Source organism: Cetorhinus maximus, chromosome 30 (genome assembly GCF_964194155.1).
Source record: "Cetorhinus maximus chromosome 30, sCetMax3.hap1.1, whole genome shotgun sequence".
Lineage (NCBI taxonomy): Eukaryota > Metazoa > Chordata > Chondrichthyes > Lamniformes > Cetorhinidae > Cetorhinus > Cetorhinus maximus.
The window spans coordinates 8,371,970-8,503,408 of NC_135908.1; the positions used below are offsets into that span (position 1 = coordinate 8,371,970).

Genomic DNA, 131,439 nt, shown 5'->3' on the forward strand with positions numbered 1-131,439 from the left:
GGCTGTTCTCAGTGAGTGAGAGGCTGTTGTCAGTGAGTGAGATGCTGTTCTCAGTGAGAGTGAGAGGCTGTTCTCAGTAAGAGAGGCTGTTCTCAGTGAGAGTGAGAGGCTGTTCTCAGTGAGAGTGAGAGGCTGTTCTCAGTGAGAGTGAGAGGCTGTTCTCAGTGAGAGTGAGAGGCTGTTCTCAGTGAGAGTGAGAGGCTGTTCTCAGTGAGAGAGGCTGTTCTCAGTGAGAGAGGCTGTTCTCAGTGAGAGTGGCTGTTCTCAGTGAGAGTGAGAGGCTCTTCTCAGTGAGATTGAGAGGCTGTTCTCAGTGAGAGAGAGTCTGTTCTCAGTGAGAGAGAGGCTTTTCTCAGTGTGAGTGAGAGGCTGTTCTCAGTGAGAGAGAGGCTGTTCTCAGTGTGAGTGAGAGGCTGTTCTCAGTGAGAGAGAGGCTGTTCTCAGTGAGAGTGAGAGGCTCTTCTCAGTGAGAATGAGAGGCTGTTCTCAGTGAGATTGAGAGGCTGTTCTCGGTGAGATTGAGAGGCTGTTCTCTGTGAGAGTGAGAGGCTGTTCTCAGTGAGAGTGAGAGGCTGTTCTCAGTGAGAGAGGCTGTTCTCAGTGAGAGTGAGGCTGTTCTCAGTGAGAGGCTGTTCTCAGTGAGAGAGAGGCTGTTCTCATTGAGTGAGAGGCTGTTCTCAGTGAGAGTGAGAGGCTGTTCTCAGTGAGAGAGAGGCTGTTCTCAGTGAGTGAGAGGCTGTTCTCAGTGAGTGAGAGGCTGTTCTCAGTGAGTGAGAGGCTGATCTCAGTGAGAGTGAAAGGCTATTCTCAGTGAGAGAGAGGCTGTTCTCAGTGAGTGAGAGGCTGTTCTCAGTGAGTGAGAGGCTGTTCTCAGTGAGTGAGAGGCTGTTTTCAGTGAGTGAGAGGCTGTTCTCAGTGAGAGTGAGAGGCTGTTCTCAGTGAGAGAGAGGCTGTTCTCAGTGAGTAAGAGGCTGTTCTCAGTGAGTGAGAGGCTGTTCTCAGTGAGAGGGAGAGGCTGTTCTCAGTGAGAGAGAGAGGCTGTTCTCAGTGAGTGAGAGTCTGTTCTCAGTGAGAGAGAGAGGCTGTTCTCAGTGAGAGTGAGAGGCTGTTCTCAGTGAGTGAGAGGCTGTTCTCAGTGAGTGAGAGGCTGTTCTCAGTGAGAGAGAGGCTGTTCTCAGTGAGAGAGAGGCTGTTCTCAGTGAGAGTGAGAGGCTGTTCTCAGTGAGAGTGAGAGGCTGTTCTCAGTGAGAGAGAGGCTGTTCTCAGTGAGGGTGAGGCTGTTCTCAGTGAGAGAGAGGCTGTTCTCAGTGAGAGAGAGGCTGTTCTCAGTGAGTAAGAGGCTGTTCTTAGTGAGACAGAGAGGCTGTTCTCAGTGAGAGAGATGCTGTTCTCAGTGCGAGTGAGAGGCTGTTCTCAGTGAGAGAGAGGCGGTTCTCAGTCAGAGTGAGAGGCTGTTCTCAGTGAGTGAGAGGCTGTTCTCAGTGAGTGAGAGGCTGTTCTCAGTGAGTGAGTGGCTGTTCTCAGTGAGAGTAAGAGGCTGTTCTCAGTGAGTGAGAGGCTGTTCTCAGTGAGAGGGAGAGGCTGTTCTCAGTGAGAGAGAGAGGCTGTTCTCAGTGAGTGAGAGCTGTTCTCAGTGAGAGAGAGAGGCTGTTCTCAGTGAGAGTGAGAGGCTGTTCTGAGTGAGTGAGAGGCTGTTCTGAGTGAGTGAGAGGCTGTTCTCAGTGAGTGAGAGGCTGTTCTCAGTGAGAGTGAGAGGCTGTACTCAGTGAGTGAGAGGCTGTTCTCAGTGAGAGAGGCTGTTCTCAGTGAGAGAGTCTGTTCTCAGTGAGAGTGAGAGTCTGTTCTCAGTGAGAGTGAGAGTCTGTTCTCAGTGAGAGTGAGAGTCTGTTCTCAGTGAGAATGAGAGTCTGTTCTCAGTGAGAGTGAGAGGCTGTTCTCAGTGAGAGTGAGAGGCTGTTCTCAGTGAGAGTGAGAGGCTGTTCTCAGTGAGAGTGAGAGGCTGTTCTCAGTGAGAGTGAGAGGCTGTTCTCAGTGAGAGTGAGAGGCTGTTCTCAGTGAGAGTGAGAGGCTGTTCTCAGTGAGAGTGAGAGGCTGTTCTCAGTGAGAGTGAGAGGCTGTTCTCAGTGAGAGTGAGAGGCTGTTCTCAGTGAGAGGCTGTTCTCAGTGAGAGTGAGAGGCTGTTCTCAGTGAGAGTGAGAGGCTGTTCTCAGTGAGAGTGAGAGGCTGTTCTCAGTGACAGAGAGGCTGCTCTCAGTGAGAGAGAGGCTGTTCTCAGTGTGAGTGAGACGCTGTTCTCAGTGAGAAAGAGAGGCTGTTCTCAGTGAGAGAGAGAGGCTGTTCTCACTGAGAGAGAGACTGTTCTCAGTGAGAGAGGCTGTTCTCAGTGAGAGAGGCTGTTCTAAGTGAGAGTGAGAGGCTGTTCTCAGTGAGAGTGAGAGGCTGTTTTCAGTGAGAGACAGAGGCTGTTCTCAATGAGAGAGAGACGATGTTCTCAGAGTGTGAGAGGCTGTTCTCAGTGAGTGAGAGGCTGTTCTCAATGAGTGAGTGGCTGTTCTCAATGAGTGAGAGGCTGTTCTCAGTGAGTGAGAGGCTGTTCTCAGTGAGTGAGAGGCTGTTCTCAGTGATTGAGAGGCTGTTCTCAGTGAGAGAGAGGCTGTTCTCAGTGAGTGTGAGGCTGTTCTCAGTGAGTGAGAGGCTGTTGTCAGTGAGTGAGATGCTGTTGTCAGTGAGAGTGAGAGGCTGTTCTCAGTAAGAGAGGCTGTTCTCAGTGAGAGTGAGAGGCTGTTCTCAGTGAGAGTGAGAGGCTGTTCTCAGTGAGAGTGAGAGGCTGTTCTCAGTGAGAGTGAGAGGCTGTTCTCAGTGAGAGAGGCTGTTCTCAGTGAGAGAGGCTGTTCTCAGTGAGAGTGGCTGTTCTCAGTGAGAGTGAGAGGCTCTTCTCAGTGAGAGTGAGAGGCTGTTCTCAGTGAGAGAGAGTCTGTTCTCAGTGAGAGAGAGGCTTTTGTCAGTGTGAGTGAGAGGCTGTTCTCAGTGAGAGAGAGGCTGTTCTCAGTGAGAGTGAGAGGCTGATCTCAGTGAGAGAGAGGCTTTTCTCAGTGAGTGAGAGGCTTTTCTCAGTGAGTGAGAGGCTGTTCTCAGTGAGAGAGAGAGGCTGTTCTCAGTGAGTGAGATACTGTTCTCAGTGAGAGGCTGTTCTCAGTGAGAGAGTGAGGCTGTTCTCAGTGAGAGAGAGGCTGTTCTCAGTGAGAGAGAGGCTGTTCTCAGTGAGTGAGAGGCTGTTCTCAGTGAGTGAGAGGATGTTCTCAGTGAGAATGAGGCTGTTCTCAGTGAGAGTGAGAGGCTGTTCTCAGTGAGAGGGAGAGGCTGTTCTCAGTGAGAAAGAGAGGCTGTTCTCAGTGAGAGAGAGGCTGTTCTCAGTGAGAGAGAGGCTGTTCTCAGTGAGTGAGAGGCTGTTCTCAGTGAGAATGAGAGGCTGTTCTCAGTGAGATTGAGAGGCTGTTCTCAGTGAGATTGAGAGGCTGTTCTCAGTGAGAGAGATGCTGTTCTCAGTGAGAGTGAGAGGCTGTTCTCAGTGAGAGAGAGGCGGTTCTCAGTGAGAGTGAGAGGCTGTTCTCAGTGAGTGAGAGGCTGTTCTCAGTGAGTGAGTGACTGTTCTCAGTGAGAGTAAGAGGCTGTTCTCAGTGAGTGAGAGGCTGTTCTCAGTGAGAGGGAGAGGCTTTTCTCAGTGAGAGAGAGAGGCTGTTCTCAGTGAGTGAGAGGCTGTTCTCAGTGAGAGAGAGAGGCTGTTCTCAGTGAGAGTGAGAGCCTGTTCTGAGTGAGTGAGAGGCTGTTCTCAGTGAGTGAGAGGCTGTTCTCAGTGAGTGAGAGGCTGTTCTCAGTGAGAGTGAGAGGCTGTACTCAGTGAGTGAGAGTCTTTTCTCAGTGAGAGAGTCTGTTCTCAGTGAGAGAGTCTGTTCTCAGTGAGAGTGAGAGGCTGTTCTCAGTGAGAGTGAGAGGCTGTTCTCAGTGAGAGTGAGAGGCTGTTCTCAGTGAGAGTGAGAGGCTGTTCTCAGTGAGATGAGAGGCTGTTATCAGTGAGAGAGAAGCTGTTCTCAGTGAGAGAGAGGCTGTTCTCAGTGTGAGTGAGAGGCTGTTCTCAGTGAGAGAGAGGCTGTTCTCAGTGAGAGAGAGGCTGTTCTCAGTGAGAGTGAGAGGCTGTTCTCAGTGAGAGAGAGGCTGAACTCAGTGAGTGAGAGGCTGTTCTCAGTGAGAGAGAGAGGCTGTTCTCAGTGAGAGAGAGAGGCTGTTCTCAGTGAGTGAGAGGCTGTTCTCAGTGAGTGAGAGGCTGTTCTCAGTGAGTGAGAGGCTGTTCTCAGTGAGTGAGAGGCTGTTCTCAGTGAGTGAGAGGCTGTTCTCAGTGAGAGAGAGGCTGTTCTCAGTGAGAGGCTGTTCTCAGTGAGAGAGAGAGGCTGTTCTCAGTGAGAGAGAGGCTGTTCTCCGTGAGTGAGAGAATGTTCTCATTGAGTGAGAGGCTGTTCTCAGTGAGAGTGAGGCTGTTCTCAGTGAGAGTGAGAGGCTGTTCTCAGTGAGTGAGAGGCTGTTCTCAGTGAGTGAGAGGCTGTTCTCAGTGAGTGAGAGGCTGTTCTCAGTGAGTGAGAGGCTGTTCTCAGTGAGTGAGAGGCTGTTCTCAGTGAGTGAGAGGCTGTTCTCAGTGAGAGAGCGAGGCTGTTCTCAGTGAGAGTGAGAGGCTGTTCTCAGTGAGAGAGAGGCTGTTCTCAGTGGGAGAGAGGCTGTTCTCAGTGAGTGAGAGGCTGTTCTCAATGAGTGAGAGGCTGTTCTCAGTGAGAGAGAGGCTGTTCTCAGTGAGAGAGAGGCTGTTCTCAGTGAGAGAGAGGCTATTCTCAGTGAGAGGGAGAGGCTGTTCTCAGTGAGAGAGAGGCTGTTCTCAGTGAGAGTGAGAGGCTGTTCTCAGTGAGAGTGAGAGGCTGTTCTCAGTGAGAGTGAGAGGCTGTTCTCAGTGAGTGAGAGGCTGTTCTCAGTGAGAGAGAGGCTGTTCTCAGTATAAGAGAGGCTGTTCTCAGTGAGAGAGAGGCTGTACTCAGTGAGAGAGAGAGGCTGTTCTCAGTGAGAGAGAGGCTGTTCTCAGTGAGAGAGAGGCTGTTCTCAGTGAGAGTGAGAGGCTGTTCTCAGTGAGAGTGAGAGGCTGTTCTCAGTGAGAGACAGGCTGTTCTAAGTGAGAGAGAGGCTGTTCTCAGTGAGAGAGAGGCTGTTCTCAGTGAGTGAGAGGCTGCTCTCAGTGAGAGAGAGGCTGTTCTCAGTGAGAGAGAGGCTGTTCTCAGTGAGAGAGAGGCTGTTCTCAGTGAGAGACAGGCTGTTCTCAGTGAGAGAGAGGCTGTTCCCAGTGAGAGAGAGAGGCTGTTCTCAGTGAGAGTGAGAGGCTGTTCTCAGTGAGAGTGAGAGGCTGTTCTCAGTGAGAGTGAGAGGCTGTTCTCAGTGAGAGTGAGAGGCTGTTCTCAGTGAGAGTGAGAGGCTGTTCCCAGTGAGAGTGAGGCTGTTCTCAGTGAGAGAGAGGCTGTTCTCAGTGTGAGTGAGAGGCTGTTCTCAGTGTGAGAGAGGCTGTTCTCAGTGAGAGTGAGAGGCTGTTCTCAGTGAGAGAGAGGCTGAACTCAGTGAGTGAGAGGCTGTTCTCAGTGAGTGAGAGGCTGTTCTCAGTGAGTGAGAGGCTGTTCTCAGTGAGTGAGAGGCTGTTCTCAGTGAGTGAGAGGCTGTTCTCAGTGAGAGAGAGAGGCTGTTCTCAGTGAGATAGAGAGGCTGTTCTCAGTGAGAGAGAGGCTGTTCTCAGTGGGAGAGAGGCTGTTCTCAGTGAGTGAGAGGCTGTTCTCAATGAGTGAGAGGCTGTTCTCAGTGAGAGAGAGGCTGTTCTCAGTGAGAGAGAGGCTGTTCTCAGTGAGAGGGAGAGGCTGTTCTCAGTGAGAGAGAGGCTGTTCTCAGTGAGAGGGAGAGGCTGTTCTCAGTGAGTGAGAGGCAGTTCTCAGTGATTGAGAGGCAGTTCTCAGTGTTTGAGAGGCTGTTCTCAGTGAGAGAGAGGCTGTTCTCAGTGAGTGAGAGGCTGTTCTCAATGAGTGAGAGGCTGTTCTCAGTGAGTGAGAGGCTGTTCTCAGTGATTGAGAGGCTGTTCTCAGTGAGAGAGAGGCTGTTCTCAGTGAGTGTGAGGCTGTTCTCAGTGAGTGTGAGGCCGTTGTCAGTGAGTGAGTGGCTGTTGTCAGTGAGAGTGAGAGGCTGTTCTCAGTAAGAGAGGCTGTTCTCAGTGAGAGTGAGAGGCTGTTCTCAGTGAGAGTGAGAGGCTGTTCTCAGTGAGAGTGAGAGGCTGTTCTCAGTGAGAGTGAGAGGCTGTTCTCAGTGAGAGTGAGAGGCTGTTCTCAGTGAGAGTGAGAGGCTGTTCTCAGTGAGAGAGGCTGTTCTCAGTGAGAGAGGCTGTTCTCAGTGAGAGTGAGAGGCTCTTCTCAGTGAGAGTGAGAGGCTGTTATCAGTGAGAGAGAGAGGCGGTTATCAGTGAGAGAGAGAGGCGGTTCTCAGTGAGAGAGAGAGGCGGTTCTCAGTGAGAGAGAGAGGCGGTTCTCACTGAGTGAGAGGCTGTACTCAGTGAGTGAGAGGCTGTTCTCAGTGAGTGAGAGGATGTTCTCAGTGAGAGAGAGGCTGTTCTCAGTGAGAGAGAGGCTGTTCTCAGTGAGAGAGAGGCTGTTCTCAGTGAGAGAGAGAGGCGGTTCTCACTGAGTGAGAGGCTGTTCTCAGTGAGAGTGAGAGGCTGTACTCAGTGAGTGAGAGGCTGTTCTCAGTGAGAGGCTGTTCTCAGTGAGTGAGAGGATGTTCTCAGTGAGAGAGAGGCTGTTCTCAGTGAGAGAGAGAGGCTGTTCTCAGTGAGAGAGAGAGGCTGTTCTCAGTGAGAGAGAGAGGCTGTTCTCAGTGTGAGAGGCTGTTCTCAGTGAGTGAGAGGCTGTTCTCAGTGAGAATGAGAGGCTGTTCTCAGTGAGAGAGAGGCTGTTCTCAGTGAGTGAGAGGCTGTTCTCAGTGAGATAGAGAGGCTGTACTTAGTGAGACAGAGAGGCTGTTCTCAGTGAGTGAGAGGCTGTTCTCAGTGAGTGAGAGGCTGTTCTCAGTGAGAGAGATGCTGTTCTCAGTGAGAGTGAGAGGCTGTTCTCAGTGAGAGTGAGAGGCTGTTCTCAGTGAGAGTGAGAGGCTGTTCCCAGTGAGAGTGAGGCTGTTCTCAGTGAGAGAGAGGCTGTTCTCAGTGTGAGTGAGAGGCTGTTCTCAGTGTGAGAGAGGCTGTTCTCAGTGAGAGTGAGAGGCTGTTCTCAGTGAGAGAGAGGCTGAACTCAGTGAGTGAGAGGCTGTTCTCAGTGAGTGAGAGGCTGTTCTCAGTGAGTGAGAGGCTGTTCTCAGTGAGTGAGAGGCTGTTCTCAGTGAGTGAGAGGCTGTTCTCAGTGAGAGAGAGAGGCTGTTCTCAGTGAGATAGAGAGGCTGTTCTCAGTGAGAGAGAGGCTGTTCTCAGTGGGAGAGAGGCTGTTCTCAGTGAGTGAGAGGCTGTTCTCAATGAGTGAGAGGCTGTTCTCAGTGAGAGAGAGGCTGTTCTCAGTGAGAGAGAGGCTGTTCTCAGTGAGAGGGAGAGGCTGTTCTCAGTGAGAGAGAGGCTGTTCTCAGTGAGAGGGAGAGGCTGTTCTCAGTGAGTGAGAGGCAGTTCTCAGTGATTGAGAGGCAGTTCTCAGTGTTTGAGAGGCTGTTCTCAGTGAGAGAGAGGCTGTTCTCAGTGAGTGAGAGGCTGTTCTCAATGAGTGAGAGGCTGTTCTCAGTGAGTGAGAGGCTGTTCTCAGTGATTGAGAGGCTGTTCTCAGTGAGAGAGAGGCTGTTCTCAGTGAGTGTGAGGCTGTTCTCAGTGAGTGTGAGGCCGTTGTCAGTGAGTGAGTGGCTGTTGTCAGTGAGAGTGAGAGGCTGTTCTCAGTAAGAGAGGCTGTTCTCAGTGAGAGTGAGAGGCTGTTCTCAGTGAGAGTGAGAGGCTGTTCTCAGTGAGAGTGAGAGGCTGTTCTCAGTGAGAGTGAGAGGCTGTTCTCAGTGAGAGTGAGAGGCTGTTCTCAGTGAGAGTGAGAGGCTGTTCTCAGTGAGAGAGGCTGTTCTCAGTGAGAGAGGCTGTTCTCAGTGAGAGTGAGAGGCTCTTCTCAGTGAGAGTGAGAGGCTGTTATCAGTGAGAGAGAGAGGCGGTTATCAGTGAGAGAGAGAGGCGGTTCTCAGTGAGAGAGAGAGGCGGTTCTCAGTGAGAGAGAGAGGCGGTTCTCACTGAGTGAGAGGCTGTACTCAGTGAGTGAGAGGCTGTTCTCAGTGAGTGAGAGGATGTTCTCAGTGAGAGAGAGGCTGTTCTCAGTGAGAGAGAGGCTGTTCTCAGTGAGAGAGAGGCTGTTCTCAGTGAGAGAGAGAGGCGGTTCTCACTGAGTGAGAGGCTGTTCTCAGTGAGAGTGAGAGGCTGTACTCAGTGAGTGAGAGGCTGTTCTCAGTGAGAGGCTGTTCTCAGTGAGTGAGAGGATGTTCTCAGTGAGAGAGAGGCTGTTCTCAGTGAGAGAGAGAGGCTGTTCTCAGTGAGAGAGAGAGGCTGTTCTCAGTGAGAGAGAGAGGCTGTTCTCAGTGTGAGAGGCTGTTCTCAGTGAGTGAGAGGCTGTTCTCAGTGAGAATGAGAGGCTGTTCTCAGTGAGAGAGAGGCTGTTCTCAGTGAGTGAGAGGCTGTTCTCAGTGAGATAGAGAGGCTGTACTTAGTGAGACAGAGAGGCTGTTCTCAGTGAGTGAGAGGCTGTTCTCAGTGAGTGAGAGGCTGTTCTCAGTGAGAGAGATGCTGTTCTCAGTGAGAGTGAGAGGCTGATCTCAGTGAGAGAGAGGCGGTTCTCAGTGAGTGAGTGGCTGTTCTCAGTGAGAGTAAGAGGCTGTTCTCAGTGAGTGAGAGGCTGTTCTCAGTGAGAGGGAGAGGCTGTTCTCAGTGAGAGAGAGAGGCTGTTCTCAGTGAGTGAGAGGCTGTTCTCAGTGAGAGAGAGAGGCTGTTCTCATTGAGAGTGAGAGTCTGTTCTGAGTGAGTGAGAGTCTGTTCTGAGTGAGTGAGAGTCTGTTCTGAGTGAGTGAGAGGCTGTTCTGAGTGAGTGAGAGGCTGTTCTGAGTGAGTGAGAGGCTGTTCTCAGTGAGTGAGAGGCTGTTCTCAGTGAGTGAGAGGCTGTTCTCAGTGAGAGTGAGAGGCTGTACTCAGTGAGTGAGAGGCTGCACTCAGTGAGTGAGAGGCTGTTCTCAGTGAGAGAGTCTGTTCTCAGTGAGAGAGGCTGTTCTCAGTGAGAGTGAGAGGCTGTTCTCAGTGAGAGTGAGAGGCTGTTCTCAGTGAGAGTGAGAGGCTGTTCTCAGTGAGAGTGAGAGGCTGTTCTCAGTGAGAGTGAGAGGCTGTTCTCAGTGAGAGTGAGAGGCTGTTCTCAGTGAGAGTGAGAGGCTGTTCTCAGTGAGAGTGAGAGGCTGTTCTCAGTGAGAGTGAGAGGCTGTTCTCAGTGAGAGTGAGAGGCTGTTCTCAGTGAGAGTGAGAGGCTGTTCTCAGTGAGAGTGAGGCTGTTCTCAGTGAGAGAGAGGCTGTTCTCAGTGTGAGTGTGAGGCTGTTCTCAGTGAGAGAGAGGCTGTTCTCAGTGAGAGTGAGAGGCTGTTCTCAGTGAGAGAGAGGCTGAACTCAGTGAGTGAGAGGCTGAACTCAGTGAGTGAGAGGCTGTTCTCAGTGAGAGAGAGAGGCTGTTCTCAGTGAGTGAGAGGCTGTTCTCAGTGAGAGAGAGGCTGTTCTCAGTGAGAGGCTGTTCTCAGTGAGAGAGAGAGGCGGTTCTCACTGAGTGAGAGGCTGTTCTCAGTGAGAGTGAGAGGCTGTACTCAGTGAGTGAGAGGCTGTTCTCAGTGAGAGGCTGTTCTCAGTGAGTGAGAGGATGTTCTCAGTGAGAGAGAGGCTGTTCTCAGTGAGAGAGAGAGGCTGTTCTCAGTGAGAGAGAGAGGCTGTTCTCAGTGAGAGAGAGAGGCTGTTCTCAGTGTGAGAGGCTGTTCTCAGTGAGTGAGAGGCTGTTCTCAGTGAGAATGAGAGGCTGTTCTCAGTGAGAGAGAGGCTGTTCTCAGTGAGTGAGAGGCTGTTCTCAGTGAGATAGAGAGGCTGTACTTAGTGAGACAGAGAGGCTGTTCTCAGTGAGTGAGAGGCTGTTCTCAGTGAGTGAGAGGCTGTTCTCAGTGAGAGAGATGCTGTTCTCAGTGAGAGTGAGAGGCTGATCTCAGTGAGAGAGAGGCGGTTCTCAGTGAGTGAGTGGCTGTTCTCAGTGAGAGTAAGAGGCTGTTCTCAGTGAGTGAGAGGCTGTTCTCAGTGAGAGGGAGAGGCTGTTCTCAGTGAGAGAGAGAGGCTGTTCTCAGTGAGTGAGAGGCTGTTCTCAGTGAGAGAGAGAGGCTGTTCTCATTGAGAGTGAGAGTCTGTTCTGAGTGAGTGAGAGTCTGTTCTGAGTGAGTGAGAGTCTGTTCTGAGTGAGTGAGAGGCTGTTCTGAGTGAGTGAGAGGCTGTTCTGAGTGAGTGAGAGGCTGTTCTCAGTGAGTGAGAGGCTGTTCTCAGTGAGTGAGAGGCTGTTCTCAGTGAGAGTGAGAGGCTGTACTCAGTGAGTGAGAGGCTGCACTCAGTGAGTGAGAGGCTGTTCTCAGTGAGAGAGTCTGTTCTCAGTGAGAGAGGCTGTTCTCAGTGAGAGTGAGAGGCTGTTCTCAGTGAGAGTGAGAGGCTGTTCTCAGTGAGAGTGAGAGGCTGTTCTCAGTGAGAGTGAGAGGCTGTTCTCAGTGAGAGTGAGAGGCTGTTCTCAGTGAGAGTGAGAGGCTGTTCTCAGTGAGAGTGAGAGGCTGTTCTCAGTGAGAGTGAGAGGCTGTTCTCAGTGAGAGTCAGAGGCTGTTCTCAGTGAGAGTGAGAGGCTGTTCTCAGTGAGAGTGAGAGGCTGTTCTCAGTGAGAGTGAGAGGCTGTTCTCAGTGAGAGTGAGGCTGTTCTCAGTGAGAGAGAGGCTGTTCTCAGTGTGAGTGTGAGGCTGTTCTCAGTGAGAGAGAGGCTGTTCTCAGTGAGAGTGAGAGGCTGTTCTCAGTGAGAGAGAGGCTGAACTCAGTGAGTGAGAGGCTGAACTCAGTGAGTGAGAGGCTGTTCTCAGTGAGAGAGAGAGGCTGTTCTCAGTGAGTGAGAGGCTGTTCTCAGTGAGAGAGAGGCTGTTCTCAGTGAGAGGCTGTTCTCAGTGAGAGAGAGAGGCTGTTCTCAGTGAGAGAGAGGCTGTTCTCCGCGAGTGAGAGGATGTTCTCATTGAGTGAGAGGCTGTTCTCAGTGAGAGTGAGGCTGTTCTCAGTGAGAGTGAGAGGCTGTTCTCAGTGAGTGAGAGGCTGTTCTCAGTGAGTGAGAGGCTGTTCTCAGTGAGAGAGAGGCTGTTCTCAGTGAGTGAGAGGCTGTTCTCAGTGAGTGAGAGGCTGTTCTCAGTGAGTGAGAGGCTGTTCTCAGTGAGTGAGAGGCTGTTCTCAGTGAGTGAGAGGCTGTTCTCAGTGAGTGAGAGGCTGTTCTCAGTGAGAGAGAGAGGCTGTTCTCAGTGAGAGTGAGAGGCTGTTCTCAGTGAGAGAGAGAGGCTGTTCTCAGTGAGAGTGAGAGGCTGTTCTCAGTGAGAGACAGGCTGTTCTAAGTGAGAGAGAGGCTGTTCTCAGTGAGAGAGAGGCTGTTCTCAGTGAGTGAGAGGCTGTTCTCAGTGAGTGAGAGGCTGTTCTCAGTGAGAGAGAGGCTGTTCTCAGTGAGAGAGAGGCTGTACTCAGTGAGAGAGAGAGGCTGTTCTCAGTGAGAGAGAGGCTGTTCTCAGTGAGAGAGAGGCTGTTCTCAGTGAGAGTGAGAGGCTGTTCTCAGTGAGAGTGAGAGGCTGTTCTCAGTGAGAGTGAGAGGCTGTTCTCAGTGAGAGTGAGAGGCTGTTCTCAGTGACAGAGAGGCTGTTCCCAGTGAGAGAGAGAGGCTGTTCTCAGTGAGAGAGAGAGGCTCTTCTCAGTGAGAGAGAGAGGCTCTTCTCAGTGAGAGAGAGAGGCTGTTCTCAGTGAGAGAGAGAGGCTGTTCTCAGTCAGAGAGAGGCTGTTCTCAGTGAGAGTGAGAGGCTGTTCTCAGTGAGAGAGTCTGTTCTCAGTGAGAGAGTCTGTTCTCAGTGAGAGTGAGAGTCTGTTCTCAGTGAGAGTGAGAGTCTGCTCTCAGTGAGAGTGAGAGGCTGTTCTCAGTGAGAGTGAGAGGCTGTTCTCAGTGAGAGTGAGAGGCTGTTCTCAGTGAGAGTGAGAGGCTGTTCTCAGTGAGAGTGAGAGGCTGTTCTCAGTGAGAGTGAGAGGCTGTTCTCAGTGAGAGTGAGAGGCTGTTCTCAGTGAGAGTGAGAGGCTGTTCTCAGTGAGAGTGAGAGGCTGTTCTCAGTGAGAGTGAGAGGCTGTTCTCAGTGAGAGAGGCTGTTCTCAGTGAGAGAGAGGCTGTTCTCAGTGAGAGTGAGAGGCTGTTCTCAGTGAGAGAGAGGCTGTTCTCAGTGAGAGTGAGAGGCTGTTCTCAGTGAGAGAGAGGCTGTTCTCAGTGAGAGAGAGGCTGTTCTCAGTGAGAGAGAGAGGCTGTTCTCAGTGAGTGAGAGGCTGTTCTCAGTGAGAGAGAGGCTGTTCTCAGTGAGTGAGAGGCTGTTCTCAGTGAGAGAGAGGCTGTTCTCAGTGAGAGAGAGGCTGTTCTCAGTGAGAGAGAGGCTGTTCTCAGTGAGAGAGAGGCTGTTCTCAGTGAGTGAGAGGCTGTTCTCAGTGAGAGAGAGAGGCTGTACTTAGTGAGACAGAGAGGCTGTTCTCAGTGAGTGAGAGGCTGTTCTCAGTGAGTGAGAGGCTGTTCTCAGTGAGAGAGATGCTGTTCTCAGTGAGAGTGAGAGGCTGATCTCAGTGAGAGAGAGGCGGTTCTCAGTGAGTGAGTGGCTGTTCTCAGTGAGAGTAAGAGGCTGTTCTCAGTGAGTGAGAGGCTGTTCTCAGTGAGAGTGAGAGGCTGTTCTCAGTGAGAGAGAGAGGCTGTTCTCAGTGAGTGAGAGGCTGTTCTCAGTGAGAGAGAGGCTGTTCTCAGTGAGAGAGAGGCTGTTCTCAGTGAGAGAGAGGCTGTTCTCAGTGAGTGAGAGGCTGTTCTCAGTGAGAGAGAGAGGCTGTACTTAGTGAGACAGAGAGGCTGTTCTCAGTGAGTGAGAGGCTGTTCTCAGTGAGTGAGAGGCTGTTCTCAGTGAGAGAGATGCTGTTCTCAGTGAGAGTGAGAGGCTGATCTCAGTGAGAGAGAGGCGGTTCTCAGTGAGTGAGTGGCTGTTTTCAGTGAGAGTAAGAGGCTGTTCTCAGTGAGTGAGAGGCTGTTCTCAGTGAGAGGGAGAGGCTGTTATCAGTGAGAGAGAGAGGCTGTTCTCAGTGAGTGAGAGGCTGTTCTCAGTGAGAGAGAGAGGCTGTTCTCAGTGAGAGTGAGAGTCTGTTCTGAGTGAGTGAGAGTCTGTTCTGAGTGAGTGAGAGTCTGTTCTGAGTGAGTGAGAGTCTGTTCTGAGTGAGTGAGAGTCTGTTCTGAGTGAGTGAGAGGCTGTTCTCAGTGAGTGAGAGGCTGTTCTCAGTGAGAGTGAGAGGCTGTACTCAGTGAGTGAGAGGCTGTTCTCAGTGAGAGAGTCTGTTCTCAGTGAGAGAGTCTGTTCTCAGTGAGAGTGAGAGGCTGTTCTCAGTGAGAGTGAGAGGCTGTTCTCAGTGAGAGTGAGAGGCTGTTCTCAGTGAGAGTGAGAGGCTGTTCTCAGTGAGAGTGAGAGGCTGTTCTCAGTGAGAGTGAGAGGCTGCTCTCAGTGAGAGTGAGAGGCTGTTCTCAGTGAGAGTGAGTGGCTGTTCTCAGTGAGAGTGAGAGGCTGTTCTCAGTGAGAGTGAGAGGCTGTTCTCAGTGAGAGTGAGAGGCTGTTCTCAGTGAGAGTGAGAGGCTGTTCTCAGTGAGAGTGAGGCTGTTCTCAGTGAGAGTGAGGCTGTTCTCAGTGAGAGAGAGGCTGTTCTCAGTGTGAGTGTGAGGCTGTTCTCAGTGAGAGAGAGGCTGTTCTCAGTGAGAGTGAGAGGCTGTTCTCAGTGAGAGAGAGGCTGAACTCAGTGAGTGAGAGGCTGTTCTCAGTGAGAGAGAGGCTGTTCTCAGTGAGTGAGAGGCTGTTCTCAGTGAGAGAGAGGCTGTTCTCAGTGAGAGGCTGTTCTCAGTGAGAGAGAGGCTGAACTCAGTGAGTGAGAGGCTGTTCTCAGTGAGAGAGAGGCTGTTCTCAGTGAGAGGCTGTTCTCAGTGAGAGAGAGAGGCTGTTCTCAGTGAGAGAGAGGCTGTTCTCCGCGAGTGAGAGGATGTTCTCATTGAGTGAGAGGCTGTTCTCAGTGAGAGTGAGGCTGTTCTCAGTGAGAGTGAGAGGCTGTTCTCAGTGAGTGAGAGGCTGTTCTCAGTGAGTGAGAGGCTGTTCTCAGTGAGTGAGAGGCTGTTCTCAGTGAGTGAGAGGCTGTTCTCAGTGAGTGAGAGGCTGTTCTCAGTGAGTGAGAGGCTGTTCTCAGTGAGTGAGAGGCTGTTCTCAGTGAGTGAGAGGCTGTTCTCAGTGAGTGAGAGGCTGTTCTCAGTGAGTGAGAGGCTGTTCTCAGTGAGAGTTAGAGGCTGTTCTCAGTGAGAGTGAGAGGCTGTTCTCAGTGAGAGAGAGGCTGTTCTCAGTGAGAGAGAGGCTGTTCTCAGTGGGAGAGAGGCTGTTCTCAGTGAGTGAGAGGCTGTTCTCAGTGAGTGAGAGGCTGTTCTCAGTGAGAGAGAGGCTGTTCTCAGTGAGAGAGAGGCTGTTCTCAGTGAGAGAGAGGCTGTTCTCAGTGAGAGAGAGGCTGTTCTCAGTGAGAGAGAGGCTGTTCTCAGTGAGAGGGAGAGGCTGTTCTCAGTGAGAGAGAGGCTGTTCTCAGTGAGAGAGAGGCTGTTCTCAGTGAGAGTGAGAGGCTGTTCTCAGTGAGAGTGAGAGGCTGTTCTCAGTGAGAGACAGGATGTTCTAAGTGAGAGAGAGGCTGTTCTCAGTGAGAGAGAGGCTGTTCTCAGTGAGTGAGAGGCTGTTCTCAGTGAGAGAGAGGCTGTTCTCAGTGAGAGAGAGGCTGTTCTCTTTGAGAGAGAGGCTGTACTCAGTGAGAGAGAGAGGCTGTTCTCAGTGAGAGAGAGGCTGTTCTCAGTGAGAGAGAGGCTGTTCTCAGTGAGAGTGAGAGGCTGTTCTCAGTGAGAGTGAGAGGCTGTTCTCAGTGAGAGACAGGCTGTTCTCAGTGAGAGAGAGGCTGTTCCCAGTGAGAGAGAGAGGCTGTTCTCAGTGAGAGAGAGAGGCTGTTCTCAGTGAGAGTGAGAGGCTGTTCTCAGTCAGAGAGAGGCTGTTCTCAGTGAGAGTGAGAGGCTGTTCTCAGTGAGAGAGAGAGGCTGTTCTCAGTGAGAGAGAGAGGCTGTTCTCAGTGAGAGTGAGGCTGTTGTCAGTGAGAGAGAGAGGCCGTTCTCAGTGAGTGAGAGGCTGTTCTCAGTGAGAGAGAGGCTGTTCTCAGTGAGTGAGAGGCTGTTCTCAGTGAGAGTGAGAGGCTGTACTCAGTGAGTGCGAGGCTGTTCTCAGTGAGAGAGTCTGTTCTCAGTGAGAGAGTCTGTTCTCAGTGAGAGAGTCTGTTCTCAGTGAGAGTGAGAGGCTGTTCTCAGTGAGAGTGAGAGGCTGTTCTCAGTGAGAGTGAGAGGCTGTTCTCAGTGAGAGTGAGAGGCTGTTATCAGTGAGAGAGAGGCTGTTATCAGTGAGAGAGAGGCTGTTCTCAGTGAGAGTGAGAGGCTGTTCTCAGTGAGAGAGAGGCTGAACTCAGTGAGTGAGAGGCTGTTCTCAGTGAGAGAGAGAGGCTGTTCTCAGTGAGTGAGAGGCTGTTCTCAGTGAGAGAGAGGCTGTTCTCAGTGAGAGAGAGGCTGTTCTCAGTGAGAGGCTGTTCTCAGTGAGAGAGAGAGGCTGTTCTCAGTTAGAGAGAGGCTGTTCTCCGTGAGTGAGAGGATGTTCTCATTGAGTGAGTGGCTGTTCTAAGTGAGAGTGAGGCTGTTCTCAGTGAGAGTGAGGCTGTTCTCAGTGAGAGTGAGAGGCTGTTCTCAGTGAGTGAGAGGCTGTTCTCAGTGAGAGTGAGAGGCTGTTCACAGTGAGAGAGAGAGGTTGTTCTCAGTGAGAGAGAGGCTGTTCTCAGTGAGAGAGAGGCTGTTCTCAGTGAGAGAGAGGCTGTTCTCAGTGGGAGAGAGGCTGTTCGCAGTGAGTGAGAGGCTGTTCTCAGTGAGTGAGAGGCTGTTCTCAGTGAGAGAGAGGCTGTTCTCAGTGAGACTGAGAGGCTGTTCTCAGTGAGAGAGAGAGGCTGTTCTCAGTGAGAGAGAGGCTGTTCTCAGTGAGAGTGAGAGGCTGTTCTCAGTGAGAGAGAGGCTGAACTCAGTGAGTGAGAGGCTGTTCTCAGTGAGAGAGAGAGGCTGTTCTCAGTGAGTGAGAGGCTGTTCTCAGTGAGAGAGAGGCTGTTCTCAGTGAGAGAGAGGCTGTTCTCAGTGAGAGGCTGTTCTCAGTGAGAGAGAGAGGCTGTTCTCAGTTAGAGAGAGGCTGTTCTCCGTGAGTGAGAGGATGTTCTCATTGAGTGAGAGGCTGTTCTAAGTGAGAGTGAGGCTGTTCTCAGTGAGAGTGAGGCTGTTCTCAGTGAGAGTGAGAGGCTGTTCTCAGTGAGTGAGAGGCTGTTCTCAGTGAGAGTGAGAGGCTGTTCACAGTGAGAGAGAGAGGTTGTTCTCAGTGAGAGAGAGGCTGTTCTCAGTGAGAGAGAGGCTGTTCTCAGTGAGAGAGAGGCTGTTCTCAGTGGGAGAGAGGCTGTTCGCAGTGAGTGAGAGGCTGTTCTCAATGAGTGAGAAGCTGTTCTCAGTGAGAGAGAGGCTGTTCTCAGTGAGACTGAGAGGCTGTTCTCAGTGAGAGAGAGAGGCTGTTCTCAGTGAGAGAGAGGCTGTTCTCAGTGAGGGTGAGAGGCTGTTCTCAGTGAGTGAGAGGCTGATCTCAGTGAGAGTGAAAGGCTATTCTCAGTGAGAGTGAAAGGCTATTCTCAGTGAGAGAGAGGCTGTTCTCAGTGAGTGAGAGGCTGTTCTCAGTGAGTGAGAGGCTGTTCTCAGTGAGTGAGAGGCTGTTCTCAGTGAGTGAGAGGCTGTTCTCAGTGAGTGAGAGGCTGTTCTCAGTGAGTGAGAGGCTGTTCTCAGTGAGTGAGAGGCTGTTCTCAGTGAGTGAGAGGTTGTTCGCAGTGAGAGTGAGAGGCTGTTCTCAGTGAGAGAGAGGCTGTTCTCAGTGAGTAAGAGGCTGTTCTCAGTGAGTGAGAGGCTGTTCTCAGTGAGAGGGAGAGGCTGTTCTCAGTGAGAGGGAGAGGCTGTTCTCAGTGAGAGGGAGAGGGTGTTCTCAGTGAGAGAGAGAGGCTGTTCTCAGTGAGAGTGAGAGGCTGTTCTCAGTGAGAGTGAGAGGCTGTTCTCAGTGAGAGTGAGAGGCTGTTCTCAGTGAGAGAGAGGCTGTTCTCAGTGAGAGAGAGGCTGTTCTCAGTGAGAGAGAGGCTGTTCTCAGTGAGAGAGAGGCTGTTCTCAGTGAGAGAGAGGCTGTTCTCAGTGAGAGAGAGGCTGTTCTCAGTGAGAGAGAGGCTGTTCTCAGTGAGAGAGAGGCTGTTCTCAGTGTGAGTGAGAGGCTGTTCTCAGTGAGAGAGAGGCTGTTCTCAGTGAGAGTGAGAGGCTGTTCTCAGTGAGAGAGAGGCTGAACTCAGTGAGTGAGAGGCTGTTCTCAGTGAGAGAGAGAGGCTGTTCTCAGTGAGTGAGAGGCTGTTCTCAGTGAGAGAGAGGCTGTTCTCAGTGAGAGGCTGATCTCAGTGAGAGAGAGGCTGTTCTCATTGAGAGAGAGGCTGTTCTCAGTGAGAGGGAGAGGCTGTTCTCAGTGAGAGGGAGAGGCTGTTCTCAGTGAGAGGGAGAGGCTGTTCTCAGTGAGAGGGAGAGGCTGTTCTCAGTGAGAGTGAGAGGCTGTTCTCAGTGAGTGAGAGGCTGTTCTCAGTGAGTGAGAGGCTGTTCTCAGTGAGTGAGAGGCTGTTCTCAGTGAGTGAGAGGCTGTTCTCAGTGAGTGAGAGGCTGTTCTCAGTGAGTGAGAGGCTGTTCTCAGTGAGAGAGAGGCTGTTCTCAGTGAGTGAGAGGCTGTTCTCAGTGAGAGAGAGGCTGTTCTCAGTGAGAGTGAGGCTGTTCTCAGTGAGAGAGAGGCTGTACTCAGTGAGAGAGAGAGGCTGTTCTCAGTGAGAGAGAGGCTGTTCTCAGTGAGAGAGAGGCTGTTCTCAGTGAGAGTGAGAGGCTGTTCTCAGTGAGAGTGAGAGGCTGTTCTCAGTGAGAGACAGGCTGTTCTAAGTGAGAGAGAGGCTGTTCTCAGTGAGAGAGAGGCTGTTCTCAGTGAGTGAGAGGCTGTTCTCAGTGAGAGAGAGGCTGTTCTCAGTGAGAGAGAGGCTGTTCTCAGTGAGAGAGAGGCTGTACTCAGTGAGAGAGAGAGGCTGTTCTCAGTGAGAGAGAGGCTGTTCTCAGTGAGAGTGAGGCTGTTCTCAGTGAGAGTGAGAGGCTGTTCTCAGTGAGAGTGAGAGGCTGTTCTCAGTGAGAGTGAGAGGCTGTTCTCAGTGAGAGTGAGAGGCTGTTCTCAGTGACAGAGAGGCTGTTCCCAGTGAGAGAGAGAGGCTGTTCTCAGTGAGAGAGAGAGGCTGTTCTCAGTGAGAGAGAGAGGCTGTTCTCAGTGAGAGAGAGAGGCTGTTCTCAGTCAGAGAGAGGCTGTTCTCAGTGAGAGTGAGAGGCTGTTCTCAGTGAGAGAGTCTGTTCTCAGTGAGAGAGTCTGTTCTCAGTGAGAGTGAGAGTCTGTTCTCAGTGAGAGTGAGAGTCTGTTCTCAGTGAGAGTGAGAGTCTGTTCTCAGTGAGAGTGAGAGGCTGTTCTCAGTGAGAGTGAGAGGCTGTTCTCAGTGAGAGTGAGAGGCTGTTCTCAGTGAGAGTGAGAGGCTGTTCTCAGTGAGAGTGAGAGGCTGTTCTCAGTGAGAGTAAGAGGCTGTTCTCAGTGAGAGTGAGAGGCTGTTCTCAGTGAGAGAGGCTGTTCTCAGTGAGAGAGAGGCTGCTCTCAGTGAGAGAGAGGCTGTTCTCAGTGTGAGTGAGAGGCTGTTCTCAGTGAGAGAGAGGCTGTTCTCAGTGAGAGTGAGAGGCTGTTCTCAGTGAGAGAGAGGCTGAACTCAGTGAGTGAGAGGCTGTTCTCAGTGAGAGAGGCTGTTCTCAGTGAGTGAGAGGCTGTTCTCAGTGAGAGAGAGGCTGTTCTCAGTGAGAGGCTGTTCTCAGTGAGAGAGAGAGGCTGTTCTCAGTGAGAGTGAGATGCTGTTCTCAGTGAGAAAGAGAGGCTGTTCTCAGTGAGAGAGAGAGGCTGTTCTCACTGAGAGAGAGAGGATGTTCTCAGTGAGAGTGAGAGGCTGTTCTCAGTGAGAGTGAGACGCTGTTCTCAGTGAGAAAGAGAGGCTGTTCTCAGTGAGAGAGAGAGGCTGTTCTCACTGAGAGAGAGGCTGTTCTCAGTGAGAGAGGCTGTTCTCAGTGAGAGAGGCTGTTCTAAGTGAGAGTGAGAGGCTGTTCTCAGTGAGAGTGAGAGGCTGTTTTCAGTGAGAGACAGAGGCTGTTCTCAATGAGAGAGAGACGATGTTCTCAGAGTGTGAGAGGCTGTTCTCAGTGAGTGAGAGGCTGTTCTCAATGAGTGAGAGGCTGTTCTCAGTGAGTGAGAGGCTGTTCTCAGTGAGTGACAGGCTGTTCTCAGTGATTGAGAGGCTGTTCTCAGTGAGAGAGAGGCTGTTCTCAGTGAGTGTGAGGCTGTTCTCAGTGAGTGAGAGGCTGTTGTCAGTGAGTGAGATGCTGTTCTCAGTGAGAGTGAGAGGCTGTTCTCAGTGAGAGTGAGAGGCTGTTCTCAGTGAGAGTGAGAGGCTGTTCTCAGTGAGAGTGAGAGGCTGTTCTCAGTGAGAGTGAGAGGCTGTTCTCAGTGAGAGTAAGAGGCTGTTCTCAGTGAGAGTGAGAGGCTGTTCTCAGTGAGAGAGGCTGTTCTCAGTGAGAGAGAGGCTGCTCTCAGTGAGAGAGAGGCTGTTCTCAGTGTGAGTGAGAGGCTGTTCTCAGTCAGAGAGAGGCTGTTCTCAGTGAGAGTGAGAGGCTGTTCTCAGTGAGAGAGAGGCTGAACTCAGTGAGTGAGAGGCTGTTCTCAGTGAGAGAGGCTGTTCTCAGTGAGTGAGAGGCTGTTCTCAGTGAGAGAGAGGCTGTTCTCAGTGAGAGGCTGTTCTCAGTGAGAGAGAGAGGCTGTTCTCACTGAGAGAGAGAGGATGTTCTCAGTGAGAGTGAGAGGCTGTTCTCAGTGAGAGTGAGACGCTGTTCTCAGTGAGAAAGAGAGGCTGTTCTCAGTGAGAGAGAGAGGCTGTTCTCACTGAGAGAGAGGCTGTTCTCAGTGAGAGAGGCTGTTCTCAGTGAGAGAGGCTGTTCTAAGTGAGAGTGAGAGGCTGTTCTCAGTGAGAGTGAGAGGCTGTTTTCAGTGAGAGACAGAGGCTGTTCTCAATGAGAGAGAGACGATGTTCTCAGAGTGTGAGAGGCTGTTCTCAGTGAGTGAGAGGCTGTTCTCAATGAGTGAGAGGCTGTTCTCAGTGAGTGAGAGGCTGTTCTCAGTGAGTGACAGGCTGTTCTCAGTGATTGAGAGGCTGTTCTCAGTGAGAGAGAGGCTGTTCTCAGTGAGTGTGAGGCTGTTCTCAGTGAGTGAGAGGCTGTTGTCAGTGAGTGAGATGCTGTTCTCAGTGAGAGTGAGAGGCTGTTCTCAGTAAGAGAGGCTGATCTCAGTGAGAGTGAGAGGCTGTTCTCAGTGAGAGTGAGAGGCTGTTCTCAGTGAGAGTGAGAGGCTGTTCTCAGTGAGAGTGAGAGGCTGTTCTCAGTGAGAGAGGCTGTTCTCAGTGAGAGAGGCTGTTCTCAGTGAGAGAGGCTGTTCTCAGTGAGAGAGGCTGTTCTCAGTGAGAGTGGCTGTTCTCAGTGAGAGTGAGAGGCTCTTCTCAGTGAGAGTGAGAGGCTGTTCTCAGTGAGAGAGAGTCTGTTCTCAGTGAGAGAGAGGCTTTTCTCAGTGTGAGTGAGAGGCTGTTCTCAGTGAGAGAGAGGCTGTTCTCAGTGAGAGTGAGAGGCTGATCTCAGTGAGAGAGAGGCTTTTCTCAGTGAGTGAGAGGCTGTTCTCAGTGAGAGAGAGAGGCTGTTCTCAGTGAGTGAGATGCTGTTCTCAGTGAGAGAGAGGCTGTTCTCAGTGAGAGGCTGTTCTCAGTGAGAGAGAGAGGCTGTTCTCAGTGAGAGAGAGGCTGTTCTCAGTGAGAGAGAGGCTGTTCTCAGTGAGAGAGAGGCTGTTCTCAGTGAGTGAGAGGCTGTTCTCAGTGAGTGAGAGGATGTTCTCAGTGAGAATGAGGCTGTTCTCAGTGAGAGTGAGAGGCTGTTCTCAGTGAGTCAGAGGCTGTTCTCAGTGAGTGAGAGGCTGTTCTCAGTGAGTGAGAGGCTGTTCTCAGTGAGTGAGAGGCTGTTCTCAGTGAGAGTGAGAGGCTGTTCTCAGTGAGAGTGAGAGGCTGTTCTCAGTGAGAGTGAGAGGCTGTTCTCAGTGAGAGGGAGAGGCTGTTCTCAGTGAGAAAGAGAGGCTGTTCTCAGTGAGAGAGAGGCTGTTCTCAGTGAGAGAGAGAGGCTGTTCTCACTGAGAGAGAGAGGATGTTCTCAGTGAGAGTGAGAGGCTGTTCTCAGTGAGAGTGAGACGCTGTTCTCAGTGAGAAAGAGAGGCTGTTCTCAGTGAGAGAGAGAGGCTGTTCTCACTGAGAGAGAGGCTGTTCTCAGTGAGAGAGGCTGTTCTCAGTGAGAGAGGCTGTTCTAAGTGAGAGTGAGAGGCTGTTCTCAGTGAGAGTGAGAGGCTGTTTTCAGTGAGAGACAGAGGCTGTTCTCAATGAGAGAGAGACGATGTTCTCAGAGTGTGAGAGGCTGTTCTCAGTGAGTGAGAGGCTGTTCTCAATGAGTGAGAGGCTGTTCTCAGTGAGTGAGAGGCTGTTCTCAGTGAGTGACAGGCTGTTCTCAGTGATTGAGAGGCTGTTCTCAGTGAGAGAGAGGCTGTTCTCAGTGAGTGTGAGGCTGTTCTCAGTGAGTGAGAGGCTGTTGTCAGTGAGTGAGATGCTGTTCTCAGTGAGAGTGAGAGGCTGTTCTCAGTAAGAGAGGCTGATCTCAGTGAGAGTGAGAGGCTGTTCTCAGTGAGAGTGAGAGGCTGTTCTCAGTGAGAGTGAGAGGCTGTTCTCAGTGAGAGTGAGAGGCTGTTCTCAGTGAGAGAGGCTGTTCTCAGTGAGAGAGGCTGTTCTCAGTGAGAGAGGCTGTTCTCAGTGAGAGAGGCTGTTCTCAGTGAGAGTGGCTGTTCTCAGTGAGAGTGAGAGGCTCTTCTCAGTGAGAGTGAGAGGCTGTTCTCAGTGAGAGAGAGTCTGTTCTCAGTGAGAGAGAGGCTTTTCTCAGTGTGAGTGAGAGGCTGTTCTCAGTGAGAGAGAGGCTGTTCTCAGTGAGAGTGAGAGGCTGATCTCAGTGAGAGAGAGGCTTTTCTCAGTGAGTGAGAGGCTGTTCTCAGTGAGAGAGAGAGGCTGTTCTCAGTGAGTGAGATGCTGTTCTCAGTGAGAGAGAGGCTGTTCTCAGTGAGAGGCTGTTCTCAGTGAGAGAGAGAGGCTGTTCTCAGTGAGAGAGAGGCTGTTCTCAGTGAGAGAGAGGCTGTTCTCAGTGAGAGAGAGGCTGTTCTCAGTGAGTGAGAGGCTGTTCTCAGTGAGTGAGAGGATGTTCTCAGTGAGAATGAGGCTGTTCTCAGTGAGAGTGAGAGGCTGTTCTCAGTGAGTCAGAGGCTGTTCTCAGTGAGTGAGAGGCTGTTCTCAGTGAGTGAGAGGCTGTTCTCAGTGAGTGAGAGGCTGTTCTCAGTGAGAGTGAGAGGCTGTTCTCAGTGAGAGTGAGAGGCTGTTCTCAGTGAGAGTGAGAGGCTGTTCTCAGTGAGAGGGAGAGGCTGTTCTCAGTGAGAAAGAGAGGCTGTTCTCAGTGAGAGAGAGGCTGTTCTCAGTGAGAGAGAGGCTGTTCTCAGTGAGAGAGAGGCTGTTCTCAGTGAGTGAGAGGCTGTTCTCAGTGAGAATGAGAGGCTGTTCTCAGTGAGATTGAGAGGCTGTTCTCAGTGAGATTGAGAGGCTGTTCTCAGTGAGAGTGAGAGGCTGTTCTCAGTGAGAGTGAGAGGCTGTTCTCAGTGAGAGAGGCTGTTCTCAGTGAGAGTGAGGCTGTTCTCAGTGAGAGGCTGTTCTCAGTGAGAGAGAGGCTGTTCTCACTGAGTGAGAGGCTGTTCTCAGTGAGAGTGAGAGGCTGTTCTCAGTGAGAGAGAGGCTGTTCTCAGTGAGTGAGAGGCTGTTCTCAGTGAGTGAGAGGCTGTTCTCAGTGAGTGAGAGGCTGTTCTCAGTGAGTGAGAGGCTGTTCTCAGTGAGTGAGAGGCTGTTCTCAGTGAGTGAGAGGCTGTTCTCAGTGAGAGAGAGCGGCTGTTATCAGTGAGAGAGAGGCTGTTATCAGTGAGAGAAAGGCTGTTATCAGTGAGAGTGAGAGGCTGTTCTCAGTGAGTGAGAGGCTGTTCTCAGTGAGAGAGAGAGGCTGTTCTCAGTGAGTGAGAGGCTGTTCTCAGTGAGAGAGAGGCTGTTCTCAGTGAGAGAGAGGCTGTTCTCAGTGAGAGAGAGGCTGTTCTCAGTGAGTGAGAGGCTGTTCTCAGTGAGTGAGAGGCTGTTCTCAGTGAGTGAGAGGCTGTTCTCAGTGAGAGAGAGTCTGTTCTCAGTGAGAGAGAGGCTTTTCTCAGTGTGAGTGAGAGGCTGTTCTCAGTGAGAGAGAGGCTGTTCTCAGTGAGAGTGAGAGGCTGATCTCAGTGAGAGAGAGGCTTTTCTCAGTGAGTGAGAGGCTGTTCTCAGTGAGAGAGAGAGGCTGTTCTCAGTGAGTGAGATGCTGTTCTCAGTGAGAGAGAGGCTGTTCTCAGTGAGAGGCTGTTCTCAGTGAGAGAGAGAGGCTGTTCTCAGTGAGAGAGAGGCTGTTCTCAGTGAGAGAGAGGCTGTTCTCAGTGAGAGAGAGGCTGTTCTCAGTGAGTGAGAGGATGTTCTCAGTGAGAATGAGGCTGTTCTCAGTGAGAGTGAGAGGCTGTTCTCAGTGAGTCAGAGGCTGTTCTCAGTGAGTGAGAGGCTGTTCTCAGTGAGTGAGAGGCTGTTCTCAGTGAGTGAGAGGCTGTTCTCAGTGAGAGTGAGAGGCTGTTCTCAGTGAGAGTGAGAGGCTGTTCTCAGTGAGAGTGAGAGGCTGTTCTCAGTGAGAGGGAGAGGCTGTTCTCAGTGAGAAAGAGAGGCTGTTCTCAGTGAGAGAGAGGCTGTTCTCAGTGAGAGAGAGGCTGTTCTCAGTGAGAGAGAGGCTGTTCTCAGTGAGTGAGAGGCTGTTCTCAGTGAGAATGAGAGGCTGTTCTCAGTGAGATTGAGAGGCTGTTCTCAGTGAGATTGAGAGGCTGTTCTCAGTGAGAGTGAGAGGCTGTTCTCAGTGAGAGTGAGAGGCTGTTCTCAGTGAGAGAGGCTGTTCTCAGTGAGAGTGAGGCTGTTCTCAGTGAGAGGCTGTTCTCAGTGAGAGAGAGGCTGTTCTCAGTGAGTGAGAGGCTGTTCTCAGTGAGTGAGAGGCTGTTCTCAGTGAGAGAGAGAGGCTGTTATCAGTGAGAGAGAGGCTGTTATCAGTGAGAGAAAGGCTGTTATCAGTGAGAGTGAGAGGCTGTTCTCAGTGAGTGAGAGGCTGTTCTCAGTGAGAGAGAGAGGCTGTTCTCAGTGAGTGAGAGGCTGTTCTCAGTGAGAGAGAGGCTGTTCTCAGTGAGAGAGAGGCTGTTCTCAGTGAGAGAGAGGCTGTTCTCAGTGAGTGAGAGGCTGTTCTCAGTGAGTGAGAGGCTGTTCTCAGTGAGTGAGAGGCTGTTCTCAGTGAGTGAGAGGCTGTTCTCAGTGAGAGAGGCTGTTCTCAGTGAGAGTGAGAGGCTGTTATCAGTGAGAGAGAGGCTGTTATCAGTGAGAGAAAGGCTGTTATCAGTGAGAGTGAGAGGCTGTTCTCAGTGAGTGAGAGGCTGTTCTCAGTGAGAGAGAGAGGCTGTTCTCAGTGAGTGAGAGGCTGTTCTCAGTGAGAGAGAGGCTGTTCTCAGTGAGAGAGAGGCTGTTCTCAGTGAGAGAGAGGCTGTTCTCAGTGAGAGGCTGTTCTCAGTGAGAGAGAGAGGCTGTTCTCAGTTAGAGAGAGGCTGTTCTCCGTGAGTGAGAGGATGTTCTCATTGAGTGAGAGGCTGTTCTCAGTGAGTGAGAGGCTGTTCTCAGTGAGAGTGAGAGGCTGTTCTCAGTGAGAGTGAGAGGCTGTTCTCAGTGAGTGAGAGGCTGTTCTCAGTGAGAGAGAGGCTGTTCTCAGTGAGAGTGAGAGGCTGTTCTCAGTGAGTGAGAGGCTGTTCTCAGTGAGTGAGAGGCTGTTCTCAGTGAGTGAGAGGCTGTTCTCAGTGAGAGTGAGAGGCTGTTCACAGTGAGAGAGAGAGGTTGTTCTCAGTGAGAGAGAGGCTGTTCTCAATGAGAGAGAGGCTGTTCTCAGTGAGAGAGAGGCTGTTCTCAGTGGGAGAGAGGCTGTTCTCAGTGAGTGAGAGGCTGTTCTCAATGAGTGAGAGGCTGTTCTCAATGAGTGAGAGGCTGTTCTCAGTGAGAGAGAGGCTGTTCTCAGTGAGAGTGAGAGGCTGTTCTCAGTGAGAGAGAGAGGCTGTTCTCAGTGAGAGAGAGGCTGTTCTCAGTGAGGGTGAGAGGCTGTTCTCAGTGAGTGAGAGGCTGATCTCAGTGAGAGTGAAAGGCTATTCTCAGTGAGAGAGAGGCTGTTCTCAGTGAGTGAGAGGCTGTTCTAAGTGAGTGAGAGGCTGTTCTCAGTGAGTGAGAGGCTGTTCTCAGTGAGTGAGAGGCTGTTCTCAGTGAGAGTGAGAGGCTGTTCTCAGTGAGAGAGAGGCTGTTCTCAGTGAGTAAGAGGCTGCTCTCAGTGAGTGAGAGGCTGTTCTCAGTGAGAGGGAGAGGCTGTTCTCAGTGAGAGAGAGAGGCTGTTCTCAGTGAGTGAGAGGCTGTTCTCAGTGAGAGAGAGAGGCTGTTCTCAGTGAGAGTGAGAGGCTGTTCTCAGTGAGTGAGAGGCTGTTCTCAGTGAGTGAGAGGCTGTTCTCAGTGAGTGAGAGGCTGTTCTCAGTGAGTGAGAGGCTGTTCTCAGTGAGAGAGAGGCTGTTCTCAGTGAGAGAGAGGCTGTTCTCAGTGAGAGAGAGGCTGTTCTCAGTGAGAGTGAGAGGCTGTTCTCAGTGAGAGTGAGAGGCTGTTCTCAGTGAGAGAGAGGCTGTTCTCAGTGAGGGTGAGGCTGTTCTCAGTGAGAGAGAGGCTGTTCTCAGTGAGAGAGAGGCTGTTCTCAGTGAGTAAGAGGCTGTTCTTAGTGAGACAGAGAGGCTGTTCTCAGTGAGTGAGAGGCTGTTCTCAGTGAGAGAGATGCTGTTCTCAGTGCGAGTGAGAGGCTGTTCTCAGTGAGAGAGAGGCGGTTCTCAGTCAGAGTGAGAGGCTGTTCTCAGTGAGTGAGAGGCTGTTCTCAGTGAGTGAGAGGCTGTTCTCAGTGAGTGAGTGGCTGTTCTCAGTGAGAGTAAGAGGCTGTTCTCAGTGAGTGAGAGGCTGTTCTCAGTGAGAGGGAGAGGCTGTTCTCAGTGAGAGAGAGAGGCTGTTCTCAGTGAGTGAGAGCTGTTCTCAGTGAGAGAGAGAGGCTGTTCTCAGTGAGAGTGAGAGGCTGTTCTGAGTGAGTGAGAGGCTGTTCTGAGTGAGTGAGAGGCTGTTCTCAGTGAGTGAGAGGCTGTTCTCAGTGAGAGTGAGAGGCTGTACTCAGTGAGTGAGAGGCTGTTCTCAGTGAGAGAGTCTGTTCTCAGTGAGAGAGTCTGTTCTCAGTGAGAGTGAGAGGCTGTTCTCAGTGAGAGTGAGAGGCTGTTCTCAGTGAGAGTGAGAGGCTGTTCTCAGTGAGAGTGAGAGGCTGTTCTCAGTGAGAGTGAGAGGCTGTTCTCAGTGAGAGTGAGAGGCTGTTCTCAGTGAGAGTGAGAGGCTGTTCTCAGTGAGAGAGGCTGTTCTCAGTGACAGAGAGGCTGCTCTCAGTGAGAGAGAGGCTGTTCTCAGTGTGAGTGAGAGGCTGTTCTCAGTGAGAGAGAGGCTGTTCTCAGTGAGAGTGAGAGGCTGTTCTCAGTGAGAGAGAGGCTGAACTCAGTGAGTGAGAGGCTGTTCTCAGTGAGAGAGGCTGTTCTCAGTGAGAGAGGCTGTTCTCAGTGAGAGAGGCTGTTCTAAGTGAGAGTGAGAGGCTGTTCTCAGTGAGAGTGAGAGGCTGTTCTCAGTGAGTGAGAGGCTGTTCTCAATGAGTGAGAGGCTGTTCTCAGTGGGTGAGAGGCTGTTCTCAGTGAGTGAGAGGCTGTTCTCAGTGATTGAGAGGCTGTTCTCAGTGATTGAGAGGCTGTTCTCAGTGAGAGAGAGGCTGTTCTCAGTGAGTGTGAGGCTGTTCTCAGTGAGTGAGAGGCTGTTGTCAGTGAGTGAGATGCTGTTCTCAGTGAGAGTGAGAGGCTGTTCTCAGTAAGAGAGGCTGTTCTCAGTGAGAGTGAGAGGCTGTTCTCAGTGAGTGAGAGGCTGTTCTCAGTGAGAGAGAGGCTGTTCTCAGTGAGAGTGAGAGGCTGTTCTCAGTGAGTGAGAGGCTGTTCTCAGTGAGTGAGAGGCTGTTCTCAGTGAGAGTGAGAGGCTGTTCACAGTGAGAGAGAGAGGTTGTTCTCAGTGAGAGAGAGGCTGTTCTCAGTGAGAGAGAGGCTGTTCTCAGTGAGAGAGAGGCTGTTCTCAGTGGGAGAGAGGCTGTTCTCAGTGAGTGAGAGGCTGTTCTCAATGAGTGAGAGGCTGTTCTCAATGAGTGAGAGGCTGTTCTCAGTGAGAGAGAGGCTGTTCTCAGTGAGAGTGAGAGGCTGTTCTCAGTGAGAGAGAGAGGCTGTTCTCAGTGAGAGAGAGGCTGTTCTCAGTGAGGGTGAGAGGCTGTTCTCAGTGAGTGAGAGGCTGATCTCAGTGAGAGTGAAAGGCTATTCTCAGTGAGAGAGAGGCTGTTCTCAGTGAGTGAGAGGCTGTTCTCAGTGAGTGAGAGGCTGTTCTCAGTGAGTGAGAGGCTGTTCTCAGTGAGTGAGAGGCTGTTCTCAGTGAGAGTGAGAGGCTGTTCTCAGTGAGAGAGAGGCTGTTCTCAGTGAGTAAGAGGCTGTTCTCAGTGAGTGAGAGGCTGTTCTCAGTGAGAGGGAGAGGCTGTTCTCAGTGAGAGAGAGAGGCTGTTCTCAGTGAGTGAGAGTCTGTTCTCAGTGAGAGAGAGAGGCTGTTCTCAGTGAGAGTGAGAGGCTGTTCTCAGTGAGTGAGAGGCTGTTCTCAGTGAGTGAGAGGCTGTTCTCAGTGAGAGAGAGGCTGTTCTCAGTGAGAGAGAGGCTGTTCTCAGTGAGAGTGAGAGGCTGTTCTCAGTGAGAGTGAGAGGCTGTTCTCAGTGAGAGAGAGGCTGTTCTCAGTGAGGGTGAGGCTGTTCTCAGTGAGAGAGAGGCTGTTCTCAGTGAGAGAGAGGCTGTTCTCAGTGAGTAAGAGGCTGTTCTTAGTGAGACAGAGAGGCTGTTCTCAGTGAGTGAGAGGCTGTTCTCAGTGAGAGAGATGCTGTTCTCAGTGCGAGTGAGAGGCTGTTCTCAGTGAGAGAGAGGCGGTTCTCAGTCAGAGTGAGAGGCTGTTCTCAGTGAGTGAGAGGCTGTTCTCAGTGAGTGAGAGCCTGTTCTCAGTGAGTGAGTGGCTGTTCTCAGTGAGAGTAAGAGGCTGTTCTCAGTGAGTGAGAGGCTGTTCTCAGTGAGAGGGAGAGGCTGTTCTCAGTGAGAGAGAGAGGCTGTTCTCAGTGAGTGAGAGCTGTTCTCAGTGAGAGAGAGAGGCTGTTCTCAGTGAGAGTGAGAGGCTGTTCTGAGTGAGTGAGAGGCTGTTCTGAGTGAGTGAGAGGCTGTTCTCAGTGAGTGAGAGGCTGTTCTCAGTGAGAGTGAGAGGCTGTACTCAGTGAGTGAGAGGCTGTTCTCAGTGAGAGAGTCTGTTCTCAGTGAGAGAGTCTGTTCTCAGTGAGAGTGAGAGGCTGTTCTCAGTGAGAGTGAGAGGCTGTTCTCAGTGAGAGTGAGAGGCTGTTCTCAGTGAGAGTGAGAGGCTGTTCTCAGTGAGAGTGAGAGGCTGTTCTCAGTGAGAGAGGCTGTTCTCAGTGACAGAGAGGCTGCTCTCAGTGAGAGAGAGGCTGTTCTCAGTGTGAGTGAGAGGCTGTTCTCAGTGAGAGAGAGGCTGTTCTCAGTGAGAGTGAGAGGCTGTTCTCAGTGAGAGAGAGGCTGAACTCAGTGAGTGAGAGGCTGTTCTCCGTGAGAGAGAGAGGCTGTTCTCAGTGAGTGAGAGGCTGTTCTCAGTGAGAGAGAGGCTGTTCTCAGTGAGAGGCTGTTCTCAGTGAGAGAGAGAGGCTGTTCTCAGTGAGAGTGAGATGCTGTTCTCAGTGAGAAAGAGAGGCTGTTCTCAGTGAGAGAGAGAGGCTGTTCTCACTGAGAGAGAGAGGATGTTCTCAGTGAGAGTGAGAGGCTGTTCTCAGTGAGAGTGAGATGCTGTTCTCAGTGAGAAAGAGAGGCTGTTCTCAGTGAGAGAGAGAGGCTGTTCTCACTGAGAGAGAGGCTGTTCTCAGTGAGAGAGGCTGTTCTCAGTGAGGGAGGCTGTTCTCAGTGAGAGAGGCTGTTCTAAGTGAGAGTGAGAGGCTGTTCTCAGTGAGAGTGAGAGGCTGTTCTCAGTGAGTGAGAGGCTGTTCTCAATGAGTGAGAGGATGTTCTCAGTGAGTGAGAGGCTGTTCTCAGTGAGTGAGAGGCTGTTCTCAGTGATTGAGAGGCTGTTCTCAGTGATTGAGAGGCTGTTCTCAGTGAGAGAGAGGCTGTTCTCAGTGAGTGTGAGGCTGTTCTCAGTGAGTGAGAGGCTGTTGTCAGTGAGTGAGATGCTGTTCTCAGTGAGAGTGAGAGGCTGTTCTCAGTAAGAGAGGCTGTTCTCAGTGAGAGTGAGAGGCTGTTCTCAGTGAGAGTGAGAGGCTGTTCTCAGTGAGAGTGAGAGGCTGTTCTCAGTGAGAGTGAGAGGCTGTTCTCAGTGAGAGTGAGAGGCTGTTCTCAGTGAGAGTGAGAGGCTGTTCTCAGTGCGAGTGAGAGGCTGTTCTCAGTGAGAGAGAGGCGGTTCTCAGTCAGAGTGAGAGGCTGTTCTCAGTGAGTGAGAGGCTGTTCTCAGTGAGTGAGAGGCTGTTCTCAGTGAGTGAGTGGCTGTTCTCAGTGAGAGTAAGAGGCTGTTCTCAGTGAGTGAGAGGCTGTTCTCAGTGAGAGGGAGAGGCTGTTCTCAGTGAGAGAGAGAGGCTGTTCTCAGTGAGTGAGAGCTGTTCTCAGTGAGAGAGAGAGGCTGTTCTCAGTGAGAGTGAGAGGCTGTTCTGAGTGAGTGAGAGGCTGTTCTGAGTGAGTGAGAGGCTGTTCTCAGTGAGTGAGAGGCTGTTCTCAGTGAGAGTGAGAGGCTGTACTCAGTGAGTGAGAGGCTGTTCTCAGTGAGAGAGTCTGTTCTCAGTGAGAGAGTCTGTTCTCAGTGAGAGTGAGAGGCTGTTCTCAGTGAGAGTGAGAGGCTGTTCTCAGTGAGAGTGAGAGGCTGTTCTCAGTGAGAGTGAGAGGCTGTTCTCAGTGAGAGTGAGAGGCTGTTCTCAGTGAGAGTGAGAGGCTGTTCTCAGTGAGAGTGAGAGGCTGTTCTCAGTGAGAGAGGCTGTTCTCAGTGACAGAGAGGCTGCTCTCAGTGAGAGAGAGGCTGTTCTCAGTGTGAGTGAGAGGCTGTTCTCAGTGAGAGAGAGGCTGTTCTCAGTGAGAGTGAGAGGCTGTTCTCAGTGAGAGAGAGGCTGAACTCAGTGAGTGAGAGGCTGTTCTCAGTGAGAGAGGCTGTTCTCAGTGAGAGAGGCTGTTCTCAGTGAGAGAGGCTGTTCTAAGTGAGAGTGAGAGGCTGTTCTCAGTGAGAGTGAGAGGCTGTTCTCAGTGAGTGAGAGGCTGTTCTCAATGAGTGAGAGGCTGTTCTCAGTGGGTGAGAGGCTGTTCTCAGTGAGTGAGAGGCTGTTCTCAGTGATTGAGAGGCTGTTCTCAGTGATTGAGAGGCTGTTCTCAGTGAGAGAGAGGCTGTTCTCAGTGAGTGTGAGGCTGTTCTCAGTGAGTGAGAGGCTGTTGTCAGTGAGTGAGATGCTGTTCTCAGTGAGAGTGAGAGGCTGTTCTCAGTAAGAGAGGCTGTTCTCAGTGAGAGTGAGAGGCTGTTCTCAGTGAGTGAGAGGCTGTTCTCAGTGAGAGAGAGGCTGTTCTCAGTGAGAGTGAGAGGCTGTTCTCAGTGAGTGAGAGGCTGTTCTCAGTGAGTGAGAGGCTGTTCTCAGTGAGAGTGAGAGGCTGTTCACAGTGAGAGAGAGAGGTTGTTCTCAGTGAGAGAGAGGCTGTTCTCAGTGAGAGAGAGGCTGTTCTCAGTGAGAGAGAGGCTGTTCTCAGTGGGAGAGAGGCTGTTCTCAGTGAGTGAGAGGCTGTTCTCAATGAGTGAGAGGCTGTTCTCAATGAGTGAGAGGCTGTTCTCAGTGAGAGAGAGGCTGTTCTCAGTGAGAGTGAGAGGCTGTTCTCAGTGAGAGAGAGAGGCTGTTCTCAGTGAGAGAGAGGCTGTTCTCAGTGAGGGTGAGAGGCTGTTCTCAGTGAGTGAGAGGCTGATCTCAGTGAGAGTGAAAGGCTATTCTCAGTGAGAGAGAGGCTGTTCTCAGTGAGTGAGAGGCTGTTCTCAGTGAGTGAGAGGCTGTTCTCAGTGAGTGAGAGGCTGTTCTCAGTGAGTGAGAGGCTGTTCTCAGTGAGAGTGAGAGGCTGTTCTCAGTGAGAGAGAGGCTGTTCTCAGTGAGTAAGAGGCTGTTCTCAGTGAGTGAGAGGCTGTTCTCAGTGAGAGGGAGAGGCTGTTCTCAGTGAGAGAGAGAGGCTGTTCTCAGTGAGTGAGAGTCTGTTCTCAGTGAGAGAGAGAGGCTGTTCTCAGTGAGAGTGAGAGGCTGTTCTCAGTGAGTGAGAGGCTGTTCTCAGTGAGTGAGAGGCTGTTCTCAGTGAGAGAGAGGCTGTTCTCAGTGAGAGAGAGGCTGTTCTCAGTGAGAGTGAGAGGCTGTTCTCAGTGAGAGTGAGAGGCTGTTCTCAGTGAGAGAGAGGCTGTTCTCAGTGAGGGTGAGGCTGTTCTCAGTGAGAGAGAGGCTGTTCTCAGTGAGAGAGAGGCTGTTCTCAGTGAGTAAGAGGCTGTTCTTAGTGAGACAGAGAGGCTGTTCTCAGTGAGTGAGAGGCTGTTCTCAGTGAGAGAGATGCTGTTCTCAGTGCGAGTGAGAGGCTGTTCTCAGTGAGAGAGAGGCGGTTCTCAGTCAGAGTGAGAGGCTGTTCTCAGTGAGTGAGAGGCTGTTCTCAGTGAGTGAGAGCCTGTTCTCAGTGAGTGAGTGGCTGTTCTCAGTGAGAGTAAGAGGCTGTTCTCAGTGAGTGAGAGGCTGTTCTCAGTGAGAGGGAGAGGCTGTTCTCAGTGAGAGAGAGAGGCTGTTCTCAGTGAGTGAGAGCTGTTCTCAGTGAGAGAGAGAGGCTGTTCTCAGTGAGAGTGAGAGGCTGTTCTGAGTGAGTGAGAGGCTGTTCTGAGTGAGTGAGAGGCTGTTCTCAGTGAGTGAGAGGCTGTTCTCAGTGAGAGTGAGAGGCTGTACTCAGTGAGTGAGAGGCTGTTCTCAGTGAGAGAGTCTGTTCTCAGTGAGAGAGTCTGTTCTCAGTGAGAGTGAGAGGCTGTTCTCAGTGAGAGTGAGAGGCTGTTCTCAGTGAGAGTGAGAGGCTGTTCTCAGTGAGAGTGAGAGGCTGTTCTCAGTGAGAGTGAGAGGCTGTTCTCAGTGAGAGAGGCTGTTCTCAGTGACAGAGAGGCTGCTCTCAGTGAGAGAGAGGCTGTTCTCAGTGTGAGTGAGAGGCTGTTCTCAGTGAGAGAGAGGCTGTTCTCAGTGAGAGTGAGAGGCTGTTCTCAGTGAGAGAGAGGCTGAACTCAGTGAGTGAGAGGCTGTTCTCCGTGAGAGAGAGAGGCTGTTCTCAGTGAGTGAGAGGCTGTTCTCAGTGAGAGAGAGGCTGTTCTCAGTGAGAGGCTGTTCTCAGTGAGAGAGAGAGGCTGTTCTCAGTGAGAGTGAGATGCTGTTCTCAGTGAGAAAGAGAGGCTGTTCTCAGTGAGAGAGAGAGGCTGTTCTCACTGAGAGAGAGAGGATGTTCTCAGTGAGAGTGAGAGGCTGTTCTCAGTGAGAGTGAGATGCTGTTCTCAGTGAGAAAGAGAGGCTGTTCTCAGTGAGAGAGAGAGGCTGTTCTCACTGAGAGAGAGGCTGTTCTCAGTGAGAGAGGCTGTTCTCAGTGAGGGAGGCTGTTCTCAGTGAGAGAGGCTGTTCTAAGTGAGAGTGAGAGGCTGTTCTCAGTGAGAGTGAGAGGCTGTTCTCAGTGAGTGAGAGGCTGTTCTCAATGAGTGAGAGGATGTTCTCAGTGAGTGAGAGGCTGTTCTCAGTGAGTGAGAGGCTGTTCTCAGTGATTGAGAGGCTGTTCTCAGTGATTGAGAGGCTGTTCTCAGTGAGAGAGAGGCTGTTCTCAGTGAGTGTGAGGCTGTTCTCAGTGAGTGAGAGGCTGTTGTCAGTGAGTGAGATGCTGTTCTCAGTGAGAGTGAGAGGCTGTTCTCAGTAAGAGAGGCTGTTCTCAGTGAGAGTGAGAGGCTGTTCTCAGTGAGAGTGAGAGGCTGTTCTCAGTGAGAGTGAGAGGCTGTTCTCAGTGAGAGTGAGAGGCTGTTCTCAGTGAGAGTGAGAGGCTGTTCTCAGTGAGAGTGAGAGGCTGTTCTCAGTGAGAGTGAGAGGCTGTTCTCAGTGAGAGTGAGAGGCTGTTCTCAGTGAGAGTGAGAGGCTGTTCTCAGTGAGAGTGAGAGGCTGTTCTCAGTGAGAGAGGCTGTTCTCAGTGAGAGAGGCTGTTCTCAGTGAGAGTGGCTGTTCTCATTGAGAGTGAGAGGCTCTTCTCAGTGAGAGTGAGAGGCTGTTCTCAGTGAGAGAGAGTCTGTTCTCAGTGAGAGAGAGGCTTTTCTCAGTGTGAGTGAGAGGCTGTTCTCAGTGAGAGAGGCTGTTCTCAGTGAGAGTGAGAGGCTGATCTCAGTGAGAGAGAGGCTTTTCTCAGTGAGTGAGAGGCTGTTCTCAGTGAGAGAGAGAGGCTGTTCTCAGTGAGTGAGATACTGTTCTCAGTGAGAGAGAGGCTGTTCTCAGTGAGAGGCTGTTCTCAGTGAGAGAGAGAGGCTGTTCTCAGTGAGAGAGAGGCTGTTCTCAGTGAGAGAGAGGCTGTTCTCAGTGAGAGAGAGGCTGTTCTCAGTGAGAGAGAGGCTGTTCTCAGTGAGTGAGAGGCTGTTCTCAGTGAGTGAGAGGATGTTCTCAGTGAGAATGAGGCTGTTCTCAGTGAGAGTGAGAGGCTGTTCTCAGTGAGTGAGAGGCTGTTCTCAGTGAGTGAGAGGCTGTTCTCAGTGAGTGAGAGGCTGTTCTCAGTGAGTGAGAGGCTGTTCTCAGTGAGAGTGAGAGGCTGTTCTCAGTGAGAGTGAGAGGCTGTTCTCAGTGAGAGTGAGAGGCTGTTCTCAGTGAGAGTGAGAGGCTGTTCTCAGTGAGAGTGAGAGGCTGTTCTCAGTGAGAGGGAGAGGGTGTTCTCAGTGAGAAAGAGAGGCTGTTCTCAGTGAGAGAGAGGCTGTTCTCAGTGAGAGAGAGGCTGTTCTCAGTGAGTGAGAGGCTGTTCTCAGTGAGAATGAGAGGCTGTTCTCAGTGAGATTGAGAGGCTGTTCTCAGTGAGATTGAGAGGCTGTTCTCAGTGAGAGAGATGCTGTTCTCAGTGAGAGTGAGAGGCTGTTCTCAGTGAGAGAGAGGCGGTTCTCAGTGAGAGTGAGAGGCTGTTCTCAGTGAGTGAGAGGCTGTTCTCAGTGAGTGAGTGACTGTTCTCAGTGAGAGTAAGAGGCTGTTCTCAGTGAGTGAGAGGCTGTTCTCAGTGAGAGGGAGAGGCTTTTCTCAGTGAGAGAGAGAGGCTGTTCTCAGTGAGTGAGAGGCTGTTCTCAGTGAGAGAGAGAGGCTGTTCTCAGTGAGAGTGAGAGCCTGTTCTGAGTGAGTGAGAGCCTGTTCTGAGTGAGTGAGAGCCTGTTCTGAGTGAGTGAGAGGCTGTTCTCAGTGAGTGAGAGGCTGTTCTCAGTGAGAGTGAGAGGCTGTACTCAGTGAGTGAGAGGCTTTTCTCAGTGAGAGAGTCTGTTCTCAGTGAGAGAGGCTGTTCTCAGTGAGAGTGAGAGGCTGTTCTCAGTGAGAGTGAGAGGCTGTTCTCAGTGAGAGTGAGAGGCTGTTCTCAGTGAGAGTGAGAGGCTGTTCTCAGTGAGAGTGAGAGGCTGTTCTCAGTGAGAGTGAGAGGCTGTTCTCAGTGAGAGAGAGGCTGTTCTCAGTGAGAGAGAGGCTGTTCTCAGTGTGAGTGAGAGGCTGTTCTCAGTGAGTGAGAGGCTGTTCTCAGTGAGTGAGAGGCTGTTCTCAGTGTGAGTGAGAGGCTGTTCTCAGTGAGAGAGAGGCTGTTCTCAGTGAGAGTGAGAGGCTGTTCTCAGTGAGAGAGAGGCTGAACTCAGTGAGTGAGAGGCTGTTCTCAGTGAGAGAGAGAGGCTGTTCTCAGTGAGTGAGAGGCTGTTCTCAGTGAGAGAGAGGCTGTTCTCAGTGAGAGGCTGTTCTCAGTGAGAGAGAGAGGCTGTTCTCAGTGAGAGAGAGGCTGTTCTCCGTGAGTGAGAGGATGTTCTCATTGAGTTAGAGGCTGTTCTCAGTGAGAGTGAGAGGCTGTTCTCAGTGAGTGAGAGGCTGTTCTCAGTGAGTGAGAGGCTGTTCTCAGTGAGTGAGAGGCTGTTCTCAGTGAGTGAGAGGCTGTTCTCAGTGAGTGAGAGGCTGTTCTCAGTGAGAGTGAGAGGCTGTTCTCAGTGAGAGAGAGAGGCTGTTGTCAGTGAGAGAGAGGCTGTTCTCAGTGAGAGAGAGGCTGTTCTCAGTGGGAGAGAGGCTGTTCTCAGTGAGTGAGAGGCTGTTCTCAATGAGTGAGAGGCTGTTCTCAGTGAGAGAGAGGCTGTTCTCAGTGAGAGAGAGGCTGTTCTCAGTGAGAGGGAGAGGCTGTTCTCAGTGAGAGAGAGGCTGTTCTCAGTGAGAGTGAGAGGCTGTTCTCAGTGAGAGTGAGAGGCTGTTCTCAGTGAGTGAGAGGCTGTTCTCAGTGAGTGAGAGGCTGTTCTCAGTGAGTGAGAGGCTGTTCTCAGTGAGTGAGAGGCTGTTCTCAGTGAGAGAGAGGCTGTTCTCAGTGAGTGAGAGGCTGTTCTCAGTGAGAGAGAGGCTGTTCTCAATGAGAGAGAGGCTGTTCTCAGTGAGAGAGAGGCTGTACTCAGTGAGAGAGAGAGGCTGTTCTCAGTGAGAGAGAGGCTGTTCTCAGTGAGAGTGAGAGGCTGTTCTCAGTGAGAGTGAGAGGCTGTTCTCAGTGAGAGACAGGCTGTTCTAAGTGAGAGAGAGGCTGTTCTCAGTGAGAGAGAGGCTGTTCTCAGTGAGAGAGAGGCTGTTCTCAGTGAGAGAGAGGCTGTTCTCAGTGAGAGAGAGGCTGTTCTCAGTGAGAGAGAGGCTGTTCTCAGTGAGAGAGAGGCTGTTCTCAGTGAGAGAGAGGCTGTTCTCAGTGAGAGAGAGGCTGTTCTCAGTGAGAGAGAGGCTGTTCTCAGTGAGAGTGAGAGGCTGTTCTCAGTGAGAGTGAGAGGCTGTACTCAGTGAGAGAGAGAGGCTGTACTCAGTGAGAGAGAGAGGCTGTACTCAGTGAGAGAGAGAGGCTGTTCTCAGTGAGAGAGAGGCTGTTCTCAGTGAGAGAGAGGCTGTTCTCAGTGAGAGAGGCTGTTCTCAGTGAGAGAGGCTGTTCTCAGTGAGAGTGGCTGTTCTCAGTGAGAGTGAGAGGCTCTTCTCAGTGAGAGTGAGAGGCTCTTCTCAGTGAGAGTGAGAGGCTGTTCTCAGTGAGAGAGAGGCTGTTCTCAGTGAGAGCGAGGCTGTTCTCAGTGAGAGAGAGGCTGTTCTCAGTGAGAGTGAGAGGCTGTTCTCAGTGAGAGTGAGAGGCTGTTCTCAGTGAGAGAGAGGCTGTTCCCAGTGAGAGAGAGAGGCTGTTCTCAGTGAGAGAGAGAGGCTGTTCTCAGTGAGAGAGAGAGGCTGTTCTCAGTCAGAGAGAGGCTGTTCTCAGTGAGAGTGAGAGGCTGTTCTCAGTGAGAGAGAGAGGCTGTTCTCAGTGAGAGAGAGAGGCTGTTCTCAGTGAGAGTGAGGCTGTTCTCAGTGAGAGTGAGGCTGTTCTCAGTGAGAGTGAGGCTGTTGTCAGTGAGAGAGAGGCTGTTCTCAGTGAGTGAGAGGCTGTTCTCAGTGAGTGAGAGGCTGTTCTCAGTGAGAGTGAGAGGCTGTACTCAGTGAGTGCGAGGCTGTACTCAGTGAGTGCGAGGCTGTTCTCAGTGAGAGAGTCTGTTCTCAGTGAGAGAGTCTGTTCTCAGTGAGAGAGTCTGTTCTCAGTGAGAGAGTCTGTTCTCAGTGAGAGTGAGAGGCTGTTCTCAGTGAGAGTGAGAGGCTGTTCTCAGTGAGAGTGAGAGGCTGTTATCAGTGAGAGAGAGGCTGTTATCAGTGAGAGAAAGGCTTTTATCAGTGAGAGTGAGAGGCTGTTCTCAGTGAGAGAGAGAGGCTGTTCTCAGTGAGTGAGAGGCTGTTCTCAGTGAGAGAGAGGCTGTTCTCAGTGAGAGAGAGGCTGTTCTCAGTGAGAGAGAGGCTGTTCTCAGTGAGAGAGAGAGGCTGTTCTCAGTTAGAGAGAGGCTGTTCTCCGTGAGTGAGAGGATGTTCTCATTGAGTGAGAGGCTGTTCTCAGTGAGAGTGAGGCTGTTCTCAGTGAGAGTGAGAGGCTGTTCTCAGTGAGTGAGAGGCTGTTCTCAGTGAGTGAGAGTCTGTTCTCAGTGAGAGTGAGAGGCTGTTCACAGTGAGAGAGAGAGGTTGTTCTCAGTGAGAGAGAGGCTGTTCTCAGTGAGAGAGAGGCTGTTCTCAGTGAGAGAGAGGCTGTTCTCAGTGGGAGAGAGGCTGTTCTCAGTGAGTGAGAGGCTGTTCTCAATGAGTGAGAGGCTGTTCTCAGTGAGAGAGAGGCTGTTCTCAGTGAGAGTGAGAGGCTGTTCTCAGTGAGAGAGAGAGGCTGTTCTCAGTGAGAGAGAGGCTGTTCTCAGTGAGTGAGAGGCTGTTCTCAGTGAGTGAGAGGCTGATCTCAGTGAGAGTGAAAGGCTATTCTCAGTGAGAGAGAGGCTGTTCTCAGTGAGTGAGAGGCTGTTCTCAGTGAGTGAGAGGCTGTTCTCAGTGAGTGAGAGGCTGTTCTCAGTGAGTGAGAGGCTGTTCTCAGTGAGTGAGAGGCTGTTCTCAGTGAGTGAGAGGCTGTTCTCAGTGAGAGTGAGAGGCTGTTCTCAGTGAGAGAGAGGCTGTTCTCAGTGAGTAAGACGCTGTTCTCAGTGAGTGAGAGGCTGTTCTCAGTGAGAGGGAGAGGCTGTTCTCAGTGAGAGAGAGAGGCTGTTCTCAGTGAGTGAGAGTCTGTTCTCAGTGAGAGAGAGAGGCTGTTCTCAGTGAGAGTGAGAGGCTGTTCTCAGTGAGTGAGAGGCTGTTCTCAGTGAGTGAGAGGCTGTTCTCAGTGAGAGAGAGGCTGTTCTCAGTGAGAGAGAGGCTGTTCTCAGTGAGAGAGAGGCTGTTCTCAGTGAGAGTGAGAGGCTGTTCTCAGTGAGAGTGAGAGGCTGTTCTCAGTGAGAGAGAGGCTGTTCTCAGTGAGGGTGAGGCTGTTCTCAGTGAGAGAGAGGCTGTTCTCAGTGAGAGAGAGGCTGTTCTCAGTGAGTAAGAGGCTGTTCTTAGTGAGACAGAGAGGCTGTTCTCAGTGAGTGAGAGGCTGTTCTCAGTGAGAGAGATGCTGTTCTCAGTGCGAGTGAGAGGCTGTTCTCAGTGAGAGAGAGGCGGTTCTCAGTCAGAGTGAGAGGCTGTTCTCAGTGAGTGAGAGGCTGTTCTCAGTGAGTGAGAGGCTGTTCTCAGTGAGTGAGAGGCTGTTCTCAGTGAGTGAGAGGCTGTTCTCAGTGAGAGTGAGAGGCTGTTCACAGTGAGATAGAGAGGTTGTTCTCAGTGAGAGGGAGAGGCTGTTCTCAGTGAGAGAGAGAGGCTGTTCTCAGTGAGTGAGAGCTGTTCTCAGTGAGAGAGAGAGGCTGTTCTCAGTGAGAGTGAGAGGCTGTTCTGAGTGAGTGAGAGGCTGTTCTGAGTGAGTGAGAGGCTGTTCTGAGTGAGTGAGAGGCTGTTCTGAGTGAGTGAGAGGCTGTTCTCAGTGAGAGAGTCTGTTCTCAGTGAGAGAGTCTGTTCTCAGTGAGAGTGAGAGGCTGTTCTCAGTGAGAGTGAGAGGCTGTTCTCCGTGAGAGAGTCTGTTCTCAGTGAGAGAGTCTGTTCTCAGTGAGACAGAGAGGCTGTTCTCAGTGAGAGTGAGAGGCTGTTATCAGTGAGAGAGAGGCTGTTCTCAGTGAGTGAGAGGCTGTTCTCAGTGTGAGTGAGAGGCTGTTCTCAGTGAGAGAGAGGCTGTTCTCAGTGAGAGTGAGAGGCTGTTCTCAGTGAGAGAGAGGCTGAACTCAGTGAGTGAGAGGCTGTTCTCAGTGAGAGAGAGAGGCTGTTCTCAGTGAGTGAGAGGCTGTTCTCAGTGAGAGAGAGGCTGTTCTCAGTGAGAGGCTGTTCTCAGTGAGAGAGAGAGGCTGTTCTCAGTGAGAGTGAGATGCTGTTCTCAGTGAGAAAGAGAGGCTGTTCTCAGTGAGAGAGAGAGGCTGTTCTCAGTGAGAGAGAGAGGATGTTCTCAGTGAGAGTGAGAGGCTGTTCTCAGTGAGAGTGAGATGCTGTTCTCAGTGAGAAAGAGAGGCTGTTCTCAGTGAGAGAGAGAGGCTGTTCTCACTGAGAGAGAGGCTGTTCTCAGTGAGAGAGGCTGTTCTCAGTGAGAGAGGCTGTTCTCAGTGAGAGTGAGAGGCTGTTCTCAGTGAGAGTGAGAGGCTGTTTTTAGTGAGAGACAGAGGCTGTTCTCAATGAGAGAGAGACGATGTTCTCAGAGTGTGAGAGGCTGTTCTCAGTGAGTGAGAGGCTGTTCTCAATGAGTGAGAGGCTGTTCTCAGTGAGTGAGAGGCTGTTCTCAGTGATTGAGAGGCTGTTCTCAGTGAGAGAGAGGCTGTTCTCAGTGAGTGTGAGGCTGTTCTCAGTGAGTGTGAGGCTGTTCTCAGTGAGTGAGAGGCTGTTGTCAGTGAGTGAGATGCTGTTCTCAGTGAGAGTGAGAGGCTGTTCTCAGTAAGAGAGGCTGTTCTCAGTGAGAGTGAGAGGCTGTTCTCAGTGAGAGTGAGAGGCTGTTCTCAGTGAGAGTGAGAGGCTGTTCTCAGTGAGAGTGAGAGGCTGTTCTCAGTGAGAGTGAGAGGCTGTTCTCAGTGAGAGTGAGAGGCTGTTCTCAGTGAGAATGAGAGGCTGTTCTCAGTGAGAGAGGCTGTTCTCAGTGAGAGAGGCTGTTCTCAGTGAGAGTGGCTGTTCTCAGTGAGAGTGAGAGGCTCTTCTCAGTGAGAGTGAGAGGCTCTTCTCAGTGAGAGTGAGAGGCTGTTCTCAGTGAGAGAGAGGCTTTTCTCAGTGTGAGTGAGAGGCTGTTCTCAGTGAGAGAGAGGCTGTTCTCAGTGAGAGTGAGAGGCTGATCTCAGTGAGAGAGAGGCTTTTCTCAGTGAGTGAGAGGCTGTTCTCAGTGAGAGAGAGAGGCTGTTCTCAGTGAGTGAGATACTGTTCTCAGTGAGAGAGAGGCTGTTCTCAGTGAGAGGCTGTTCTCAGTGAGAGAGAGAGGCTGTTCTCAGTGAGAGAGAGGCTGTTCTCAGTGAGAGAGAGGTTGTTCTCAGTGAGTGAGAGGCTGTTCTCAGTGAGTGAGAGGCTGTTCTCAGTGAGAATGAGGCTGTTCTCAGTGAGAGTGAGAGGCTGTTCTCAGTGAGTGAGAGGCTGTTCTGTGAGTGAGAGGCTGTTCTCAGTGAGTGAGAGGCTGTTCTCAGTGAGAGAGAGAGGCTGTTCTCAGTGAGAGTGAGATGCTGTTCTCAGTGAGAAAGAGAGGCTGTTCTCAGTGAGAGAGAGAGGCTGTTCTCACTGAGAGAGAGAGGATGTTCTCAGTGAGAGTGAGAGGCTGTTCTCAGTGAGAGTGAGATGCTGTTCTCAGTGAGAAAGAGAGGCTGTTCTCAGTGAGAGAGAGAGGCTGTTCTCACTGAGAGAGAGGCTGTTCTCAGTGAGAGAGGCTGTTCTCAGTGAGAGAGGCTGTTCTCAGTGAGAGTGAGAGGCTGTTCTCAGTGAGAGTGAGAGGCTGTTTTTAGTGAGAGACAGAGGCTGTTCTCAATGAGAGAGAGACGATGTTCTCAGAGTGTGAGAGGCTGTTCTCAGTGAGTGAGAGGCTGTTCTCAATGAGTGAGAGGCTGTTCTCAGTGAGTGAGAGGCTGTTCTCAGTGATTGAGAGGCTGTTCTCAGTGAGAGAGAGGCTGTTCTCAGTGAGTGTGAGGCTGTTCTCAGTGAGAGAGAGGCTGTTCTCAGTGAGTGTGAGGCTGTTCTCAGTGAGTGAGAGGCTGTTGTCAGTGAGTGAGATGCTGTTCTCAGTGAGAGTGAGAGGCTGTTCTCAGTAAGAGAGGCTGTTCTCAGTGAGAGTGAGAGGCTGTTCTCAGTGAGAGTGAGAGGCTGTTCTCAGTGAGAGTGAGAGGCTGTTCTCAGTGAGAGTGAGAGGCTGTTCTCAGTGAGAGTGAGAGGCTGTTCTCAGTGAGAGTGAGAGGCTGTTCTCAGTGAGAGTGAGAGGCTGTTCTCAGTGAGAATGAGAGGCTGTTCTCAGTGAGAATGAGAGGCTGTTCTCAGTGAGAGAGGCTGTTCTCAGTGAGAGAGGCTGTTCTCAGTGAGAGTGGCTCTTCTCAGTGAGAGTGAGAGGCTCTTCTCAGTGAGAGTGAGAGGCTCTTCTCAGTGAGAGTGAGAGGCTGTTCTCAGTGAGAGAGAGGCTTTTCTCAGTGTGAGTGAGAGGCTGTTCTCAGTGAGAGAGAGGCTGTTCTCAGTGAGAGTGAGAGGCTGATCTCAGTGAGAGAGAGGCTTTTCTCAGTGAGTGAGAGGCTGTTCTCAGTGAGAGAGAGAGGCTGTTCTCAGTGAGTGAGATACTGTTCTCAGTGAGAGAGAGGCTGTTCTCAGTGAGAGGCTGTTCTCAGTGAGAGAGAGAGGCTGTTCTCAGTGAGAGAGAGGCTGTTCTCAGTGAGAGAGAGGTTGTTCTCAGTGAGTGAGAGGCTGTTCTCAGTGAGTGAGAGGCTGTTCTCAGTGAGAATGAGGCTGTTCTCAGTGAGAGTGAGAGGCTGTTCTCAGTGAGTGAGAGGCTGTTCTGTGAGTGAGAGGCTGTTCTCAGTGAGTGAGAGGCTGTTCTCAGTGAGAGAGAGAGGCTGTTCTCAGTGAGAGTGAGATGCTGTTCTCAGTGAGAAAGAGAGGCTGTTCTCAGTGAGAGAGAGAGGCTGTTCTCACTGAGAGAGAGAGGATGTTCTCAGTGAGAGTGAGAGGCTGTTCTCAGTGAGAGTGAGATGCTGTTCTCAGTGAGAAAGAGAGGCTGTTCTCAGTGAGAGAGAGAGGCTGTTCTCACTGAGAGAGAGGCTGTTCTCAGTGAGAGAGGCTGTTCTCAGTGAGAGAGGCTGTTCTCAGTGAGAGTGAGAGGCTGTTCTCAGTGAGAGTGAGAGGCTGTTTTTAGTGAGAGACAGAGGCTGTTCTCAATGAGAGAGAGACGATGTTCTCAGAGTGTGAGAGGCTGTTCTCAGTGAGTGAGAGGCTGTTCTCAATGAGTGAGAGGCTGTTCTCAGTGAGTGAGAGGCTGTTCTCAGTGATTGAGAGGCTGTTCTCAGTGAGAGAGAGGCTGTTCTCAGTGAGTGTGAGGCTGTTCTCAGTGAGAGAGAGGCTGTTCTCAGTGAGTGTGAGGCTGTTCTCAGTGAGTGAGAGGCTGTTGTCAGTGAGTGAGATGCTGTTCTCAGTGAGAGTGAGAGGCTGTTCTCAGTAAGAGAGGCTGTTCTCAGTGAGAGTGAGAGGCTGTTCTCAGTGAGAGTGAGAGGCTGTTCTCAGTGAGAGTGAGAGGCTGTTCTCAGTGAGAGTGAGAGGCTGTTCTCAGTGAGAGTGAGAGGCTGTTCTCAGTGAGAGTGAGAGGCTGTTCTCAGTGAGAGTGAGAGGCTGTTCTCAGTGAGAGTGAGAGGCTGTTCTCAGTGAGAGTGAGAGGCTGTTCTCAGTGAGAATGAGAGGCTGTTCTCAGTGAGAGAGGCTGTTCTCAGTGAGAGAGGCTGTTCTCAGTGAGAGTGGCTCTTCTCAGTGAGAGTGAGAGGCTCTTCTCAGTGAGAGTGAGAGGCTCTTCTCAGTGAGAGTGAGAGGCTGTTCTCAGTGAGAGAGAGGCTTTTCTCAGTGTGAGTGAGAGGCTGTTCTCAGTGAGAGAGAGGCTGTTCTCAGTGAGAGTGAGAGGCTGATCTCAGTGAGAGAGAGGCTTTTCTCAGTGAGTGAGAGGCTGTTCTCAGTGAGAGAGAGAGGCTGTTCTCAGTGAGTGAGATACTGTTCTCAGTGAGAGAGAGGCTGTTCTCAGTGAGAGGCTGTTCTCAGTGAGAGAGAGAGGCTGTTCTCAGTGAGAGAGAGGCTGTTCTCAGTGAGAGAGAGGTTGTTCTCAGTGAGTGAGAGGCTGTTCTCAGTGAGTGAGAGGCTGTTCTCAGTGAGAATGAGGCTGTTCTCAGTGAGAGTGAGAGGCTGTTCTCAGTGAGTGAGAGGCTGTTCTGTGAGTGAGAGGCTGTTCTCAGTGAGTGAGAGGCTGTTCTCAGTGAGTGAGAGGCTGTTCTCAGTGAGAGTGAGAGGCTGTTCTCAGTGAGAGTGAGAGGCTGTTCTCAGTGAGAGTGAGAGGCTGTTCTCAGTGAGAGTGAGAGGCTGTTCTCAGTGAGAGGGAGAGGCTGTTCTCAGTGAGAGAGAGGCTGTTCTCAGTGAGAGAGAGGCTGTTCTCAGTGAGTGAGAGGCTGTTCTCAGTGAGAATGAGAGGCTGTTCTCAGTGAGAATGAGAGGCTGTTCTCAGTGAGATTGAGAGGCTGTTCTCAGTGAGATTGAGAGGCTGTTCTCAGTGAGAGTGAGAGGCTGTTCTCAGTGAGAGTGAGAGGCTGTTCTCAGTGAGAGTGAGAGGCTGTTCTCAGTGAGAGAGGCTGTTCTCAGTGAGAGAGGCTGTTCTCAGTGAGAGGCTGTTCTCAGTGAGAGAGAGGCTGTTCTCAGTGAGTGAGAGGCTGTTCTCAGTGAGAGTGAGAGGCTGTTCTCAGTGAGAGAGAGGCTGTTCTCAGTGAGAGAGAGGCTGTTCTCAGTGAGAGAGAGGCTGTTCTCAGTGAGTGAGAGGCTGTTCTCAGTGAGTGAGAGGCTGTTCTCAGTGAGTGAGAGGCTGTTCTCAGTGAGTGAGAGGCTGTTCTCAGTGAGTGAGAGGCTGTTCTCAGTGAGAGAGGCTGTTCTCAGTGAGAGTGAGAGGCTGTTCTCAGTGAGAGTGAGAGGCTGTTCTCAGTGAGAGTGAGGCTGTTCTCAGTGAGAGTGAGGCTGTTCTCAGTGAGAGTGAGGCTGTTCTCAGTGAGAGAGGCTGTTCTCATTGAGAGAGGCTGTTCTCAGTGAGAGAGGCTGTTCTCAGTGAGAGAGGCTGTTCTCAGTGAGAGTGAGAGGCTGTTGTCAGTGAGTGAGAGGCTGTTGTCAGTGAGTGAGAGGCTGTTGTCAGTGAGTGAGAGGCTGTTGTCAGTGAGTGAGAGGCTGTTGTCAGTGAGTGAGAGGCTGTTGTCAGTGAGTGAGAGGCTGTTGTCAGTGAGTGAGAGGCTGTTGTCAGTGAGTGAGAGGCTGTTGTCAGTGAGTGAGAGGCTGTTGTCAGTGAGTGAGAGGCTGTTGTCAGTGAGTGAGAGGCTGTTGTCAGTGAGTGAGAGGCTGTTGTCAGTGAGTGAGAGGCTGTTGTCAGTGAGTGAGAGGCTGTTCTCAGTGAGTGAGAGGCTGTTCTCAGTGAGTGAGAGGCTGTTCTCAGTGAGTGAGAGGCTGTTCTCAGTGAGTGAGAGGCTGTTCTCAGTGAGTGAGAGGCTGTTCTCAGTGAGTGAGAGGCTGTTCTCAGTGAGTGAGAGGCTGTTCTCAGTGAGAGAGAGAGGCTGTTCTCAGTGAGAGTGAGAGGCTGTTCTCAGTGAGAGTGAGGCTGTTCTCAGTGAGAGAGGCTGTTCTCAGTGAGAGAGGCTGTTGTCAGTGAGTGAGAGGCTGTTGTCAGTGAGTGAGAGGCTGTTGTCAGTGAGTGAGAGGCTGTTGTCAGTGAGTGAGAGGCTGTTGTCAGTGAGTGAGAGTCTGTTCTCAGTGAGAGAGAGGCTGTTCTCAGTGAGTGAGAGGCTGTTGTCAGTGAGTGAGAGGCTGTTGTCAGTGAGTGAGAGGCTGTTCTCAGTGAGTGAGAGGCTGTTCTCAGTGAGAGAGAGGCTGTTCTCAGTGAGAGAGAGGCTGTTCTCAGTGAGTGAGAGGCTGTTCTCAGTGAGTGAGAGGCTGTTCTCAGTGAGTGAGAGGCTGTTCTCAGTGAGAGAGAGAGGCTTTTCTCTTTGGTTTTGGTTGATGTTACAATGTTGACCTAACCAACTAACTGCTCTTCTTCCAATTGTGGCTGTGGGATCTTTAATATCCATTCAAATCACGGGTTCATAGGAAGGCCCTCCGTTTAGCACCTAATCTCAGGGAGGTCATCTCCAAAAGTGCAACACTCCCTCAGCACTGATCCTCCGACAGTGCGGCACTCCCTCAGTACTGAACCTCTGGCAGTGCGACACTCCCTCAGAATAGACCCTCCAACAATGTGGCACTCCCTCACTACTGACCTTCTCTTACTACTGACACTCGGACAGTGCGGCGCTCCCTCGCTCCTGACCCTCCGACAGTGCGGCACTCCCTCGGTCCTGACCCTCGGACTGCGCGGCGCTCCCTCGGTCCTGACCCTCGGACAGTGTGGTGCTCCCTCGGTACTGACCTTCCGACACAGCGGCGCTCCCTCGGTACTGACCCTCCGACAGCGCGGCGCTCCCTCGGTACTGACCCTCTGACAGCGCGGCGCTCCCTCGGTACTGACGCACTGTACGGATTGACTTCAGACAGTATTTCACAAGAAGCTTATGAAGTGACTCATTTGTTCACCAAGAAAAAATAACAAATTGCATTTATGTAGCACCTTTAACATAGCAACATTCTCCAATGTGCTTCACAGAAGCATTATCAAGCAAAATCTGGCACAAAGCCAAAGCAGATATTAGAGGAGGAAGGTCTAGGGAGGAAATTCCAGAACTAATGATCCAGGCAGCTGAAGGCATGGCCCCAATGCTCGTGTGATTAAAATCGGGGATGTGCCAGAGGTCAGAGTTGAAAGAGCGCCCAGATCCAGAAGGGCTGTCGGCTGAAGAATTTGCTGAAATAGGGAGCGGCCAGGCCTGGGAGGGACAAGAAAACAAGGATGAGAATTTTAAACTTGAAGCTTTGCCTGACTGGTAGCTAATATAATCCAAGGTCACATCAGCTCCCCTATCAGATATTGCAAAGTTTATGAGGATAATGTCATATTTCACCTAACCCTCAGTGGGGGAGTTGCCAAACACAACACTTGATCCTTGTAATTACATTTTTCAATAGACGTTTTTCTGTGGGATCTCGATTCAGGGGAATAGACTGTTGTGCCGGTCCACTGCGGTCCACAATGCCAATCACAATTTCTGATATCCTTCAGCCAGGAACAGGTGGATGCGAATGTGTCCCACAACTATCTGGCCAATGAAACAGCAGCCGAAACGGACGGAAGAATTAGTTAGCCCGGTTCCTGCGGAGAGAAGCGACTTAAGGATAAAGTGAAAATGTCGCTGATGGAAAACACGTTGTTGCCTCGAGATTTTGAAATGGAGCTGGTCTGACGCTACTGCAACCATCAAACTGCAATCGAACAACAGACACCACCTTGCAGCTCTATTCGTTTCTGCCCAGCCTCTTGAGTTGCATTCCTGTTAGATGGACCATGCAAGCTGTAATCACTGTTACTACTCCTGTGCATTTACTGCCCCCTGATGTTTGTCTCTGGAACACACGCAGTCCAGATTATTGGAAATGCACTACCATAAGACCATAAGACATAGGAGCAGAAATTAGGCCATTTGGCCCATCGAGTCGGCTCCGCCATTCAATCATGGCTGATAAGTTTCTCAACCCCATTCTCCCGCCTTCTCCCTGTAACCTTTGATCCCCTTACCAATCAAGAACCTATCTATCTCGGTCTTAAATACACTCAATGACCTGGCCTCCACAGCCTTCTGTGGCAATGAAGTCCACCGATTCACCACTCTCTGGCTAAAGAAGTTTCTCCTCATCTCTGTTCTAAAAGGTCTTCCCTTTACTCTGAGGCTGTGCCCTCGGGTCCTAGTCTTTCCTACTAATGAAAACATCTTCCCCACGTCCACCCTATCCAGGAGTGGACTACTTCAAAGTCAAGCGACCGGAAAATGCCCAGCTTCATTTTCCTGATGTGGAACACACTCCCCTCCTCAAAGGTCACATCACAACCCCCTAGGGTTGATCAACAATGAACAACTTGCATTCATATAGCACCTTTGACATTGGAAAACGTCCCAAAGAGCTTCACAAGATAACAAGACACATAAGGAGCCTTTTTAAAAACTCCTTCGTGGGACATGGGCATCACTAGCAAGGCCAGCATTAGTTGTCCATTCCTAATTGCCCTTGGTGAGTATGGGCAAAAGGCCAACACTGACAACATCCCACGGAAGAATAAAAGATCTCCTTCTGTGGCTTGTTATTAAGGCAGGTGGCCCAAGTGTGACACTCCCGAACCAGATCAACTCTACTCTGGCTTCATTCCTCAGTATTTCAAATGAAAAAAAAACTATAGACACATGGTGTAGATTTGCTTTGATATATTTTATTTGAAAGATAGAATGAAAAATGACACTTTAAAAAAAAGTAACACTAGCTCATGGATAAGTCCTATTTAAATATTACTGTACACTTCACAATAACTGAATTCAAAAGGTCAAAGGATATGTCACAAGAAACAGATACACAATGCTAAATATTTAATAAAATTAGTTTTTAAAAAAATGAACCAGCTACTATTACAAAAAAAAGGGACAGGGACCTACAGATCAAGAGGTCAGAATAAATTAAAAGAATTTAAAAATAAATGGACATTGATAAAATTCAATGATGATAAGGAAGGCAGAATAGGAAGAGAGCTTAATACTGAGCTCAACCCAGCTTTCATGTAACAAACCAAGGGATGGTTTTGTGTCGATCGTGCTGCATATTCCCATTCTCCAAACCAACCTTTGCAATCATCCATCCCTCCCTCCCCACCCCATCCTTCCTATGGTGCAGATTTTTACTGGGGTACAGTTATGGTGCTGTATCTGTGCAGTACATGTATTAACCCAGACCATGATAGTGACAAGCTTGTTGCTCCTCTGGAGCCAAGGTTGCACCACGTGTCCACACACACACACACACATTGAATAGTGATCATGAGCAGGAATCCAGACTGAGACCCGCTATCATTTGACGTGCACCAGGTCTGAGGACGCGCAAGGGGCTGTGCATTTCCAAGCAAATCGCTGATGGGTTTCATTTCCGGAGGGTGCGATGCCCACTTTCTAGAGCGAGGGAGCAATTTTGACCCAGCCCACCCTGGAGAAATCCACAGGGTTGTGCAGAACATGGGTTCGACAACCTGTCCAATTCCACTCCCCGTTCAAACGAGCAGACGGCCGCATCAAATGGGGTGTTAAAAAAAAGTGTCCCCTGTGATCCTGTGGGATTCCCACCTAAGTTAAAATCACTATGTCCTTACGGGTATGCAGTATTATAGAGAGTTTAGCTATGTTTGTATGCTGAGACCTACTCTAGTGAGATCACACAAGCTTTTCCTCAGCTGCTGAGCATTGCAAACAAGTCAGTTCAGATAGGCTTGAGGATTTGTTAAATTCAGTGGTGGGGTAATAGTTCAAAATCCCTTTCTATTGTACCAGTCAAAAATTCTTTAAAAAAAACTTCTGTAAGAAAGCCCAAATGATAAAATATAGGTATTATAAGCAGTTATACAACTGATTAAAACCATCCAATATATTTTGGTGCTGGATTAAACAGGCCATAAAACCTACTCTACATCTCAGAGGGCCAGGCCTCGGTGCTGAGTCACCTGCGTTCCACTTTAACCCAGCAGCTGGGAAGCCCTGGCTCAGCATTTTAAACCTCTTTTCGGGATCTTAACAAACACTTTCTCTCTCCTCAGCACCCAAAACCAATTTATTAAATTGAGCCAAACAGAATTTGAAAGAACAGTTAAAGGCTGACCTGTGAAGAACACAGTTCAGTGAAAATCCAAAGCTAAGACAAGTTAGTATTTTTTGGTGAAAAGTTCCTTCAGCCGCCTGAACAAATCACTGATTTATCTTTTCCATTTACCCAGCCTGACAGGTCTGATCATCGTTCCCAACATAATCTGCTTCTAACTCATGATATCTCCTGGCAGATGGGACACATCAGTGAAAAATGGAAGGTGCTGGAGTTTTGATTTAGAAAAAAAAGAGATGACTATATTCTTCAATGGGTGAGAAGGATCATTTCAATGCAGACCCTCCTCTGCTATTGGCCCAATGTTTCCTTCTCCTGGTCCTCTGTTTCACTGTTGTTTCTGAAGGCTGAGTTGTTCTCAGAGGGTAAGAACTGTCTTTTTCTTGATCATACTTCAAAATTTTGGCATCCAAGGTATCAGAGAGGAATCAACCCTTGCGATGTCGAGAATGAGGCCATGGTTCTGATTCTAGGGGGAAGAGGATACCCCCGTGTCTATGAGACAGAACCATCTACACGCAGTATGAGAAAGACCTCAGGAGTTCTAGAACGAAAGGTTTCTGGCCAATAGAATGAGAAATATAGAGGCGAGGTTTTGTCTGGAGTCTTGCTGAATCAAAGTCATGGAGGCAAAAAGACAGCCATTACTCCGGTGCCGATATTATGAAAATATAACCCAGCCAAACCAATATGTGGAGTGCAGGGATAGCAGAACTCCAATGTGTAATGAAAGTGCCACTGACATTCACAAACTTGCACAGTTTGCATCCAGAAAAAACATCTTCAACAATAGTCAAGGCAGAATACACTGAGAAGCAGATTCATAGTAAGCTGACATGAAGCTCTTATTAAAAAAAGAAAAAATAAATGCCTTATAAACCATGAGATGCGACAGGGTCTGCACAAATTTCCATTTGGCATCACTCTTGGTGAGGGTTCTGCTCTTGGCATGAATCGTACAAAGATTCCACGAGAAAGGTGATACAAGATTGGATCCAGTTCTTGTTTTTTTTTCCCGAAAGAAAATTTGTATTTCAGCTTAATCGGCACCTGACCAGAAAGGGGCATGCCGCCTCTTTATGGTCTCTGCATTTCGCAAGCAGTATTCTAACCTTTCAGACCCTGAACCATGACAACAATCTTCCATCCCATTAACAAGTTCTGTGGGCAAGGCCTACAATTAATTTCTCATCACAGTACACGTTCAGGTCCGGCTTCCAGCTACAAGATACAAAGAAACAATCGATTCTTTCAACAAAAGAAAACACCACCCAGATTCTAATTCCCTGTCTATTAAGGCATTCAGTGGGTATATTAACCATACAGTATAGCAATTTAAAAATATAGTTTTTCACCATCTTGATATCAGTAACTCTGATTATATATTATTTAAATCCCTCCCCACACAAGTGAGCATTTGTCTTGTGAATAAAGAGTTATAAATTATATTTATATTTGAAAGAGAGAAGTCACAGCTGCCTATTGCACTAGTTCTGTCAGACAGAAGGTGAGGGAGTTGGGTTCTAAAGGGATGGCTTGTTTCACTACAAGACCCTTATTCTGTTGCTTAAAATTTTTACTTCTCATAAAATCTTTAGAACTGCAATAATCTTTCCTTCATAAATCGGGGCGTTTTTCTGCTTTCGAGAACAAAATTGCAACAATCTGAGGGTTAATGTTACAGCTTAACCACAGTAACCAGTGCCTGCCTCTCCTGGTCCCAGTGCCTGACCCTCCTGGTGCCAGTGCCTGACCCTCCTGGTCCCAGTGCCTACCCCTCCTGGTCCCAGTGCCCAGTGCCTACCCCTCCTGGTCCCAGTGCCCAGTGCCTGACCCTCCTGGTCCCAGTGCCCAGTGCCTGCCTCTCCTGGTCCCAGTGCCCACCCTTTCTTAGTCCCAGTGCCCAGTGATTGCCCCTCCTGGTCCCAGTGCCCAGTGACTGCCCCTCCTGGTCCCAGTGACTGCCCCTCCTGGTCCCAGTGACTGCCCCTCCTGGTCCCAGTGCCCAGTGATTGACCCTCCTGGTCCCAGTGCCTGCCCCTCCTGGTCCCAGTGTCTGCCCCTCCTGGTCCCAGTGTCTGCCCCTCCTGGTCCCAGTGCCTGCCCCTCCTGGTCCCAGTGCCTGCCCCTCCTGGTCCCAGTGTCTGCCCCTCCTGGTCCCAGTGACTGCCCCTCCTGGTCCCAGTGACTGCCCCTCCTGGTCCCAGTGCCCAGTGATTGACCCTCCTGGTCCCAGTGCCTGCCCCTCCTGGTCCCAGTGTCTGCCCCTCCTGGTCCCAGTGTCTGCCCCTCCTGGTCCCAGTGTCTGCCCCTCCTGGTCCCAGTGCCTGCCCCTCCTGGTCCCAGTGCCTGCCCCTCCTGGTCCCAGTGCCTGCCCCTCCTGGTCCCAGTGCCTGCCCCTCCTGGTCCCAGTGTCTGCCCCTCCTGGTCCCAGTGTCTGCCCCTCCTGGTCCCAGTGCCTGCCCCTCCTGGTCCCAGTGCCTGCCCCTCCTGGTCCCAGTGCCTGCCCCTCCTGGTCCCAGTGCCTGCCCCTCCTGGTCCCAGTGACTGCCCCTCCTGGTCCCAGTGACTGCCCCTCCTGGTCCCAGTGACTGCCCCTCCTGGTCCCAGTGCTCAGTGCCTGCCCCTCCTGGTCCCAGTGCTCAGTGCCTGCCCCTCCTGGTCCCAGTGATTTAGGCAATTGGAAATTCAGTTCATTTCAAACAACAGCCTTCTGCTAATCAAAGGATCGGGTATTTATTTGGACTATCTCCTCACTGCCTGGAAGGTGCAGACCTGCGCTGGATTCCAGTTCGGCTGCTGCCAGTTTCCCTCTGCTACTTTCTTCATGTCTGACCCAACACAGCCAATGTTCAAGGGGCTTCCATCAAAAATGGTTTGAGCGTGGGGCTGTCTTCCCCCAACACGAGATTCCCAGCGAGGGCCCTGATTGATTTCCCGTTCCTTTAGCCTACAGGTGTTGTGGCACAGGGTAGCTACCCACTTGCTGTCCCCAACTGAGACCAGCTCACAGCACAGACCATGATCTGCTGCAGCGCCCAGCTCAGTACCACAAACAGCAACAGGTGCAAAAACAATGCCAAAGGATTCTATATCTGTGAAACAGAGGTTTCCATTACCTGTAGTGGTTTAGAAGACTAACATTTTATAAAATGCAGATTTTCTGGCTTTGATGTGAATAGCTAAGATTTACAATCTGTAAACAATTTGCATTACACGTCATCTATTTAAGTCAAATACAGTACAATCATGTGCCCTGTGCTGGGGTGGTTATTATCTGGCAATGGTCAGCTTAAATTGAAAAACATTTCAACCTTAACTCAGCTAAACATACACAGAAATGTATACAGTTAAAAACAAAAAAAGCAGTGACTAGTGCTTGAATGATTAAAAAATAAGTCTTGCTGCAGATGTGCCATTCTGGAAATGCTCTCCTTCACTTTTTATAGTGTCCAGACATATTCTCTCCCGCCGCCACCACCGAAATATCAGTTTGCGGTGGGTTACACTCTATCTGTCCTGAATGTGTCTTCTATCGCGGGGTCAGCCAGAACCAGATCTGGGTCACTGAGCATGCTCAGTCCATCTAGACTAAGTGGTTCAATCTTTAACTCATCATCCAGCTGGAACTGGCCATCGGTGTCAAAGGTCATGTCTGGGACCCCGGCCAGAGCGCTGCTGATGTCCTTGGATAAGCTCGGCGGAGAGTCTCCTGAAGTGCAACAGAAGCAGAATGAAGTGAACGAAGCTGGCAGAGGACAGCAGCCCGAAGTTACAAGCCCCCCTTCTTCATCCGCTGCTTTCCCCCCTTTCACAGGAATGATCCCGATTCTCTGCTGATTTCATCGTGGTGGTCGAAAGGGACCAATCTTTTCACCCAGAGAGAGGTGGGAACAACGTGGAACTTGTTGCCACATGGTTGAGATGGACTTAAGGGGGAAACTAAGATAAACGCGAGAGAATAAGGAATTGAAGGGTACGCTACTCTCTGATCAGTAAGTCAGGGTTGTGTAATCAATTATGGACAGAGTTTCATCAATATATCCCCAAGTGTGTACAGCCTGTACTGCTCAGTAGGAGTTAATAAGTACAACAAAACCAACTTTCTCTTCCAAAATCTTGGTGCCAAAGACAATGGGAAGAAATCTTTTTTACCACTTGAAATCTTCCAGTAAAATTCCAAAGGAACAAGGCAATTCCTAGGAAACATTCCCGATCTCAATTAGGTTAATATCAATGAGATGAATCTACAGCACCAAAAAAAGGGCCATTCGGCCCGACTGGTCTATGCTGGTGCTTATCCTCCAGTCAAATCTCCTCCCACTCCCTCTTCGTCTCACCCTATCAACACGGTGTGATGAAAGGGCACTGATTTGAAATGTTCCTCTCTCTACAGATGTTTCCCAACTTGCTGTCCGTTTCTGGCATTTCCTCTTTATTTCAGATTTCCAGCATCAGCAGTATTCTGCCTTTGTTTCCATCGACCTAATTCTTCTATTCCTTTCTCACTCATATATTTACCTAGCCTCCCCCCACCAAGCCAATGTTAGCATTGGGTTGCTCACCTGTTAAAATGATGTTGGGGATATTCCCAGTGCAGGTGGAGTAAAGCAGGTTGGGTTTCAGCTGGGATTGGTCTTGTAGGTTCCCGGTCAAACCCATGGAGGAGGCCTGGGAATAGTGCAGGCTGGAGCCCGGGTTATAGAAGCTGTTGCTGCTTATCGCCAAAGTGTTGACTGGGCTTTCCAACATGTTGAACTGCTCCAGCTGTGGGGTGGGGGGAAACGAGAGGGGGAAAAAAAGGACAGTCTTGAGAATTTTACCTCCGTTGTGGGGTAGTGTGGGTTGGGTAATTACTCCACGTGTGGCCAAACTAAAGCATCTAGCAACCCAGTTCGAAGCATGGGCAACTTAGCTTCATTTGAGCTTGCAGCACTGCCTCATTGGTGTGGCCTGTTTGAATTCTGTGGCACTTACACTATCCCAATTCAAGAACAACAGGATCGGTTAGCCACGACTCAGTGGGTCGCACACTTGCCTTTGAGCCAGAACATTGTGAGTTCAAGTCCCACTCCAGAGACCTGAGGACAACAAATCTGAGCTGACGCTCCCAATGCCGTACAGAGGGAGTGCTGCACTGTCAGAGGGTCAGTACAGAGGGAGTGCTGCACTGTCAGAGGGTCAGTACAGAGGGAGTGCTGCACTGTCAGAGGGTCAGTACAGAGGGAGTGCTGCACTGTCAGAGGGTCAGTACAGAGGGAGTGCTGCACTGTCAGAGGGTCAGTACAGAGGGAGTGCTGCACTGTCAGAGGGTCAGTACAGAGGGAGTGCTGCATTGTCAGAGGGTCAGTACAGAGGGAGTGCTGCACTGTCAGAGGGTCAGTACAGAGGGAGTGCTGCACTGTCAGAGGGTCAGTACTGAGGGAGTGCTGCACTGTCAGAGGGTCAGTACAGAGGGAGTGCTGCACTGTCAGAGGGTCAGTACAGAGGGAGTGCTGCACTGTCAGAGGGTCAGTACAGAGGGAGTGCTGCACTGTCAGAGGGTCAGTACTGAGGGAGTGCTGCACTGTCAGAGGGTCAGTACAGAGGGAGTGCTGCACTGTCAGAGGGTCAGTACTGAGGGAGTGCTGCACTGTCAGAGGGTCAGTACTGAGGGAGTGCTGCACTGTCAAAGGGTAAGTACTGAGGGAGTGCTGCACTGTCGGAGGTGCTGCCTTTCAGATAATACATTAAACCAAGGCCCCATCTGCTCTCTCGGGATGTAAGAGATCCCATGGCAATATTTCCAACAAAAGCAGGGGAGTTATCCTCGGTGTCCTGGAAGATATTTATCCCTCAACCAACATCACAAAAATGGATTGTCTGGTCAGGATCACACTGCTGTTTGTGGGAGCTGGCTGTGCGCATATTGGCTGCCGTGTTTCCTACAGTAACTCCACTTCTGAACGTAATTACAGTTCAAAAGTATGTCATTGGCTGTATAGAAATTCGGGTCGTTGAGGTTGTGAAAGGCGCTATATAAATCCAAGACTTTCTTTCTCAGTCGTTCAACGTATCAGCAGATTAATGGGGACCAAGATTTAAATTCCCTGGGGCTCCTTACAACAAAGACAAAACTTGGACAATCCTGAAATACAGCATCTGCCCAGGAGTGAACACGGACCAGTATATTTCTGTGCAAGGGTGTCAGAAATGTAAACTTTGACAGAAAATGGAGTCAATTTTAGAAGGTAGATGCGGGGAGGAGGGAAACACAGTTTAACTTTAATCACTTTATTTAGGAGGGATGAAAGTACGGAACAGACTACACAGGGAGACTGACTGAGTCAGTGAATTCAAGGGGGACTTGTGTCCGATGGCTATGAGGTTTAGGGGACTTGGTATGTTTTGAGATTCTGATCAGGCGGGTAGAGGGCAGTGATACCTTCCACTCTTCCAGTTCCCTACGTTTATCTTTTGGGTGATCGCTGGAGGAGGTACTTTCAGGTGAGCTCAACGCAGACCTCAGGAGGTCACGAGGGTCATGGCTAAAGAGCAGGCGACAAGGAGGTGGGTTGCTGTGGGCAGCAGGTGATCAGGAGCTGGGTCAGATTCCCATTTAATGCGGAGGTGCGAAAAAATTTCTTCTCTCAGAGCGTTGTTCGTCTTTGGAATTCTCTTCTACAGAGAGCAGTTTAGGCTGGGTCATTGACTATATTCAAGGCCGAGTTAATAGATTTTTGATCGACGAGAGAGTCAAGGGTTACGGGGAGGGCGGGGGGTCAGGCTGCAAAGTGGAGTTAAGCCCATAATCAGGTCAGCCATGATCTTACTGATTGGCGGAGCAGGCTCGAGGGGCCGAATGGCCCACCCCCTGCTCCTGTTTCTTATAATTTTGTTTTTACTCTAAGCTGCTCTTCTGAATTAAGCTAGCGAAAATCTAACAGTGGTTTGCAGCAAACACGGCTCACAGACTGATGGATGAACAGATGAAGGGGGCGGGCGAATGCAAACACCACAAGTCGTCGTTGGTTGAGATGGAGGCTGAGGGGATCACATCACGCTCTGACCATGAAGACACACGACCGTGTAAAATAATGAGCATACCATAACCCGATCACATTCTGACATCTCTAGACTGTGGATCTCCATAGGTCTGCTGATGGCAAACTTCCATACCTGCTGTGACAAAGGTTTGGCCTGTCTGGCAACCAAGTGCTGCTCAAAATAGGGATCACTGAAGATGTTATCCATTGTGTCATTCTGTCAAAGTGAACAAAGTGGAGATAAAGAACAGTTTGTGCAAAAAGCTTTAAATAATATTTCATTAAATCCACTGCTGTGTTAATTTAACATAATTCAGGTTATTTTGTGTAAATAGTACTGTAAAAATTTGCTCGTCACCTCTATTCCCTAAACATTATATGCAAATAAAAATCAGTTCAGGCAATGTCAAATCCAGCTGGCTTTCTTAACACTGAGCAGATAGATTTAGCCTAGTTACTATTATAATTTGGGATGTTAATTAGTAAACATAAGAGCGATTGTACAATCTATTTCATTCCAGGCTCCTTTCTGACAAACAGGAATCCAGGAGTTGTCTTATTCCATTCGCCCAGCAGGGGGCTTAGCTGAAACAAATTGCGCACGCTGGAAATGTCTGCTCATTCAGCCTGCTGACTATTGGCTGAGCTAAAACACTTGAATTAAAGCAGATGATTGGGAGTTTTCAGTCTTCCACACAGAAGGTGAGCTATGAGATGGTCAGGCAGCAGCAGAAATTTGTTTGCACTTTAAATCTGAACCAGCTAGATAAGAACAACAGCTTGAAAGTGGGGCTCTGATTAGGGTGTCAGTAATGCTGCATCATGATAAGTTTTCAGATTCCTCCCCATCTCTGTAACCTCATCCAGTCTTACAGCCCACTCAAATCCCCGCACATCTCCAATTCTGCCCTCGGGCGCATCCCCGATTTTAATCGCTCCGCCATTGGCATCCATGCCTTCAGTAGCCTGGGCCCTAATCTCTGGAATTCTCCCTCTAAACCTCTCTACTTCTCTATCCTATTAAGAAGCGCCTCATCATCCACCTCTTTCACCAAGCTTTTATATCTCCTTATATGACTTAGTGCCATATTTTGTTTGATAATCACACTGTGAAAAGCCTGGGGATGTTTTACTACCCAAAAGGTACTATATAAATGCAAGTTGTTGCCACTATTCTTTTTCCATAAAATGAAGAATGTAGTAAATTCACTGTTCACACTATGAAAGCTTTAAATTGCTCATTTGTTTGTAAAATAATCCATGCGCTGATTTACAGTTGTGTTACCTCAGCAGCATGTATGACAACAGAGTTATTAAGTGAACTGACAGAATAGTGGCGAATGGATTTCAATACTGGCAAGTATCGAAAGGATGGGACTGAGTACTTTCTAAATGGTGAAAAGCTAGAAGCAGTGGGGACACAGATTTGAGGGCTCAGGTATCTAAATCATTAAAATATCATGGACAATAAAAGCTGGCCTTTATATCTCAAGGACTAGAAGACAAGGGGGTAGAAGCCATGCTTCAGTTATACAAAGGCCTGGTTAGACAACACCTGGAGTACTGAGAGCGGTTCTGGGCACCTCACACAGACACAGACATAATCTATATATATATATATATATATATATATATCCACTGTTATATACAATGACTGATCACTTACAGTGGGAGAGTGCAGCTCTATTGTCGATGGTTGAGAGAGGTGATGAAGAGGAGACGTTGGCGACTGGCCCTGTAGATGCTGTGATTGCTGCACCTTCTGCTGGGACTGGTGGAGTTGCTGATAGAGGGGATAAGGTGGTAGGTGTTCCATTGTCATATTACTCGTATCCAAGGCAACTCCCTGTGAAGCAAGCAGCAGATTTAGACTTGCGTTTTGGGGGACAGAAACGCCTGGCTTCTCTCCCAGTCCATTTGCAGGGAAGCTGTACACAGCATCCCTTCCCCCCACAAGCCAAACGTGACGTCGTGGTGATACCTGTTTCCCAACGTATTTTTTTCCCAAACTGGCAGCCCTGTTAAGTGAGAACGATGTGTCTCACCTCTTCCCCATGTTCAGCTGTCTAGGCCACCGACAGGAATGGTTCGGTGAGCCAGAGCCAGCAGAAACACACTGGCAACTGCAAACCCCTGCGCTAATGTGGGAAACCTCCGATAACAAGAATGTAACTGCACCCACTGTGAGACACATTTGAAAGGAGTTTATCACTCTTACCTGTGCAATTGAAGACAGCGTCGGTGACATTGTTGGTGAGAACTGTTTGCTCATCAGCCTTCGTGGCTCCATCCCTGGCGAGAGGGTCAGCGGGCTGACCGGCGTCTGCCGTCGCCGTGGAGAGCTCTTCAAGGCGGTTGGTATGGACGGGTTGCTCAGTGATGACCGTAGTGAGGAGTGGATGGAAGGGTTGCTGAGGGAGTGGTTGTTTAAAGGGGACTGCAGCACTGAGTTGCTGAGTGAAGCCTGTATCGATGGGTTACTCAGAGAGCTGTGCAAAGAAGTGGACAAGCCTAGAAAAAGGGGAAGAGTCAAAAAACTGAAATGGTTTTAATCATAAACTCACCAGGATCTGAAATGCACTGCCTTGGCCCAGGGCTATGGGCCAAGAGCTGGAAAATGGGATTAGTGTAGTTAGATCTTTGTTGACCGGTGCGGGCACAATGGGCCGAATGGCCTCCTTCTGTGCTGTGAACATCTATGAGTCTAACTTTCAAAGGGGAGTTGTATAATGCTGAAAAAGGAAAGGTCTGTAGGGCTCTGGGGAGAGAGCTAGGGAGGAGTGGGACTAATTGGATTGTTCTTTCAAAGGGCTGGCCCAAGCATGATGGGCTGAATTACCGTCTTCCGAGCTGTCGAGTTCTAAACATTTCAGTAAATACGGTTGCACGAGACAAGAACGCATCTACATTAACTCCACTCACCAACTTGGTAAGCATATTCTCAATTTGGGATTGAATAAGATCATAAGAAATTCCTGTACAACTGCAAGGTTCCAGGTTGAATCCTCAGTGTGTGCTGAATTAGCTGGCAGTACAGGTACTATGATCACTCTCACTGTTCCCGTGCTCCCATTGAGGGGAATCTCACCAGTGACCTGTGCTGGGTAAGGCTGGTTTGTGGCCAGTAGGCAAGGCTGTGACATCTTACACAGTCACTGAGCCTCTGACTGATGGGACTCGGGTCTGGTGGCCCAGTGAAGCTGTTGCTCATCATGGCAGGATGTCAGGCTGCCCAGTTTAGGTGGGGAAATGCTGCTGGTTTCCTGCACCTTCCCCGCAACATTCACCCATGGTCAGTTTCCAGGAGTTACCCAGGATAAGGGGTACGATCCTAGGCTGAGCATTGTCGTGCTTCCTACCCAGCAGCTTTGTAGGTCAATAATGTTGACAGGATTATTCTCCTGTCTGGAATTGAACCAGGTCCTTCCTAGTCAGTATGGAAAGTGGTGCCTTTATTCGTCATACCTTGGGATGGTTACGTGTGAATAGTTCTGCTTGTAGGCAAACCCCAACTAATACCTGAGCTAGTGAACATACTTCGTGGCTTTCAAAAGTCAAACATGCCATCACCCAAGCGTTGCTCCCCAACAGATAAGAAAAACAATTAAAAATGGCTCATAAAAGTGGCATCGATCATACCTCTCTGCACAAACAACAGTTCCCTCACCTGGAGAGCTGCTGATGCCCAGGTGTGTCATGGTGGCAGCCAGGTTGCTGGTGCTGTTGCCTCCGCTGATGTTGGGGAAGGTACTGTCCTCGGGGTCCAAAGGGATCGGCAGAGGTGATGGGAAGTGAAGGTTTGTGAGGTCGGGTAGAGAGCCTCCTGTGTTTAGTGACCCTTGAAAGTGTGACAACCCGATATTCTGGTCTGGGGATGGATAGATACTTGGAGGAGGGAATCAAAACACAAGAATGCCAAGTTTAAATCAAAATGCTTGCATTTTTATGGCATTTTATCACATCTGAATGCACTTCACATATGAGTTACATTTTCAGTGAAGTGCCTACATAAGTACGACAAACTATTTCAGCAGCCATTTCCCACACAGCAAAGTGTCATGGTCAGTGAGGCAACTGAGCAGCTGGTTTGTATTTGGTTCAGGCAGTACACCCTCTCCATCAATGCAGTATGCCCTCAGTATGGCATTGTGGTATTAGCCTACATTATACATTCAAGTCAGAGAATGGGGACTTAACACAAATCTGTCGAAATAGAAATCATCACCAACAACAATGCATCCAAAACAGATATTATAACAAATCGTACTGCAAAAATAAATATGGCACAGATTGTTTTAAACAAAAATATAATGATTTTACTGGCTATTATGGAAAGACTTTTATTGAACTTAAGTGATAGGATAGTGATTTGTGGCAATGTGAGGCCTGTTCAGTATTATGTCTTCTCACAGTGTGGTGTCACTGGGCCGTGAGGTTTCTGAAATCGAATTCAGGTCAGGGGTGGCAAACCAGCTCCTAGTGGCCTCCGATAGTTGCCTCATTAGCCTCAGGTGTGTTGCAGCACAGGTCACACGTTATCTTACAGGTGGAAAGTGGAGAGATACTGGGTGAGGATTTCACAGCAAAATCCTTACATCAGTGCAGTATCTCATTGCACCTCAAAGTACAGCACATATGAATTATTTTTGCAGTGAAGGCAAACACAATGACCATTTAAACACTGCAAGATCCCACACCCACTCACTCATTAATGACAGGAATCACCTGCTATTCTGTTTCAGGGAACATAGCAAGCCTAATCCCAATGAGACCAAATCGACTCACCTGATGCCAGGGACTTCACAGGACTTGGGACGTGACAACAAGGACTGAACCTGAGGAACAGAGTAAGTAAAAAAAATAAATCCGTATCACCTTGGGTGCTCGAGGTTTTTGAGAGGAGCTTCACCAGTTCAACATTTTAGCCACAATGGAGAAGAAACCAACACCTGCATGTAGAAGGCGCAAGGGCAAAAGATACACTGTCTGCTAGTCCTAACTTCAGCTAATCAACTAAGAAAGCAGCATGCACTTTAGGTGCACTTGGACCTGCAAAAATTCTTGCCCAGGGCCCTTTTGTTAATGCACTTTATACAGGGGAAATAACGCTGGACAGAGCTTGGGTTAGAATCAGAAACAAGACAGGGGAAGCAGCAAATAAAACACACACACACATTGGTGAAAATCTAAAATCATAACAGAAAAGGTTGGAAACACATAGCAGGTCAGTTTGCACCTGTACAAAGTGGAGGACAGGCCAACGTTTCTCTCTGTGCCCGTAGGGTTCCAAGGTTTTTTTGTGATTTATCTGTTTGTAAGTCTTTTAAAATTTCACATTTTGCATTGGTTGCTGAAGCTATCTGCAAACAACTGGTCTCTGCTTCTGTCCCAACACTTCTAATTCCCTCGACATTTTCAAACTCTTGTAAAGCTTACTGCACTATATTCCTGGAGGGTAGTACAGCCAACACTTTTGGAATATAGGAACGACATGACGCCATTCAGCCCATCGAGCCTGTTCTGCTGTTCAATTAGATCCTGGCTGATCCGTCACTCAACCCCATTTTCCTGCCTTTGGTTCACTTCCAGTAATACCCTTAACTGATAAAAAGTAAGTTAGTTGACAGGTAAGTGATTCTTTCCTCATTTCTGGCCTCCACTCTCTGCCTGCACCACAGTCCTTCTCATCTCCCTTTCTATTTAATCAACAATATAGTTACAATTCCTCTTGTCCCCCTCCCAGCCCCAGATCCTCTGTCCCACGCTCCCTTCATCCTCAATGCACTGTAATTAAGACTGATCTCCAACTCATTTGTTCTCAGGGTCTCAAAACTGAAACTCCTTCCCTGCCTCCTTCTCCTCTCTCCGACATTTTACAGCCTGTTAAAACCCGCACTCGGTGTCACTTAATCGCCTCCTCTCCAATTCTTCTCAACCCAAGTGATGTCCAGCAATCTGGGCCTTCGCCTGGGATGTCCGCCACAGAGCTGGGGGTGGCAGGTGGCGGAAGCGGGGGCGTGGATAAAAACAACCATTTAATTCGCAGTTGCTCAGCACAGACGTTATTAGGTCATGTTTGTAACCCTTGATAGCAGAACTAAAACTGGTGCTTTCCCACATAAATAAAATAAAAAAATCTGAATTTCCCAACTATAATTTGTCTAAAATTTGAGCCTTGTCATAGCTGAGGAGTCAGCATTGGGTGGGAATGGCTACACAAATAGAGTATGGAATTGTGGATTCCAAAATAAAGATGCAGAAAATTGAAGCAGTGATTATGTGTTTGTTAAAACCAGTTATGCTGCAATCTGCCACTCACCTTCGATGCTTCCCATAGCTGTTTTGGTAAAGGTTTGTTCAGCTTTAAGAGACTGTCTTCATTTGTCAGGACCGGGAATGAAAAGACTGAATAAAAAGCAGTAATCTATTAATAATGCAATGAGGATGGTGAAAAATAAGATCGGAAACAAAAGTAAAACAAAACTAAATGATTAGGATAATATGAAACCATTTCATAATCGAACATTGAATCGATTACTGAAATAATTAATCGATCACTATTATCGATTAACTAGGAGCCCAGGCTCTGTTTAATGTCATGTTGATATTTTATTCTGGATGAAGAAGAAAGCTTAGACTTTGAGAGAACGCCACTATGTATATCAGTGTCCCTTTCATAACTAATTGACAGTGTCACACACACACTCAAAAAAACAAATCCTTAAAAGGCAAAAACTTTCCAGTTTCAAGAACAGAAAATTTCCCTGAATGCAACGTGGATTAATGATGAGAGCTCAACTTAAAGGGATCCGGCAGATTACGGCTGCAATTTGACAGGAAGGTAATTTGGGACTACCAGGGATTGCTCTGTTGAAAGTTTCTAGTTACAAGGGAAAACCTGAGTTCGGAAGGTGGCTGCTCGATGTAGGCGGACTGCCACTAGCCATCAGCTGAATTTTTAAATAAAATTTTCTCCTTTTCCTCTGAAAGTACTGCCCCTCTGCTAAGCTATGGATCCAAGAGTACTGACAACTCTCCTGTACCCCGCCCAAAAAATCTTATATCAAGCCTACAGCACAGAAACAGACCATTCTATTTGAAATGTGGTGGATATTAGTGTGTAGGTAAAATGACCAGTGACAACCTTTGTTATTTTGACTGAGGACAGAGACATGTTTACTCCACTTATTGGTAACAAGATGGATTCAGATGAAGGACCTCCAGCTATTGGATTTTATCCTCACTGTATACCAATTGTACCAACTCCCCATCACACATCCCTCTTAAATGAGCAAGTTACATGTCCCAAGTTCTTAATCACCCCGATATCTAGCGACAGGACAGATTAAAGTCATGGCCCAGGAGTTAAACTGGGAATTAACCGTCTCAATAGCCTCAGGTGCTGGACGTAGACTCCTTTGCAATATTTCCAACTACTGAAATAACTTCAGGCTGCACACGAACTTTCAACAAAACAAACCAAGGTCTATTGGAACTCACCTTCCCCCAGACTGTCCATCTCATCGCAGTAGTTTACTGCAAAAACAAAGAGAACACAAGTCACATAACAGAGAGTGTCATCAACCAGAAAGCAGTGATAAAGCAGTTGAGTTTCATCATTTCAATAAGGTAAATCCTAGCGACAATTTTACCTTTCTGAAGCTTAAAAAAAATTACAAATTTTACTACAACCACTGGGCTAAAAAAAAATGTTTTGTTAAAATTCTCTTTTGACGCCCTTTTCACCCAACCTGGGAATAATTTCATGGTCCACTGGTAGCTCACCATTCTTCACGTGCCAACCCGGACAATGATTGGTGCCAGGTTATTCCGCCATGAAAAGCATCACAGCCACATTCAACCCAACCATCACCAGATAACCACGCACAGGAGGACCAGCAGACTAGAAGCAAGATTGGTAGAAACAGGAGCAGGAGTGGGCTCTATGGCTCCTAGGGCCTGCTCCACCATTCAATATAATCAAAGCTGATCATTTAGTTCAACTTTCCCACCCTGTTGGCACCCGTCCCCACCACCCCCATATTCCTCGATTCCCTTAAGTGTCCAAAAAGCTACCAATCTCTATCTTGGATACACTCAATGACTGAGCATCCACAACCCTCTGGGGTACAGAATTCACCCCATTAAAGATTCACACACCTTGTACGAAGAAATTTCTCCTCATCTCAGGCCCAAATGGCTGTCCCTCATCCTGAGGCTATGTCGCCTTATTCTAGACTCTCCAGCCAGGGGGGTAAACAGCCTCTCAAGCATTTACCTTATCAAGCCCTCAAAGAATTTCGTACGTCTCGATGAGATCACCTCTCATTCTTCTCAACTCCAGAGAGTCTAAACCCAACCGACTCAATCTTCCCCCCTCCGAACTCTGACCGCTTTTAATATTTCAGGCTGCCAGAAGAAATTCTGCATGACCTCACCATGTCGCCGGTCCTGCTGTGGAAACAACTGGTTCCCTCCCATGAAGGCATCTTGCGGACTGGGATTCAGAGCACTGGTATGCAGAGCAGAGTCAGAGTTTGTCCTGTTGAAGTGATGACGAGAGAGTGAGTGAAAGAAAATAAATAAAGACTAGGCATATATATGGAACAACCTCAGGACATCCCAAAGTGCTTTCAAAACGTAGTTAATGTTGCAGTACAGGAGTTGTGACAGTAAATATGCAGTGAGTTCCCACAGCAGCGTAATAATGAATCTGCTTTTTTAAGTGATGTTGAGTAAGGAATAAATAAAGACAAGGACATAGGGAACCGCTCTTCTTTGAAATAGTGCCATTGGATCTTTTACTGAGACACCAAGAGAGGAAATAAACCCCTCAGACAGTGCAACAGTCCCTCAATGCTACACTGGAAGTGTCAGGCTTAGGCATTTGTGCTCAAGTCGCTGGAGTGGGACTCGAACCCGTGACCTCCTGTCTCAGAAGCACGAGCTTTACCCACTGAGCCACAGCTGACAACGAGGAGGGAGGCCACTGTAGGCAGGTCAATTTGGGTAACAGGTAGTAGAGAACATAAGATGTTGGGGGGGAATAACAATCCTCCCAAACACTACAATGATTAAATCATAAGTAACGACTGCATTGATAACTCTTCCAGCAGGTTTTTAAAAAGTAAACACATTTCACTTTGTCCGTCAGTGAACTGTTTCACTACTGGGGGCAATGAGAATTTGTTAAGGCTCCAATTAATTATTCTAATTTATTTATTTTGTTACTGAAAACTAATCAGGTCCACAGACAGCTCACAAACTAAATTTGTTGCTATTAACTCCAACTCTAGTCTTGTTCCATCACTGCTGTAAGTACAGTAAGCTATCGATTTCTGTCCTTATTACAGTAGAGCAGACACAGCACCGACAGGACAGCATGACAACAGGACTAACCCCTCCAACCATGTGCCTCTAAATTTTCAAACTCATTACTGCCGTGTCTAAAAACTAGGAGCCTCTCAAACGCGTGAGGAAGCAGAGCCGTCAACACCTGGGATTTTATTAATGACACACTATTTTTGAGTTATTAAGCACAATTCAGATGGACTGAAGGGAAAATGCTCTCTCTTTCTCTCCCTCCCCACTCTGTCTGTTCAATCCCACGAGTCATGTTCACTGAACAATGGTGATAAATCAATGTCTTTAACAAAATCTCAAGTATTTAGAAAGTCACCCGAGGACATTCAGGAGCCCCTTGCTGTTCTGAACAGCACCATTTGGCGGCAGGATGGGTATTGGTAAGCGACCGGGAAGGGGTGGGGGGGAATAAAGAAAATTGGGAGTGCTGGTGGACGAGAAGTAAAAGTAACACACCACTGATATGATAGAGGTCTGCTGATTACTAGGAGCACAGTCCTTAATAAGCCAGAACTGGGATTGCAGAAAACCCTACTGAAAAATGCAGGTCATAATTCTAAAGGCAGTGAGAGAGAGAGTTTAGGAGTAAGATTGTGAAAACGTGTCACCTGCTGAGGGCCGAGATCAGTCTCAATCCAGGCGGTTTCTCCTCATTTCCCCATGGCGGGATGCTCCTTCACAAAGCAAAAAAAAAAAGAGGACAAAACAGAGAGGTCTTGATTCACTTTGACTCTCCACATAGGAGTGCGTTAGTGAGAGAGCGACAGAGAGAAAACGGGAGACAGCAGCAATCTAGTGCAGTCTATGGTTATCAGGAGCGGAGGGAGAAATAGCGAAAGAAATGATACCACCAGATGTGATTTGTTTGAGGGAGGAATGTTAGTATAACATCCAAACTGTACTGGTCCGGTAAACTGGAGAGAGCAAGGCATGAGATGACTTGATACAAGCACCGAGTGTTACCTTCACTCTGAGCCTATTGAAATCAGTTCCTCCCTTTCCTGAAGTTGCTGGCTCTTCCGGGTTACAGACCCACCCTCTAGTACTTGGCATAAATGACCACATAGTCAGAAAGGTGGAAAGGATCATCGGAGCCACCCATACTCACCTTACTTTTTCAACAGTATTACCTCGTCAACAGTGTGCCCCCTTGCCCCCACCACTTTCCTAATCACGAGTAACACTAACTCCAGGGGAGGCAACCACTAGAGCCTATACAGTGAGCTATTCAACCACATGGGCATCACATGTTGAATCCTGACTACAACAATTGGTTTTTAACAGTGGCCACTGATAGAGGGAACACATGTGAACGGTGTTGTTGGAAACCGATAAATGCTACCCCATGCTTTACCTGCCCTCGGATGGGAACAGCGCAGAGAGAGCTTTACTCTGTATCTAACCCAGTGCTGTACCTGTCCTGGGAGTGTTTGATGGGGGCAGTGTAGAGGGAGCTTTACTCTGTATCTAACCCAGTGCTGTACCTGTCCTGGGAGTGTTTGATGGAGACAGTGTAGAGGGAGCTTTACTCTGTATCTAACCCCATGCTGTACCTGTCCTGGGAGTGTTTGCACGGCATATTGTACAGGGTGCTGTACTCCAACTCTTTACTCCGGATCTGGAATGGAAAATGTTCCATTCCCTGCCGTGAGCCATGGGATCAGGCTGTGTTGGTGGGTCAGGCATGAGTCCAAATGGGCTTGGCCTCAATTCAGAAATACCAAATGTCAAAATGGCCAAGCTATTTGTTGTTGGTTTTAAACGTCCGTTTTGTTACACAGAACTTACTCCCTGTTCATAACTACCTGCAGATTGTGGGTTAATGATAGTCAGTGTCCTCACAATTCTGGGTAAGTATTCTGCTAAGGCATGTGAACACCACGCAGGATCCAAAGACCAACTGGCTGCCCAAACATTACAACAGAATGTGGGGAGGTAATCAGTTGTCTAGAAGCCATTGCCTCTTATGTGCTCCCCACATATATTTTAAAAGAAAGACTAGAATTTATATAGCACCTTTCATGACCTCACAACATCACAAAATGCTTTAAAGCCAATGAATTAATTTCTGAAGTGCAGTTACTGCTGTCGGAAGCTAATCTGCTGGATTTTGCTGTGTGCAATGTAATAGTGGTCAGATAATCTGTTTCAGTGATGTTGTTTGAGGGGAAAAAATATTGGCCAGGATATCAGAGAGAACTCCTCTGTTCTTATTTGAAAAAGCCCCATGGGATCTTTTGCATCCGTTTAAGAGGGCAGATGGGGCTTTACGTCTAATCCAAAAGACGGCACCTCTGACAGTGCAGCATTCCGTCAGTATTGCACTTGAGCGTCAGCGCCTTACTCTGTACTCCTCTGAACACAGGCACATCTGGGGTGTGGAATTAACTAAGGAGCAGGAAATGATCAAAATTCACAAGAGGGGAAACACTAACTTTAAAAAAAAAGCTTCAGAAAAATTCTGATAAATACTGCTCAGATTTCATAACCTGCTAGCATAGAGAAAGGGAAAGAGAGCAGTCGGATACACCCACACACACACACACACAAAGACAATCATAGAGAAAGAGAGAGAGAGATGTATGAAAAGACTACATACTAAAACTTAGCTGCCAAAGGCAAGCATCACAGGATCAGCCAAATTTAGTCATGCTCCCGGGTCTTCACTCTTAACCTCGCTACAACAGGCAAATCGGACAAGTGTAATGTTCAAGGTCTGATAGGAAAATGAATATTTTTGTAAATAGTTTTATGTAGGATTTTAGTTCATGTGTCTGTGTCTTGCATTGATCTCATCCACACTGTGAGGCCACTGCTGTCAGAGCAGAGGATTCTTCTCACGTTGGTAGGCTATGTTTTATGTACTGTGATCACACAACCCACTTGAGTTCCTATTCTTTGCGACACAGAGCATCACGGTGAATATTCCTACACTGCCTCTCTCCAGCCTGGATCCGATCAATGATTTGTGCATTGCTTTGCCCAGCCTTCCTCTGTATATCTGACAGGGAGGGTATTTAAAAGCTCGAGAGTGATTGTGGTGGGCAGGATGTGGTGGCGGTAGGGGTGGATTACACTGAAATCAAACGGCTTTGCATAAACAACATATCTCACTGAAACCCTAGTGGAATCATGTCACACCACACTGAGCATCAAGCTGAAATCAAGTTTGTTAATAGTAGTTAGCACAAGCTTAAGTCTTAACAAGCACAGAATTTCATTGGCAGACTCTGGTTAACAGGAGTTAGTAACCAGCAGGATTCATGTTATTCATGGAATTTTTTTTAAAAATGAAGGAAGAAGAGTGTTAAGTAAAATAAAATGAGAATGAGCATTTCTTAAACTAAAGTGCACATTCACAATAAAAACAGACTGTACAAATATTATTACATATTTACATAAGGAATGGGCTGGTGCTCAATCCAAACTGGCAGATGTACAAACGCACAGACCTCTGGTTTCAGTTTTTTTTTGGTCTTATTTCTGGTACCAGAAGCAGCTCAGTTCTCGACATCATGAACCCCTGAGAAGAATCACTTTGCCAGTTCCCACGAGTTTGTTACAGGGGCTTGGCTATACAATGCAATGTGGGTGCCCAAAGATCAAGACTGGGACCAAGGGCATGTGCAAAGTTCACATTGCACTTGGTAATCGTGAGTTTCAATTTTCTGCCCACTATCCTCCTTCCTTTGAGCAGAGGCTGGGATACAGTCCCACTAGATAACCCCTTGCCACCCCACCCCCCGACCCCTCGACTGTATATCACACTCAAGTGACAATCCACGTGACACTGCATGTCAGCAGGTGGCTTGGCTGTGCTGGAGGAACCTGAAATTTACCCGATCCATTTCTCAACCAATGTTCACACACATGCACTTCCTAGAATTCACTGGGTAGCAATCGAGATCATGAGCCCTCAGCCTCTTCCCGAGACCAGGACACTGGGCCCAAATCCTGGAACTCCCGAAAAACACTGTCGGTGTACCTACACCAGATGGACTGCAGCGGTTCCATAAAGTAGCTCACCACCACCTTCTCAAGGGCGATTAGGTATTGGCAAGGCCAGTATTTATTGCCCGTGAGGCCCACATCTCTTGAATGAATTTAAAAAAAGCCTAAATGCAGCACCACAGCTGAAATCAACTAAATTAGCACATAAACAGGTTTTGAAACCTATTTAGCTTTCCTTTATGGAACAAATCCCTCAATTTACAGGAAATGGTGGGGGCGAGGAATTAAAAGAAAATTGGGCTCACATTTATGTAACCCCATAATCACACCTCAGAAACATCTTACAGCACTTCACACAGAATGAATTACTTAGACATGTAATGGCTGTTGTAATACAGGAAAGCACAAAAAATAGCCTTTTCTGCACATCTAGATCCTATAGACAGCAGCCGGATTAATAACCAGTTAACGTAGAGAGATGATTGTCAGCTAGGACATTGAGAGGACTCTCTACTCTTCTAACACTGCCAAGTCTATGTAGTTTAGCATTTCCATATAATAGCATCTTGATCAATTATACACGCTCTCAGTACTGCTCTCAGGCCTGGAGTGTGTGTTCCAATCCTGGAGTGTGAATCTTCTGACTCAGAGACAAGAATACTACCAACTGTAAACATGCTAAAACACCCAAGTTTAAAACTAGACTGTCAACATGTCTGGGCACATAATTGCGAGAATCTCTCAAGGGAGTTGGTAGTAGACAAGGGTCATTCAAGGTCTCGGGAATTTATTTATGTCTAAGAAAGACAGGTTTGTTCTCTTTGGGATAAAGGAGGTGGTGAGGTGACCCAATAGTATTTTTCACCGTTATTCTTCCCAGTGAAGAGGGCGTTAGGGACACAAGTCAGAAATGAGGAAGTCAGGAGTATGAAGAGGGATCAATAAAAACTATTTCACCCAAAGGTCAATCGAGCGGCAGAATAAATGTTTAGAAATAGGCTTTTAATGTGGGCTCAAGAAGCAATTCAATGTGCTCCATGAGAATGAAAGGATCGAATGGTATAATAGGAGGCTAGGGTGACGTCAAAGATGTCACTCAGCCCAATATCCTTTTCCCATTTTAAATATTGTTACTTTCCTGACATTCCAGAACCTTCATTAACCGAAGATTACAGGAACACCGTAACTCAAGTAGTCCCAAGTACTGCGAGCAACTTGAGGAAGAGCCCTCAAAGGGCAGCACAGGTGTGCGATCTTACTTTGCTCTGTAAAAGGCCAGTGCTACATTGGGCCATACCTTCCTCGGCTGTGTTCCCGCAGAGTCGGACTGCCTTCGACACAGGTTTTGCAACATGCCTTCAGCAATGAATTAGAACATCAAATACTCAGGGCTGAGCTGAAATGAACAGTTCTGAAGTTTCACTGTATGGTCAATCCAACATCAGGCTTATGTTCATCCCTGTAGCATTGAGCTACTCAATGCAACTCCATCCTCCGTATGTGGAAAACTTTCATATGTTTGAGCAAATTCTGATTTTGTACTATTCCTCTTGTGTTCAAGGTGGTTTAAGAGTGGGTTAGTTACACTGTACAGCTAACCTTCCTACAATGGTGCAAATTCAGGGTACGCAGCAGGCTTTTTATTTCTTTAATCTTAAAGCTGACCCGCTCTCACTGTGTCTTATATGGACAAATGGCCACTTCAGTGAGGTGCCAGAGTGAGTTAGCAGAAGCGGTCCCCAGCGAGAAACAGATGAAGTCGCTGGCTGAAATAAATAATCCCCAAATTTAACACTTGGCACAAATCAGCAGCACACCGGCACAAGTGTTGGTTTGGGAAACTTCACAGAATAAACACTGTAATAAATGAACATTCCTCTTCTGCCTTCTGTACAATAATACAGCAGAGGAGGTGGCCATTCAGCCCATTGTGCCTATGCCAGCTCTTTGAAAGAACTATCCAATTAGTCCCACTGCTCTGTTCTTTCTCCTTAGCCCTGCAGTATTTTTATTTTCAAGTTTTTATCAAATTCACTTTTGAAAGTTAATGAATTTGTTTCCATTGCTTTTTCAGGCAGCACATTCCAGATTAAATTCGCTGTGTAAATAAAAACTCTCACTTCCCTCTTTTTTTTTGGACAATTATTTTAAATGTGTCCTCTGGTTAACATTTGTCCTGCCAGTGGAAACTGTTTCTCCTTGTCCAATCTATCAAACTCTCTCATAATTTTGAACACCCCTGTTAAATCTCTCCTTAACCGTCTTACACTGATATTTGCCTTTGGCACAGTCTTCAAATCAAGTCCCAGCAATGACTTGTTTCTGCATCAGCCCCGGCAGTTAACTAACCTCTCAAGTCTCATTCAGAATTAACGAGCATTCATCGGTGCAAATTCAGCACAGTAACAATTTGGTGCAGGACTGAAGAATTTATAAGAGAATTTTCGACATAAAAGGCATCACAACAAACATGGAATCATGAATTGACTTACCGTCTCCAACTTGTATCTGGTGGTGGAGAGAGATACACCGACCCATATGGGGAACTGCCAAGGTGCGAACGTTAAGGAAAAGCTGAGTCTCAGCAGCATCAAGAATTTCATTCAGTGCTACAGGGGCAACACGTAAAATATAGAAACTTGGGAGGTGGGCGACACAATGAAGTAGACATTAAACCTTCTACTCTGGGGCCCTGGTTTAAATCCAGGCCAAACTGATGAATTGAAACTCTCTCTCTTTACGTATTACTGGCTTAACAGTTGCGAAATGAATTTGGCAATCTCAACAGCAGAACTTGTATTTATATAAGCACATTTATTAAACCTGCATAATGCTTTGCAAGAGGACAACGGCATTTATGTATGAACATAACACAGGCATCCCAATCAGACAAAAAATAGACACCAAGCCAAAGAGAGAGATAGCAGGTCTGGTGGAGGATGCAGATGTGGAATGGGGCGATGCCACAAACAAGAGTTAAATGTGAGGATGAGAATTTTAAATTGGGGAACGGGGAGCTGATATACGTCAGCAAAGATAGGGCGGATATGTGAGCGGGACCAGAAATTGATTAAAAAAAAAAGACACTGAGCCATATTGAGAGATGTGACCAAGAGTTTGACAGAGGAATTGAAAAGGTTCAAAAAAGAGATAAAGAACGAACAGTTGAGATAAGAGGATATCGTGAAGGAACCCTAACAAACTAGGTCTCAGCCCAGTTTCCAGTGAAGCATTAAACTTCCTATAATTCAGCACTCAAACAGAGAGAGCATAGGATGTCTGGTGCGGGAAACTGGCATTCCACATGGTTGCAGCAGCTTTACTATGCACCTGCACTAGGGGTGCCTGATGTTGATGCTGGGTGCCAGAAATCAAAGAGTGTTCCATTCCCGTGTACCAACAGCAGTCAGCTGAATGAACACACACACACACACACAAAAAAATACATGTGGAAATGATCCACTTTAATAGACAGAACAGACGCCAGAGAAATTACACTGAGAAACACATATTCCAGGAATAGTAGACTGAAGATTCCACAGATGTGCTATTATGTTACTTGGACATGAAGGGAAAAGTTACATCCTGCAGGCTGACCCTCAACTCCATCAGCTACAAACCTTTGCAGACAACTGGAACGGTTTATGGAAAAATTCACGGCCTGAACTGCCCCAACCTACTCAACGAAGGAACATGTGAGTAGGCTACAGCTCTCAGGGGATGAACAATTTCAAACATCAGTTCTATTTATCCTCGATTGCCCCACTAAGTCTGCACTTCCAGAGCAGGAGAAAATCAAAAGTTCAGTTATTAATTAAAGTCAGCCAATTTTTTATTTTAAATTCAGGCAACTAATAATTCCAGTGATTTCGAGGCAGTTCAGCTTTTGGGTGCATGGGGAATGAGTGGAGGACAAGCACCCAGTAACATCATGCACACTTCAATTAGTTTCACACATGAACATGCATTAAATGGTGCACGATGCCTCATGCAGAGAGCACACACTCCTAACTAGTCCAGACTTGGTGTTCCAGTAGAGGCCAAGTGCTGTAAGAATTTATATTAGTACTGAAGCTGGTCATTTCAGATCAATAACCTAGGGGGTCAGTCCCAAAAAAAAGTGTCCATGAGCTATGTAAATAATTCTAGGTCATCACTCTGCTTCAAGTTTGTTTTAGGAATACTCGACACAAAAATGGATTTGCTTTCAATTTACCTGCTACTTTTGAGACCAGCTTCCCCTCACTTATATTTGCACCCTTTTGAAACTAAAACCCTGGAAATTGACAATGAACATGTGCGCACACAGAATCAGATCCACATTCACCCAGGCACATGCCTGTGCACCCACAATCAGCACGTGTCTCTACTCGGGAGACTGTGTGGAAAAATCTTCCAGCCTTTCCCAAACCAGAAACACCCTGACTTTTTTTTCATATTCATTCATGAGATGTTGGTCTTGCTGACAAGGCCAGCACTTATTGCCCATCCCAAATTGCCCTTGAGAAGGTGGTGGTGCACCACCTTCTTAAGCTGCTGCAATCCATGTGGTGTAGTTTCACCCGCTGTGCTGTAACGGAGGGCACCCGGGGTTTTGACCCAGTGACAGCGAAGGAATGGCAATGTATTTCCAGGTCAGGATGGTGTGCGATTTGGAGAGGAGCTCAGGGCGACGACAGACCACAGATGAAAGCTGAGGCCTTCCCAGCCTATGAGAAGTGTTTGACTGTTCTGATATTGTGTGCTGGTGTTGAGAAGGTTCAGCCTTTGTGTAAAAATGTTGCACAAACGTTCTGTTTTGTTCCATGAACACAAAGCAATGATGTGAGTCATGCTGAACTGCGTCACTGAGTTGAAATGCAGCCCTTGGGAGTATTCCTCCTCAGAAGGTGACAACGGAGGGATACGTGTGACAGAAGGCCCATCATAGTGCAGATTTTAAAAAATACATTCATTACAATAATTGGCTCTTGCTAGGTGAAACGAAGGTGCTATGGAATGTTTAATTTGCTACCATTTGTCGACATATTGTCTTGCTGCATTGGTGGTCTGCTCCGTTTTATCCCAGTCTCAGGCAACTGGAACTGGAGATGGAATTTATGAATTAATATTATAGCAAGCAAGACAGGAAATGTGGATTAATCATTATCCCCCCAAGAGGCTTAGAAAAGGGTGAATCACATAGTTTCAGAATCTGCAAAGCATCTTTCATTTGGAAAATATCAGCGAGCAAAACACTGTATACACATGGGCTTGAATAGCAAGATCCAGAAACCTCAGCAGTTAAAACAATTCAACAGCTATCCAAATTTACAGCACCTTCAGGAGCTGTCCCCCAGGGAGAGTCAACACCTTCAGGAACTGTCCCCCAGTGAGAGTCAGCACCTTCAGGAACTGTCCCCCCCCAGTGAGAGTCAGCACCTTCAGGAACTGTCCCCCCCTCAGTGAGAGTCAACACCTTCAGGAACTGTCCCCCAGTGAGAGTCAGCACCTTCAGGAACTGTCCCCCAGTGAGAATCAGCACCTTCAGGAACTGTCCCCCAGTGAGAGTCAGCACCTTCAGGAACTGTCCCCCAGTGAGAGTCAGCACCTTCAGGAACTGTCCCCCAGTGAGAGTCAGCACCTTCAGGAACTGTCCCCCAGTGAGAGTCAACACCTTCAGGAACTGTCCCCCAGTGAGAGTCAACACCTTCAGGAACTGTCCCCCTACCCAGTGAGAGTCAGCACCTTCAGGAACTGTCCCCCAGTGAGAGTCAGCACCTTCAGGAACTGTCCCCCAGTGAGAATCAGCACCTTCAGGAACTGTCCCCCAGTGAGAGTCAACACCTTCAGGAACTGTCCCCCTACCCAGTGAGAGTCAGCACCTTCAGGAACTGTCCCCCAGTGAGAGTCAGCACCTTCAGGAACTGTCCCCCAGTGAGAGTCAGCACCTTCAGGAACTGTCCCCCAGTGAGAGTCAGCACCTTCAGGAACTGTCCCCCAGTGAGAGTCAGCATCTTCAGGAACTGTCTCCCAGTGAGAGTCAGCATCTTCAGGAACTGTCCCCCAGTGAGAGTCAGCACCTTCAGGAACTGTCCCCCCCAGTGAGAGTCAGCACCTTCAGGAACTGTCCCCCAGTGAGAGTTGGCACCTTCAGGAACTGTCCCCCAGTGAGAGTCAGCACCTTCAGGAACTGTCCCCCAGTGAGAGTCAGCATCTTCAGGAACTGTCCCCCAGTGAGAGTCAACACCTTCAGGAACTGTCCCCCAGTGAGAGTCGGCACCTTCAGGTACTGTCCCCCAGTGAGAGTCAGCACCTTCAGGAACTGTCCCCCAGTGAGAGTCAGCACCTTCATGAACTGTCCCCCAGTGAGAGTCAGCACCTTCAGGAACTGTCCCCCAGTGAGAGTCAGCACCTTCATGAACTGTCCCCCAGTGAGAGTCAGCACCTTCAGGAACTGTCCCCCAGTGAGAGTCAGCACCTGCGTTGAGGTGGTCAGGTGGTGGTCAGGTTGCAGGCAACAAATACTAACAAATTTTTTTTTAAAGTGACAGCCGTTTCAATTTTCACTGCCCTCACAGAAACATGAGTTCCTAGAAAATAAATTTTCAGCGCAAGTGTAAACAGTGAGATACTGCCTTCCAGGAAATACTACATCAAAACCTATAGGGTGTTTTTATTTCTGTTGAGTGGCTTCAGACACATGATAAATGAACAATTAGATTCAAGAACCTGACTCATTTTCTCCGCTATTCCTCCATGAACACGCAAACGAAACACATGCATTAACCTTTTATTGAGGTGGGTCTATTTCAAAACAACACGTGCAAAGCCATTGTGTCAACTTTAGTCTAAGCTGTTTATTTAGCCTTTAAACACTGCCTCACAAAGCACATTCAAATTTAAATGCCTTTTTTTCTGCTGAGATTAACTTATGGGATGTTCAGGCCAGAGTTAAGTCTCTCTGGTATACACTCAGTACTGCAGATGCCAAGAATTCTATCCCAAAGTATTAGCTGTCTTCTAAAAGCTCGGATATAAACAATTCTCTCCCTGGTCCCCACAACCACTCATAGCACAGGCTAAAACATCTCAAAATCTCAGAAAAAAATGGCGTTAAAATGATAGTTTCACCAGAACACACAATTTTAAAATCACTTCACAGAATCATACACTGCAGAAGAGCCCTCGGCCCATCGAGTCTGCACTGACACGTGAAAAACACCTGACCTACCTACCTAATCCCATTTACCAGCACTTGGCCCATAGCCTTGAATGTTATGACGTGCCAAGTGCTCATCCGGGTACTTTATAAAGGATGTGAGGCAACCCGCCTCCACCACCCTCCCAGGCAGCGCATTCCAGACCATCACCACCCTCTGAGTAAGAAAGTGTTTCCTCACATCCCCCCCTAAACCTCCTGCCCCTCAACTTGATCTTGTAGCAAAAGCTGCACCAACCAATTTGAAAATTGAATGCTCTGAGCATTTTGTAATAATATAATAAACACCAGACTCACTCGCTGTCGGCTAAGAAACGCACTCCCCGCTGTAGTACTGGAGCGATTCAGGCATGGGAGAATCCCAGTTTGATGTCAGTGCACTAATTTAAGTAAGGTTGTCCTCAATCAAAGTACCTGCCCCATATCTCTAAAAGGGTTCTCGCCCCCCAATCTCTGTTGTGATCCAGTAACTCCCTTGCAAGAAAACAGGGCTTGTGGGATTGAGTGTGGAAAAGATCAAGCTTGACCACATCATCCTCCCATGGTTAAATCTCCTGTTGAGGTACGGAAGCACTTCCTATCGACTACACCCAAGCAAGAGTCACAGGAAGAGCTGGACAGTATTAGCAATAAAGAATCTTACTTCAGCATTCAATCATATAGCTTTGTGTGTTTTGTGACTGGGTAGCAACTCCCTGTTCTAAATTCAGGATCAGAAAAATAAACTGAACACGAGAGGATACAGAGGGAAAATGCTGGAAGTAAGAAAGACTTGCATTTCTGTAACGCCTTTCAGAACCATAGGATGTTCAAAGCGCTTTACAGACAATAAAGTATGTTTCTGAAAGGAAGTCGCTGTTGTGATGTAGGAAAAGCAGCTGTCAATTTGTGTACCACAAACTCCCACAACCAGTAATGTGATAATGGCCAGATAAGCTGTTTTAGGTGTTGGCTGAGAGAAATATAACATTGGCCCAGGACAACAGGCAGAACTCCCCTGCTCTTTCCTTAAAACAGTCATGGGATCCAATACACTCACCTGAGGGGGCCTCGATTTAACATCGCATCGGAAAGATGGAACCTCTGATAGTGTAGCACTCCCTCAGTTCTGCACTGGTAGTTTCAGTTGAGTCTCTGGAGTGGAACTTGAACCAGGACCTTCTCACTCAGTGGCAAGAGGCTGACAACTAGCAGTTAACTGCAACACAATATGTTTGGTCGGTAGGACAGGACATCCCCAAGGACGGTGATGGAGGAGTGTCGGACCTTGGTTGAAAAGCATGATTCTGTGAGTTTGACTGCCAAATTGACAGGACTTGATAAGTCTCGGGATCAGCTCTTCCCAAGTTTTGCACAGATCTCCAGATGTTAGTGAGGAGGACTTTCCTACGCTGACTGGGCATGGTGTGTCTGTCACATCCAGAATCTCAGTCTCTGCTGGATGGTCCAGCCAGCTTTAGTTATGTGTATAGTTATAGTTTTTGCATAACAGTTTCAGGCAAGGGAGTGTTTTGCTAGGCCATTTCAGAGGGAGTTAAAAGTCAACCACATTACTTGTGACTCCAGACCCCCCAGCAAAGAGAATTGCTGTCACCATTACTGATGCTAGCTTTTTAATTCCAGACTTATTCAATTAGCTGAATTTATATTCCCCAGGTGCTTTGGTGGGAATAGAACACATGTATCTAGGGCTTCCGGGTTACTAATCTAGTAACATACCCACTATGATAGCATAGCCATTATGGGACAGTGTGGAAAGGGAGCTTTATTCCATATCTGACCAGTGCTGTACCTGGCCTGGGAGCGTTTCACTTACATGAGGAACATCCTCCATTCCCCAAGCACCGGTATCCCTCAACCTGACGAGAATGGCCGAATAGCCTCCTTTTGGGCTGTAAATTTTCAGTTCAAAACAACACGTTTTAAGATAAGGGGTGGAGACCAAATTATAAAAATTGCAGGAAGCTTGAATTAACACATGGTGAGCTTATCAGATGGAGCACAGCGCTGTCAGAAAGGAAGGCAAGAACAGTATGTAGTGTGTGTGGGTCAAAGATCTGACTTAATGATAAATTGCACAGATCTATGAAACCGACAACTCCACTGAATTGAGATTTTATCTTGGGTGGTTTTCAGTTTGTGAAACGGTAATGAACTAGAACATCCTGTCATATTCCTCATCACATTGAATACAGTCAATATACAGGAACTCCCAGTGATGAGGGATTCTCATTCATACAGTGACTAGAGTACTTAAGGGGGTTTATGCTCATTGAAATAGGGGTTCCACAGACTCCAGTTGTCCTGCCCTGTCCTCCAGTACCTCACTCGAGATGATGGTATTCTCTCTATGTGAGTCATGCTTCATGTGCACTTTCAGGCACACGTCCCTGGATAAATCACTTTCATCTTCATCCCATCGGGATGTAGCATTATATGGAACGTACAGCATGGAAACAGGCCATTCAGCCCAACCAATGTTGCTCCATTCGAGCCTCCTCCCACTCTTCCTCATCTAATTCAGTCAGCAAAATCCTCAATTCTCTCTCCCTCATATGCTTATCTAGATTCCTCTTAAATGCATCTATGTTATTTGCCTCAACTGTTCCTTGTATTAGCAAGTTCCACATTCTCAATACTCTGAGTAAACAAGTTTCTCCTGAATTCCCTTTTATTAATGACTGCCTTATCTTCATGGCCCCTCGTTCTGGTCTCCCCCATGTGGAAACATCTTCTCCGTGTCTCCCCTTTCATTATTAAAGGCCTTACCAAGCCACCCTCATCATCTCTTTTCAAGAAAACGATTCTCAGCTTGTTCAATGTTTCTCAATAGTTACATCGTCTCAGTTCTGGTACCACTCTTGTAAATCTTTTTTTGCACCTTCTCCATTGCCTCTACAGCCTTTTTTACATGATGTAACGCAGAGCTGTGCACAGCACTCTGTGTGGTCTAATCAAGATTTTATAAAACTTTACCATAACCTCTCTGCTTTTCAATTCTAACCCTCTAGAAATTAGATTTTTTTTTTAAGAAGTTTTATTAACTTGCATCACTGCTTTTGTGTATCTGTACTACCTTGAGATCCATCTACTCCTCCAACCCACTTAGATTCTTGATTTTCCAAGAGCTATATCAAAATTCACTACCTCACATTGATCTATATTGGAATTAACTTGCCACACTGGCAACTTCGCAGTCAACCCTTTAATGTGGGATTAAAATAGCAGATTCCCTTCCTTCAGTTAATCAGTTTGGTGCCAGCCCATTAAGGACCAGCTTTATTAAATTCAACTTCACAAGTTGCCTTCATGTCCCACTCCCGGAAACCAAGAACTGTGATTGTACTCGAAAGAGTTGCAATCTGTGACTGTTGATAACTCGAAAGAGTTTCACAAGTTGCCATAGTGGGACTCAAACTCGTTCACTCAGTTCCTGATCAATACAGGAATTACTCAGCTGTGCTTGAGATCGGAATGCTGATGAGGGCTGATTTTTCTGGGGCAACATCCAGGTTCTGTGGAGACGACCTAGCTCAGGCCAGGCCAGACCAGACCAGACCAGGGATCCATCCCCAGCTCTTGCTGCTCAGTATGAATCAGGGGTGTGGTGTCTTTGCCTCAATGAGGATGACCTGTAAATGACAGCAGGTCACTCAACAGAGACTGATGAAAATGTCATACGCCCCAGATTCTAAATTTAGAAAAGTCATGAGGCACTGAACTGATAGTCAATTCCTAGGTCCAACAGCACAGAGTAGCAGAAAAGCAGAATAATTTCCACGTCCATCAACAAATATTATTTAATTCCAGCTACCCTGCACCAAACCAACAGGAAACGTCACTCTACATTATTTCAGCAGTCACAGAGCTCATAAATGCACGCAAAAAAATCTAAGTCTATCCCATTCTTAATCATAAAAAGTAAAATGAAGGAAGCTATTTGTCAACCTCACTCCATAGAGAACTCAGATCGCGAGATCACAACATCAAAGAGCCTCGTCAATGGCTGGTAGGCACGATACAGTCTCTGAGGATGCTGGTGAGCTCAGGGGGGAAGCTAGCTAGGCTTCCTGTTCCTGCAGCTTAAGTGTGTACAGCCACAATCGCATGAGGACAGGATTGTGTGATCCCTCTGTAATCAGTCTGTCAACACTCATATGTGAACATTGCAGCAGAGGGTTATTGAACACTGATTGAATATGACAGCCCCAATTTTCTTTCTTCATAGGTGCCGAGGCCCACTGTTGCCCTGACAGTGAGTGGTCAACTTAGCAGTAGTCAGGGATTGAACCTGGCACCCTCTGACATCACATTAGGCAGCGAACTTCCCTACTGTAAATTTGCTTTGGGGTGCAGATGAGACAAAAATGGACTACAGGACATGCTCTTCAGACAGTGTATGAAATATCCTTTATACAGTGCCTTACCCACCATACAGGTGTGTAGTACTCTTGCCACCCTGTCAGGAGGTTGTGGCTTTATGTTTCAATCCAGACAAGTTGACCACACAATTAGGGCCGACATTCCAATACAGTACTGAGGGAGTGCTGCATTGTCGGGGATGCCATCCTTCAGGTGAGAGGTCAAACCAAGACCTCACCTACCCTCTTTAAGTGGATGTAAAAAAATCCCATAGCACTATTTCAAAGAAGAGCAGGGGAGCTCTCCCTGGTGCACGTATCCCTCACCTAAAATGTGATTTTGCTGTTTGTGGGGGCTTGCTGTGTGAAAATTGGCTGTCACATTTTCTACATTATGATGACACTTCAACAGTATTTAACAGCATTTTCTGGACATCTCAAGGTTATGAAAGGCGCTATAGAAATGCAAGATTTTTCTTCCTCTTAAAGATAATAGCTTAAGTGCGTGACCAGAGAATGTGGCGGCGTGTTTGCCCAGAGCTCCAAAACTCTTGTTAAAATGTTCTTAGCTCCTGACTGAAACTGTATATCTCTGTTAAACATGCAGCGTAAGACATCTCACCCACTCAAAGGCAGCTGGAGATGGATGTGCTTTAACACTGGAAAACAATACAATAGAACTCCCCACTATTTAAAGGATTCTGCTCTGGGTCAGGTCAGTTTGCACTCAAGTGACTTCTGTATCACAGCTTTCAGAGATGAAATTTTATTGCATTGTAAAAGTTCAGTGAATTGCTGCCGGCCAAGGTCACAAGCAGTTAAACCCACAATTTGCAGTTTCATGCCAATTTCTTCTGCGCTCTGGGTTACAACAAAGTAGCAAAGGCACTGATTCAAGTTTAGCTGACTTCGATTTCATCACACACAAGCACAGGACTGAGACACACAGATCAGGAGGTCCCAGGTTCAGTCGGACGCTGACGTAACTGTCTTAGCTTAGCTTGGGAGTAAAGGGTGTGAGAAACTAGAATTCCAACCCCTGATCAGTCATGAACTAGTATGTGTGGGTTTCTGGTGGGAGCTGGACTTAGTTGTGGTGTTTTCCCCCTCCATGCCTGACACACGCCATCAGGCCAAGAAAACTCTCTGCTTTTCTCTGAATACAGTAAAGTCCCACCTTTCACAACTTCCCTGTTCGTGTTTTCACTTATCCGCGCTTTGTACTTTGCACAAGCGACGGGTGATATGGTGTACAATGTTCGCTTACCCGTGTTTGAAATGTCTGAATATTTGGGTTGATTCTTTGACAGGTACACCCTTTGATCACAGCTCGAGTTTGCAATTGGTTAATTTAGTATGAGAGGGCAGGAACAGACTGGATATTAGGTGACTTGTCCTTTTTCAAGAGAGTGGTGAGGCTCTGGAATATAATACAGGCTGGTGTGGTAGGTGCTGACTCTCCAAATACTTTCTGAGGGAACTGGAATAGTTCTTTGCGAGAACAGTAATCACATAAAACAGAATGTAAATGTCTTTACCTTTGTAATCTTTGGTTCATGTGACCACCTTGGCTGGCTTCACTGACCTGAGGGAGGGGATCAGAGAGGAATTTTCCAGGATACATTTTGCCCCTTGTTGGCCCTGGGTTTTTCTCTTTCTCGCTGACCGCAATTTTTAAACGGGTTGCAAATAAAACTGCCAGTACTGGAAATCGGAAACAAAAAGCAACAACGTGGAGTATACACAGGAGGTCTAACGGCTTCAGTGAAGAGAAATACAGCTTGTTGTAGACCACTGTAACTGCCCAAGCCAATGCTGTCCTTGCATGGCTGGAACCAATACAATTGGGAGTCCCATTCAGAAGCATGCTCCTCCTTCGCGATTTCACCGTTTGCGAGGCGATGGTGGAGTGGTATTGTCGCTGGACAGGTAATCCAGAGACCCAGGGTAATGCACTGGGGACCCGGGTTCAATTCCCGCCATGGCAGATGGTGGAATTTGAATTCAATTAAAAGTCTAATGATGACCATGAAACCATTGTCGATTGTTGTAAAAACTCATCTGGTTCACTAATGCCCCTTTAGGGAAGGAAATTTGTCATCCTTACCTGGTCTGGCCTACATGTGACTCCAGACCCAAAGCAATGTGATTGACTCTTACATGCCCTCTGAAATGGCCTAGCAAGGCACTCAGTGTATCAAACCGCTACAAAGTCACAAGAAAGGAATGAAACTGGACGGACCACCCGTCATCGACCTAGGCACCAGAACCGACAACGGTAGTCTCAACCCTGTCAGCCCTGCAAAGTCCTCCTTACTAACAGCTGGGGGCTCGTGCCAAAATTGAGAGAACTGTCTCAGACTAGTCAAGCAACAGCCTGACATAGTCATTCTCACGGAATCATGCCTTACAGATAACGTCCAAGACACCACCATCACCATCCCTGGGTATGTCCTGTCCCACCAGCAGGACAGGCCCAGCAGAGGTGACGGCACAATGGTATACAGTCAGAAGGGAGTTGCCCTGGGAGTCCTCAACATCAACTCCGGACCCCATGAAGTCTCATGGCATCAGGTCAAACATGGGCAATGAAACCTCTTGCTGATTACCACGTACCTCCCTCCCTCAGCTGATGAATCAGTACTCCTCCATGTTGAACATCACTTGGAGGAAGCACTGAGGGTGGCAAGGGCACAGAATGTACTCTGGGCGGGGGATTTCAATGTGCATCAGCAAGAATGGCTCAGTAGCATCACTACTGACTGAGCTGGCCACGTCCTAAATGACATAGCTGCTAGACTGGGTCTGTGGCAGGTGGTGAGGGAACCAACAAGAGGGAAAAACATACTTGACCTCACCCTCACCAACCTGCCTGCCACAGATGCATCTGTCCATGACAGTATCGGTAGGAGTGACCACCGCAGAGTCGTTGTGGAGACGATGTCCCGCCTTCACATTGAGGATACCCTCCATCGTGTTGTGTGGCACTACCACCATGCTAAATGGGATAGATTTCAAACAGATCTAGCAACTCAAGACTGGGCATCCATGAGGTGCTGTGGGCCATCAGCAGCAGCAGAATTGTACTTGAACACAATCTGTGACCGCATGGCCTGGCATATTCCCCACTCTACCATTACATCAAGCCAGGGCATCAACCCTGGTTCAATGAAGAGTGCAGGAGTACATGCCAGGAGCAGCACCAGGCATACCTAAAAATGAGGTGTCAGCCTGATGAAGCTATAACACAGAACCACTTGCATGAGTAGCAAGTGGTAGACAAGGCTAAGTGACAACCAACGGATCAGATCTAAGATCTGCAGTCCTGCCACAACCAGTCGTGATTGGTGGAGGACAATTAAACAACTCACTAGAAGAGGAGGTTCCACAAATATCCCCATCCTCAATGATGGGGAGCTCAGCACATCAGAGCAAAAGATAAGGCTGAAGCATTTGCTACAATCTTCAGCCGGAAGTGCTGAATGGATAATACATCTCCTCCGGCGGTCCTCAGCATCACAGATGCCAGTCTTTAGCCAATTCGATTCACTCCGCATGATATGAAGAATCGGCTGAAGGCACTGGATACTGCAAAGACTGTGGACCTTGACAATATTCCAGCAATAGTATTGAAGACTTGTGCTCCAGAACTTGCCGCACCCCTACCCAAGCTGTCCCAGTACAGCTACAACACTGGCATCTACCCAGCTATGTGCAAAATTGCCCAGGTATGTCCTGTACACAAAAAGCAGGACAAATCCAACCTGGCCAATTACCACCCCATCAGTCTACTCCATCATCAGTAAAGTAATGGAAGAGGTCATCAACAGTGTTATCAAGCGGCACTTGCTTAGCAATAACCTGTTCACTGACGCCCAGTTTGGGCTCCACCAGGGCCACTCAGCTCCTGACCTCATTACAGCCTTGGTTCAAACATGGACAAAAGAGCTGAACTCCGGAGGTGAGAGTGACTGCCCTTCACATCAAGGCAGCATTTGAAAGTGTGTGGCATCAAGAAGCCCTAGCAAAACTGGAGTCAATGGGAATCAGGGGGGCAACTCTCCACTGATTGGAGTCATATACAGCACAAAGGAACATGGTTGTGGTTGTTGGAGGTCAGTCATCTCAGCTCCAGGACATCACTGCAGGAGTTTCTCAGGGTAGTGTCCTCAGCCTAACCATCTTCAGCTGCTTCATCAATGACCTTCCTTCCATCATAAGGTCAGAAGGGGGATGTTCGCTGATGATTGCGCAATGTTCAGCACCATTCGCGACTCCTCAGATACGGAAGCAGTCTATGTCCAAATGCAGCAAGACCTGGACAATATCCAGGCTTGGGCTGACAAGTGGCAAGTAACATTCACGCCTCAAAGTGTCAGGCAATGACCATCTCCAACAAGAGAAAATCCAACCATCACCCCTTGATGTTCAATGGCATTACCATCACAGAATCCCCCGCTATCAACATCCTGGGGGTTACGGTTGACGTAACCTGAACTGGACTAGCCATGTAAATACTGTGGCAACAAGAGCAGGTCAGAGGCTAGGAATCGTGCGACAAGTAACCCACCTCCTGAATCCCCAAAGCCTGTCCACCAACTACAAGGCACAAGTTAAGAGTGTGTTGGAATACTCCCCACTTGCCTGGATGAGTGCAACTCCCATAACACTCAAGAAGCTCGACACCGTCCACGACAAAGCAGCCCACTTGATTGGCACCACATCCACAAACATTCACTCCCTCCACCACCGACGCAGAGTAGCAGCAGTGTGTACCATCTACAAGATGCACTGAAGGAATTCGCCAAGGCTCCTTCAACAGCATCTTCCAAACCCACAACTGCTACCATCTAGAAGGGCACAGGCAGCAGATAGATGGGAACACCACCACCTGGAAGTTCCCTCCAAGTCACTCACCATCCTGACTTGGAAATACATCACTGTTCCTTCACTGCCGCTGGGTCAAAATCCTGGAACTCCCTCCCTAACAGCTCTGTGGGTGTACCAGCACCACATGGACAGCAGTGGTTCAAGGCAGCAGCTCACCACCACCTTCTTAAGGGCAACTAGAGATGGGCCAGTGAAGCCCACAACCCATGAATGAATAAACTCCCGAGGTGAGAGTGACTACCCTTGACATCAAGGCCACATTTGGCCGAGCGTGCCACCAATGAGCCCCGAGCAAAACTGGAGTCAATGGGAATCAGGGGGAAAACTCTCCACTGGTTGGAGTCATACCGAGCACAAAGGAAGATGCTTGTGGTTGTTGGAGGTCAGGAGCTCAGCTCCAGCACATCATAGCAGGAGTTCAGCGAAGCCCACGTCCCAGGAATGAATAAACTCCCGAGAGACTTTACTGTGGTGCTCTGGGATCTCTAACATCTACTCCACAGCTGGAAAAGAAAGCCTCGGTTTAAACCCTCATCTGAAAGACAACAGCTCTGACAATGCAGCACTCCCTCAGTAATGCTCTGCCTAAATTACAAGATCAGGTCCAGGAGTGGGACTTGAACCCATAACCTTTGGGCTCAGAGGTGAGGGGGGCTAACCCAGTGTGTTTGAGGGGGGGGGGGGTCAACACCTTAAAATCTGTAGCATTCAGATCAGGTTTCTGTTGTAAACAATTGTTTAGCCTTTCAAATTCTGTAAACAATGCATTGCTTAATCACACACTCACAGTTGTTTCCAAAATGATTTTGGCTCCTGTCTTCCACATTGTCTTCTGGATTAGCCTGTCCTGTGAATTACCGGAAAACGTTGTTTTGAAGGCTCGGTTAAGAGTGCAGAATAGCACAAAGACTAAAGAGTAGGAAAGAACACAAGGTAATTCGAGAAATAGGAGCTGAAGTGACAAGAAGATTGAGTTTTGAAAGGGCTGTGGATTGTGAAAGAAAGGGAAGTGTGTGGATAAGTTCCAACAGGGCAAAGGATGCAAGAGGAAGCATAAGTGGGAAGGGGTATTTGCAGCTTAGGAGGAATGAGAGAGAATGAGAATTCAGCAGGATCAAAAAAAAAACAGATGAAGAGGTTGTAAGGCTAGAGGGGAGAGAAGGGCTGGTTGACAGGCAGTAAGTTTTGACTTGAGTCATTTGACTATATATAAATTAAACAGCTACGTTCCAAGTTAATAGTGACCAAAGATTTCGGCCTCTGTAACCTCCTCCAGTCCTACAACCTTCCGAGGCCTCTGCCCATCTTCTAATTCTGGCCTCTTGTCAACACCGATTTCCTTCACCCACTATCAATGGCCTTGCCTTCAGCAGCCTTGTCCCTAAGCTCTGCGATTGCACCCTTAAACCTCTCTCTCTCTTTCTCTCCTTCTCTAAGAAATTCTTTAAAATCGACCTCTTTGGGCTTAGGACATCTTATTATGTTAAAGGTGCGATATAAATACAAGTTGTGTCCAGGGAAGATACACTCATTTCTAACTATAAATTTCAATCGATAGCTGGCACTCTTTCAAATGCACTTCACAATATTCCCGTTTCCTCCCTTTTCACTATCATCTTTGTAGAACTAGGACTGATAAATTACTTTTCAACCTGACATTCACACTGGTGAGTGAACTGGATAATATCCTTGATTTATCAAATAAAGTGCTGCTGTCGCTGAGTATATTTGCTATGTTAGTACAAATGTACTACAGAAAAGATCAGCCTTCAACTTGTACCAAGCACTGCTTTGAATTCATCACAGGAGTAACAGTGCTGTAACTCTGAGTACTACATCCCAGCGTTATACAGCTGAAAGTGCTCCCTACAGTCAAAACTAGTAATTGGAAGGACAGGTAGTTACACATGATTTAAAACAACAGGATAAAGTTTCATGTGAGCAAGGAGCAGGAGTAGGCCAATCGGCCCTTTGAGCCTGCTTCACCAATTTATAAGATCATGGCTGATCTGAATGTGACCTGAAATCTGCATCCCACCTACCCCCGATAACCTCTCACACGCTTGCTTACCAAAAGTCTATCCACTTCTGCCTTAAAAATATTCAAAGTCTCTGCTCCCACCACCTTTTCAGGAAGAGAGTTCCAAAGATTCACGACTCTCAGAAAAAATTTCACTTCATCTTCGCGCTAAATGGGCGGCCCCTTATTTTTAAACAGTGACCCCGGTTCTAGATTCTCCCAAAAGACAAAACATCCTCTCCACATCCACCCTGTCAAGATGCCTCAGGGTCTTAAAGGTTTTGGTCAAGTCACCTCTTATTCTCCTAAACTCCAATGGATACAAACCTAACCTGTCCAACCTTTCCTCATAAGATAACCCACCCATTCCTGGTTTTAGCTTCAGTGAACCTTCTCTGAACTGCTCCCAACGCATTTACATCCTACTTAAATAAGGTGACCAATACTGTACACAGTACTCCAAATGTGTTCTCATTAGTGTCCTGTATAACTGAAGCATAACCTCCCTACTTTTGTATTCAATTCCCCTCACAATAAATGATAACATTCTATTAGTTTTCCTAATTACCTGCTGCACCTGCATACCAACCTCTTGCGATTCATGCACTAGGACACCCAGATCCCTCTGCATCTCCAAGCTCTGCAATCTCTCACCATTTAGATAATATGCTTCTCTTTTATTCTTCCTGCCAAAATGGACAATTTCATATTTTCCTACATTATACTCCATTTGCCAGATCTTTGCCCACTCACTTAACCTATCTATATCTTTATGTAGCCTCACGTCCTCTTCACAACTTACTTTCCTATCTTTGTGTCATCAGCAAATTTGGCAACCATCCCATCATCCAAGTTATTTATATAAATTGTAAACAGTTGAGGTTCCAGCACTGATCCCTATGGCACAGCACTTGTTACATCTTGCCAATCTGAAAAAGACCCATTTACGCCTACTCTCTACTTCCTGTTCGCCAGCCAATCTTCTATCCATGTCAATATGTTACCCCCCATAACATGAGCTTTTATTTTCCGCAATAGCCTTTGATGTAGCACTTTATCAAATGCCTTCTGGAAATCTATGTACAGTACATCCACCGGTTCCCCTTTATCCACAGCATGTTACTTCCTCAAAGAACTCCAATAAGTCGGCTAAACATGATTTCCCTTTCACAAAACAATGTTGACTCTGCCCGATTACCTTGAACTTATCCAAGTGCCCTGCTATAGCTTCTTTAATAGCTTAACATCTGTCATAGAGAAAATGTTAGAAGCTAACTGGCCTGTAGTTTCCTGCTTTCTGTCTCCCTCCCTTTTTGAATAATGGAGTTATATTTGCTATCTTGGACCTTCCCCAAATCTAGGGAGTTTCAGAAAATTAAAACCAATGCATCGACTATCTCATTAGCCACTTCTTTTAAGATCCTAGGATGAGGTCCATCAGGACCCGGGCACTTGTCAGCCCACAGCTCCAACAATTTACTCAGCGCCACTTCTCTGGTGATTGTAATTTTCCTGAGTTCCTCCCTCCCTTCCATTTCCTAATTTATGGCTGCTTCTGGGATGTTACTTGCATCCTGTATAGTGAAGACTGATGCAAAATACATGTTTCACAGACCTAACATTACTCTTTCCTGAAATCCAAGTGAAATGCTATATATCATGCTCTTCAAATGTAATGCATGTCTGGGAAGTGAGGGGAATACAGGCAAGGATATCTGTCGGCCGTGTTTATCCACTGCAGGCTGGCGTCGGCGAGGTGATATCATTTGACTCCGGTCTCGGTGAACCCTCTCCACTAAACCATGATGCCGTGTTCCCCGTGCAGAATCCAAAGTGGGATGAAATGACATCTGCAGTGGCAAGAGAGAGAGAGAAAAAAAAAGTTTTAAAATGCTGTCTCCGATCTGATCAATGGGTCACCACCAATAGCCTCCATGCCATACTCTGAAGGGCCAGTTTTCACTGTGTCTCCTGCAGGGAGCACAATATGGACAGCAGCATACTGTCAGCATGGCGATAGCATATTGCTCTACATGTGGTTACGACAGACAACATGTTGTCTCATCTTTACACTGGTGTAGTGACTCAAGCATTATAGCCACTCAGCCGTGTACAGAATCAACAACCTGCATTTACATATTGTGGTGTATATGCCAAAGTTTCTCACAGGAGCATAATCAGAAATGATATGACATCTGTCTTAATATCCCCACATGCGGATTGGTGAGAAAAAGCATCTTCGAAGAGGTAGGCGTTAAGGAGCATTCTAAAGGAAGAGAGAGAGGTAGCGAGGAAGAGAGGTTTAGCGAGGGAATTCCTGAGCTTAGGGCCCATGTAGCTGAAGGTATGGCCATCATTAGCAGAGGGATTAAAATCAGAGATGCTCAAGGGGTCAGAATCAGAGAAGAGGGATCTTGGAAGGTTCGAGGCCTGAGAAAGGTTACAGAGCTAGGGAGGGGAAAGGGCATAGAATTTGAACACAGTGAAGAGTGGGTTTATGTTATATGACAGTCTACCAACCCCTCCGCAGTGTGCAAAGGAGAGTGACACATAGACACCTGCTGCAGTGTAAAACAGCCGCTAAGAGGAAAATGTTCAATTCACAGAGCAATAATCAATGACTTTCATCCATACTAGGGTAGGTGGCGTGGCCAATTCTGTGATGCCTTACTTATTCTATCACTCTCCCGAGTGTTTTGGATGGGAGGTGACGGGACAGAAACCTGAACGTCACAAAAGTTCCACACGCTGTATCACCCTACCACATCTGCATGCTGACAACATGAAGGGGCTTCATGCTAACTCCACTTGGCATGATTAATGCCTCGGATTCAGTGAGTTGACAGTGGGTGTGGGGTCGAACTAGGTCTGCACTGTAACTGGGCTTATAGGATCTGGAGTCATCAGCTGATGGAGTCCCTCGATTTGGCAGCCTAGGGTATCAACAGGATGAAGTGCCTTAACTGGTTTATGGGCCTTAGTATCAGAGAGACTGCAGCCTACGACAAAACAACCGCAACAGTCAGCGTGGAAAAACTTCACAGCGCCTTGGATCAATCCCAACACTGGATTGTTTCTGGCATTAACAATTGCCACATCAACAGGAATCTTCTGTTGTTTCAGTTCGGTTACTGAATGAATTCTCACCAATGTCACCAACTGGTACCAATTTATTATGGAAAAGTATACATGCTAATGTAGTGTGATGGGCTTCCTATGTAGTACTTTAAGCTGCTTCATATTGGATTACATGATGCCCACCAGCTTCTGACAAGCCAATAAGCTGACACTGGTCCTTGGAAACAAGCAGCACCAAAACAAAGCATTAATTCATCACCTCAATCCACTCACAGCCTACTGACAGACCTGGACAAACCTCACTCTCAGGTAACATTCACTCTCAGGTAACAATGCTCTCTTTGGACACACCTCAAGTTTGGAAAGACATGGCTATGAGTATAAGGGCTGGGTATTTTTGCCATTTTAGGTGAATGCAGTGTGAAAATGTCATGCACACACAAGGTTACACTTGACAGGACGGTGAAGCACTTTTTCATCCTGTTGATACCCCAGGCTGCCCAATCGAGGAACTCCATCAGCTGATGACTCCAGGTCCTATAAGCCCAGTTGCAGTGCAGACCTAGTTCAGCCCCACACCTGCTGTCAACTCCCTGAACCCGAGGGCATTAATCACTCCAAGCGGAGTCAGCAATGAAGCCCCTTCATGTTGCCAGCATGCAGATGTGCTAGGTGACACAGTGTGTGTGTGTGTGGAGCTTTTGTGACGTTCAGGTTTCTGTCTCGCCACCTCCCATCCAAGACTCTCAGAAGAGTGACACAAGCTTATAGCTCCTTTGCATTTATACATACCCAGTCTCCGTGGGAACCATTTCCCACATTAAAACCAGAAGAGCATACATAATACATCAGTGCCTGTGACATTTTGGCTACTCTCCATATGTAATGCTCTCCCATCACCGAGGCTAGACAAGCAGCAAATATAAAGTTGCCCCCAGTGACGACACTGTGTACACCAAACAGCAGAAGCAACTTTACACAGAGCATCCTCTTACACAGTGCCAGACCGGCAATCGTGTAGGGTGGCAAATGTAACCCCATTATTTAAAAAAGAGAGGGAGGGAGAAAACAGTGAATTACAGACCGGTTAGCCTAATGTGAGTAGCAGTGAAAATGCTGGAGTCTATTATAAAGGATGTGATAACAGGACACTTAGAAAATATCAAGGGATTAGACAAAGTCAACATGGGCTTATGAAAGGGAAATCATGTTTGACAGACCTACTGGAGTTTTTTTTTTGAGGACGTAACTCGTAGAATAGATAAGGGAGAACCAATGGATGTGATGCATTTGGATTTTCAGAAAGTTTTTGATTAACCAACCTCTTATGTGGGACTTTGTGTGCAAAATTAAAGCACATGGGGTTGGGGGTAATATGTTGGCTTGGATTGAGAACTGGTTAGCAAACAGGAAACAGAGGGTAGGGATAAATGAGTCTTTTTCGGAGTGTCAGGCAGTGACTCATGGGGTACCACAGGGGTCAATGCTTGGGCCCCAGCTATTCACAATATATATTAACGATTTGGATGAGGGAACAGAACATAATATTTCCAAGTTTGCTGATGACACAAAACTAGGTGGGAATGTGAGTGGTGAGGAGGATGTAAAGAAGTTTCAAGGCGATTTAGAGAAGTTCAGTGAGTGGGCAGATGCAGTATATCATGAAGTATAAGTGTGAAGTTATCCACTTTGGTAGGAAAAACAGAATGGCAGAGTATTATTTAAATGGTGATAGACTGGAAAATGTTAATAAAGGGACCTGGGTGTCCTTGTACACCAATCACTAAAAGCAAGCATGCAGGTGCAGCAAGCAGTTTAGAAGGCAAATGGTATGTTTGCCTTCATTGTAAGAGGATTTGAGTACATGAACAAGGATGTCTTACTACAGCTATACAGGAACTTGATGAGACCACACCTGGAGTATTGTGTGCAGTTTTGGTCCCTTACCTAAGAAAGGATATACTTGACATAGAGGGAGTGCAGCAAAGGTTCACTAGACTGATTCCTGGGATGGTAGGATTGTCGTACGAGGAGAGATTCGGCCGACTAGGCCTGTATCCACTGAAGTTTAGAAGAATGAGGGGATCTCATTGAAACATATAAAATTCTGACAGGGATGGACAGACTGGATGCAGGGATAATATTTCCCTGGAGTGGGGCTTGAGCCACAGAATGTACAATGTTAACAAAAGAAAAAAAATTGAAGGAATAGATCTTTATTATGAGCAGCTGAGATTAAAAACCCCGGGGAGACAGTTCTGAATTGCATTCTGGCAGATAATAAGCACCGAATCCACTGATTATTCCTTGCACAGCATTAACAGGGGTCAAAATTGACAGGGGTGCACTGGACCCAAACTGGTACACTTAGTAGTAGATCAGTGGCAGCGTAACTAATCTGGTGGACCAGTAAAATCAACTCAATGCCAGCTTCTTGCACAACTTCAAGTGCTTTATTGCACAAGCAGACGAGAAAGGACATGTGGGGAAATATCATGGAGAAATGCAAGAACAGAAACAGCTTACAAGGGTAAAACTGCAGTGTTAAACTATGACAACAGAACAAAAGAAATCCCACCGTCAGCCCCGGTTCAGTGGCTAACACCCTTGCCTCCAAATCAGAGGATTGTGGGTTCAAACCTCATGCCAGAGGTTTGAGCACATAATCCAGGGGCTGACGTTCCAGTGTTACTGAGGGATAGCTACACTGTCAGAGGTGTCACCTTTCAGGGATGAAATATTTTAAACCAAGGCCCTGTCTGCTCTCTCAATTGGACACAAAAGATCCCATGGCACTACTTCAAAAGAGGCGTTCCCTCTAATGCAAAAATAAGAATACCTGGAAAAACTCAGCAGGTCTGGCAGCATATGCGGAGAGGAACACAGTTAACGTTTCGAGTCCATATGACTCTTCAACAGAATGAAGTAAAAATAAAGAGGTGAAATATAAGCTGGTTTAAGGAGGGGGGGGGACACAGGTAGAGCTGGATAGAGGGCCAGCGATAGGTGGAGATAGCCAAAAGATGTAGACAGTCACTGAGAAAGGAAATATGGCTGTGAAAGCGGGTTTTCGTAAACACCTTGTCAAACACCAGGAGAGAAATGGAAAGCAATGAAGGTGAACAAGGCAAAAGAGAGATACGGAAATCCTGTCGGAGAGAAGAGCAATAGTCTAATGTCCTGGCTAACAATTATCCCTCAATCGACAACACCACATTATCTGGTTGTTATCACATTGCTGTTTGTAGGAGTTTACTATGTGCAATCTGGTTAGTGAGGCTGTGAAATACAATATATAAACGTCTCAATATACATTCCCCTCCCAGCCACTCACCATCCTGACTTGGAAATATATCGGCCGTTCCTTCACTGTCGCTGGGTCAAAATCCTGGAGCTCCCTCCCTAACAGCACTGTGGGTGTACCTACACCACAGGGACTGCAGAGGTTCAAGAAGGCAGCTCGCTCAGGGCAAGCAGAGGTGGGCAATAAATGCTGGCCTGTCCAGTGATGCCCACATCCCGTAAATTAATTTTAAAAAATCTTTTCGCAGCTACCTGTTGTATACAATTTGAAATATTATATACCACCTCATTTTAGGGGTAATGAGCCTACACATCTCCATTCTTTTCTGATAACTCAGTTCTTTCAATGCTCGGGATAGAGATCACAGCTTATCTCTGCATTATTGCTAGCTCCTCAATATCTCCCTATTCACCTGTGGTGGTGGTGCGCGTGTGTGTTCCGACTCAGCTCTGTCTTTTAAAGAGGCAATGATTTCTCTTCCCAGGACTGCTTGCAGGCAAATTGCCATCCACACAGAGTGAGCTGCTGGAACTTGCTGAAATTTCAGCCTCATCTTGTAGTCCAATAATGCAGCATTAGAGAGGGCCCACAGTCAGAGACACGATGCCCAGATAGCACACAGCTGGTGAGATTACAACATTTAGTAAAATTATATAGCACCTTAACACAGAAACCATCATATGGAGGCTTAAGGACCAGCTATTTGCAAAGAACAGTGAGAAAGATAGCCTGTTATTCCCTTTTTTATTTACTGTTTGATGAGGGATGAATCTTGGTCAGGACACAGAATGAACTCCCTGCTCACTTGTAATAGCGCTGTAGGGTGTGTTTAACATTCACTTGAGCAGGCCAGGGCTTTGGTAACCTCACCTGTACAAGAAGGGCCTCGGTTTAATATCTCAACCAAAAGACAGCACCTCTGACAATACAGAACCTCCCTCAGTACTGCATTGGGATCTCAGTTCATGTGCTGAAGTTCCTGTAATGCAGCTTGAACCCAACTACCCGGGAACTCAGAAGATACACGACTGCCAACTGAGCCATAGCTGAAACAACCAAGAAGGGTGAATTCAGAAAATCAACAGCCTCAAGCTACAGTAAAATGGTTTTGCAACAACAAACTCAGAAGCATCTGTGCCTTTAAGGATAGGCACTGGTGTTTTGTAAACCCAGTGGAGTTCTGCTCAAAAGACATTTTGATAATTAACTCCGTACGCAGAAAGAGAAAGTCAAGGGGGAAGGGCAGCACCATAACACAAACAGAAAGACCTTGAACAGGACAAATGAAAGCAGGCAGGAGAGGACAGTAAACACAGATAGCGATGACACAGCTTGATCCCAGTGACCTTCTCAAGGACAACAGTTTCTGCCACATAATTGCCGACTGCATTACGTTTAGTGATTACATTTCACCGACATACTCGGTGTGCACAATCTTGGCACACAATTCACAGCCAGCGTTCAGTAGGAATTGGGCAAATTTCACTTTCTTTTAGCAGTCTCTTCTCTCCTCAAGGATTAAATTCTTGTTGGGGCACAGACCCACATGATGTTTCTTCATGGACTGTGGTACTTATTTGACAATGGAAGGCACTGCTAGAAAGTATAGTCCCAGTGCCCAGGACATGCACTTTCTAGCAGGAGTCACTGGTAAAGGGATTAGGAATGGATAAGCAGGATAATCCCCAACCTCCACCAATCTTCTCGCCAAATGGGACTGAGGCCAATTACAGCGTCCCCGACTGCTGTCTGGCTCAAGACCTACCCCACAGAACTTTGAAATGCGCATGGTGCTAACTGACATTGACTCTACAGACAAAACCAGAGTTACTGGTTCTTAAATCACTCAATAATACAACAATTTTACTGGAATCACGCATCCTGTGTCAGGTAATCAGCTTCTCAGGATGGGAAGGTCCAGCCATAAGCAATCATCCCGCCTCAACCACCCACTGTACACTCCCTCTCATAGCCATACACTACTCCTTTAGCCAATACACCATCTAGGTCCCTCCTGAATTCACTGGCTTGACCTCTCCAACACCCCCTCCCCCATCTCAAGGAGACAGTGCCACTTTGTGAATTTAAACTGTCTGCTTTCTTCTCTGTACAGCTGGTATCTGTGACTCCTGCTTACACAGTCTGTTTATTTGGAAAAAATTATTTCAGCTCAACTTCTCCATATCTCTCACAATTCGAATCACCATGGTTCAATTGGTAGCGTAGTCACAACACAAACACGTGGTCCAGTCATCCATCAGACTCTGAACATCAGCAAATCGCCAAAGTTTACAACTCCCGTTAATTATCTTTACTATAAAACAGGGAGATGGAAGTTAAGTGGCACAGTATTAGATTTCAAACCACGACGCCAACAAGGCTTGTCTGTTTTAACAGAACAGCTAGAAATCACTCCACCCACCCAGCTTCTCACCACATCCCCCAACCCCAGTGTCTACCACATCCCTCAGCCCCACCTCTTTATTGCATCCCTTAATCCTTCCTTTTTCCAGAAACACAGCCAATTGCCTTTGACCCCATTTAATGTCCTTTCTTGGGAACTTACTCCACAATTTAAAGTTAATAATCTCCCCACAGGCTCCCCTTTTAACCAACTTTCCTAATCTTACAATTTGCCAGTTTCCATTATAATCCTGAAAACTTCAATCTTGTTTCTGAAGAAATCATGCAGCTTATCCTGCTGACTGCAGTTGCTCTAACTACCCAGTCAGTCCAATTTAAGGTTATTAATACTGATTTGAACACTGGAATTCAATGTAGGAAAATTGAAACCGATACAGCAGAGCTCACTCGATGCTGCTGGAAGTAGCTATGCGGTACATTCCTCTCCCCTTTATGACTTTCTAATCCTCTTTCTCCCACGGAAGTTGCTACGATACAGCAGGACAGCAGTGCCCTCTGGTACCTCAAGCAGGTAGCCGTGCTTCTGACGCGAGCCTCGGCAGTGAAGATCAGTGGGTTATTCCACTGTAGGAAGCATCGCAATCGAATCTAATAACACCTTCATCTAACATGCATACTTTCCACTGGATACCACTCAGGAATTGGCATCCAAGACTTATTTTTACCCTCCCAAGTTCAACTGCAGTCCACCAGCTGTGATCAGTTCGTTCAGTGCAGACTGGGAATCAAAGCTGGGCTTTTCCTGGTTGTTTGGCTGAAGTACACGGTGCCTCTACTCAGGGGGACACTGTGGATCTGCTCACCTCCAGAAATATTTGTTACTGGCGTCACTTCACAGAATACATTTGTGACTCAAAGTACATGAATTATTTGGCACAGTATTAAGTCATCGGAAAAATCACAGATTGGTCTGACATCAAGTCTTAAGTGGAAAAACACCACTAATTAAAAACAGTACCCCACCCCCAAGCTGACACCACCCACTTCACACCCAGATCACTCACATCCAGCTCTGTAACTCTTACCCACTGTTGACCTTGCCTGATTTCACCTCTGATATCCCTTTCACACTTTCCTGCCTCCTAAGCGGGTGTCCCTAATGCTCTCATCTCCCTCCCTCGCTAGTCCCGTCCCACTCAAAGTAAAACTTGTCCAAAATTCTGTTGCCTGCATCATTTCCCACACCGAGCCCCAATCGGTCATCACTCCTGATCCCCGCCTACTCAGATGTAAATCTGTGTTTATTTACAGATCACTGTCCCGCCTCACCCTGCAGCCTCCTCCAGCCTCACTTCCCAGCCCCTTTGACTCTGCACTATGCAGTTTCCCTCCCTCCCTCTGCTTGTTCCCTAACTAGGGGGAAGAGACTTAAACTGACTCAGCCTAGCAAGCAGAAACACTTGGGGGTTATCCCTGCAGAGGGTGAACTTACTGATGTTGCCAAACAACCAGATCTTCAAAGTGATGACCTTTAAAGAACTTGTTGGTGAAAATTTCATGTGCCAGATTCAAAAAAAGAGTATCAGATTATAATCATCGCCCAGAGCTCGGGAATCAACAGTACCCCTCCTGCATGGTGTTACAGGAACGCTGCCCATGGGCCAACCCTCCCCAGTAATTTTACAGAATTGTTACCCATCCCCCATAACGTTACAGTAATGCTACCCCACCCTCCACCGTAGCTAGAAGCTGCTAGAATGCTATCCATCCCTTCCCAGTAGCTTCATTTGTTTTTCCTTGATTTACAAATCCTTTGAAGCTTTGCCTCACCAATTCTCAAATCTATTCCAGTCCCACGTCGTGTTTATACCATAGAGCTTTCCAACTTCGGCTCTCTGTATGCCCTTCCATCGCTGGACCAAGAGCCACTGTATTCAGAAATTCTTCCCCTCTGCCCCATGACATCTCTTCCTGCATTACAGAACATGGTCTTCAGTACCCAATCCCTGTGTAACCCCCAACATTTGTGATGCTCCTTAAGGCATTTAACAGCAAACAGAGATGGTTGCTTTCATATCTCTGCATTCTTCCCATGGAAAACAGAAAGATGCAGCAGAAGGATTCGTGAGCTGATCAAAAGCTCGGCACGCATCCATTAGCTGTAACCGTCTTTATACCGGACCATTGTTTTGCAGGGGGGTGAGGGGGAGACGTTATTCCTAAATGGAGGAGGGGTTTTATCGTCACACACATCCACTGGAAGCAAGGTTCCCATCAGATGTCAACCTGGAAGTCAGAGCCAAAACTCCAGTCTCCACTCACCAGGTCTGAGGGGTGGGGTTCAAATCCTCCACCTCCTGATTCAGAGGCTGGACTGTTAGCGGTAAACCTCTCTCGAGCAATAAAGGGTCTGTATAACAGCAAGCCATTACAGTTTACTGAAAGTTTCAAACGCAGAAGAGACATAAAATTCTAACGAATGCACTGTGTTTCAGATACATGTCAAACAAAGTACAAACAAAAAGCTAAAAGCTACTGCGGATGCTGGAAATCCAAAACAAAACAAAAACAGAATTACCTGGAAAAACTCAGCAAGTCTGGCAGCATCGGCGGAGAAGAAATCAGTTAACGTTTCGAGCCTTCATGGCCCTTCGGCAGAACTGCAGCATAGTTTCAACAAGGGAGAAATATAAATTGGTTTAAGGTGGGTGGGGGGGGGGGCGAAGAGACACATTGAGGGTGTGGTGTGAGCAGATAATCAAAAGATGTCACAGACAAAAGGGTCAAAGACCACCTTCAACACCTCTTTGACCCTTTTGTCTGTGACATCTTTTGATTATCTGCTCACACCACACCCTCAATGTGTCTCTTCGCCCCCCCCGCACCCCCACCCCCCCACCCCCCACCCCCCACCCACCTTAAACCAATTTATATTTCTCCCTTGTTGAAACTATGCTGCAGTTCTGCCGAAGGGCCATGAAGGCTCGAAACGTTAACTGATTTCTTCTCTGCCGATGCTGCCAAACTTGCTGAGTTTTTCCAGGTAATTCTGTTTTCAAACAAAGTACAGATGTTCCTGATTTGATGAACCAGATTTCCTTGAAATGTTCAGTGAGCGCAGATATGCACTGCAAATAGATTGACTAATACCTGGGAATGATTATCACACAGTAATCTAATCAGGAAGGTGATGTCAACTCACTTGAGGCAAGTTCAATTAGTTCATAACTGTCAACTGATCCACAAGATTAGGTTACAATCTCAAAATGACTCAGATATTAATACAAACAGGATCATTAAAATATTTACTCAGCAATTCTGCTGTGTTTATGTTGTCTACATCAAGGCGAGCACTGTTCGCGCTAGGGAATGGAGCACCCCATCAAGCACTCCCAGGACAGGTACAGCACATGGTTAGATACAGAGTAAAGCTCCCTCTACACTGTCCCCATCAAGCACTCCCAGGACAGGTACAGCGCGGGGTTAGATACAGAGTAAAGCTCCCTCTACACTGTCCCCATCAAACACTCCCAGGACAGGTACAGCACATGGTTAGATACAGAGTAAAGCTCCCTCTACACTGTCCCCATCAAACACTCCCAGGGCAGGTACAGCACATTGTTAGATACAGAGTAAAGCTCCCTCTACACTGTTCCCAACTCAATTGCCAAATTAGCAGTTCTGTGCTCCCAAGGGTTCTGCCTCAGTTCAGTGGAACAATAGAGAACATTGGAGAGAAAGGAATGAAACACAGTCAGATGCATAATTAGTTACGAACACAATAAACAGTTTTAGAAAGATTTTCAGAAAGAAATCACTGTCCCAGCAAACTTACAGAACCTCAAAGATCATGCAAAATAATATCTTATATTTATACATTTCTAATGTGGAAAATGTCCTCCTAGAATAGAAACAAAAGCTAAAAAAGTGTGTGAGTTAATAAGGGAACGAGAGAGGGAGACCAAGAGAGGATGACAGGTCTTTACCTCTCATGGCTGAGTGAGAGGTGGAAGGGAAAGAGAAAACCAGAGGCAATTAGAGCTGATGACAGAGGGCAAGGCAAGGAGCCATTTGTAAATTAGGCTGAGGATTTGCAATTCTGCTTATCAGTACTTGGTTCTCAACAAAGTTACCTCCAAGTCATTTGCGTTGTTTCCAATCTGATTGACATTGGGTAATGATCCTCCATAATACTGCGCCCGAGTCTGTGCTAAACGCAAGTGGTGTAGTTTGTGGAACTGTACCTAGAAACAAATCAGAAAACAGAGTCAATTTAAAGTGACCTGCATTGTTGAAATATCAATGACAGTTAAGTCAGCAGAGTTATTGGTAAATAAAATTCTGCAGAATATATGGCACAGAAACAGTCCATTTGGCCCAACTACTCTGTGTCAGTGTTTATGCTCTACTCTAGCCTCCTCCCATCCTTTCTCATCTGTCAGCATAATCCTCAATTTCCTCCTTCATCATGTGTAACTAGCTTCCTTTTAAATGCATCTATACTGTGTAGATAGAACGTTCGAGCTTTTCGATAAGTCTAAAACAGGTCAAACCAAGCAATACAATTTAAGCACAAACAGGAGGTGGTGGTAGAGTGGTATTGTCGCTGGACTAGTAATCCAGAGACCCAGGGTAATGCTCTGGGGACCAGGTTCGAATCCCGCCACGGCAGATGGTGGAATTTGAATTCAATAAAAATCTGGAATTAAGAAGTCTAATAGTGACCATGAAACCATTGCCAATTATTGTAAAAAAACCCATCCGGTTCATTAATGGAAGGAAATCTGCCATCTTTACTTGGTCTGGCCTACATGTGACTCCAGACCCACAGCAATGTGGTTGAATTAAATGCCCTCTGAAATGGCCTACCAAGCCACTCAGTTGTATCAAACCGCTACAAAGTCACAAAGAAGACACGAAACCTGACGGAGCACCCGGCATCGACCTGGGCACCAGCAATGATGATGGCAATCTCAGCCCTGTCGAACCTGCAAAGTCCGCCTTGACCTCATATCCTCACCAACCTGCCTGCCGCAGATGCACCTGTCCATGACAGTGTAGGCAGGAGTGACCACCGCACAGTCGTTGTGGAGACGAAGTCCCACCTTCAGATTGAGGGCACCCTCCATCATTTGTGTGGCACTACCACCGTACTAAATGGGAAAACTGGGAGAGCTGTCTCACAGGCTAGTCAAGCAACAGCCTGACTCAGTCATCCTCACGGAATCATACCTTACAGATAATGTCCCAGACACCACCATCACCATCCCTCGGTATATCCTGTCCCACCGGCAGGACAGACCCAGCAGAGCTGGCGGCACAGTGGTATACAGTCAGAAGGGAGTTGCCCTGAGAGTCCTCAGCATCGACTCCGGACCCCATGAAGTCCCATGGCATCAGGCCAAACATGGGCAAGGAAACTTCCTGCTGATTACCAGGTACCGCCCTCCCTCAGCTGATGAATCAGTGTTGAACACCATTTTAAAAACCACTTGGGAGGAAGCACTAAGGGTGACAAGTACTCTGGGTGTACTGAATATACTCTGGGTGGGGGACTTCAATGTCCATAACAAGAGCGGCTGGGTAGCACCACTACTGACCGATCTGGCCGAGTCCTAAAGGACATAGCTGCAAGGTTGGCTCTGCGGCAGGTGGTGAGGGAACCAACAAGGGGGAAAAACATACTTGACCTCATCCTCACCAACCTGCCTGCCACAGATGCATCTGTCCATGACAGTATCGGTAGGAGTGACCACCGCAGAGTCGTTGTGGAGACGAAGTCCTGCATTCACATTGAGGATACCCTCCATCATTTGTGTGGCACTACCACCGTGCTAAACAGGATAGAATTTGAACAGATCTAGCGACTCAAGACCAGGTATCCTTGAGGCGCACTTGTACTTGAATACAACCTGTAACCTCATGGTCCGGCATATCCCCCACTCTACCGTTACCATCAGTCCAGGGAATCAACCTTGGTTCAATGAAGAGTGCAGGAGGGCATGCCAGGAGCAGCACCGGGCATACCTAAAAATGAGGTGTCAACCTGGTGAAGCTATAACACAGGACTGCTTGCATGCCAAACAGCATAAGCAGCAAGTGATAGGCACAGCTAAGCATTCCCACAACCAACGGATCAAATCTAAGCTCTGCAGTCCTGCCACATCCAGTCTTGAATGGTGGTGGACAATTAAACAACTCACCTGGAGCAGAAGGCTCCAGAAATATCTGCATCCTCAATGATGGAGGAGCCCAGCACATCAGTGCAAAAGATAAGGCTGAAGCATTTCCGACAATCTTCAGCCAGAAGTGCTGAGTGGATGATACATCTAGGCCTCCTCTGGAGGTCCCCAGCATCACAGATGCCAGTCTTCAGTCAATTCAATTCACTCCACGTGATATCAAGAAACGGCTGATGGCACTGGATACTGCAAAGACTATGGACCCTGACAATATTCTGGCTATAGTGCTGAAGACTTGTGCTCCAGAGCTTGCCACACACCTAGCCAAGCTGCTCCAGTACAGCTACAACACTGGCATCTACCTAGCTATGTGGAAAATTGCTCAAGTATGTCCTGTACACAAAAAGCAGGACAAATCCAACCTGGCCAGTTACCGCCCCACCAGTCTACTCTCCATCACCAGTAAAGTAAGGGGTCATAAACAGTGCTATCAAGCAGCACTTGCTTAGCAATAACCTGCTCACTGATGCCCAGTTTGGGTTACCCCAGGGCCACTCAGCTCCTGACCTCATTACAGCCTTGGTTCAAACATGGAGAAAAGAGCTGGACTCCCGAGGTGAGGTGAGAGTGACTGCCCTTGACATCAAGGCCGCATTTGACTGAGTGTGGTATCAAGGAGCCCTAGCAAAACTGGAGTCAATCGGAATCTGGCAGAAAGCTCTCCACTGGTTGGAGTCATGCCTAGCACAAAGGAAGATGGTTGTGGTTGTTGGAGGTCAGTCATCTCAGTTCCAGGACATCACTGCAAGGGTTCCTCAGGGTAGTGTCCTCGGCCCAACCATCTTCAGCTGCTTCAACAATGACCTTCCTTCCATCATAAGGTCAGATATGGAGATGTTTGCTGATGATTGCACAATGTTCAGCACCATTCGCGACTCCTCAGATACTGAAGCAGTCCATGTCCAAATGCAGCAAGACCTGGACAATATCCAGGCTTAGGCTGACAAGTAGCAAGTAACATTCGTGTCAAACAAGTGTCAGGCAATGTCCATCTCCAACAAGAGAGAATCCAACCATCGCCCTTGACATTCAATGGCATTACCATCACAGAATCCCCCACTATCAACATCCTGGGGGGATTACCATTAACCAGAAACTGAACTGGACTAGCCATATAAACACTGTGGCTTCAACAGCAGGTCAGAGTCTAGGAATCATGCGATGAGTAACTCACCTCCTGACTCCCCAAAGCCTGTCCACCATTACATAGCACAAGTCAGGAGTGTAATGGAATACTCCCCATTTGCCTGGATGAGTGCAGCTCCCACAACATTCAAGAACTTGACACTGTCCAGGTCAGAGCAGGCCGCTTGATTGGCACATCCACAAACATTCACTCCCTCCACCACCAACGCAAAGTGGCAGCAGTGTATACCATCTACAAGATGCACTGCAGGAATTCACCAAGGCTCCTTCGACAGCACCTTCCAAATCTACGATCACTACCATCTAGAAGGTCAAGGGCAGCAGATACATGGGAACACCACCATCTGGAAGTTCTCCTCCAAGTCACTCACCATCCTGGCCTAGAAATATATCGCTGTACCTTCACATTCGCTGGATCAAAATCCTGGAACTCCCTTCCTAATAGCACTGTGGATGCACCTACACCACATGGACTGCAGCGGTTCAAGAAAGCAGTTCACCACCACCTCCTCAAGGGCAGTTAGGGATGGGCAATAGATGCTGGCCCAGCCAGCGAAGCCCACATCCCATGAATTAATTAAAAAAAAGGTCAAAGGTTCCCTGCACTTCAGGACTTGGGGGTCACGTACTGTCATTTTGACGCCACTGTGCTTGAAGAAATGTGAAATAGAAAGACAGACTTGTATCTATATAGCGCTTTTCAGAGTCACCGGATGTCTCAAAAGGGCTTTGCAGTCAATGAAGTGTAGTCACTGTTGCAATGTAGGAAACACAGCATCTAATTTAAACACAGCAAGGTCCCACAAACAGCTAGGTGATAACAGCCAGACAATTGTTTTCCTTGTGATGTTGATTGAGGGATAAATATTCACCAGGTCACCGGGAAGAAATCCACTGTTCTTCTTCAAAATAGTGCCATGGGATATTTTACATTCACCCATGCAGGCAGATAGGACCTCGGTTTAATGCCTCATCTAAAAGGCAGCACCTCCGACAGTACAGCACTCCCTCAGTTCTGCACTGGAGTATCAGCCTAGATTTTTGTACTCAAGTCTTAGAGTGGGACTTGAACCTGGAACCTTGTGACTCAGAGGCAAGAGTGCTACCAACTGAGCCGCAGCTGACACTATATTGTCATTACTGTTTAACATAGTCCAATATATTTCTTGTGAATTATTCTGAATTCATTATTCCAAATTGTCCCTCTTCCTCCCCTGCAAGAGGCAGAGCTGAGAGTCCAACAACTCACAAATTTCACTCCAACCACTAATAAAATCCCATGGGAGAGGCCTCTTGTCCTGCCCAGCACTCATCCCTCAACCATAAAAACATTAACTGGCCTGATTCATTTAATTGCTGTCTGTGGGATCTTGCTCTGCAAAAAAAAAATGCTTCTGTATTTGCCTTCGTTTTGATTTGTGTGAAGTATTTTGGCATGCTTTGTTTGGCAGATTGGTTGAAAGGTGCTTATCCTAAATGTAGGTCTCAAGGGAAAGTGCAGTAATGCTGGGGAAATAGCAAATGGCAGGCTGCCCAAATAACCATGAAAGCAGATTTATTATTGCTCAAGACTGTCTGTACTACATCAATTGCATGAGTCAAATAGAGGGAGCAGGAATGTTTTGCAATGGTTATCTGCATGGACTCAGTAAATGTTTACAGAAAACCAGGCAAATTAAAAAAAAAATTAACAAATTAAATTCCTGCTTTGGTTTATTTTGCAACAGCAATGCTAAAAATGCATTGAACCTCACAAAGCCGCTGTGCAATGATACAAACCTGGTCAAACCACTGGGTTTCTCTGCACCCCAGACAATCTGATCCCTCGGCTCCTGGACACATGGACTCAAGTTGAACTATGGTTCCACAAGCACCCAATGTCCTTCTGTCACCTCATTCAAGTGGGCATTCTGAGGCCAGACAGCTGGCGTTGGGCAAGCTGCTCGACTGCAGAAGGCATCATCGCCAAGCCTGACCCTGTCTTTGCCCAAATCCACACATTTTACTCGTCAGCAGGGAAGGTGAAGGAAGTCACTGAACTGCAATGAGGAGCGGAATCTGGCAGGATTCTTGTATTCCTCAGAGCTCTGAAGCTAGTTTGAGCTTCTCTGTGTTCCTCTCTTTCTGAGGTTAGAGACCGCAGTGGCTCAGAGTCATACAGTACAGAACATCATTCAGCCCATCGTGCCTGTGCTGGCTCTTTGAAAGACTATCCAATTTGTCCCACTCTCCTTTTTCCCCCACTGCCCTGTAATTTTTCTCCCTTCAAGTATTTATTCAATTTGCTTTTGAAAGTTACGGCTGAGTCTATTTCCACACCCTTTCTAGAAGCACATTTCAGATCACAACAACACAAATTTTCCTTAGCTCACCACTGAGTCTTTTGCCAATTATCTTAAACCTGTGCCCTCTCGTTACTGACCCTCCTGACAGTGGAATTAAAGTAAATAGGGAGAAAAGATCAAACCCCTCAATTTTGTTGTCAAATCTCCTCCTAACATTCCCTGCTCCAAGGGAAGCAACAACAGCTTCACCAGTCTCTCCAAATAAATTAAGTTTCTCATCTCTGGTACCTTTTTGGTAAACCTCCACAGCATTCTCTTCCAGGCACTGACATCCATTATAAATGCTCCTGATGTTTTATTACATTAAAGGCTCTATAATAAATACAAGTCGTTGTTACTGCTGCCGAGAATTGGACACAATATTCCAGCTGAGAACTTGGCAGTCATTTTCAAAGCATAACTTGCTTGCTTTTTTACCCAGTGACTCATTTTGTAAAGTCAAGGACCCTGTAAGCTTTTTTAAAAAAAAAATATATCCTTGTACTATATACTTGTTTTATCACCTTCAAAGGTTTGTGCTTGTGAACTCCTGGGTGCATCTGTTCCTGCACTCCCCTCGAATGATACCATTTCATTCATATTGACTCTCCTCACTTTCCCTTCCAAAATGCACTACTTTCCATTCTCCTGGATGAAGTTTAACCTAGCACATCTGCTCACTTTCACCAGTCAGTCAATTGGCCTCCTGAAGCCTGCTCTTGTCCTCCTCACTGTTTGCCACATTTCCCAGTTTTTTTTTGTCATTTGTAAACTTTGAAATTTTGTCTCCCTTACCCTAGCCCAGGTTATGTTAAAAACCACATGTCCACGCCACGGGGCTTCTAATCCAGATGTTTGATGTTTGGAACAATAATCCAGGACACTGGAGTTTAAAATCCCACCATGGGCAGAGTTCGGTTTAAACAATCTGGGAATCGTGTCCTCAGTAAAAGTGACCATGAAGCTGTCAGGCTGCTGGGAAAACCCAACTGGTTCACTAACGTCCTTAAGGCCTTACCTGGTCTGGGCCTACATGCGGCTCCAGTCCCACACCAGTGTGGCTGACTCTGAAAGTGGGCCCAGTAAGCCATCGTGTGTATTGAAATTGCACCGTCTTCTGAAGGGGAAATCAGAATTGGGTAATAAATGCCAGCTTTGCCAATGAAATCCAGATCCATGAAAGGATATGTGAAACCGCTGGCTTTCCTGGTCTGCGTTGTTTAAGAATACTTCCAGCAGGGTGTTTAACTGGAGCTGGTGGGGGGGGGAGGGTGACAGAGTGTAAAATCTAAAACAGACATGACAGAATCACCCATGAAGCAATCTTGCCAGTTTCAAGATGTTCCAGAGGGTGCGCACGTGCGAGAGGGTGTGAGCGTGCGTATGCGTGATGGATGTGAGCGTGTGAGAGATTGACAGTTCTCTGCAGGTGCGGGTAAAATTCAGAAGCCAAACCCAATTCCACGAAAAGATTTAACAAACAAAAAATGTCAATGGTGTTTTTGTTTTCATATGGGACGTGACCTTCCGTACACTGGTAACTTTCCAAAAAAACATTTCATCCTCAAGCTCATCACGCTTGCGTAAAACTTGCCCTTTCTCAGTTGATCCGTGCCATTCAGACATGTTTTGCCAAACATGCCACAAACAGTAAAGCACTTCAAATGGATCACAACTTGAAGAAAGAAAGACTCGAGATATCGAGTGGTTCCACTGAGGTGGTCGTGTTCCTGTCTCGTCGGTCAGAATATTGAGGGGAAAGTCTCAGTCCAGGAGTAAAGCCAACCTTGAGGGACAGCTGCACTGTCAGAGGTGCCTTCCTTGGAAACATGTCCCTTAATCCAAGTCGCCACCCCACCATAGGCATTGCCACTGCTGCTGTCTAAAGTACATTCCAAGCCCTTCCTTTGCCAGCTTCCTAAACAATAGGGCTGTCACTGACTTAGAACCTTGCAAAGCCTCAACTGCATGTTTGGGTCTTTTACATAATTGAGAATTGCATGGCTTAACCTTTTGTTCTTAAGAATGCAGAGATTTGACTAGGCAGTGGGTAGCACTCTCGCCTCAGAACCAAAAGGTCATGGGGTTCAAGTCGCACTCCAGGGACTTGAGCAAAAAAAATAAGAAAAATCAATGCTGACACTCCAGTGCAGCACTGAGGGAATGCCACACTGTCAGAGGTGCCATCTTCCAGATGAGGTGTTAAAACTGAAGCCCGTGTGCCCTGTCAGGTAGACTTAAAATATCCCAGGGCCATGTGTTCTGGTCAATATTTATCCTTCAAACAACATCACTAAAACAGATTACTTAGTCATAAACTCACTGCTGTTTGTGGGATCTTGCTGTGTGCAAATTGGTTGCTGCACTTCCAACATTACGACAGTGACCCCACTTTAGCAAGTGCTTAATTGCCATAAAGCACTTCAGAACGATCCGAAGCTGCGATAAGCACTAAAGGGTTTTGATTGTTTCCTAGCAGCACCAGTAAGATATGGTCAGGCAAGACAGAGCAATGTCCCACTGAGTACAGAGATATAACAACAACTTATATTTATATAGCGCTTTTAATGTAATCAAAATCCAAAGGCACTTCACAAGAGCATTATAAAACAAAATATAATACTGAGCCACATAAGGCGATATTAGGTCAGATGACCAAAAGCTTGGTCAAAGGCACTGTACAAAATACAAGAATGCAATAAATTGCAGTAATTATTCGTTCAATTAAAACAGAAATTGATGAAATATACAAGAAACTTGTCAGAGAAGGGACAGGTTTATATTCGAGGTGTGGAACTGGCCAGTTCTGATGAAGACTCCATGCTACACATTTCCAGCATTTTCTGTTTTCATTTCAGATTTCCAGCCTTTTGTCATTTTTCCTTCTATCCATCCTTCTTTAATAAAAGGCAGATTTTAAAAAATTCATTCTCAGGATGTGGGCTTCGCTGGCTGGGCCCAGCATTTACTGCCCATCCCTACTTGCCCTTGAGAAGGTGGTGGTGAGCTGCCTTCTGGAACTGCTTCAGTCCGTGTGGTGTAGGTACACCCACAGTGCTGTTAGGGAGGGAGTTCCAGGAACAGCGACAGTGAAGGAACGGCGATATATTTCCAAATCAGGATGATGAGTGGCTTGGAGGGGAACTTCCAGGTGGTGGTGTTCCCATGTATCTGCTGCCCTTGTCCTTCTAGATGGTAGTGGTCGTGGGTTTGGAAAGTGTTGTCGAAGGAGCCTTGGTATTTTCAACCCCACCACTAAACCCAAGTTTCAACTGATTTTGGAAGGGCTTTGGAAGCAAAGAAACATTAACTTGCAGTTACTGCGCGGTCGGCTATGAATCCACCTCCTCTTGTTCAAATAGCAGAATGTGACACTGATGAAATATGGTTAAAAACAAAAAACACCTACTTCCTCTAAGACAGTGTGCAAACTAAGCCACACAGACCAAAAAGTACAAATCTCTGGTCTGTGTCAATCCTGCCTGTGGCATTAGTTGATAGTATCAGGTTAGGGAGAGGGAAAACTCATTCAGGATCCTGAGCCCTGTCTAGTGAACACTGCCTTGTGTGGGTGTGTTCTTTAATGTTAGGATCAGACTGCAATGCTCTCAACAGTTGAACAGTCTGCACACACCGCTATAGTTAATAAAATTTAATTGAGGTACCAGCGGTCACCACTACGTGTGGGTCTAGAACTCACTAAACCTTTAGCTGAAGAGGTGAGAATATTAATTTGTAATCTTCCCGAAGCCCAGTTAACTATCTATTTTTTAACAAGCACTGAAATACAATGGTATACAAATACTGGTAAATGCCACTCCGAGTGCTAGTGTTCAAAGTAAGGTTCACAGTGCAACCAGTTATTTAAATAATCAGGCTCACCAGATTAATTATTTACTGAATCAGGTCCAATTTAAAGTCACATTTCCCTTTCACTATACAAAGCCCAAGTCTTCCATTAACTAAGCAAGGTGCAAAGGGTTCCATCAGAAATAATGACTTTCTGTTACTCTATATGTTATACACATGCAAGATCATTTTCTGCAGACACTACTGGGATCAGCATGCAAATCCAGCCTAGATAGATGGAATGAAAGGCCCCTTTGTGCAATGGCTGTAAGAGGCCCAAGTGAAATTAATCTGGGCTGCCACATGTAACACCTCCTGATCAACAGGCAAACTGACCCAGAGGTTGGAAAGTGGCTCATGTAGATTGTGGAACAATGTCACATTGTGGAAGAAGAGAGCAACAGAGGTTGCGGCACAGACATTTCCTCGAGACAGTGTAGAGGGAGCTTTACTCTGTATCTAACCCCATGCTGTACCTGTCCTGGGAGTGTTTGAGGGGAACAGTGTAGAGGGAGCTTTACTCTGTATCTAACCCCATGCTGTACCTGTCCTGGGAGTGTTTGATGGGAACAGTGTAGAGGGAGCTGTACTCTGTACTCTAACCCCGTGCTGTACCCGTCCTGGGAGTGTTTGATGGGGACAGTGTAGAGGGAACTTTACTCTGTACTCTAACCCTGTGCTGTACCTGTCCTGGGAGTGCTTGATGGGAACTGTGTAGAGGGAACTTTACTCTGTACTCTAACCCCGTGCTGTACCTGTCCTGGGAGTGCTTGATGGGAAGAGTGTAGAGGGAACTTTACTCTGTACTGTAACCCCGTGCTGTACCTGTCCTGGGAGTGTTTGATGGGAACAGTGTAGAGGGAGCTGTACTCTGTGCTCTAACCCCATGCTATACCTCTCTCCTATTCCATCCTCTCCCTGAATACCTAACTCAATGATGGAATCATCAGCCCCACATTGACACCATCTTAAACTACTTCCCAAAATCTACATCCAATTTCACCCGTGGTCCCTTATACCAATGTAAATCTCAACTCTTCAACATCCAATCATTTCATCCCTGCAAAATGTCCTTGGATGTTTTACTGTGTTCAATGAGATGTTTCCTTTCTGTGATCTACAGTAGGTCCCTAGCGTAATAAAGCAGATGGGATCCTGGGCTTTATAATTAGAGACAGAGTAAAGAAGCGAGGAAGTTCTGCTAAATCTATATAAAACATTGGTCTGGTTCCAGCAGCAGGGCCATGTCCAGTTCCGGGCACCACACATTAGGATGGACACAATGGCTTCGAAAAGGATACAGAAGACATTTACTAGAATGGTTCCAGGGATGAGGGATTACAATTACATGGAGAGGCTGTAGAAGTTGGGGTTTTTCCTTTTAGAGCACAGAAGGATAAGTAGAGGTTTGATAGAGTTGTTTAAAATCATGAAGCAAATAAATAAAGACAAACTGTTTCCAGTGGCTGAGGGGGTCTGTAACCAGGAGACACAGATTTAAGGTGAGTGGAAAAAGAACCAGAGGTGGCATAAGGAAAACCTTGTTTTACATGATGAACGTCTGCCTGATAGGGTGGAAACAGATTCAATAGCAGCTTTCAAAAGGACAGGGGTATAGGGAAAGAACTGAGGGGTCAGGGGGATGGGGGGGCAAAGAAAAGAGCGGGACTAACTGAATTGGACCAAACGACCTCTCTCTGTGTTGTACCATTCTATGATTCTATATGGTATAGGTACTACAAGTCGCAAACTGCCACTCTTGTAGAATTATTTTCAGGTGTCACAACATAAAGATTGTAGCGTTATGCTCATCTGCAGCCTATGTTGTAACTCCCCATTGCCTGAAATTACAGTAAGTGTCAATCTATATACGGCTGAATGACAATAAAGTGAAAAACCTCATTCTTCTGTAGTATTGGTAGCTCCCTGATATTTCCTGTGCTAACGAGAGTCTATATTGGCTTGAGACAAAAGGTGTGAGTGGCTCTTGATTCCTGGAATACCAAAATCCACAGGCACAGGTGGAGGTTTCAAAGGTTGGTATAGAGGGAATTTCAGGATGACTCCGCGATCACGGAGTGTCAGTGTGGCTCATGTGGTACCACTGTGACCTCTGGGTGCATAATCCAGGCTGGCACTGCCTCAGACGTTGGCCAGCAGTTCCACCATGAGGCAGACATGCCCACAGCACTATTCTCCCAGTGGCTTGACAAACATGCTGTGCACCCCCATCGTCACCAACTAACTAGTCATCTTGGTGCTGTTTGCGGGATTTTGCTATGTGCAAAATGGCCACTGAATTTTCCTACTTAAGTCATTACACTTCAAGGCACTTCACATTGCTGAGAGAAGTGATAAGGCGACATATAAATGCAAGTCTTTCGCATCAGGTAGTGAATAAACAACTTCAAATGAGACCAAACTAAAATTACCCCTTATGTAGTTACCACATTCTGTCATGTTAGTAAAACAAATATAGGTCAGGAAATCTTAAGGTTACCAGGGTCTCGTGAGTTACAATACAGAATTAGGCAATGCTTCCTGCAGCTATAGGTTTTTATGTAATGAGACAGGCTAAACATGACAATACAAAGCTAGCTACATGTCAGGGTTAGTGGAGTTTAATCTCTTCATTATGAAACTTGCTAAACAGCACTAGTAGAAATTTGTTCAGGTTTCTGTGGTTCGTTGGGAATAATTGGGTAAAACCACAAAAGTCCTGTTCTGACAAAAATGCTGAACTTCAGAACTCTCAACAGGGTGTGTAACTGGAGAACTCCGAAATCACCCACCTGAACCACATAGAATTCTGACACTAGCCTGGACTTCTGATGAGCCAGTCCCACTCACTGTATTAGACAGGAATGCTGATGTATACATTGAATATCTGGTAAGTTAATTTGATGTATTGCTCAAAATGCTGAGAACAGAATAACTTTTGTAACCAAGAAAATGAAACTCTCCTTCCAATCCTCCTCGGGGACTGAACAACAGCTTGTATTTATATCATGCTTTCAACAGGGGCCAAACATCCCAAGGTGCCTCTGAACTCAGGATGGACATTTCAGAACAGGTGGCCAGTAGTTTGGTCAAAGGGTGAATTTTGAGGAGGAGAGAGGTGAAGAGGTGGAGAGATTGAGGGAGCTTAGGATCCAAATTGCTGAAGGAACCAAATAAAAACAACTGGGATGCACAAGTGGCCAAAATTAGAGGAGGGTTGAAGGACTTGAGGTTACAGAGAAAGGGAGAGGCAGGGCCCATGGAAGATTTTGAAGACAAGGATGAGAATTTTAAAATCAAGGCATATGGGAACCGAGAGGTAATGTAGGTTACTGAATGCAGGGTGATGGGTGAAGGCTGAATGGAACTTGTGCAGGCTAGGAAACAGGGAGCAAAATTTTAGATGAGCTCAAGTTTACAGTGGGAGGCCACCCAGGACGTGTTGAATAGTCAGGAGTGAGAATACAGATGCCGACAAGTTCATTGGTTGCCCATCTTAGCGCTGTCAGTGACAACTTGCTCCCCTGTCACATTCACCATTGTTGCTGCACTTTAAAACAAATACTTGTATATGACACATTTTGACAGACATGGGCAAGCACTGTATAAATACACAGCTTTCTAGTGAAAAGCAAACAGCAAATGCCTAAGTTCACAGCTGTGCATCTGGAAGCAGTGAGAGCAACAACTGAAGGGTGTTCAAGGCCAAGTGAACAGGAATTGGCAAAGGAGGTTTGACATCAACGTAGAACACAACCATCAAAGCTGTGCAGAACAAAAAACTTTCCTACTGACTCATGTTCAAAGTTTAAGAGCGTTTTGAAAAATAACATGTAATCCAAAAAATCATCTTTGGAAAGCAGACCAAAAGGAATGATGAAAAGAGGAAGTAACTTATCTGATAAAGGCAAAATACTGTGGATGCTGGGAATCTGAAACAAAAGCCAAAAATGCTGGAAAAACTCAGCAGGTCTGACAGCATCTGTGGAGAGAAAGACAGAGTTAACGTTTCGAGTCCGTATGACACTTCTTCAGAGCTAAAAGGAAGTAGAAATGTGGTGAAATATGTACTGTTTAATGGGGGAGTGGAACAGGTGAAGCTGGATAGAAGGCCAGTGATAGGTGGAGGCAAAGGAGAGATTGCGAAAGATGTCATAGACAGAAGGTCAAAGGGTTGTTAATAGTGGTGATACTGGCTAAAGGAGGTGCTCATGGTGACATTGAGTGGAAAGCAGAATGTGATAATGGCAGGACCAGGGTAAACACTCTGGAAAGTGACAGATAGCCCTAGTGGGGGTGGGGTGAGGTGGGGGGAGGGGACGGTGGTGGGAAAAAAGATCGAAAAGGCTAAAAGCTGGGGATAAAACGATGAATAAAAATGGAAATAAATTTTTTAAATAATAATGAAAGTAAGTGGGAAAAAATAAATAAAGGTAGAGTTCTCTCTCCTCCATCCCACCCCTTTCTGATCCCGCTTTTTTTCTATATTCATTTTTAAATTTATTTTTCTTCACTTTCATTATGATTTTTTAAAAAAATTATTTCCATTTTTATTCATCGTTTTATCCCCAGCTTTTAGCCTTTTCGATCTTTTTTCCCCCACTACCATCCCTTCCCCCCACCCCACCCCCACTAGTGCCATCTGTCACTTTCCAGAGTGCTTACCCTGGTCCTGCCATTATCACATTCTGCTTTCCACTCTTAATGTCACCATGAGCACCTCCTTTAGCCGGTATCACCACTATTAACGACCCTTTGACCTTTTGTTTATGACATCTTTCACAATCTCTCCTTTGCCTCCACCCATCGCTGGCCTTCTATCCAGCTTCACCTGTCCCACCCCCCCTGAAACAGTATATATTTCACCACAAGTAACTTATCTGTACAGCCTTCCCCAATAGCCCAGTTAGCAAACGCACTGCCCCATGTGGCTTTTAACCATGTGCGCCAGGGATATCAGAGGCCACAACAAAAACAGAATTACCTGGAAAAACTCAGCAGGTCTAGCAGCATCGGTGGAGAAGAAATCAGTTAACGTTTCGAGTCCTCATGACCCTTCGGCAGAACTGAGTTTTTCCAGGTAATTCTGTTTTTGTTTTGGATTTCCAGCATCCGCAGTAGCTTTTAGCTTTTTGTTTTTATATCAGAGGCCACATTCAGTAGGCTGCTGCTCCTGATAGTGAAAGTGCTATAGACATCGTAGTTTAACAGCCAGCAGGTGACAAGACCACACTCAGCTGGAATTCCCTCTGCGGTCAAACTGACAGCCAACACAAATGCTCCAGATAAAAGCAAAATACTGCGGATGCTGGAAATCTGAAACAAAAACAAAAATAGCTGGAAAAACTCAGCAGGTCTGACAGCACCCGCGGAGAGGAATACAGTTAACGTTTCGAGTCCGTATGACCCTGATGAAGGGTCATACGGACTCGAAACATTAACTGTGTTCCTCTCCACAGATGCTGTCAGGCCTGCTGAGTTTTTCCAAATGCTCCAGAATTGCACAAGGGCAAAGTCCTTAAAGGCCCCACAGATTGTGGAATTCCATCCCCAGCATCATCCAATCTCTCCAGGAGAAAGTAGGGGTGGGGATATATCAAAAAGCAGATACTTTTTTAATGTTTACTTGAGGACCCTATCCTTACACCGCAAAGCGACTCACAGTTGCAATGTTTCCTTCACCATTTGGTGCACTGGCAGATCAACTACTACACCCTTTCATTAAACTGTAGTGAGAGAGTGTGAGAGAGTGTGAGAGAGTGTGAGAGAGTGTACACTTGCCGTACATGTGCATGTAACACAGCCCCATGTCACCAATGTAAATGTTGCAGCCATTCATGTCATTAGTTAGAGAAAAGAAAGTCCATGTTTCACTGAGGTCAAAGCAGAGTCAAGTGAATCGAGGCATATCAGTCAGAATCACTTCAATTGTGAGGCACACTGTGGACAAATTAGTTCACCAGGCCAGTGACTCAAAGCTGGTAATTATCTTCAATTGTTATCCAGATTCAACTAAAAGGATTAGATAACAAATAAGTAGATTTCTTGGCAGATTGTACAATAAATGGAATTGGCAGAGCTCGGAGAACAAGTTTCTCAGGTTCAGGCTTTCAACTGGAAGGTACAAATGAAGTTGAAGGCTCAGTCACGGGGAAAACAAGGTGTGGTCACCTTCACAGGGGATTTAAAGACTGCTGCAGGCCCACCATTGAAGCTTTGGGCTTGTCACAAACGCTTGTTATAAAATAAAAACAAAAAAACTACTGCGGATGCTGGAAGTCCAAAACAAAAACAGAATTACCTGGAAAAACTCAGCAGGTCTGGCAGCATCGGTGGAGAAGAAAAGAGTTGACGTTTCGAGTTTCATTGGACTCGAAACGTCAACTCTTTTCTTGTTATAAAATATATCAGTAAACTGAGTAATAAGATTAGTTACTGTCTATTTCTGTTAATCTATTCACCAGAAAAAAAATGTCAGATCTGGCACCCATTGTCTGCCCATCACATTTCCTGTCTTACACTCCAAAGTAAAGTACAAAGAAACTCAAAATACTTAATTGGCATTTGTTTAAAAGCAACCCATTGGTTACTTAACAGCAATTAAACTTATATTCTTAAGGGAACATGAATATACAAATTACATGTATCTGAAGATGTCAGCTACCTGCAGCCAGCCTGTCAGTTAGTGCTGGGTGTATCCAACCTGGAGGCTATAACTTGCAAAGTTATCCTCAATCTGCTTAACTCCATCACCAAACAATGATTAAACTTTGAGGCTTTGTTTACTTAATTATTGGACATTATGGCTTTACAAGGGGCAAAGTTGCACCCATATAGGATAATGTATTTATAAGTGTATTGTTGTCTTTCAAACAGTATCAACATCAACATGATTTACCACAAACAAGCCCATAAAACACAGGAATGGGAATTGACAGAACAAAAACATTTAGTTCACTTTCTACTATCCCAGTAGTCACATGATACAATGATAATGGAATCAAAACAGACAGTGCTGCAAATATTCAGCTACTTTGCCAGCATCTGTGGAGAGAGAAACAGAATTAATGTTTCGAGTCCAATATGACTTCTTCAGACTTGAAATGTTAACTCTGTTTCTCCCCCCCCCACAGAGGCTGCTAGATCTGCTGAGTATTTCCACCACTTTCTGTTTTGATTTCAGATTTCTGGCATCTGCAGTATTTTGCTTCTACAAGCTATGATAATGGAGTTATTGACTAATCACAGTGATCAATCTCTATCAATGATTTTACAACAGACCTAGAAATAGGATGGGAAATCCCCCAACGTGGAGGGTTTTGGGAACCAGAGGTCCAAAATCACCTGTTCCTCCTGTGTACGCTACAATCACCACAGGCCAGGCCACAAGTGACTCATATATTAGAACCCAAAGTGTTATTTTTCTGTAAGAAATCTATCTAATTTGCATTTTATGAATCACTCCCATCTATAATAAATAACGGAAACATTGCTTCCAGAGTTTAGCTTTGAATTTAATGCTCTTAAACACAGGCCGATCAGCTAGTATTCAATGAAGGCACAAAAATTAAAATCCCATGAAATTAAACTTTTGATTTTCCAGCAGGTGGCTGAGTATTGGAAAATGAAAAGATGGAATGATGACAAAGCGACACCGAGGTATAATGTCAGGGATACAAGATAAGTCCCCCAGAATGGTGCAGGAGAAAGATTTACTTGCCAATCAACAGGCAAACTACACAGCGCAGCCGGGCAGCACTAAGGCTTTGGTCTTCACACCTAAGGAAGGATATACTTGTCTTGGAGAAGCTCGGGGTGGTGTTGCAACCAAGGCTCACTAAACAAAAGAAAGGCTTGCATTTATATAAGCGCTTTCCATGACCATCGGATGTCTCAGCGATTTACAGCTAATGAAGTACTTTCTAAAAAGTGTAGTCACTGTTGTAGGAAACGCATTAGCCAATTCATGCACAGCAAGCTCCCACAAGCAGCAATGTGATAATGACCAGATAATCTGTTTTTGTGATGTTGATTGAGGGATAAAATATCAGCCAGGACATTGGGGATAACTCCTCTTCAAAATATGCCAAGAGATTTTTTACTTTTTTAAATTTATTCGTGGGATGTGGGTATCGCTGGCTGGGCCAGCATTTATTGCCCATCCCTAACTGCCCTTGAGAAGGTGATGGTGAGCTGCCTTCTTGAGCCACTGCAGTCCATGTGGGGTAGGTACACCCACAGTGCTGTTAGGAAGGGAGTTCAGGATTTTGACCCAGCGACAGTGAAGGAACGGCGACATATTTCCAAGGCAGGACTGTGAGTGGCTTGGAGGAAAACTTCCAGGTGGTGGTGTTCCCATCTATCTGCTGCCCTCGTCCTTCTAGGTGGCAGTGGTTGTGAGTTTGGAAGGTGCTATCTAAGAAGCTTTGCTGAGTTCCAGCAATGAATCTTGTAGATGGTACACACTGCTGCTACTGTGCGCTGGTAGTGGGGGGACTTGTGCTTTGCTGATGGTGGACAGACTTTGGGGAGTCAGGAGGTGAGTTATTTGCCACAGGATTTTGACTCTGACCTGCTCTTCTAGCCACAGTATCTATAAAGCTAGTCTAGTTCAGTTTCTGGTCAATGGTAATCCCCAGGATGTTGATAGTCCACGTTCACCCAAGCAGGCAAATATGGCCTCGGTTTAACGTCCCAATCAAAATTCAGTACCTGACAGTAAAGCGCTCCCTCAGTACTGACCTGTAGTATTAGCTTTGTTTTATGTGCTCAAGTCAAGAGGTGAGAATGCTACTAACAGTGCCACAACTGTCACTAGACTGATCCCGGGATGAGCAGTTTATCCTATCAGAGAGATTGAGTGAATGGACCTATACTCTCTGGAGTTTAGAACAAGAGGTGATTTTATTGAAACATAAATTCTTCGGAGGGTTTAACAAGGTAGATGCTGAGAGGTTATTTCCCTAGATGCAGGCTAGAACACAAGGGCACAGTATTAGTATAAGGGGTCATTTTGGACTGAGATGAGGAGAAATTTCTTCACTCAGTGAGCTCTGAATCTTCACACTTGTCTACCCCAAGAGCTGCAGATGCTCAGTTGATGAGGGAAGGATAGAGATTGATGGATGTGCATCACAGACCAGCCTTGGCTTACTATCCTCATGCAGCTGACTTGCTGCTTTGACAGAAGACTTTTCGCTTTTTAAAACAATTCTGAATACGTAAAAATAATAAAAAGGACTTGCATCTATATAGTGCTTTTCAAGACCAGAGACATCTCAAAGCATTTTACAACTAGTACTTTTTGAAGTGTAATCAATGCAAATAAGCACAAAATAAAATCATCCCACAATAAAAATATATTTTCATAGAACGTCAACATTACATTTTAAATTACACCTAATAAAAATTACATAAATATGAAACAAAATTGTTTAATGCACTTAAGACTTTTACACTAAATATATTTTAAAAGCATTTCTTAAAGTACATAGTTTAATATTAAAATGTACTCAATTGCCTTTAATTATATTTAAAAATCAAATACTTCTACTTATATTAAAAGTACAACTAAACGTATCTAAGATTGCTTTAAATATATTTAAACAATTAAATAGGTATAATTTTAATATTAAGTTATACATACTAACAAATACACATATTAAAAGTACAACCAAATGTAAAGTACATTTTAATATTAAATTGTGTACATTTAATTGTTCAAATATATTTAGAACAATCTTAAACACTTTTCATATATATAATATATATGTATATTATACACATTTATATTATATATATTTATATAATATAATATAAATGTATATAATATAAATACATGATATATGTAACATATATAATAGATATTACATATATCACGTATATTTATATTTTATATATTTATACATTATATAATATAAACATATATAATATAAATGTGTATAATATACACATATATGTAAATATACATATATATTACATACATCGTGTATATTTATATTTTATAAATATATAATATAAACATATATAATATAATAAATATATAATAATATAAATGTGTATAATATACATAATTATATGAAAAGTATTTAAGATTGTTCTGAATATATTTGAACAATTAAATGTATATAATTTAATATTAAAATGTACTTAATTGTTTATACTTTACATTTGGTTGTACTTTTAATATGTATTATATTATATATAAATATACATAATATAATAGAAATATAAATACAAATGTTCTGAACATTGACGATTTGATATTTATTTATATTATACATATTTATATATTTTTTTAACGATGAAATATTTTTGGGTTCAGCTTCCCTAGGCCCCGAAGCCTGGCGCTCGCGTGATTGCGGCCCCCGGGTGAGGGTGAGGGAGGGGCGGGGATGGGGCGAGTGTGTTCGGCCACTTACCCGGGATACGCTCAGGTCCTTCATCACCTCCTCGAAGGCGGCCGTCTCCTCCGCCTGTTTCTGGTTGTGGAGGGCGATCTTCTCGCTGAACTTGCGGGGGTTGGAGGCGGCCGAGCCGCCGCCGCCGCCGGAGGAGGAGGAAGAAGAAGAAGAAGAAGAGGAGCCGGGGCCCGAACCACCACCACCACCGCCGCCGCCCGAGGCGCCTCCTTCAGCGCCGGGTCCGGGGCTGCAGCCGGGCCCGGGGCCGGAGCCGGAGCTGCTGCCGGCCATCTCCAGCCAGCAAAGCCCAGTCAAACCAAACCAACCTCACCGACCACAGCAGCTTAAAAACTCCCTCACTCCCCCTGACAACAAATATCAAATAAAATTCACCTCAGCAAAAAAAATTTATCAAATAAAATTCACCTCAGCTCAAAAATCAAACCTAAAATTCACCTCAGCCAAAAAATATATAAAATAAAACTCACCTCAGCTCAAAAATCAAACCTAAAATTCACCTCAGCCAAAAAATATATAAAATAAAACTCACCTCAGCTCAAAAATCAAACCTAAAATTCACCTCAGCTCAAAAATCAAACCTAAAATTCACCTCAGCTCAAAAATCAAACCTAAAATTCACCTCAACCAAAAAAAAACATCAAATAAAATTCACCTCAGCTCAAAAATCAAAACTAAAATTCACCTCAGCCAAAAAAAATATATAAAATAAATTCACCTCAGCCAAAAAAAAAGGAAACAAAATTCACCTCAGCTCAAAAATCAAAACTAAAAATTCACCTCAGCAAAATTCACCTCGGCTCAAAATCAAAAATAAACTTTTCCTCAGCTCGAAGTCAAAACTAAAATTCACCTCAGCGAAAAAAAAAGATGTGAAACGAAATTCACCTCAGCTCAAAACAAAACCTAAATTACCTCGGCTGGAAATCAAAAAAATTAATTCGCCCCCTGCAAAAAAATCGTGAAATAAAATTCACCTCAGCTCAAAGTCAAAACTTAATTCACCTCAGCAAAGAAAAATCTTCCACTCAAACTGCCTCCCCCCACCCCCCCTCCTCCTCTTCCCTTCCAGGCAGTCACACCATCAACATCCTGCAGCAAAATGAAAGCCCACAGATTCTCCCTTCCAACAAAAAAAGTTCAAATCTTTTGCACTCGTCCAGTTAAAAATATGCGGTAATTCCTCTTCGTGTTGCTGTTATCTTCCCTCAGGAGTTGGGAGAATGACATCCAAGCATTTAAAACTCCTTGATGACTTGAAAAAGAAAAATTGTCTCATGAATATCCCTCTTGGAACTCCAAAAAAACATCAGCCCGGGTTTTCTGTCATCGCTCAAAACCTCCCTCCACACACACACACACACACACACACAGAGGAAAAAACAAAATGAGAGATGGGGAAATGTTTCTTCTAAACTCCACCACTAGAGGAGACAAGAGACGGCTTAAAGAATAAACAGAACAAGAGATGTTCGAAGTCATTATTAGCTCAACGGATTGTTTGATGGCTGCTTGCTTCAAGTCAAATTTGCGCTAAAATGTCGAATGTGGTGGGTGTCCTCGCTTTAAAAATTCTATTTCAATCAGATTCTATCTTTATGTCAATTCACAAGCTCTGAGCTTAGATAAAGATCTTTTTTTGCACACTAGGTTAGTGGAGCTATTTACTCATAGCTGGGGTCTGGTTCGTGGACACGAGGACTGTCAGGAAAATATAACGACTTTCATAATGATATTGGAATTTATTGTAAGGTAGGGGTAGTGTGTGTCTGTGTGTGACTTAATTGAATTAAAGACAGCTAGCCTGAAGGCTTTGATGTATCAAGACGAGAAGCTAGGTTTCAAATGTTAAATAGGTAGACATGAGTGAAGCTTTGGAATATGAGATGCAAAGGAAAAATTTGCATTTTAGGATAAACAAGAGTAATTTGAATTTCAAAAGAGGTGGTGAAATGTTACACTTAGCCAGAAGAAGCCAAACAGTGTGTTTATCTTCCCCAAAGCTTACTGATAAAATTGGTACTATGAAAGATTTGTATTGTTAGAAAACTAGAGTTGAAAAGACATACTGAGACAATGGGATTTACATTAAAAAGGGAGAAACCTGTATGAAGGAAATGAGGTTGTGTGTAAGAGAAGGAACTCTAAGATCTAACAAGTGTGAAAAGCCTCCAACTTCTAAACCTCAAGTTGCTGTTCACACGAACTGAAGTGAAGAAAACTCACTTTGAATTTGACCGTTCAGGGCATTGTGTTACTTTGCCTTGGTCTTTTGAAAGCTATGGCCAGAATCTTTGGGTTGGCGTGCAGGGGCAGGCCCCACTTGCCGATGCATAAAATGATGCCCGGTGACATCGGGTGTACGTCCCAACATCACCGCGCATCATTCCAGTTTTCAGTTCGGCGGGCGGGCATTGGAGTCGGCTGTCAAAGGTCTATTAAGGCCATTTAAAAACTAATTAAAACACTTAACGGAGCTGCCCGTCCAACCTTAAGGTTGGCGGGGGGGCAGGAAAGGAGCCCAGGCTTCCTTCGCATTTCTCATGAAACCTCATCCACGGGCGGGATGAGGTTTCATGACAAAAGCAGAATTACCTGGAAAAACTCAGCAGGTCTGGCAGCATCGGTGGAGAAGAAATCAGTTGATGTTTCGAGTCCTCATGACCCTTCGGCAGAACCTTCGGGTCGTGAGGACTCGAAACATCAACTGATTTCTTCTCCACCGATGCTGCCAGACCTGCTGAGTTTTTCCAGGTAATTCTGTTTTTGTTTTGGATTTCCAGCATCCGCAGTAGCTTTTAGCTTTTTGTTTTTACCCATGAGGTTTCATGAAGTGTTTATAACTTGAGTAAAAATTTTTATTAAAGTTCATTGACATGTCCCAGCTCATGTGACACTGCCACATGAGGGGACATGTCTTAAAACTTTTTTTCTTTATTAAAATTTTTGACCATCAAACTAATCTCCCTGAGGTAGCTCCGTGCCTCAGGGAGATTTCTGCGCTCTTTCGCACACATGCGCGAAAGAGCGCAGGCCCCAACTCAGCCTTTCCCCCCCCACCCCCCTGCACAGGGAGCGCTCAGCGCTTCTGGGTGCGCGTCACGCTGGGCAGGCCTTAATTGGCCCACCCACGTAAAATGGTGACGCGCAGCCAATCACGGGCAGCAATCGGCTACTCGCCCTCCTGCACCCGCTCCTGTCCAACCTCCCCGACGGGAGGAATAACTGGGAGTTTGATTAACTTGGGGAGCTAGGAATTATCATAGTAGTCATTCGTAAACCTATGTATGTGCTTAAAATCACTTTTTTTTAAAATTAAAGGCTTAATTTAGTTTTGTAAGAGACCTATAAGTCTTATTACTGCTGAATTCAAGGCACTCATCTCGAAATAAATACAAGTTGTAAAATAGTTGTGGCAGTTGTTTCAAGGGTGTCTCCGGGATTTGAACAACTCTGCATTTACCAACCGCTGTGCTATAAAAAGGACGGAACCACACTGCCTTGTGGGTGTCTCGCGAGGGAGGAAGGATAAGGGGGTAAACCCTGACAGAAAATTCAGACTGGATCCTGTAGATGGTGACCTGTCATCTATCAGTCAGCTTTCCGGCCATTCCTGTAGCAGTGTTGGCACCAAACAGTACTGGTTTCATCCTTTCCTTTGGATAATACTAGCAATGCTGAGAGGGGGGCCTTGATGCTCAGGGCCTCCATACTATTGGCCCAGGCCTGCCCCCTGGAATGACACTCCAGCTTTGTGGCTTATGTTGGCAAAACATGGGAAGAAACAGTTACCAGTTATAAGATCTCGCTTGATTGGTGCAGTGCATGAGTGCCATGGGTTACTTCTGTCAGTGGAAGAGACCATTGCGTCTCATTGGATAGTTACCACCTGACTCAAGCTGGGCAGCCCCCAGTCATTTAGGTGCTGTCCTGCCATGACCTGCTTGCTCCACTGGTTGCTTGGAGCTTAGGGAGTCATCTCTCAACAGTTGGGTTGTTAATCTAGGCACCCAGGCAAGAAACTCAACAAAAAGGACACCAGCCATTCACATCACAGGCTGGAACACAAGGACCAGGCCTCCTGGCCTTATCGAAGACCTACTGGAGGTTGTTGACACATGCAAGACAGCTGTGACCATGAAAGAACTTACAAGGCTCAATGTGGACATTGCTGCACTGCAAGAAACTAGGCTCACTCAAAGTGGATTCCTTAAAGAGAAACGCCACACATTCTTCTGGCAGGGACAACCCAAGAAGCAACATGTGAGCGTGGAGTGGGTTTTGCAGTAACAAAATACTCTACTCGCAATGTTTGAAACCCCCCCCCCCACCACAGAAGGCTCAGAGAGACTTCTTACTCTTCGCTTGTCAACAGGTGCAGGCCCAGTTAACCCCATGCATCAATGCCCCGACACTCACCTCTACCCCAGATGTCAAGGATCAATTCTATGAGGCGTTTGGCGCTGCCATCAGCAGAATCCCCATCACCAAGGGACTGTACCTTCTAGGGGACTTCATTGCAAGGATGGATGGGTACTGACTACACACTTGGCCAATGTGCATAGGGCACCAGGGAATTGGCAAGATGAACGAAAATGGACAGAGGTTGCTAGAGCTATGCTGCCACCATGAACTCTGTGTGATGAAGCAAGCCATGCCACAAGGTACCCTGGAGACAGTCAAAATCACGCCACTGGCACCAGCTAGATCTCATCATCACCAGGCATACCGTCCTCATCACACATAGTTATCAGGTCGCAGACCGTATCACTGACCGCGTGTCGCTGTCTGTATGGCTGACCGTGTCGCAGACCGTGTCACTGACTGCGTGTTGCTGTCTGTATCACTGACCGTGTCGCTGACCATGTCACTGTCCGCGTGTCGCCGTCTGTATCGCTGACCGTGTCGCAGACCGTGTCACTGACCACGTGTCGCCGTCTGTATCGCTGACCGCGTTGCTGACCGTGTCACTGATCGCATGTCGCTGTCTGTATCGCTGACCGTGACACTGACCGTGTGTCACTGTCTGTATCGCTGACCGTGTTGCTGACCGTGTCACTGACCGCGTGTCACTGTCTGTATCGCTAACCGTGTCACTGACCGCATGTCGCTGTCTGTATCGCTGACCGTGTCGCTGACCGTGTCACTGACCGCGTGTCACTGTCTGTATCGCTGACCGTGTCGCTAACCGTGTCACTGACCGTATGTCGCTGTCTGTATCGCTGACCGTGTCGCTGACCGTGTCACTGACCGCGTGTCACTGTCTGTATCGCTGACCGTGTCACTGACCACGTGTCGCTGTCTGTATCGCTGACCGTGTCGCTGACCGTGTCACTGACCGCGTGTCACTGTCTGTATCGCTGACCGTGTTGCTGACCGCGTGTCACTGTCTGTATCGCTGACCGTGTCACTGACCGCATGTCACTGTCTGTATCGCTGACCGTGACACTGACCGTGTGTCACTGTCTGTATCACTAACCGTGTCACTGACCGCATGTCGCTGTCTGTATTGCTGACCGTGTCGCTGACCGTGTCACTGACCGCGTGTCACTGTCTGTATCGCTGACCGTGTCGCTAACCGTGTCACTGACCGTATGTCGCTGTCTGTATCGCTGACCGTGTCGCTGACTGCGTGTCACTGTCTGTATCGCTGACCGTGTCACTGACCGCATGTCGCTGTCTGTATCACTGACCGTGTCGCTGACCATGTCACTGACCACGTGTCGCCGTCTGTATCGCTGACCGTGTCGCTGACCATGTCACTGACCATGTCGCTGACCGTGACACTGACCGCGTGTCGCTGTCTGTATCACTGACCGTGTTGCTGACTGTGACACTGACCGTGACACTGACCGCGTGTCGCTGACCGTGACACTGACCATATAGCTGACCGTGTTGCTGACTGTGATACTGACCGCATGTCGCTGACCGTGACACTGACCGTGTCGTTGACCGTGACACTGACCATGACACTGACCGCATGTCGCTGACCGTGACACTGACTGTGACACTGACCGCGTGTCGCTGACCATGACACTGACCGCGTGTCGCTGACCGTGACACTGACCGTGGATGCTGACTGTGACACTGACCACTCCCTGGCTTGTAGCCAGGTCAGGCTTCAGCCAGGGAAACTAGACCATTCCAAGAAGAAAGGTCATCTGGAATCAACACCTGCCTGAGCTCGGATCCAGGAGGACCCAGGAGTCCCTCCACAACCTTGGTCAGGCTCCTTCAGACAACAACACCCAAGGCCAGACAGCGGTGTCAAAGTGGGATCATCTGCAAACACCAGCTACATTCTGCACTCAATGCATACGGGAAAGAAAAGGTCAGAGAAATGCTGACTGCTTGAGGCTTATTGGACTAAGATGGAGCCAGTTACTGCAACTAAGAGGTGACCCCCTCATGAACTACAAGCGAGTCCCCAGCAAACAAAATCTAGATACTCTCGGAGCTGCAAGAATCAAGCCTCAGCAGACTGCTTGGCACTGCGCCAATCGAAACTGGATCAAACTCTGCAACAGCAGCTGATAGTGGGGCGGGGTAGTGCTAGAGGGTTGGATGAAGGAACCAAGAAAGCAACAGGCCCGGCACAACCAAATCAGCCCCCTTGAAGACAAAGACGGGGGTGATCATCACGGAACCTGGCAAGTGGATGGAAAGGTGGGTGGAGCATTATTTCAAACTCTACACAACGGGGAACGTTGTCACCAAGGAAGCTCCCGATGCCATTTCAAACATTCCTGTCAGGGAGGAGCTGGACAGTGAGCCCACCATAACAGAGCTGGACAGGGCCCCTGACCGTTTTGCCACTGATAAAGCCTCGGGAAACGATGGCATTCTACCTGAAACCATCAGAAGTGGAAAACTGGCGCTGCTGCAGCATCTCGGTGACCTTTTGTGTCTCTGCCAGAAGGAAAGATTTGTGCCTCAAAGACATGCGCAATGCAAGCGTGGTCACCCTGTACAAACACAAAGTGGGGGTCACAGTGAGTGCAACAAATTACTGAGATATCTCCTCGTTCAGTATTGTGGGGAAGGTCTTTGCTCAGACTGCCCTGACCAGATTGCAGACCCTGGCATCTTACCCTGAGTCTCAGTGCAGCTTCAGAGCAGTTGCAGGGGACGTGCCACAGCCAGTGCAAGACCACTCGCCATTTCCTTCATCGACCTCACCCAGGCCTCTGACCTTGTCAGCAGCAGCTTCTGTGGAAAATAGGCCGCCCGCTGGACCCCTGGGCGTTATTTCCTCTTTCACAAGAACATGCAGTTCCATTAGTCACAATGGAGCATCATTGGAGGCTTTCGAGACCAGCAGCGGGTAAAGCAAGGCTGCGGCCTGGCACCAACTCTCTTTGGCATATTTTTCTCCGTGTACACTTTCGGCGACTCAAATGAGTGTGTCTACCTGCACACCAGAGCTGACAGCAAGCTGTTCAACTTGGCAAGGCTGCGCGCCAAGACCAACGTGCATAATATCCTAGTTGGTGAGTTGCTGTTTGCTGATGATGCCACACTGGCATCCCGTACTGAGGCTCACTTGCAGCGGCTTGTAGATCGGTTTGCCTGGGTCTGCGAGGCGTTTGGACTAAAAATCAGCACCAGGAAGACCAACGTTATAGGCCAGGATGTAGAGACTCCATCTCCCATCAACACTGACAATCTCTGCCTGGAGATTGCCGACCGCTTCGAATGTCTTGGATTAATAATTACTAACAAACTAACCCTTGACGCTGAAATCAGCACCAGGATTGCCAAGGCTGTCATGTCAAAGTCGAGAAGCCAAGTGTGGACCAACAGCAGAGTAACCAAAAATAAAAGCTCTGTGTGTACCAGGCTTGTGTTCTCATTACTTTCCTTTACAATAGCGAGGCATGGGACAGCTTACACAGCAAATAAAAGTGGCAGAGTTTCCATCTCTGCTGCTTCAGACGAATATTGAGCATCCCCTGGCAAGACAGAGTGCCGAATGTGGAAGTTCATCAGCGTCCAGGGGTTCCCAGGATGTTTGCCATCTAGAGTCAGCAGCCGCTCTGTAAGCTGGGTCGTGCGAGCTGAATGGATGACAGTTGCATCCCCAAAGATATGCTCTATGGCGAGCCTGCTAACGGCACGAGGCTGACAAGTCACCCCCACATCTGCCATACGAGGAAGTCTGATAGCAAGAGCTCAAGTTGACCAGAATCAGAGTCCATGCAATGGGAAGCCATTGCGCCACATCAAGGAGGGGGGACAGTTACCTGGACACTTTGCTCCAGGCGGTGGTCATAACCTCTCAGATTAGGTCATTCAAATTTGGTCTGTGATCAGGGACAAGAGGTGAGGCAGGTATGGGGACACAGGGGGTAGCATTCAAGGAGCCTCAGCCCCTGCAATTGTCCAACAGTTATGAGGTTCTTGCAAGCTGTGTGGACAAGAGTGGGGACTGCAGGGAGGATGAGTGAACTGACCACAGCACCGTGGTACAGGGAACCATTCAAGTGGGGGGAGGAAATAGGAACGTAGTAGAGATAGGGGACAGTATAATTCGGGGGATAGATACTGTTCTCTGCAGCCGTGAGCGTGAGTCCCAAAGGCTGTGTAGCCTGCCCGGCGCCAGGGTTAAGGACATCTCCTCAGGGCTGGAGAGGAACTTGGAATGGGAGGGGAGGGATCCCGTTGTCATCGTCCACGTTGGTACCAACGACATTGATAGGACTCGAAAGGAGGTTCTGCTGGAAGAATTTGAACAGTTGGGAGCTAAATTAAAAAGTAGAACCTCAAAGGTAATAATCTCGGGATTGCTACCAGAGCCACGGGCAAACTGGTATAGGGTAAATAAAGTCAAGGAGTTAAATGTGTGGCTCAAAGATTGGTGTGGGAGGAATGGGTTTCAGTTCATGGGGCACTGGCGCCAGTACTGGGGTAGAAGGGAGCTGTTCCGGTAAGACGGGCTTCACTTGAACCACGTGCTGGGACCAGCGTCCTGGCGAATCGAATAACTAGGGCTATAGAGAGGGCTTCAAACTAAATAGAGAGGGGGAGGGTTCAGGAGAGGGGATATGTAGGAGGGTTCTGGAGAGGGGATATGTAGGAGGGTTCTGGAGAGGGGATATGTAGGAGGGTTCTGGAGAGGGGATATGTAGGAGGGTTCTGGAGAGGGGATATGTAGGAGGGTTCTGGAGAGGGGATACGTAGGTTTAAAAGGTAAAAGGATATGGCAGCATTGCAGGGCAGCTTTTCAGGTAATGATACCCAGAGTGTGATAGGAAGGGATAGAGTGTAAAAAAAAGCAGCAAATGGGGTGAATGAGGGAAAAAAAATGGTAAAAAGACTAAATGAATGTCTCTACTTAAATGCACATAGTATTCAGAACAAAATAAATGAATTAACAGCACAAATAGAGGTTAATGGGTATGATCTTATAGCCATTATGGAGACATGGTTACAAGGAGATCAAAGCTGGGAAGTAAATATCCAGGGGTATGTGACCTTTCGAAAGGACGGGCAGGATGGAAAGGGTGGTGGGGTAGCTTGTTATTACGAGATGGAATAATTACGATAGCAAGAAATGATCTTGGGTCGGAAGATGTAGAATCCATATGGGTGGAGGTGAGAAATAACAAGGGGAAGAAGACACTGGTGGGAATAGTCTATAGGCCCCCTAACAGTAGCTATACTGTAGGACAAAGAATAAATCAGAAGATAATGAGGACATGTGAAAAAGGCAGTACATTAATCATGGGTGACTTTAATCTTCATGTAGATTGGGAAAATCAAATTGTCAGAGGTTGACACGAACAATAATTCATAGTGTATTTGGGGCAGTTTCCTAGAACAATATGTTGTGAATCCAACCAGGAATCAGGCTATTTTGGATCTGGTAACGTGTAATGAGGCAGGTTTAATAAAATGATCTCAGAGTAAAAGATCCCCTAGGAAACAGTGACCATAACATGGTAAAATTTAGCATTCAACTTGAGAGTGAGAAACTTGGGTCAGAAACAACTGTGCTAAACTTAAATAAGGGTAATTACAATGGAATGAGGGCAGAGTTGGCTGGAGTGGACTGGGAAAGGAGTTTAACAGAAAAGACAGTTGATGAACAATGGCAGATGTTTAAGAAAATAATTCATGACTCACAACAAAGATACATCCCAGTGAAGAAGAAGGATTCTAGGAAGGGGATAAACCAACCATGGTTAACCAAGGAAGTTAAGG

General features: G+C 47.3%; 1 protein-coding gene and 1 long non-coding RNA gene across 2 annotated transcripts; both read right to left on the reverse strand.

The window, feature by feature from the left end:
- Nucleotides 1-48,250: 48,250 nt before the first annotated feature.
- Nucleotides 48,251-51,746, reverse strand: LOC144670020 (uncharacterized). The gene is made up of 2 exons (XR_013573811.1): nt 51,556-51,746; nt 48,251-51,402 (listed from the first exon to the last, which is right to left on the reverse strand). It is a non-coding gene; the product is annotated as an uncharacterized LOC144670020 (long non-coding RNA).
- A 518-nt stretch (nt 51,747-52,264) lies between these two features.
- Nucleotides 52,265-121,644, reverse strand: crtc3 (CREB regulated transcription coactivator 3). The gene is made up of 15 exons (XM_078532349.1): nt 121,237-121,644; nt 101,388-101,498; nt 90,224-90,358; nt 72,529-72,590; nt 66,694-66,759; nt 65,161-65,264; nt 64,223-64,258; nt 63,042-63,127; nt 61,508-61,557; nt 60,390-60,607; nt 58,941-59,233; nt 58,389-58,568; nt 56,784-56,939; nt 54,263-54,464; nt 52,265-53,409 (listed from the first exon to the last, which is right to left on the reverse strand). The coding sequence occupies exons 1-15, from the start codon at nt 121,507-121,509 to the stop codon at nt 53,201-53,203; spliced, it is 2,181 nt and encodes a 726-aa protein (XP_078388475.1). The 5' UTR covers nt 121,510-121,644; the 3' UTR covers nt 52,265-53,200.
- Nucleotides 121,645-131,439: the final 9,795 nt, after the last annotated feature.

Excerpts from the sequence above, each read along its gene's own strand:
- crtc3 (XM_078532349.1), bottom strand. The coding sequence starts at position 121,509 with ATGGCCGGCAGCAGCTCCGGCTCCGGCCCCGGGCCCGGCTGCAGCCCC. Across the intron at positions 101,499-121,236 it reads AGGACCTGAGCGTATCCCGG|GTACAGTTCCACAAACTACA; the intron begins GTAAGTGGCCGA and ends ATTTGTTTCTAG. Across the intron at positions 66,760-72,528 it reads CCAGATACAAGTTGGAGACG|GAGCATCCCGCCATGGGGAA; the intron begins GTAAGTCAATTC and ends TGCTTTGTGAAG.